Below are 132,354 nucleotides of genomic sequence, written 5' to 3' on the forward strand. Positions count from 1 at the left end.
ACCCCTATGAATATTCAATTGCTGCTTTCACGGTAAAGGTTTTTAGAAATATTCTAAAAATTCATTGTATCTGCATATAAACTGGTCGATATTCATCTTTGAGATTAACTTCAAATCCATATTATTCATCTAGATAATCAAAATAATAGTGATATCATGATGAATACAAAAATGTTCAAATGTAATGTAATCTTACGCTTCAAACATTCGATTTCATCTTGAAATTATCAATTTGTATGATATATCTACTTCCTCAAAAAACAATGCCAATAAATTATTATTCTCTCATCAAATAGAATATGGTTGCTTCTGAATTAATATATGATGTTATATGAAATTGTTTCAATTAATTTTCTTTTCGAAATTAGAAATTTGAAATTCCTTTCAACTAAGACTGTTGTCTAATATTGTGCTTCCATTCTATTTAATGGAATAAAACAGTCTACGTATGACAGGCAATAGCATGACTAGCCTCATTAGGAACATGCAGTATCAAATTTCTATCAATATTCATAACCTAAAAATGGAGGAGTGGAATAGAAATCAAAGGATAATGTTGGGCCTCACCTTGTATGGGTATAAGTCATATAAGTGTAGAATTATTCAAAAATTATGTTGCAATTATAATTCTAAAGACATCATTTCTGTTGATGCCGGAATATTTATGTCCTGGAAAATACAAAACGAAAAACATGAGTTCCTCATTGCAAACAGAACATGAAATCCTCCATAAAGATGAATATTTCATCCAATTACATGCCTTAAACATCATTCTTAGTTGAAATACATCGTACTCGGAATGATTAGTTGTGAAATATTTCTCAAAACAAGTAGTTCACAAACCTTACTTCGCACTGTTTTTCTCATATTTGTGAAAATGGCTCTCACAAACATAATTTCAAATTAGAATGACAATTCCAAACAAGTGTGGGCTTGTAATAACCATTTTCGGTCCTTCCGAATAACTAAAAGTACACCAAATTCTTTCATGCGACATTCATCATTCATAATTTTGAAAATTCTCAAAAGATGTCAATGTATTCCCTCATAACTTACACTCATTCTATCCAAAGGTTTATTTTTGTATTGCATTGATATTCACAATTCCTTCGAAATATGTGATATTGTTTGCATAGTTTGTTGTTGAGTATTCAGTTTTTCGTATTTGATATTGGAAAAATTTACCTGCTCTTACAAAATTTGACACGAAAAATATATCTCCTGCGGAAAATTCATAAAAGTAGAAACTGTTATCATTCCCAATATATTATCATCGATCACAAGATTCAAGATATTCACTCAAATACATTTTATTGAATCGGTAAATAATACAATATCGTATAACACAAAAGTAATGACCATTTAAAGATTCATTGAATAAAACATGACAGGAGTGAGAGAAAACGATACAATTGATGTAGACTAGATGGGTCTAATCAGCTACATTACTATAGTGAAGTCCACGTTATAATGACAGTATTTGATCAACTTTGGTTTTGCTATCCTTGTCTATCATTCCACAAAGCCGGTGGTACTATCCCTTTCCAGGTCCACAACGATGCCAATTATGTTTTTGACAGTGTAGAAATATAATTAATTAATGCAGAGAATCGGCATCGCTATTCTTCTATCTTTATCTACTGTCATTATAACGTGGAACTCACTATAGCGTTTGTTTTATTTACTACATTATTAACTACAAGATTACGTATTTCTTCATATTTGTTTTTGCTAATATAGTGAGTATTTTAGAAAATAAAATATTTGGTTGGACGAATTCAGATTCTCATAAAAGAATATCTCATAATACCTGTTATTAGAATGTCACCAACTGCAGAACCGTTCTCATAATGTCAATAAACCCACAGCTTTCACTCTCCATAAAACTTGGTCAAGTTCACATGCTAAGTTATGTCAACTGCAACCAAAAGAGAGTGGTCAGTGGACTATTTTCATATTTTCACTTTATTACTTGATTTACTCGATCAACTTTTAATCACTTTTATTCAAAAAAGCAAACTCTTCTGTCACTGGAAACAAGCTCTGATTTAATCCCGACCGGTTTCAAAGCATAAGAAACAGCACAAACAGAAAACAAGTCAAAGGAATGGATGACAAAAAACGAAAAAGTTACACACTTGATACAGTATTACTTTCACTGACTGTCCAATAGCTCTGAATATTGAATTATGGCGCTATTTTCCTCCCCATTATCAGCCTCTAGAAAGATGTTTATAAGTTGATCGAAGTGCACATTCCAATTCTAAGCATTCACTTCAACACTTTTAATTAATTGGTCAGGTTTTCAAAATTACTTACGTCCTTAATATACACCATGCTCGGTTGAAGAGTAGTGGCTTGAGATGAGAGCTCAGTTAGTTAGGTACTTTACATGGAGAAATGTGCAAGCGAGTGTTGGAAGACAAAAAAAGTTGTTTCTGATCTCTTCTTGAATAATGTCGGTCATTATACCGACAGAGAATTTGCATACTGCAATTGAAGCACCTTAACTGATAAGAACTGCAGTAAATAGCCGTTATTCCACTGTGATATTATATTCAGACGACATTTTACAAATGCAAGACTATTTATTCCTGTAAATAAACTGATAAGCAGCTTTTGACAATTTGATTCAATAAATAAAACAATACTATTGTTGACTAGGAGCTTAAGAATAACTAGTAACTTTCTTTGTATTATTTCCAAAGAAATAACCATAATATATTGAATATATATAATATAATCAGTGGAAACATTCCGCTCACTTGAGTCTTTAGAGAAATGAGGAAATAACTTGGAACAGTTGGAACATTGTCAAGTTTATTATAATTGGGCCATTCATATGTATTAATGGGTCGATGACAGATCTGTATGTAGAGATCTACATTGTAATACATACCTTGTAAAGATGAATAATAAATATTGTAATGGTCGATAAAATTATAAATATAGAAAAATATATCACTATGGTCAAAGCTGAACAATTTGAATCTCTATTTTGCCAATTCTTAAATTTCACAAAAATCAATAAAATTATAATAATAAAATAATGGAGAGAAAATTATTTTCCCGTACAATGCTTCAATAGATTTGTAGATAAATGATAACCTCACTTGCGAAATCCTCTATCAACCATTCTTATATTTTCAAGAGTTTTTTCAACTATCAATGTAATAAATATCCAAAGATCTCATCTGCTTGAATCGATTGGTTTCGAGGCTCATTCATCATAATCTGTGAATGACGATTTCGTGTTCCTCTTGAAGCAGAAGTCACGAAGTTCATTGAAGTATGCATGAGAAACGAAGGAATCATCTCTATTTGTTTCCCGAAACGATGAAGAACTTTGGCTGGAGTTCAACTCAGAGTTCGCTATGCACAGCTGACAGATGTGATTGGCAAGAAAATAAGGTTGTCTTGATGCTCTGTCAGCTCTGCATCTGATTTTCTTACATCATCTATCTCTCTCACTCTATTTCTATTCATCAATTTCAGCTCTCATCAATTTCTCAAGAATATGAAAGCGTGGATTATTCTGGAGGCGAATCATATTGATTTTTTCAATGAATTTCAAATTGTTAACTATCTATACACTAATTGAACCCTCTAGTACCCGAAAGAAATAAGTGAATACTAATTTGGAATATTATGGTTGAACACGAATGGTATAAACAAGCCTCTCTGAGCTTATATGGTTTGAAATCTATAGAGACTGTGTTATGAGATTATACACTCTCTATAGTGTGAATCTGTTTATTGCAAGGGAAATACTCGTTATTCTGTGGTTATGTTCAGCGTATTATGCTCCCCCACTTTGAGCGGAATAAAGATTTCATTCAGATAGTGATTAGAAGATCAATTGAGAAATAATCAAGCAGAGTGTTCGGGCAGAGTATTGAGCTCATACGTATAATTCAATTATAATTTCCATTATTGACGGTATAACACATGATAATTCAAATCAACAAATAACAATGAATTAATTAGCTTGTATTGTGATTTCTGCAGTACTGCCTGGCCGTCTTCGTGGCGCTTCTGGCCCTCTCAGAAGCTGCTGAACAGAAAACTGAGAACGCCGATCAACCAGACAAGAAGCAGGAGAAGAGAGGACTGCATGGAAGCTTCGGTGGAGACTTTGGAGGTGGCGACATCGGAGGCCATTCTGGTGGCTACGACTTCGGTGGAAGCGACTTCTCTTCCTCATCCTTCGATGGAGGCCATTATGGAGGAGGCTTCGACCAACACCATGACGAACACCACGTCAAAACTGTGACTGTCACCAAACAGGTTCCTGTGCCTTACCCAGTCCATGTCGAGAAGAAAGTACCCTACCCAGTCAAGGTCCCCGTCGACAGGCCATACCCAGTCCATGTGCCCAAGCCCTACCCAGTCACTGTCGAGAAGCCAGTCCCTGTCCCCGTCAAGGTCCATGTCCCTCAACCATACCCAGTCACAGTTGAGAAGAAGATCCCATACCCAGTGAAGGTGCCCGTCGACAGGCCATACCCAGTCCATGTGCCAAAGCCTTACCCAGTCATTGTCGAGAAGAAGGTACCTTACACTGTCGAGAAACACATCCCCTACCCAGTCAAGGTTCCAGTCGACAAGCCCTACCCAGTCCCCTACACCGTAGAAAAGCCATACCCAGTCACTGTTGAGAAGAAGGTCCCTTACCCAGTGAAGGTGCCCGTTGACAGGCCTTACCCAGTCCCCGTTCCCAAGCCATACCCAGTGACTGTTGAGAAGCACGTCCCTTACACCGTTGAGAAGCCAGTGCCCTACCCAGTCAAGGTCCCAATCAAGGTCCCAGTTAAGGTGCCCTACCCAGTCGAAGTGAAGGTGCCAGTCCATGTGCCCATTCATGTCCCTGTTCACCATCACGACCATCATGACCATCATGAAAGCCATCATGGTTCATCCTACTCTTATCATCATTGATAAGCTGCCAAATGGAATGACGAACACAACAAATCAAAGCGTTACCAAAAAATAGTCTGAAGTCATGAGATCAAAACGTATTATTTTAATCACATTAATTTAGGATTGCATCAAGTATGTTAGGATTCCACATCAAAATACTCCTTCACAATTTGCTCAAAAATTTGAAAGAGAAGCATGATGTATCCTATGTTTGTTCAGTCTTGAGAAAATTCTCATGTTCAACTTTTATCAACATATTCACTAAAATTGCTTAAAATGTTTGGGCATTCCTCATTATCTTAACGCTCTATTAGAGCCCCAACTCCCCATGTGTGACTCATAGAACATCATTGATGACTTCCATTGTTTCACCCTGCTACCTCATTTATTTCATATTTCATTTTTCAATATCTCATATGATTTTTCATGATTTATAAACACGATATGTTCTCTGAGATGAATGTGTGATTTCGAAATGAATAGTGTGTAAAAATCGTATTTAATTAATAAATATTTTGTAATAAAAACTGAAGTTTTCCTTAAATTACCTCGATCTAATCTATCAATATCCTAGCATCTCACAAGATCTTAAAATGTCTATTGCATTTCCAAATTATGCAAAAAAAATTTTTTTGTTCAAAACCTGCATACATCGAACTGAAAATGAAGGAAGGAACACCAGTTCAACGGGATGAAAACCTTGAGATGAATAGCATCCTGAAGTAGTCTATACCATAATAATGAAATAAAAATCATAGGAGATGCATTCTTGAGATTTAATTAGTTTGATGATCTGAATAAATCATAAGAAAAATGTAAAAATTTTTTTTGGATTTAAAAAATTATTCCCATCTTTATCAAACAGCTAATAAATTAACTTATTCTATCTTACACAATTTTCTAATAGAATGAGGAACTTCAGAGAGCAATCTCTAGCAATTGTTGTAAAAAACCGTTGATGAGAGTCAAAATAATTAAATGAAGTAAATATTTCTCTATAAATCTCTCCATTAGAGCAAGCGGTTCGTCACATCTACTGTTCTATAGTCTACTTTTAGACGTTAATCTCTTCAGAGGCAGGAATCGACAATCTTCCAATTATGATCACCGCCTGATACAATATAGCAGTAACTACCGTACCACTTAACTATACCATATTAGCATGAGATACCTAATTCAATAAAGTAAATACTTCCCTATAATCTCTCCATCAGAACTTGCGCTTCGTCACATCTGCTGTAGGCTATATTATATACACCTATATTTCACATTCACAGCATAATCACTATTCCAGCTAAGTATTAGAACGAACACATTCTTTGGTATCCCATTTGTTTCATAATCGAGTCACTTCGCAAAAAGCGTATAACAACATACGCAAAATTTTTGTTAATTTCCAAAAGTAGCTCATATTCATATAATTTTCCATCTGTATCACGCTACTGGAACTATGGTCTTCTCATTGAACTAGTTTGGAAGAAGACTATTGAAATCGTTTGCAGGAGAGCGCTCCAAATTATCCAACTGCCCTCATTCCATTCCACTGTTTTTACTCTTATTTTCCTCCACATTACGACGACGTGCAATTATTATCTATTACACCGTCCGAATAATACCCACTTGAATGTAGTCCACTTGCAGTCTGTATTTGGTACACATGCATTGCAAAGAAATCGCCACATAACAACATATTATCCAGACGCCCCGATTCCATAATAACCGTTCTTATGTTATGCAATTATTGAGAGTAAGTACGAGATCAGTGGCGCATATTATTCAACTTAGAATAAGGAAGGAAGTAGGCTTTAGAATCGGATTGTATAAGTTGTAATGTAACAGGTAACAGACTACTGGAACATTCGGTGCTTATCGGAGAGTGACAGTCTACTTTTAGACTTTAATTACTTGAGGCAGGAATTGGAAGCGATCTTCCGATTATGATTACCGTACTGCCTGATACTATAAAGCAGTTACTACCGTATCACTTTACTATACCATATTAGCATGAGATACCTAATTCAATAAAGTAAATACTTCCCTATAATCTCTCCATCAGAACTTGCGCTTCGTCACATCTGCTGTAGGCTATATTATATACACCTATATTTCACATTCACAGCATAATCACTATTCCAGCTAAGTATTAGAACGAACACATTCTTTGGTATCCCATTTGTTTCATAATCGAGTCACTTCGCAAAAAGCGTATAACAACATACGCAAAATTTTTGTTAATTTCCAAAAGTAGCTCATATTCATATAATTTTCCATCTGTATCACGCTACTGGAACTATGGTCTTCTCATTGAACTAGTTTGGAAGAAGACTATTGAAATCGTTTGCAGGAGAGCGCTCCAAATTATCCAACTGCCCTCATTCCATTCCACTGTTTTTACTCTTATTTTCCTCCACATTACGACGACGTGCAATTATTATCTATTACACCGTCCGAATAATACCCACTTGAATGTAGTCCACTTGCAGTCTGTATTTGGTACACATGCATTGCAAAGAAATCGCCACATAACAACATATTATCCAGACGCCCCGATTCCATAATAACCGTTCTTATGTTATGCAATTATTGAGAGTAAGTACGAGATCAGTGGCGCATATTATTCAACTTAGAATAAGGAAGGAAGTAGGCTTTAGAATCGGATTGTATAAGTTGTAATGTAACAGGTAACAGACTACTGGAACATTCGGTGCTTATCGGAGAGTGACAGTCTACTTTTAGACTTTAATTACTTGAGGCAGGAATTGGAAGCGATCTTCCGATTATGATTACTGCCTGATACTATAAAGCAGTTACTACCGTATCACTTTACTATACCATATTAGCATGAGATACCTAATTCAATGAAACATCTTAATTATATAGGCCTACTTTGAAGCATAGCTGGTACTCAACTAGCCGTAACAACGAGGATTATTCCACTACACAGTAAACAATGATAACAAGTCAATGGAAAGTGTCACATCACATACGGCTACAGATGAGGAAATGTTGTGATTGTTTTTGTAGTATGTGTGGATTGACCTACAAAGACAGCACTTGGTTACAGGTGGAGGAGATCGGAATAATTGGAATTCTATCACATAACTAACAGACAGGACTGTGTAATTCAGTTTAATACCTCAGATATTTCAACTCTCAACCATCCCAATTAGTTCCTCTTTATACCTTATCGGATACACTGGCCCCTAATTAATCAGTGGCCACAGAGTATTACAATTGGATATTTTCTGTACTATGTGCCCATCATGTTATTCCCACTTGTTAGCCGTTTAGATTTAATATTTCGGAGCTTGTTGCTTCGAATTCAATTTAAACAGATATTTGAAAAAAAAATGGAAATTTTCATCTGTTTAGACCTAATGTTACTGTAATCTTTTGCATTTGAAATAGAGTGAGTTTTATTCCATTTTTGATTTCATTTATCGATATGATGATAATTTATGTTCACAGAGTGATTCTACATGAGATGCTGTGATACATGTTATTTTATTCATTTGTCAATTTTTACTTTTTATTCATTGTAGTATATTGTTGTAGTTCGAATCAAACCCTAGTATGAGATTGTTCAGCTCACAGAAGTCTTTTAATACAGAAAAGACTATGGATAATGGTAGCAATAATATCATATTGCATATTAATCAATTCCTTTAGATAAAAATCAACCTGCTATACTTCTCAATGATGGAAAGATGAATTATTACAATAATGGGGGTCAATAAGTAGATGATTGTATGGAAAAAGCACAATAATAGGATTTTATTGATTAAAACTCTTACGAACATCCTTAATTACCTATCTCTGGCGGTTTTTAAATTCATAGAAGACCAATAATTACAGATGTTTAAAATACATTCAGTGATACTATACGAAAAAACCTCAAATTAATTTACTGAGACCATCTATTTGGCATTAAATGAATGAAGAATAAAAACCAAGAATGATGAAGATGATGAAGCAATATCAAAATATAATCTCACATCGTGAGAACACTACCAGGTCAAGCAAAATCTCTATGCAATACGCGTGAAGTCTGCAAATCTTTGTAATATCATAAGATTAGCATTCTACATACCTTAAAAATTCAATCATAAATAAGATGATGTAGGATTACTTTTGACTAATCTCACAAGATACCTGCACTTAGGTACAGCTCGCTACTTCTTTTTAAATTGGAATTGATCCTTCCATGTTTTACGTAAGCCATCTTCTGAAAGAAAGTACAGTTGAATATCAATAAAGTTGAAGTACTGGAAATCCACCTTAGATGAGATTTCAGAAAAAGAATTATTGAAAAATTCTTCTAGCAGACTTCTTATGCAGCTCCAAAGCAATATTGAATATTCTGGTGTGGTCTAAATGCTTTAAAGACTTTTTGAGTGGATGTTGCGGGCAACTCAGACAATGGAACAAGCTCAATTTGGTCTCCAAACTCCCTGCTAGTTTCCACTCTTATTACGGACAGAAGTTTTTTAAGTAATGATACTTTCAATAGTGCCATCTTCTTTGAAACAAGTTCCATCACAGTTTCCTTCGACTGAGAGGATTTTTTCCTTTCATTATTTCTATCATTGGATATCTTCTTCTTTCGGGAGTTTAACTGCTTGTCTAAGATAAGTTTAACTTCTTGTCTTATAACACTTCTTATATTCCTATGTTTTTCAAGCACACAATCTCCTTCAGTAATTATTTTATACTGAATACGGCACTTTACCAGCGCTCCTACATAGATTATTAAATTTCAACCTGAAATCTCAGTAGACTGATTGATGTAAATTGATACGAAATCATTGAATGAATGGGAGTTACATAAAAATATTAATTTGGTGTAATAAAGCATATTGTAAGAAATTGAGAACTATATCAATAGATCAACAAATAAACAATTGATATTGATAATGAGAGTTATTGCCTGTGAAATATTGCAGAATTTTTAATAATCCAAATTTATCAAATATCTGAATCATTATAACTTCATTGAATATACGGAAAACATTAGCCGAAATAATGAGAAGAAGCTTTGATACAACTGGAGGTGATATTGAACAGTTATGTTCTGTAGCTCTCTAGTTTTAGAAGCAAGCTGAGGATTAAAGATTAGGATGAGAATCATTTTAGATTCCGTATATATATTTGAAAGGATATACTATTCTTAAATAGGGAGTCCATTCCAAAGTTAAAATACTGTCAAGTTAAATACCACTGTAGTGGTATGCAGCGAATGAAGGCCAAGTAAAAAATCTGTGGTTCTTTGACAATTTCTCAGTCTTTTTCATTCAATATGATTAATTATCACAATATCAACTTCTCAACTACACAAAAAGTGCAAGTAAAAATATTACTGTATCGAAAAGCTTTATCAATTAAAAGTTCAACTAGAAGAATTATTTGTATGAAAATGGATGGTAGAAAACACAAATACCATTCAATCATGTATTCCTTAGAATTAGTTATTCTGTAGCAATCATTACAATCTTCATTTGGACATTCCTGTAGATTTGGGTACAACAAATTTTAAAAATACCCATATTCCAATAGAATCCTCTTTATAAAAACACATGAATAAATTTTATAATCCACTTTGTTCACTTCTATGTAGAAGAGTAGAAGTACTACTGTAAAAGTGCAAAATTGAATCATATAGATTAGTTATTTACCTATTATAGTTAAAGTTCAGTCGAGAACCGTTAAAAAACCTTCTGATACCTTAGGAATTTCCATGAAATTGAATAGAATAATTGCCTTCATTAAGGACGGAGTTAGGACTCTAGGTCCTTTCTGCCCTACGACCCTTTACATTGGAGAATGTATTACAAAGACCTGAACCCTGAAACCTATTGGCTATGAAAGGATCCCTAAGAAAGTCAAATTCTGGGATCATCCATTCAGGGATAATCCTGAGCCGAACATTGTTGACTGCACGCAGTGTTGACACAACACAAGTGCAACTTTGCTGCCAGTGTGTGCGCGTATGAATGAGTGGTGGTCGAATGTGGTGGTGTTGGTGGTCTAATTCACACGAGTGCAGTCCATTCCGTCTCAATAAGCCGTTCTAATTCGAATCACTTCAGTTCTCAACAAATTGACATGTCTAATGGACCCGAAATGCGATAACAGCATCAATAACGCTCGCTTATAATGGCTATTTTCACACACACACGCATGCATTCGTCTGTAATTTGAGACCCATGATGGAGGGATGAAATAATGGAATGGAGTGAATCAATCTTTAATAATAAATACCCGTCAAACATCATTTCCAATCAATCTTATTCTAGTTCCAGGAAGTTGCTTGAGTGTTTTGTTGTGTATGTTCAAAATATTATTGTGAATCCATGAAATGCATTCCATTTATTCACTTCAATAATTATTATGGAGAAGTTATGTCAAAGCAGAGATGAAGTGAATCATCGTTTCGTTTCTCTATGGTCAAAGTCACAATATTCTCGTTCCAAGTGTGAAATAATTTCAAAATAATCGCAGATTATCTCTGACATCTGCAAAAAAAATGCAGAATATTGTTATAACGTTCTTTTCTCCTACTGCTTGAACTTTCTCTGAAAATACAAAGATATTATACACAAGTCACTACACACAACAACCCTTATATATAAGAGATTCAGACCAACTGGCAAGCCTAGTAGGATGCATTCACATAAATTCTTTATTCGGAAGAATATACAAAGTGCGTCAGAGAAACTTACTTATTTGAAAAAAATCCCATGCTTTGAATTAGTCGTGCAGAGGGGCAGGAGTGGGCGCATCTGGAGGACGAATTTATCAAATTTATCCTCCCTCAAGTGAATAGCCATCATGCTCCGGTCTAGAGAGCAGCGGGCCTTCGCAGATAAGAGCTTCTTTTCTAATGGTCGATCACCTTCCGCGCTCGATTTGAAATTCCTCTACAGAACGAACGCCGGGCAGAACACACAACTGACTGCCTCACTCTTTCAATATTTTCTGCAGTTCTGATGGTTCGTTGAAGTCCTGGGTTCAGCGACACTTCCACACTCCTGAAATCAGTTAACCCCTGACAGAATCGATTTATGGCCAGGAACGAGTCCATAAATCGTTCCTGGCCATAAATCGATTCTGTCGGGGGTTAACTGATTTCAGGAGTGTGGAAGTGTCGCTAAACCCAGGACTTCAACGAACCATCAGAACTGCAGAAAATATTGAAAGAGTGAGGCAGTCAGTTGTGTGTTCTGCCCGGCGTTCGGCTCACAAACACGCAGCTGCTATGGCAATTTCTGACTCCACTGTTCGACGAATTTTCCATGAAGTCCTTCAACTTCATCCCTATAAATTGGCTGTTGTTCAAAAATTGACTGAACGCGATTTTGTTGGCCGTCAAAATGCATTTGATTGACAACCTTCCTGAAGACGCGATCATTTTACAAGGCTCATTTCCACATGCGGTTCCTCAATGCGTTTTTGTTATGGGTTTATTTGAAATCCCTGGTTCATGTCGATGGACTACGGATCATAGCACACCTCAAGAACATCATTCGCGACGCCGTTGGCCAACATACCGATTGATATACTGCAACGAAATTTCAAAAATCGACTTTACCAGTGTACCTATGCGCAATGGGTGCATGAAAAAAATTGAGAAATTTTATTCTCATTTGAAAAATAGATTGAAAGAATATCTAAAGTACTTTTGTTTTTATTGACCTTTCGAATGAGTGAGTTTCTCTGGCTTGCTTTGTTTAAAACGAAAATGAAAGGAACATCCTATTTCAAGCTTTCTTATAAGTACTGCTTGTAAGATTATTGTTGAGCGTCATTGTTTGGTATGCATATTTCACTTGAATTAGTATAAGGCTATAATATGAGGAATCATATTATATCATCCACCATATCATCGAGTTCAATTTAATATGCAATGATTTACAATTATTGAAACATTTTTCAAATTGCATTCTGTAGATATGACTTATACACTGACTACAGTTGTATCTTTGTTCATAGGCAAAACTCGTAAAACTACACACGATAGATCGCAACTTATCCATCTATGCACTCACGTCAACAGAGTTGGCAAATGATTACGACATAAATGATTAATCAGGATCACCAGTTACAAAGGAGTGTTTGCCAGTTTGAACTCAACAGATAAAAATCATATAAATTTTGAAAAGTGACTCTAACTCAATCTAATTAATCTATTATCAACTCAAACTATGTGACCTTGTTCAAAGACACACTGCATTACTGATCACCTCTCTCACTTTTATCAGTATTTTTCATGGACTTGAGATGTGACCAATAAATAAAGAATATCTCAATATTGGCCTTTCAACTTTCAACATTCAAACAACTCCCATTTACTCTGAATGACCTGCTACAGGAGTATTATCAAGTATGCATGGATGAGTTACTGAAATATTGAAACCAATTACAAAACAGTAGGTTTGGGAAAATTGAGGCTCAGGTAAGCGAGGGCGGAGGGTGGACCGCATGAAATCTAGTGTGTGTGTACATCCAGCTTAGCAGGACACAGTTTCCTATGATAATCGTAGGCGGAGATGATGTCAAGCTGCTTCTTGTTCAACAGACTGGCATCTCTCTTCAAATGCGTTGGTGAAGCTTTGGGGGTTGAAGATGGTGAATGAGGGGTTGGTGGTGAGATCAACAGGTGGAGGAGTGAGTTGAAGGGGGTTGGAGTTTGCGCGGACGCCTAGCGCCGTCAGATAAAAGCGTCGCGCTCTGGCCGATCGTTCTTAGAGCACGCAAAGAGTCACACGCGTCCACACGGTTGCTCGATATAACAGCACGCACGCACGAACGCACACAAGCGCAAACTTGCAATCCCATTTCGACGGCTGAACTGATCGTCAACAGGTAGGCAATTGTCTACTTTGATGACTGTCAACAAAGTTACGATGCACTTTGAATGACAATAATTATTCGTCTCAAATTTAATTCAAACGTCAACTATTTTTTCTAATCACTGTGTGGTAGTAGAGAAATTTAATTGTCGTAGATATCATGATCTCTAATAAGAGGACGTGAAATCATCACAACCACTCATTCAATTTATTAAAAAATAATATGGAAACTTATCTTGTTAGAATATTCTGAAGTGGCTGTAATGATTTCAATAAGTTTTTCAAAATATTCATATAAAGGATCTTCAAGTGGGGTTAGCCTACTTTAAATATGAATCATAAATACAGAATTAAGTTATCACTACAACATCCATACTTACAAAAGATTTCCTGATAAGAAGTTGAGCTTCCATAACAATTACTGTAGTAGTAATTACTGTAGTACTAATGTATTTAGGCGGATTTACTGTAGGCGGAAAACCACAACAATCAACAACTTCGATCAAATCATGAGAAGATTAATTCGATGAGTTAGTTTGCAATTCAACTCGTATCTAAATCAACCATATTTTCGGTACCGGAACAGTAATTTTTGTTAGCAAAAATTACTCAATTACTTGACTCATTCAATATAACAATAGCCTTTACCAAGTCTGGCCTTCTGCATAGAAACGCTCACTCAGGAGGAAATTATAATTTTTTTCTATTTGAAGTTCCGAACTTCGATTGGAGTTCTGAGCTTGCTTCTGTTATTAATATTTGAAAATACAGCTTCCTTGATAGAATGTAAATTCTTTTCTAAGAGACTTGAGATGGGAACTTCCCATGAATAATTATGAAACCAATATCACTCTTACTATTATTTTACAATATTCAAGAAATATCGGAAGATGATTAACATAAACCAATAAAATCGTCGACATTATCCATCAAGATGCATTGTCATCGAACTGTGGAAAATTTGTGTTTCGAAAACACAAATAGTGTATACCAAGTCGCTGAACAAAAGAATTATGGAAAAATCATATCATGAGAACATCAATAAGTTATTAATTTATAAAATGCTGATTTAAGTAGCTTATATAGTCTATTTGGAACTGAATCTATTTCCGATTTTTGATTCCAGTATATGGATAAAATATTTTAAATTGAGATTCCATCTATTGAAAAATTGAAGTTTCAACTGTCATCATATTCACCAATGCCTAAATTAATAGAGTTTTATAACACTACTATCGACAATTGGTGATAATTAAAGATGATATTCTCTAGTAGCTAGGTCAGAAACTTGAGATTCGAAGCTTGGAGAAACATTTCCATTCCCAAAAGTAATTAATTTTATACTTAAACAGATACACAAAAATTCACAATCGGCAAAGCTCAAAGAAATGAATTTTGAATTAAGATTTTAATAGAGAATTGGCAACGCATTATTCTCACGTAGCCATAAATCTTGTTTCTTATACGATTTTATAGATTTAAGTTAAGATCCATTTTCAATGAGTTAAACTGATCATCCTATCAGAACTTGACTCATTTTCTATACTTATTCTCATTTTTGTGATTGAATTTTAAATAAAATGCCACATAGCTCACTTTATTCTCCTAAGCAATGAACTCACAATTATTCTATTATCAATCAATCAAACAATCCTCACACTCAGATCCATGAATGAATAATGAGCCATCCATATTCCACCCTGGCGTATTCGAAAGACTACCCCATAGTAGGTTTCATTACAATACTCTATTGGAAATTTGATGAAAACATTAAGAGTATAGTTTTGAAAATTGATTGTTGTTTCGCTTGACAATATGGCAATTTTTCAACATACTTGGTATAACAATATAGCAGATCCCTAGTGATTGCTGGTGATTGATGTATAGAATAACTGGCTGACCGTCTAGCCCTTCCCTACTATTACACCTAGTACTTTCAATTGATATTGCCAATAATAATAATATCGAGTGACCTGGCTGGCTCAGATCTGGTGTCAGAGTTTTCAGGTCGCAACTGATCAATTTCAGGGCCTCTGACATGACCTAACGACTGCTTTTTAGCCAGCCGTGACCGACGGATAATCGGTGTCCATCCGAAACACGTTGAAATTATTGTTTTATGACTATTATATTAATTGACAATTATTATCATCAAGCATAGCATTCAACAATAGGATTGGGATAGAAACTCTTGAAAATGGACTGCTCGATTCTCGAGATAGATGATTGAATAAACGTACTGATTTGACAATAATTACAAACAACATGATTTCAAAATCACATCATGCTGGTTTAGAAACTACCATAATCTTGTGGCTCTTTTCTTCTCATCATTCTCTCAGCTACTAATCTTGGACTCATATGAGAATGAGATCATACTCTGATTCTGTATATTGCATTCATTTCTCATTGGAATAAAGACCCTGAGTTGAAAATATTTTGTAGTTTTATCATTGATAAAATGATAATAACTATCTTAGCAAGACACAACTGCAATAGCAAGCGTGGTTCGTTGATCGAAGATTCGTAGAACATGACGTTAAATCTATGTGAACTTATTTGATAATGTGTTCATCATTTTTATTAACTCAGGATTCAATAGAAAAATTAATGTAGGCTACAATACTCAAAATTATAATAGGAAACCTAGAACTTAAAAAACCAAATATGTAACATATAAACTTGAGTGTAAATAAATCGGAAATGACATTGGGCGAGGCAGAACATCTAAAAATAACTCTATAATAAATAATAATAGTCATATGAATGAATAAATAAGGGAACAAGGAATTTGCGTATTTTATTGTTCAAACGAATTATTCTATCAAATGAATTAAATATTCCAAATTTTGGAATATGAAATTCGAATCTATTTCATATTCCGCATTGAATACTATCCAATTGGGAGCAACCACAATGGAAGATGAGCACATCTTCAGGGACGCGCAACTGATATGTGAATTTGCAATATAGAATAGAATTATATACTTTATAAAATCAACAAATCAGACAAAATTAATAATCGATTGATGCTAGATCCTGTTTAATGCATCTCTTCTGATTTATTTGACTTTTTTACTTTTTTGACTTTTATTGGAGTATGCAGTGATCGATTCCTAGACAGCAGTACTTGATCATAATCATACTCTTGGACATCTTATTTATGACTTATTAGCCATGTATGACAATGTAGGGCTCTTACACGCAATTACTTCTCGATTTCCCTCATATTCGAACATTTTCCACTAGCCATGTATGACTACGTTGAGCTATTATAATTATGTCATTACTTCTCGATTTCCCTCATATTTATATATTTTTCACAAATAACAACCCATATCTCCGTTCATCTTGAATCAGCAAGCTATAGCCATAACTGATGTAACTGAAACTAAGTATAGAGCGGAGTATATTCTGTGCGACTATGTTCCAAATTTTCACCGTATTTGTATATTTTTCACATGTAAAGGTGCGTACAGATTTACGCGCCGCGAACATGAGCAATTCACTTTCAATCAGCTGATGCCAAGCTTTTTATATCTGTATCTTACCGTTTCTGTAAAAATACAGATTTAGTCTGTATTTAGTCGTATATCTGTACGCACCTTTTAAGATGCCCAGATCAGCCTCGAATAGGAAATGCTATTCACTACAAACTTCATGAACTGTTACTAAAACTAAGTAGTCTACAGAGCTAGAACTAAGGGACTATAAGTAGCAGGGAACAATACAGTATTCAGCCTAGTGAAGTTTGAGGCGATAACCACTAGAGCACGTTGGGTCGATGTGGTCCAGTTAATTACAAGCGGAGAGGTTCCCCGTTCAGAGGTCTTTGAAAATCACGTCGGCCTACCAGCTATACAAGACCCGATATTGACTTGTTTTTCATCAATCGATTTTGCAGCATATTTTGAAAAATTACGCGAATCTACACCAGACAAGATTAATTATTCGTCATTTATCAAGCCAGAATGAGGGCGGAAAATTGTGCTGCCGGTGAAGATTTATCGATGATGTATTTCGGGGTTCACATGGCAAGGTCAAGGGAAATGGGAAAGAGTGAGTTGAAATTTGAGAGGACCAATACAGGTGTATGGTTCCAGTGTGTTAGATTAATTTTTATCAACCCTGTTGATTCCTATTTTTATTGGCCCATCATAGTTCAATGCCTGTTATCACAAACGAGAGACTAACCTCTGTCGTTGATCCTATCTTCATCTTTAGAAATATATAAGGCAGACTACTGCAAACGATTTCTCCCCAGCAAAAAAAGTTCTATTCGTTGAATTTCAATTTGAATTCCAGTCATATCGATTTCCTATTCATATTTCTCCCCATTAGTTGGAATCTTCAGGGGAATAAGAATGATGTTTCCTTGAATATCACGTATAAATAATAAACATGTAATCTTAGTTGACTTTGTAACAGTCTCAGAATTATTCTAAATAAGGTCTTTCGAATCCACATCAGAACTGCGATTTCATTGTGTAAGGTTCAAGGAAAACTTATGCATTTTCTGCATTTGGCAGTTGAGGAAAAACAGATGACGACAATTTTTCTAGTGCTCTGAAGTTGTTTACAGAAATCCCTCTTTTGTTATAATGATTGAATGCGATGCAATCCTCTTGTTTGGAAAGTTCATATGGTATTACATAACACCTCTTTTGAATCACTCTACATTTTGGAAAAATAATTTCGCCCAAGTGTTTAGGTAATTATTATACAACCCATTTCGTAAGTGTTTCATAACCAAGCTTTCTATATACTGGCTACCATTCAATTCATCGTGAGGAAGACTGACACGAAATATGTGGATTCTCCACCTTTAGCCAATGCGTTGCAAAGAAACTCATTGTACTTTTCATACTTACTGCACTAAAAACTTGAAAATACCCTTCAGTTTCATCAGTTAAAATAGTTTCTAATCAATCTACATTTTCAACACCAAGGACTAATAAATTCTCCAAGAATATTTTGAACTCACTTATGGCTTAGTAGAAAAAATGTATTTGTGTAAATCTCATACGGTATGAAATTTCAGTTCTCGGAATTATTCAATAGGCCTACCCTAGGTGAAAATCAAATTTACTCCTTGATTTATCTTTTCTGGTAACTCTTCCATCACTTGATTTTTCTCCCCAGTAGTTATTAGCAGAGTTCATCAAGTTTCAAAAATAGCGTTCTACTTGAAACAAGCTGAATCATATCTGACTGCTAGTCGTTTTTTCTAATAGTAAAAATCTGGTGTGGCGCACTCACACAACTTTCCTTGCCGTTATGAAAATTTATCACCTGGCGCTAGTGTTACCGCGCATCTCAAGTCTACTATTCAAAGATTTGAGTCAGCTGGTGACAGGGCAATAGCGCTGGAGACACACATGAGGTCTGCTATCTCTTCATAGTGAATGATTTAATAGAATCAACAATAATTTGCAATTGAATAATAAAATTTTCTCGAATTTAAAGCTTATTTTCAATTTTAGGTGAAAATGTTACTGAACATTAATTGTAGAGATTTTCATGCTCAATCTACTCAACTTGATTTTTTTTGTTTCAATTGAATCTAAAGCCTGATAATTGGGAATCTATCTGCATTGATGAGGCGGAGCTCCTGAAATTTCTACAGATATGGGACTTGTGGCAGTTGATAGAGCTTATCGATGACTATTCTAGGTATGAATTTGATCAAAATCGTTGGAGCCGTTTCCGAGAAAATCACGAAAAACCCTGTTTCTGACAACATTTTCGCCATTTCAGCCGCCATCTTGAATTGAATTTGATCGACATTTTTCGTGTCGGATCCTTATAGTGAAAGGACCTTAAGTTCCAAATTTCAAGTCATTCCGTTAATTGGGAGATTAGATATCATGTACACAGACGCACATACACTCATACACACAACACACACACACACACACACACACACACACACACACACACACACACACACACACACACACACACACACACACACACACACACACACACATACAGACCAATACCCAAAAACCAGTTTTTTGGACTCAGGGGACCTTGAAACGTATAGAAATTTAGAAATTGGGGTACCTTAATTTTTTTCGGAAAGCAATACTTTCCTTACCTATGGTAATAGGGCAAGGAAAGTAAAAAGTGATTGAAACAAGCCTCTGTTTGCTCTCCACTCTGCAGTGGAAGTATTGCGATCACGCTAAGGAATGCAACAAACAGAATAAAAAGCTGGATACAATCAATTCTAATGTCCACCCAATCCTTTGTAAGTTACAGTACAGTTGGGAAGTAGAAAGATTACAACCTGATCAAGTAGCTCTTGCTTTTGTTTTTGTTAGGTTGGAATCTTTCTACTTCCCAACTGTACTGTAACTTACAGCTGATGATGGGTGAGCACACACGAAAGCATGCTCCTGTAAAATATTAATTTTTATTCAATCAAAGCGGATTTTTGACAACATTTTAAGTCTATTTAATTACTCAAATAGGATATTCTCAGTTGTGATTTTTAATGATGATTACTTTATACTTCCACTTAACGGTCCCTCACACTCTTTTTTAAATAACATCATTATTTGCAATATACAAATAATCTCATAGAAGTCACACTCCCCTCTAAATAGAATGAAATCTCATTTTCTCTGATAATTTCTCTCAGTTATCAACTTCATAATGATCCATAATGCTTCTTTACTTTTCCGAACATTCTCAAATTAATAACATTTCATCTTCGAATAACTGCAATTGTGATATCATAAAATAATACATACATGTTACTCTCTTCTAAATAGATATGTATCGACTCAAGAATAACCTCACAACCAAAAACCAGAAAAGTTCAATCTTCGCCAAAATTCAATTTCAATCTATATTGGCCAATGTAGAACCATTACCATTAGGATTCTGGTAGTGAACCTATAGCAATCAGCAAGAACGTGTAGGGATGTCCACCGGCTCCACCCTGAGTGATTTACCGTTCAGCAAGACTATTGCTTTTCCCTCTACAGCTCTTAATGTTCTTTTACCTGTCCCCGTCCCGTATTTCAGAGAGTGACACTAGTAAGTCATTGTAATTAAGGTAAGTGGAGAAATCGTGGTTCTGTAGCGAAAATGTTGACTCTGCAAATCAGTTTTTCATAGTGATAGTGATACGGTACTGATTCTGTGTTTCTGAAATTTGTAATTCTAAATGTGCGTACAGATTTACGCGCGGCGAACACGAGCAATTCACTTTTAATCAGCTGATGCCAAGCTTTTTATATCTCTATTTTACCGTTTCTGTACAAATTCAGATATAATCAGAATCATGAAAAGTGAATTGCTCGTGTTCGCCGCGCGTAAATCTGTACGCACATTTAGATAATCATAACCTTGAAGCATCCCATATTCAAAGACAGGGGGATACGCTCAACATTATACAAATGATTTTGGATGGATTAAAATACCTTCAATATGCATCTAGTGTCAAATCAACACAATAATGTTTTGATTGAGTTGAGCGTCTTGATTATGACTGAGTTATCCTCATTGAAATAATATTTCAAGTGAATTATTATTTTACTTGAATCCAAGACATCAACCATAATATTATTTCACTCGAATCTTCATCATAAGGGAAACATAATAAATTATCCTTATTCAAAGCTCTTTTGGTTCAATATTTAATATTACTGTACCGAAATTAAACTTACACTTGTATTGTTGGCATTTATGAAAGTATTTATCTAGTCTCTTAGAACTAGAAAATAATATTGTTCTTGAAAATTCCAATCAGATCCACCATTTGAACGGGATAATATCAATTCATATTTGAACTTTGAAAAAAACAAACTCATTACTAACTTTTGCATTCCCAATCGCCTGATTTTCCATACACCTCTCACGAATACTCTTATACAGATGACATAAACAATCAATGTTTTAAAATTGTGTCTATGGAGGATGAATTCACTATCAGCATTATGAATAACATTATTCTGTCACTAATGACATTATTATGTTACTTGAATTCCTGTTTGTAGAGCACGGTGGAGCTTTTTAAAATTATTATTAAATCGAGATCAGAATATTTTTGAACTATCAATATGCATCCATTGTTCTTTCATTGTACATCATATTTCCTGCCAGCATGTCACTCGCTATTTGGTATCCACAATGGTCCAAAAGAGATCTCTCCGACGAGTTCCCAAATGTATCGAGCGTAACAAAACGAAACAGTAGCCTAGGTATGGTAATACTGTAACATGCATAAAACGCCTACACGAACCAACGTCTAAAATATTCCGTTTTGATTTCAGCCTCTTTGACAAGTTCAACATCATAGTGACAAACTCATACCCTCCATAACCCACATCCAAAAGTCAAGCATCAAACATTGATCAAAGTCAAACATGTGAACCATAATGTCAATATTTGTGACGAAATAAATGAGTGACAAAGAGGCTAGAATAATTCGTTGAAAATTATTTATTCCATCGATAATTTCGTGGTAAAATACATTAAACCACCATTATGTCCCTATGTGCTCTATTCGTGTGAATTTGTTTGAATAGCTACGGAGCGTTAGGTTAATGGATTGCTGCAATCTGATCGAAATAGTGTTGTCACTGTCAATTTAAGTTGCCACTAGACTCGGACCCACTTGGCAAGACATGAGTGCAACATTGTTAGCCACTGCACATTTGCACTTTACAACATCAAATTGAACTCAATTTCAATAATGCAAATCTGTGCTCTATTTCAAATTAGTTTGCTCAAGCTAACCTATTTATCATAATATAACTCTACATTTACTAAGTAGAGACAGACTTTTACCATCAAGTAGTGAAGTGTCTAGTGCATGGAATCAACAGATACTCTCATTTCTGTTCAAAAAAGTTTGGAATATTCGAATCTATATTATCCAATATTCCCTTGAACTCATATTTATATCAGATAACCTAGTTTTCTAGGAGCAAAGAGAAAAAAAGGGAGGAACTTACTGTGCATAGCATAATAGCATTTTTCATACTCTTCTGTTGCAACACATGAGTTTGTAAAATCATTGAAAAATCACCCAAATGAGCATGAATGTGTATGAGCCCTAAAAGTCTTACCAAAAGCTCATATCCAGGAAAGAAAATCCTTATCTAGTCTCTGGAGGCTCCTCAACGAGTCTTGTCTCTCCTGACCTAAAAAGAGCTGACTACTTGCAAACAACTGGAAATGCTCAAGATTTTTGCAGCAGTAATAAGGTTACTTACTTATCAGAAAAGCTTGTTATGATAGAATATGAACTAGAAAGAATTATCTAAAAATACTATGAGATCTAATGTACGATGAAAATTACATGTGAAATTACTAAAAAGTGAATGTGATTGGAAATAATATACGATCCCGTCAATGAATTTGAAAGATAATATGATTTCTCAAATCATATATCCTGTAAACTAAGAGGGTGTTTCTTCTCTTCTATAATATTTACTAAAATTATCCTGCTATCAAATCTCTATTTGAATCCTTGATTGGTTGGGAGCTTATAGTGGACTCGTTCATTCAAATGCACAGATTATCATCATTATTCGAATTTCACCTATTCTAGCAACTATAGTAACTAAGAGCCAGGAACTTCAAAGAAAAATACTTTTAAAATTCAACCTCAGGTTTATTGAACCCATTAACAAATCAAACGAATCAATAGAAACATGTCAAATTTTCAAACAGAGTTACTCAGTAACTGATTCAGAAAAAGAAGGTATATTCAATTTCAATCTATACATTTTGGGAACCTGCTAACTGGCTGCAACTAAATTCGGGCCTCGGTCATTCTGTGTACTAAATTTTGAGCTATATAAAAACAACAGTTTGACACTCACCATTTCAACAATTTCAAATTTCACTTTTGAGAACACTAAATCCAAAACTCAATAAACTCAGACGTAATGAAACTCACTACACTCTACTTAAATTTCACGCACACAATCAACCTATTAATTTTACATCTACTGATTGTGATTCTATCAATTTTAGATTACTCTGCAAACTACAACAAAGTACTGATAATAAAAAACTTTTCAATTTGTCCCTCTGGACGGGCATCAGACCCATTCAGAGGACCGTGGCTCGCGCTAACGGTGCTGATCTTCCGTTCACGTCTCAATTAGAACTGTGGCCTTTTCACTGAAAATTATTTTCCCTCTACGAGCGTTGAGCCTAACTTCCAGTGGAAAAGCTAAAGCTGCAAAAAGGTCGTACAATTCCCAAATGCAGTAGCTTTTTCGACAAGAAATTGAAACTGCATTTGAACTGAGCAACAAGTTAGCAAATTCAAACAAGACAGAGTCAATTCTCATACTAGAAACGCAGTGTTCAACATACAGAAAAAATCAAAGTTCAAAAACCTGAAAAATAATATAAGATACACAAAAACAACTACAATATACCCACTCAATATTCACACTATTACAATCCTATTTGTTTTCATATTTCTTGTATTGTATTATTGAATATGATTTACTATATCAAGGAGTTCATCATTCATGGGCTTGGATGTGGCACTACAACCCGATAGTTGAGTTTTGGCCTGCTCTACAATCATTCTCCACCTCTCTCTATCCAGTGCAGTCGTCAATCCTATGCAAACTTAACACATCCCACGTTCCAATCCGTAATTCATTCAATTTATTTGTCTTTCTCCTGGTATTTTTCCTAAAATCCGGTCCACATTCCGAGGCTTCTTGTTGAGCTTTCATAACTAGTTTCGTTTTGCATGGAAGGGTTGTCGGCCCCTCGCATAACCCCCAACCTGGAGGACCAGGTCATTTTTTCGGGTTTCGCTCCCTAGCCTTTGGTAAACCAATACCAGACTACAAGACAGCAGCATAAGGAAAAATAGAATGAAAAAGAATAATTTTCCCAAGGTAGGGAGGACAGGATAGGGAAAGAAAGCAGTGCGCGACCGATAGGATGACAGATTGACACCTTACCGAAGCAAGGTACCCCCATCATCCCTGTAGCCGCGCACTGCAAGAGAATGGCACAAAGCTGAGTCAATGGAAAGGTGCCATTCTAGAAATAATAGATCCAAGCATGTCGAAGAAGAAGGGCTTGGAAGGGGGAGTCCCTTTTAGTCGCCTCTTACGAACAAGCAGGGATTACTGTGGGTACAATTCTACTACCCCTACCACATTGGGGGATTAATGAGTTCGAATAAGTTAACTCTCAGAAAGTGTCGCATCACCCTAGAAATACGAAATCAATACGAAATTTGAAATCAAAGCAATGAGCCACCTCATAAAACTCTCCTTCTCAGGCTATAAAATGCGGGCTCCGTCATGCACAATGAGTCGGGCATCTTGTTTTATATAATGTTTTTCAATCAATACTTTGGATTTTCCTCTTCAATCAATACTTTAGATTTTCCGCTTGGAGCTAAGAAGTGATTGGAACTTATTTAAACTTATTCAAGTATTATAGCCTAGGTATTCTATATGGTTTTTCATTTAGCGCTTCCTATCTTGACAATTGAATAAAACAAGCTATGCATGAGATATTGATAATTATTTTTTGTTTGGAAGGCCTATTAATGCGATTATTCATATGGTACAGTTCAAATGGCCGCATCGGCTTCGTGTGATGGCGGAAACCCGATAAGTCAATTTTTCCATTAATCTGGCACATATAGCGGGCTAAATACTGAATCATTAATAGCTTCGGTAATGTTGAGTTTGACTGTTAGTTAAAAGCTTTGACTTTTAATTAGCATAGACCTGTGGTAGCCCAACAAGAAAAGTCTGAGCGGGTCAAATCTCACGATTTTAGTGGTCAGTTTGACTTCGCCAGCAATGTGTGAAAAAAGACAATCCAGAATGTCAATTGTTTTGTGCGCTATCTGGCATATTCACCCTCTTGTTAAAATCAAATATTGTTCACATACATGTTGTCCAGTTTTAGCCACTAGGAGTCGATAATCTTCGCCTATATTTCCTAAGTTTAAGTTAAGGAGCTCGAAATCTTGTGCGGGGTGACTGCCGCTAATATTATCCTGCACATTCTCATGTATGCGAACAATATTAATTTCACTATAATTATTATTGTCTCTCTAGTGAAAATATTTTTGACAGACTTTACGGTCCGTCGTCGTATGAGTGTTTTCGATCCGGTTACCACAAATTTGTTCACCACATTCACAAGTAGTCTCGGAAGTACGGTTATTGCGACCGTAAAAAGAACGAAGCTCTTCAGACATTGCTTGCGCAGAACAATTATTAGTCTATTTTGATGAAACAATTCCGTCAACTGCAGATGCTGTTGAATGCTATAACTCTTAATGGTAATTTGACAAGATATACTCAATAGATGAGAGCCAATTAGAAATCTGTAGCTTCAACTAGACGACCACATCAGCTGTCAAACTCAGGAAGTCCTCAATGAAAGACCTTATATAATAGTTTACTAGTAAATCTTAAGATATTGACTAGAATAATTCTATCATGAAAAGTGCTATCAAAAGGAGCTTCACATTCAGAATTATATTTCTATTCAACCCTTCAGATAATTGGAACCTTCGAAACATATAGAGAAGTTTCACTCCAAAAAAGAAGATTGTTGATGAAGCCTACCCAGGATATGGAGAGGAGGATATCCAATATTACCCTCCAAAGATTCAAATTTGAAACATATTTACATAGAATATGAAAAATCATGAATCTGTTTAATATTCTCATAATATAAGTGATAGTATGATGTTTTTGTTTTACGTGAGAGAACTTGAATCATTTGCGGTAATTTGAATAGCAAATAAGGTTTTGATTCCAGAGTACTTTTAGACATGATGACTATGAACAATGTTAATTATTGTTTCATGAACAATATAAACTCTGGAACAGCCAACCAGAGAACACGAACTGAGTTTTCCTGCTGAAATGCATAACACACTCAATCCTACACAGAATAAATTTCAGCTGCTTTATTCTGCATATCATCATTAACTGAATAATTATTGTTGCATCTTTTTGACGTCATGAATTAATTTCCCAACCTGTAAATTCAAAGGAGCTGGAAAATCAAAATCACTGCTGCTGAAGAATGCTAATACTTTGTGAAATAAATTATCTTTATTATAGTGATAAGATTATGTCTTCCTTATATATTTCCCATAAGAACACTTTTCTCTTAATTGCACCGATCATCAATGGAAATGGTGTTTTTGCAAGCAATTACAAGTTCAGTTTGGGCAAACAAATCATCAATTATTTTATAATAAAATTGATTGTTTTTGAAGATATAATTTTGAAAGATCTTCATAATTGATAATGAGCTCATTGATTATGTCAGACTATGAATAATTTTAATTTATTTCAATTTAAATAATTTATTTATAACTGTAAATAATATTGTAAGGCAATCTCTATCACAGAACCGAAGGTATCAATAATTTTGCTCATTTCATTATAAGCATTCCAATTACCGTATCTCGATAAAAAGTGATCCAACTATATTATGATATCGATCGATACGTTAATTCTTTAATAAACTGTGCCAATCTACTTCTCATTGCAAAAAAGAGGTGATTCCTCTAGAGATATAATCCTGAACGATAGATGTAAGAAGCTATTCTCTATCCTGATATAATGTGACAGCTCAGTATTCTTCACATTATTCTTGTACCAATCATTTGTTTATTCAACGATTTTTCATAATTATTTTTTAATCCCCCATTGCGTATGTTTGGAAGTAACACACTCCCCTACAAATGAACCTTGCTCCTTTTCTCCTTCACAAACTTAGAATCACATTCACATAATCTTATCAAACTCGTAGAAGCTATTCATGCTTACGTCTTACCAGAATACACTCTTGACACACATCATAGGCTTATTGAGTGAGCCAGTTGAAATCGCTAATGTCCTCATGATGCTTCCAAGTCCAGTTAACAGAGATAATCTTACATGTGAGAACTTTCTGAATGCATGAAATTGAAATAGCAGAAGAGCCGCGAAGATAAACCACTCTTTGATTTAGCCATTTCACCGGTTGGCGAATGAATATAAGGTGATAAAACCTGAGATGTTCATGAAGGAGAGACGAAAGTGCACAATTTGCACCTGAATAGACCATTGGGTAATGGTTGGGTTGAGGTCTGAAATGACCGAAATGCTGATACAGTCGAGACCGTTGACTGAGGTTGGAAGGATCTCAAGTCAACCCTTCTATTGTGTGCAGCCTATTTCCACTGAAACTGGCGCCAGATTAGAGCTGAGAGCAACAGATAAGAACAAGAGAGAGATTAGCGTTACTTAGGTCGGTATTAAGTGCTACGAGCTCCTTTGCAGGCAGTGAGAAATCTACTCGAGGAAATTTTCCAGTTTCCACAGGGAGAAAAACTCATTTGATTGCTCCACGAGGCTCGTCCTTATCAAGTTGATTGCATTACTATATCAACCCAATCGATATACTGCTAATCCTTATTCCGCAGAGATTTTTCTGAATCGAGCGCTTCCATACTTCATTAGGATCCTTGCTTTGTAAGACCAATCCTATAATTAAATTTAGGTACTCTCACAACCAATTAAAAACGTTTGCAATCATGGAAATGTTTTTAAAACCTGCACTATTACGTCCATTTCATGCATCATGTAAAGTTTGCATGTATAAGATGCAATCAGTTGACCAAATTAATCAAGTTTAATCGGAGTACACAGGATTTAATCAAATTTACTATTATTTTGAGCATTGGAAATTTATGTAGAGGGTGCACCTATATCGATATTACATCCTTTATGAAACCCAGATAAGAGAGTCTCGTTTTTATTTTCTTACTATTTCATTACTTTAATCTTCAACCTATCTTTTTTATTGGATGATCCAACAAATAATGATTTATTCTTGTTGGGTGAATCCCATATTTATCCAATTTTATCCGTGATGGTATCAGAGTCTCTCCACTGCCGGATGCCCTTCCTGAAGCTAATACGAGCATTATTTGTTGGGGCTCGAAACCCAAAAGCACCCACGATAGAAAACTATAATTTCAATAGAAATAATTTCTCATATCAGAAGTATTGTTGAAGCTGCTTTTCAAATAGTGTGATAACCATAAACTTCATGCTTTACATGTGAAGTTATTTCAATTCGAACCACAAACAGTGACAGTAGTAAGTCTTTTTAATAGAGAATATTCATATAACTAATGTAGAAAGATCCATATTCAAACAACTTTGATCCTACACATAAAAACATTTTCCAAGAGAGAGTTAGGAGGGCCTACCGGATTCCATTGAACTCTGGTCCTTTCACCTTATAGCAAGCCACAGCCACAATACCACAATAAAACAGAGGGATAACGAGAGTGTCAAATTGGTAATAAAAAGTAACAGTTAGCCTTCCAGAGTACGTTGTCACAGACACCCCATCACAGAGTCAGTCACATGTTGACATTATATGACACATTCTAGGGTCCGTCTGTACATCGTTAGTTCCTGTTTTTTCTGTAACGACGGGTCGTCAGCCGGTGCTTTCCCGCTTGCTGGGAAATTCTCCGAGCGAGCAAGAACCTATTAAATTAGTTCACTCGGCCTACAGAGCTGATGAATTTTTTTCACAACGATTTCGGTTTCATTTGATTTAGTTTCCAATCCAACTTAATTCATAGTTTCTAATTTATATTTTTTTGGACTGGAGATTGGACTCGAAGTCAGAATGTAACCATATTTGGAAAATTATAGAACCAAAGGTTTTTTTGGACTAGAGCTTGGATTCAAAGTGAGAATATAACCTTATTTTGGAACATTGTCGGACCATGAATTCATCAAGGTTTTTCAAAGGACCGATGTTGGTTTGAGCCTATTCTCATGTATATGTTATGAGATTTTCCCGATCATTGTATGACTTGTATCTGTTTAAATGGTTGGATGATTTTTTAATTGAATTGTCACTTTTCTATGTTAATCATAATATATATTGAAATGCTGAATTACAACATTACTTGGATATACTTAAATTGAATGATTATTTTACAATTTTGAGCATAATATCTCGAATAATATAGAATAAACTTTCTTTATTATTTGAGAATGGAAAAAACTGATAATGGAACCATAGAAGCTAGACTCCTCAGCTTGTAATATTATTCTTGTAATACTTTATTTATAAATATCTTACGATAGAGAGCACGATAAAGCATTTATTAATGTAATCCCTACTGTTCTTTCTACAATAATGAAACATGTTTAGGTACTATAGAGAACGAAATGATCTTATCTATTATTTCTACACTTTTTCAATCCGATCTGAAGGACGGCAGAGAAATGGAGCGGCTGTAGAGACAAATTTTTATTATAAATTGTTTGGAATAAACTGTTTTAAATTAAAATATTTTCTCCAGAATCGTCTTACTCAAACCAGCAAAAGAAAGAGACATTTTCTCCAAAGAACCGAATAAAATATTCAAAGTCTTTACAAATTCAAATTCAGTCACTTCCGATTGGCTTAGCATTTCGTTATCTTTCTGTATCCTCCCTTGCATCTAGAATTGATTCCTTGAGAAAACTCTGCATTGAAAAGTTTTCATCTTGCTGCCTCTTCGTTCATGTGGGTTCGCGTTCGCTAGAACGATCTTTTTCAAATCTAGGCATAGGCCCGAGTTGAAAAATTTGAATGTTTGAGATTATTCATGATTAGAAATAATGGATTAGGATAAGATTGAATAATTCATAAAGCCATAGATTCCCAAGACATGCTTTCAAATAAGTAAAATGTAGGAGATTTGACGAGTAGGCCTACTTTGAGATTGAATTGATTTAATTTATTTGGGAAAGTTATTTAATGGCAATAATATTAAAAAAATGTTGACATTACTTTTCTGCTTTTCGATGGTTTTCCTCAGTGATTCATATTTGGAGTTGTTCGCTCATTAAACTGTACTAAAAACAGGTTCAACCATTCACAATGACATCACTTAAAATATTAAGGTGAAATGAAATAGATATCATTAAATGTAATTGAAGCTAAACTATAGCTTTAATGCACTAGTGGCATCATGGTCAATGGTATTTCTGGTTAGACTGTTCAACCAAAAACATGAACTCTTTCCACTGTCGGTCTTTGTTTAGAGTGGGTTTCGAACTCCCTCACTCTATACGGTATTTTGCCCGGCGCCAATCAATTACTATGAATTGATAAAATTAAACTAATAAAATTGAATTGATTTGAATTGATAAAATTAATTACTTTACTGTAACTTCACTCACTGTGTGGATACTTATATTTCACTCACTGAACTAATAATAGTATTGAAGAAAAAGATAAAGATAGATAGATCAGGGTCGTGTGTAAGGGAATGTATAAAGTGAAAGGCAAAACAAAGGTTAATTATGAATTTATTATTGAACTTTAAATTTATATGAATTTATAAAAAATTGATCAAAAATATAGTAATGATTAGATATAAATACAAGATGATTAAGTTTTTGAAAGTACAACAGTTCAAGTTTAATTTTAAACAACAAAATTTAACAAACAGTTATTATTACTTTTATCAGGTTACTTGAAAAATAAGTAATAAAATCAAAATATTGAACACCTCTAGTTAAAAATACGATTATAGTCAAAAATAAGAGAATTGATAAATTTTAAAGAATGAATATGATTAGGGGAGCCTTGCTTTAAAAAACTATTATTTGTGCTTAGAAGAAAATTTCAACTGTAAGCTTCAAGAAGTTAATTAAAACTGTATCTACAGATTTGTATTTAGAAGAGCTAAATAATTAAATTTGCTGTTTACTTTGATGCTATGTAATTTGATATAGTTATTTGGGCTTTTTAGGGTGGGGTGGTGTGGATTTGAAATGAGAAAAATTGAAAATTCTAAATACAATCTTTACCTGGCTCAGTCAATTCCCTATAGGATAATTGAAGTCTGAAACCAAAAACTCACTCCTACACTGAACACTGTCCAAAATCCAAGAGACTCACAGCAACTAACAGCAACTCAACTGCCACTAACTGCCACTAACTTGCAAGGCATGGTCTGCCTGTTTATATACTAGAACCACGATTTTCCACCCCTCATCACCCTTCGCCCTCTAGCTCCGCCTACACTCAAACTCTTCAGCTAATATTCTGCTTACAAATTGAATTCAAATATCAATTTAAATTTACTATAATGTTTATTATGTTATATCATTTTAAACTATGGCTCCCCTTCATTATTAAAACAAATGATATCATACATTTTACCAATATTTAAACTCTAAAGTTTGGATACTGACAATTGAATGCATTGATTTGATTAATACAGTAATCAATCTTATAAATCTAATATGGCGAATACTTCAATAATAAATACATGAACTGAATAAAATACAATGTCATACAGTACATCATTACAATCGAGTTGAATAAATCAAATTAATAAGATACCAACTAATTACTACTTAATTAATTAAGCAGGTTTCTTATACTCATTGTCAACATGTTTCAATCAAATATACCTAATTTATTCTATTTACAAATTGTCCTTAGCCTATGAATTCGGATTCAACTAACTTAATTAGCTTATAATAATTATTAAATTATAATTTATTGTACAACCTTATATTTGTTGAATACTTTATACATATAGCCTAATCTACTTCACGCCCTAATTTATAAATACATTTACTCATATATCATGTTTATTGTTTTATGTGATCACCATTCAAATAACTGATCATCAAATAATTGCTTCAATAATATTCATATGCTGACCACGTGGTAAAATTGTAGCATATGCTGACCACGTGGTAAAATTGTAGCATATGCTGACCACGTGGTTACATTGAAAACTACATATCTATATTCTACTACTCTCCCAACTATATATCTATATTGCTATTCACAATCTTCATTACCTGCCATCAACTTATGCTATAGATATATACAAGGGTTGACACAAAGCACAGTGGACCATGTGGTTTCTATTGTAGACGTGTCAGTGACTGACGTTACTGTTATCATATATTGTTAGCAATTCTCTATGACAGAATGATTTTGTCTCAAACTACTTTGAAAAGAATAATAACCCCAGTCATCTGGCTAGGTAGGCTATTCAAATGCATTCTCAATAGTTTCGAGAAACGGTTCTTTTTATTATTCTAGCTCTTCGAGCGTTCATATTCTTAAATACAATATGTTCAGAGCACGTGTTGCAACAAATAACAGAAATCTACAATTTTTAAATTTTAGGAGAGCACGTGGTCGCCATTTGTGGCTCAAACAGTTTACACAAAAAGAAAATGCCTTGGTCATTGATCATGATGTCTTAAGTGCATTGATATTATAGTTTGGCTTAAATGAATTATGTGGAACTGAGACATCTTTTTCATAAAATGAAGAAAATCCACATCTATGTTTCCAGTGTAATCTTTCAAAATAGTTCAATACTCACATCTTCAATACTGGCAGTCATTCAATTTTCAAGAAATATCAGGCACAATGCCAAGATTCAATCAATCTCTCATACATCAGTTCTTTTTCTATCAACTTTAGAATTTCCCATCATAGAGTGATTTGTCAATCAGTGAATGTGAAACATAACCCACATTTTGAATGGACGTTTGTATTCAAAATTAGAAAAGTTTCAGATTTGGGACAAAGCTTGTTTTTTTTGAAGTGTCATTGTAGATACCGGTAATCAAATTGAATAAATAGAATATTATAGAATTATTTTGCGCTACCACAGATAAAAAAATGAAATCCACGAAACCCCCTCTGTTCCGTTACTTAAAGTTGAGCAGGGGTCAAATTTTCTAGATTACAATACATATTGAACCAATATTGCTGCTGCTGCTGCTGCTGCTGCTGCTGCTTCTTCTTCTTCTTCTTCTTCTTCTTCTTCTTCTCTTCTCTTCTTCTTCTTCTTCTTCTTCTTCTTCTTCTTCTTCTTCTTCTTCTTCTTCATCTTCTTCACCTCTCTCTCTCTTGGTTATGTCGAGTGAGTAAACGTGTGTCAGTTCGGCTCCGTCTTCTAACAGATATTTCGTAGGGTTATACAGTTCAATTCACTTCAAATTATACATCTAGTTATTCAGTTTCTCGAGCTTAATTCAATAGTGAAATTATATTTTTGATTAACTCACACTCTTTTTATTTATCTTGAAAAAACATTCCTAATTCTTCAGTCTACCTTCTCGCCTGTAAAAGTGTAAATCCACCTAACGGTACACGATGGGTCGACCGAACAGAGGCACGCCGAGGAATGAGGTCAATGCTCCGAAGCCAGGGCCAGCTATTTCTGGATCACTGTCTGAAGAGACCCTCCAAATTATTCGACAGCAAATCGAGGAAACTGTGCATCATGCTGTTTCTATGGCAGTGAAGTCTATCTTTGAGGAACTTCAGGCATTGAAGGAGGAGAACAAACAGCTGCACGATAGAATTCGTGAGCTAGAGGTGTCTTGTCACCTGAAGGTCGACGACCTCGAGCAATATGGGCGCCGACATTCAATACGTATTTTTGGGATCCCGGAGAGTGACAAAGAAGACACGGACCTGCTGGCGCTTGATGTCTTCAACAAGAAGCTGAACGTGCCCGTGACTCTGGCGGATGTCAACCGCTCGCATCGCGTTGGAAGGCGTCAACCACCTCAACAAGGGCAAGCTAAACCCAAGGACCGACCCATCATAGTACGACTCTGCAGCTACCGGACCAGGAAGATGATCTTCGACGCTAAGAGGAAGCTGAAGGGTTCCGGCGTCACCATTCGCGAGGATCTGACTGCGGAGCGTCTCAAGATCCTCAACGCTGCGGCCGACCGTCATGGGCATAGGAATGTCTGGTCATCGGACGGGAGGATCAAGATCTCTATCGGCGAGGGAGGATCCAAGAGGGTCCACACAGTCGAGAGGATGACCGACCTTCAAAAATAAAGGTAAATTAAATCATTTCAGGATTCGATGACTAAGGTGCCCTTCACTACAATAATAGGAAATTCGTATTAATACATTTCACAGTAGATATACCTTGGCATTTTTCATGAGCTGGCTTTCTGTTCTATAAATGAATCTTTCCACTGCTATTTATGATTATATATGAGGCAATTATTTCAAACTAAGGAGATCCACATTTGTTAATACTGATTAATAATTTATCTTGATATTAATTCCCAAAACTACGTTCAATGCATCAACTACTATACTCCAGAGGGTACTTAGAGAATCATTATCTCTATTCTTACTAATAATTATTACATCTCTTACCAAAATTATTTCCATAATTAATAATTTTCGAAATGCTGAATTTCAAATAAATTGGATGATTAACATACGTTATAGATATGGATGTAATCTATAGGTAAAGATAGTAATCTCCTATATAATGATATCTTCTACTGTTGCCACAGCTTGAACAATAGAAGCTAATGTGTGAAGAATTATTGATAGAACAGAGGGGTGGGTAGTCTGTTCATATGCTTATATAGGGGCTGTGTTTCATTTAACGTTATCTTAGACATTCATCACTAAACTATTACAGTTCTCAATTTACTACTTTTATCGTTATTGCAACTCCCAATAGTTAATTATACTTCTAATACTATATAATATTTTTCACACTTCACCGTTCAATACTATTTAAAACTCATCTAAAATAATCTAGCACTTTCTCCATCGTCTCCTCTTATTTTTTCTTTCTCGTTTCTCTTCTTGATCTTATATTTATAATGATTACTTGAATATTGTTGTTTGCGATGATGATTATTATTCTTTTCTATTCTTCTTCTCCTTCTTCTTCGTCTTCTTCTTCTTCTTCTTCTTCTCTTCTTCTTCTTTCTTCTCTTCTTCTTCTTCTCCTTCTTCTTCTTCTCTTCTTCTTCTTCTCTTCTTCTTCTTCTCTTCTTCTTCTTCTTCTTCTTCTTCTTCTTCTCTTTCTTTTTCTTTTCTTCTTTTTCTTCTCTCCTTGATTAATTCAAGATCACAATGCGATGTTCTATTTCTTATTCTATAGTTCAGTTTCATAAGTTCTTCGCAATTTGTGCACATTCCTTCTTTCTCTTCTTTTCTTCCCTATTATTATCATTATTTTCCCTGTGATTTTTCCACTAGCTATCCAGCATGTTCAAATGTTTATTTCTCTTTCTATATCTATTTATCTTTCTACCTTTTCTCTTTCTATCTGATTACCTTCTACTAATATCCATATATTATATTATAATATCCATATAATATTCGATTCTTTCCCACATTAAATCATACTATTCCTCTTCAATTTTATGCGAATATTATTCATTATCAGTTGTATTATGTATCTTTCCTCTATTGATAACTTTCTTCAAAGATTTTTCGTTTTTCTGCTGGCTTCTTCTTCTCTTTTTCAGTTTTTACTGGATCCCATTTCGCTCTATCTCCACCATGAACACGATCTTCCACTACTGGATTTCATCTCTCTCTGTCTCCACTTGGACTCGATCTTCCACTACTGGATTCCTTCTCGCTCTACCTCCACTTGGACCCGATTCTTCCACTACTGGATACCTACTCGCTCTATCTCCACTTGGACCAGATCTCCCACTACCAGTTCTTCCTCAATCTTCATCTTATTCACCATTAGGATTATTCATCACCGAAACTCCACACATCTACATCTTATTGTGTTTAGTGAATTTTTGAACTAGTGCTTTAAATAGTGAAGGGAGCCGAACTGTCAAGGCATACTGAATGCACTCGAATCAAGAGACTTTTTCATTTAGGTTAAGTTTTATCAGTTTCATCCCCATTTCCCCCGTCATGTGTCGTTCTGAGGTCGGTTCACGATTGGTCTGCTGCTTCCATGATGCCTCTCACTGACACGTCAGCTCGCTCGCCCTCAAGTAGGTATGATTATTTCAATAATAGTAATAATGACGCAGGTATGTTTCTAGCAAATAAGCTCCACTCTTTCAAAAAACTTTTCAAGGCTGCTCACCTTAACGTACAATCCCTCAGTTGCCACATTGATGAACTCAGAGCAATCTTCCGTTTTCAGGACTTCAATATAATCGGAATTTCCGAATCATTTTTGAAGCCTAGTATTTCATCAAATTTTGTTGCATTGCCTGGATATAATCTTTTCCGGAATGATAGATTAAATAAAGCTTGTGGGGGTGTAGCAATTTATGTGAAAGATGGTATCAAAACAAAAGTTTTAATCACATCTAAACAAGAGTATTGTTCCAGACCAGAGTTTATGCTACTTGAATTATCCTTATCTAGTACTGATAAATTACTCGTTGGTATCTGTTATCGCCCACCAAAAATAGGTCATTTCACAGATTTCGAAAATGCCTTGCTTTCTCTTATGCCTTGTTATAACCGTATACTAGTTATGGGGGATATGAACACCGACTTGAACATGACAAATCGTAACTTTGACTACTTTCAACTGACTACAATTTTCCAATGCCTAAACATGACTATTTTACCCCTCGATCCAACTCATCATACTAATGAATCAGACACACTCATTGACCTTCTCATTGTTAGTGATCCCAATGAGGTTGTTCAAGCAGGCCAAATCTCAGTCCCAGCTATTTCTAGACATGATTTGATCTACTGTGTACTTTCCCATAAGATACCCAAGCCAGAACAGAAAATTATCACTTATAGAGACTTCAAAAACTTTGATGAAGCCGCCTTCCTGACTGATGTGGCTCAGACTCCATGGCATCAAATTGAAGCATTACCCTCAGTTGATGACATGGTCAAGACTTTCGAGAATTGGACTTTGACTTTGTATGACAAACATGCACCTTATGTGACAAGGAGGATTAATAGAAAACGACGAGTACCGTGGATGACTGAAGACATACTTAAGATGATGGGACGTAGAGACAAAGCACATAGAAAATTTAAAAAGACATTTGACTTGGACAGTTTGATAGAGTATAGGAGCCTTAGAAATAGGGTTAAACAGGAATTACGGAACTCAAAGATTAGGTACTTGAATTCGTTTATGACAAACAATAGACAAGACTCTAAATCACTTTGGCAGGGAATAAAAGAATTCGGGCTTGGCAAACAGAAATCGAATCCACAAATTGACTTACCATTGAATAATATAAATGACCATTTCGTTTCACACTCTAACCAACGCGACGAAGTTGTCATTGCTAATCATATAGATGATCTTGAAGAGCAGGTTACAAACTTAGATTTACCAATCACTGATCAATTTCATTTCCATCCAATCTCAGAAGAAGACACTTTCAGAGCAATTCAACGTATTCATAGTAATGCTACGGGTGTAGACAAAATTCCTATTAAATTTATCAAGAAGATGTTATTTGCTGTTTTACCAACCATTACATACATTTTCAACAAGTCACTTGAAGAAGGCATTTTCCCTGAAAACTGGAAGTTTGCTCTGGTTCGCCCTCTAAATAAAGTTCCATCACCCAATAAAGTTGAGGATTTTAGACCAATCAGTATTTTACCTGCATTGTCCAAAGTGCTAGAAAGACTCATTCATGCTCAAGTTGTAAAATTTCTAGACAACAATAGTAAGCTTCATAACTTTCAATCAGGCTTTAGAAAATTCCATTCAACTGAGACAGCTCTGCTTCGTGTCACTGATGATATAAGGTTAGCTATGGACCAAAGAAAATGCACCATCCTCACCCTATTTGATTTTTCTAAAGCATTCGATACTGTTGATCATACAGTCCTTCTGAATAAGTTGGCTATTCTTGGTTTCAGTCACAACTCGTTAGTTTGGTTTAAATCCTATCTATTAGGTAGGAAACAATGTGTATCTGTCGGTGACAAAAAGTCAACTTGGAAAAACGTTATGCATGGAGTACCACAAGGTTCAATTTTAGGCCCTCTCCTCTTCACTTTGTATGCTAATGACCTTTCTTCCATTATCAAATTCTCCAGTTTCCATACTTATGCAGACGACCTTCAAATCTATTTAAGCTGTCCCATAACAAAAATTAATGAAACAGTTGGAATAATGAATCAGGATATCAATTCGATAGTGGAATGGACAAAGAAAAATGGCCTTAAGCTTAATCCCATCAAAACACAACCCATTATAATTGGATATTCTCGTCTTATAAACAATATTGACCTTGAATCGATTCACAAAATTAGTGTAGACGGTAATGACATTCCTTACTGTAGCTCAGTTAAAAATTTAGGCATTATTATGAATAATACTCTTGACTGGTCAGAACAAGTGAACAAAACTTGTAAAAAGGTATTCTCAGCCATGCATGCATTGAAGAAAATGCACGATATCCTCCCTAGAAACATTAAATTATTATTGGTTCAATCTCTCATCTTCCCACATTTAATGTATTGTAATTCTGTTCTTAACGATATGCAAGTCACTCTGAATGATAAACTACAGCGTTGCCAAAATTATTGTCTACGTTTCGTCTACTCTCTCCAACGCCATGATCATATCACCCCAGCCCACATTGCTAGTTCAACATTGAAGCTTCCCGATCAGAGGCTTTTTCGAATAGTCAAGCTTGTTAGAGATATCTTGAAATACGGTAATCCGAACTATTTTAAAGATGATTTCAAATTTGTCTCTGAAGGTAGGAGGATAGATGCTTCACATACTAGAACCGGAGAAAGTACTTTAAGGATACCCAATCATCGAACTACTATTTTCACAAAATCCTTCTTAGTCAGTGCCTGTCGTGCATGGAATACACTTCCTGTTTCTATCAGGTCTATCGAGAGCCGAGCGAGCTTCAACCTGACTTTAAAAAAACATCTTTTGGAACAAATGACTGAAACTGTCCGGCCCTAGAACGATCACATGACAACCATCCCTCACCCATTCCACCAATATAAACCTTTAAACCATGTTATAGAACGAATTGTATATATATATATATATATATTATATAAACTCATGTTATTTCAATTATCCACTGCATACTGCTGTATATTACTGAAATTTGATAACCCTGATCTACTTTCAGCCTACTTCATTTTATTAATCAATTATTTGATCTTATCTACCTATATAATTATTTTACTTTATCAATTTTCTGTTTTTTTTCTCTTCAATATTCATATTGATTAAAACTTTTACAATATTTCCATTAATAAATAAATCCTTAGTTTAAATAACGAAATTAACGTTTTGGTAGAGAGTTAGTGGGGAGGATATTTTTAATATTCTTCCCAAAGAATGGACATTGATATGTCCAAAGCTCCGCCAATTTATGTAGATGCATAACAATATGATTATTATCTATAGTTATTATATTACAAATTGCTTTTTCATATCATATACAGTTCAATAGTTATTTTCTTTCAAATAAGTATTGATAATTATTAGAAAACATTTCAGAGTTCTCTGATTGAAAAAGTTCTGAAGAAGTTATAACTTTTGAATTGTTTAGACAAACCGCTGTGATACCGTTAAGAGCTATCAATTCCTTATCAATCCATTGGTTTGAACAAGTCAGCAATTTGATGACAAACAAGTAGGTAAAAAACACAGATCTTACGGATCAAAACCGATAGATGTGAAGATGATTATACGAATGAATGTGAAAAGATGAATCAATCACCAAAGAACAAAGATTACATGTGGCTTTCCATACTAGTTAGACAATGTCTTTATTATTATATTATTCATATCTTAATTACATCACTGTATCTCAAGAGTACTAATATTTCGGTAGGCCTACTTTGTCATTGGACAATATCAAAACATATTCAAAACCAATTAGTTCTAGTTTCTAAAAAACATAGGTGAACCACGCAGCATTTCCTCTCTGGAAATGTTCACCTCATTACAAAGTTTCAGACGATTATTTGAAGAGTGCACTTTGAGGAGACTTATTCACTGTCGTAAGACGTCGTCGTCCACTCAAAACTTTGCCGGCTCCACACATTCACGCAGCACACGTGTGTCGGGTGGAAGCGCCCACTCAACACTCACCAGCTACACGAGCTTCAACATTAAACGATGGGAATCGCTCAACCAGCGTTCGAATTCTTGGTAAGGGTGACACGACTTGGTATTCCGTACTATCCGACTATTATTTGCGAGGATGCGATGGACCGGAAATGGAGAAACACTCTATTCCTCTCACTCAAACATACTCAACGTCAACTCACTCTCTCTCACTCCAACTCAACTCAACCCCAGCTTGAACTTGACTCTTCCCGCTCCATCAAACTTGCCAACTTCGTCAATCTGCTGTCCACCTGAACTTTTCCGTGCTCTGAATTTGTGCTGAGCTTCAATATAATGCCCCTCTAGCTCGAACCTATCTGTCTTCTTGTACGAAACTGCGAAACACGAGTGGGGAGAGGAGACTGATGTCATGTAATCTTCTGAAAACTTGAAGTACATCCAAGATCAAACATAATAGACTATTAAGGAGTGGCCGTAGTCGAGTGGACCAGATGCTGGCTTTATGATTCAGAGGCCCGGATTCAAATCCCGGCCCGGGCAAGATATTTATCTCGGGTCACTCCCGTGTTTCGGATGGACACGTTAAGTCGTCGGTCCCGGCTGCCTAAAAAGCAGTCGTTAGGTCATGTCAGAGGCCCTGGAATTGATCAGTTGCGACCTGAAAACTGTGACACCAGACCTGAGCCAGCCAGGTCACTCGATATTATTATTATTATAGACTATTGAAGTTAACCGCTTCAATTTAGATCATTTGTTCTTGTACTCTGTGCAGACAAATCTTGAAATGTTGAATAGCATGCCTGATGAGTTGAGGTAGTTATTTTATTTGGTACTGATATGTGTGCAGGAAAACGCACAAATCTGCAATAAAAGTAGCGCATAAAAAAGCATGAATTCAGAATAATTTATGATTGTTTCGATTTGAGGAGAATTGTAAACAGCGAAATTATCAGAAAATTACCACTAATTGAATTGAAAGCTGCTTAGAATCAATAGTTTCACCCTTCAAATATCAGGAGATGGCTTCCTACTACGATAATGCTGAATGGAAATAATATTTTACACGTTTTCAATAGCCTTTGCCAGAGTGACTTTTGAAGGTTTTCCCACAATACTATGAATCCGCATACAAATTCTTGAAAGATAATGGACCAATTTCCTGAAGTTGAATTCAATCTTATGAAGTAATCAGTAACACTAATCATGTGAAGTAATCAGTGAACTTATGATGATGAGTCTGAGCTTTGAATGATAATTTCTATAGTGGACTATCCTGAAGGAGAATTATATTCTCGATGCTACTCAAAGAATCATAAATATTTCTTCAAATTGAGTGCTACTCAATTCTTGATGTCGAATTAATTTATTCTCAAATATGTTCATCACTAATTGTTGCATGTTCAACACATATTCTAACAGATACTTTCAATATAAGAAGATAGGTGACTCGATAATACAAGCGTATAAAATTTATTGAAAAAATTCTATTTATCCACAAAATTGATGAATATAATAACTGATATTCAATTTCCCACCTTCAAAATAGATTTTAGAAATAAATCTATGTCAGAAATCAATTTTCTATCTTCTATATTTTAATTTTTATAGCACTATAATACAAATCCTTCTCAAGGATTCCTCACACCATCTTACTCGTGCAGTATTACAAGCTGGTGCTGAAAGTTCACATAACAGTTCTAGTCGATTCGTGGAGAGATTCCTTCAAGTTGCGACAAAAGATGTTGAACTATTCAGTGGTTTCTGATGTGCTCTCAGAATAAGATGTGCTGCCTTGATTTGGAGTCAAAGAGGCGCCAATAAGAAACTTTAAACCAATAATTCAATCCTGTGATCTTCGTTTTACGGATCCTTGCAATGTGAAACACAGAAACCACATCAAACATTGCAATTTTTGATTCTCTCCAGTTCTATTGGTTCTATTGGATGGAGGATTATATAATTCTCACATTCAACGATAAAATAAAAATCTGGTGTGGCGCACTCACACAACTTTCCTTACCGTTATGAAAATTGATCACCTGACGCTAGTTTCATGCACATCTCAAGTCTACTTATAAACAAAGATCTGAGCCAGCTGATGACAGGACAATAACTCTGTAGACACACGAGGTCTGCTATCTCTTCATAGTGAATGATTCAATAGAATCAACAGTTGCCAACAGTTTGCAATTGAATAATCACATTTTCTCGAATTCTCTGAGCTTATTTTCTATTCTAGGTGAAAATGCTACTAAACATTAATAATTGTAGAGATTTTCTTGCTCAATCTTTTCCACTTGAATTTTTTTGTTTAAATTGTATCTGAAGCCTGATAATTGGGAATCTAAAATCAAAGTTTGCATGGATGAGGCGGAGCTCCTGAAATTTTTACAGATATGGGACTTGTGGCAGTTGATAGAGCTCATCAATGACTTTCTTAGGTATGAATTTGATCAAAATCGTTGGAGCCGTTTTCGAGAAAATCGCGAAAAACCCTGTTTTTGACAACATTTTCGTAATTTCAGCCGCCATATTGAATTGAATTTGATCGAAGTTCGTGTCGAATCCTCATAGTGTAAGGACCTTAAGTTCCAAATTTCAAGTCATTCCGTTAATTGTGAGATGAGATATCGTGTACACAGACGCACATACACTCATACACACACACACACACACACACACACACACACACACTCACACACACACACACACACACACACCACACACACACACACACACACACCACACACACACACACACACCACACACACACACACACACACACACACACACACACACACACACACACACACACCACACACACACACACATATATATATATAGACTTTCCTTAACTATGGTAATAGGTTAAGGAATGTAAAAATGTATTGAACTAAATTTCCCAGACTTTCCAAGACTATAGTGCCCGTGATCATGTGAGACAATCAATCTAGTGAATGATTAATGTAATGATACTCCGTCCTATCGACACGAAGGATCTGATTTGTTTTGATTATTTGTTATAAATATGTATAACTTACTGCATTAAATTATCTTTATCATGTTTCCTGTTCTCAATTTTTTTGGAATAATTGAGATGACTATATTATCGTAATGAATAATTTTGTACGTGAATACAGCCCACCCTAACATTTTTTCCAAGTACCGTACTCGAAATCAGAGAACTCGAAAAAGAGTTTCAGCAGTAAATCAAATTCCATGTAACGAAAATTTCATCACTTGTTTCTCATCTACTAGGAATGCAAAATTCATTCTAATTCCAACAGAATCGCATTCTCGAATTTAATTCAACGACTGCGAATTGATAAGCTGATTGGAGCTGTGGGGCATGCGCGAAGTAAACTAATCCATTAGTAAGTTTGAGTGTTGTGTTGATGGTCTGCTATGCATGGTCCGTGTAGCATGTTGCACGGAAGCGCAATTATTATCCTCGCGTCTGAAAGCACTTCCTCACTGCTGTTACAGGGAGATTCACTATAGGCTGTCAGTATTTCTCATAAATAGTTCCAATTCTCTACATTGAACCAGTACTGACAGTATAATGAATCTCTATGTACAGAATTCTACTTGTTGAATCCAAAATTGTCGTGATTGTTTATTTGGTTCACTTCATTTTATTGGATGGTTAACTTGGAGAAATCCTCTAATTCTTCTCTGAGAGATTAAATGACAACAGAAAGCAGTCACTGAATGCCATATTTTTATTCATACCAATATGTAAGCTTGATAAATATCACATATATCGTGAATAAGAGTACAGAAAATAGAAACAAATTGTTTACAAAAACAAGAAACAAATTGTTTCTTTACTCAGTGGTAAGAGAGACTAGCCTTTTCCCATCTTTAAATAACAATACTGCAACAGATATTATTATCACATTGTTTTGAAGTGAGTTCTCTTGAACTGAATTGTATAAATGGTAGAAGAAAAACAACACATTTTCTACCTTTTACAATGTATTGGATGCAAGATGGGACTATTGAGTTCCAAAGTTTAACAATATGAGGTATTTTTTATATGACACAATTGAACCTATTGAGGATCGTAAGAATGTTTCTTTTAATGTGACATACGTCTACCTTCATGCGAAATTGTTCTCCAAAACAGCTTCATATTGGTCCAATATTGTTTCAAATTGAGTTGAAAACGGAGGATTCTCTTCCCACGTCAATTAAAAATGTGAATAAAAGAGAATTCAAGGAACTCATGTGATAACATGCATTGCCAAAACAATGCTCTGCCCACATACTCACATTGCTTCGTAAACAAAAGTCTATATCAACTTGTTTCTGACATCAAAAGGTTGAGTAGTATTGTGACATTAGAATTCCCATCTTCGAAATATTCCAGCGTGTGTGATGATAACAGAATATTTCATATGAGAATCAAATTAGAAATATGCTCATAAGAAATAACTCATGAATAACTTATGAATTATTGTTTTTCCTAACTGTAATGCACCTTCTTGTCAAATTAACTTTCCATCCGTAGAGAATGAAATATCATGAGAGGAAAACAAAAATTTGAGAAAAATCCAATTGAAAGAATGCCATGCATATCAAATTGAGCATTTTTTAATAATAACCTTTCATGTCATATTTTCTGGTAAAGACTACTCTCAAATGAGAGAAAGGATAAAATGTGAAAACACTTTCCATTTTTTCAATGGGAATAGATTATTCAAACGTTCAAGCATTCTATTACATTATGTGATATAGTAAATGCCGAGCGAATTAATCAAATATGCTGAAATTTATTAAATTATATTAGCGTTGCACCCTACTTGAATCAACCACAATATGATCAATAGTTATTTTTGCTTGATCATAAGTGGGATCATAGTGGGAATCTAATGTTATTACAATTTTATTGGAATTAATTTTAGTGCCACCACTCAAGCGGAGTTTGAATCATCATATTTAACATCATACCACTACCCAATATTTTATGCGAGTTTCGATATTATCAGATAATTATTTACCAATTAATAATAACAATTGTAGCGTTTCCAACAATGATGATGTGAGAGAGAGACTAGGCGAGCCATATCGATCCACAGTTTTATCGCTGGCGGATCTGATATGAGTATTAGTAACCCAATTTAACATGCTAATGTCGTGTCTTGTTATTACCCTGGTGTACACAACATCATCGGTTTGGGGAATGAGTGAGTGTTCATATGGATGAGTGCACGATAGCAAGAGAACAATGAATACATTCCGCTCATTAAGCTAATACCAGTTATTAACAGAATTACTCTGATTATATATCTGCACCGCCGAGTAGAGGTGCTTTCTTACTTGATATAGATGAATTTGTGAATTAGAGGAGTGACGTGAATTAGAGGAGTGACGAGTGACTCTCAATTTTTAATGGCATGTTTTTTGGAGTCTTTTTGGAGTTTTTTAATGACACGTCTTTTTGGAGTCTTTTTGCAATTGATGAAGTGTAAGTGATATTTGGATTACAAAGATCAAGTTGATGAAATGTGAAATGTGAATGTGAAATGGTTTGTAGATGATAGAAAGAGAGGCTGACCGAACGTTGATACAAATATTTATCTACAACATAATATAAAGTTTATTAGAAGATTTGACCATAGAAAAAACGTAGGTACTTTCTATAACCTTCTTCTATGATCTGACTTTACAAGATGGTTGATGCGGTTTCAGCCATAATGTCAACATGGGTGAAAATCATTAGTTCTTGAGGTCTAAGAAACTTGAAAAGTATGCATGCGAAGTGAATTTACTTGCATTCATGAAACGTAGTATTGAGCATCAGTGAATAACCTTTCTTAAAAAGTTTTAGAACTCATATAACGTTCGTAAAATATGCTTTTAAAAAAGAAAAGCAAGCAGCTAAGAAATTACACAATAACACAACATTTTTTTTTATCAAAATATTACATTATTATGCTTCACCAATCTTTCTCAGGTGTGAATGCTTAGTTGGATACTTAAAATAGAGTTTGAAATTGTAAGGATAATCGTATTGGACTTATATTAAATTATACAATTTTTGAATTTACTTGGAAAGGTGAAATTTTTCATTACTTGTTATTTCTTCCCAGAAGAGCCTAGATATCTAAGATCTGCATTGAAACTACAAAATTTTACTAAAAGAGCATGCATTCGGAAAACATTGGGTAATTGGATAAGAGTGTAATGACGTAGCCTATAAAGTTGTAAACTACTAAATTCATTCTTAGATAGTCTTGGAAGTCTTGCTCTATCAAATATGTTAAGGACAATCGATTATAACATAATTATTATTTGATTGGATTTTACGCTACTAATGAAAAGAATTTATTTGAAGTCTGAGTTGTTATTACTACTATATACATTTAGTTGGTCTCTAGTGTGGGTAAGACAACTTTTTTGACAGAAAGTAGTAAGGTCTATGTTTTATTGATCGAACGTAGTGAGCTCTATGTTTCAACTCAGATTTTCTTTTGTCTGTATGTATGTAACTCGATTACGGCCGAACGCGTTGATAGACTTCGATGAGATTTGGCAGGAATATTCCTTTTTCAACTGCGCGTCGATGTATACACAAGGTTTTTTGAAATTTTGCATTCTAAGGATTATTTAGGATTATAGGATTAGGGATGATAAGAAAAGGGATTCCTCCATACTCTGATATCACTATAAGTATCATCTACTTTGAAGATGGGATTAATCAGACTATAGAAAATTATTCATAATCAATCAGCTGACCGCAAGTGGATTATTCATTGCATGCATTACACAGATGTCTGGCCGTGTCTATTTCTTTAGGGTAGTCTAAGGTTTCAATATTTTTTATGATGCGTGCCCAAAGCCCTTGAAGATGCATAGACTCACATGCAGCGCTAGTGTCGTACTTGGAATTGAAATCGTCCATTGAGGGGGCGACCTATAAGATTATTGCATACCAATGCCTTTGTAATCTATAATATAACACATATATAGATATAATATCTCGTGCTAAAATACCCCAATGGCGGCCTTCAATTTCAAGTAAGAGCTATCATTGGGAAGGCATAGGCATTGTGGGTTTATATCTCTTTAAGGTCTTTGTGCGTGCCCATCAGTAGCAATATTCTCACATTTGAAAAACAAATTTAATAGGTGATGAAAAATGAAATAGAAAATGATTAAATAAACTAAATAATGCTGAAGAAATTATAATATTTTTGATTTCAAAAAAATAATTTTAAAATAGTTCAGAAATATTTTATCAGATGGAAAGATTATCACGGAACTGGATAAATTATCATATGGGATACAAATTCAAAAGTGAACTGAGTTTTTTTACTAGAATCAACTAGAACAGGTGACATCAGATACTTGTGGATGAGAAAACTGCATGAGGTCTATTGTTCACAGAACTACTAGTAAGTGGAATTTCGATGAGACCTCTCTTATGATTTATCTTTAATACAAGAAGATCTGAATTATATAAACCAGTATAATATTAAAACGTGTTTGATGCGTCCGTCAATAATGTCAGATATCTTCTACCAGTAAAGGTAGAAAAGTAGAGTTTCTTTAAACGTGAACCTCACGAAACAAATAGTAGCTTATGAAAAGCTGTAGACAGTCTCTAGTTGTAAGAAGTGTAGACTGTCCATAAATTATAATGTATGCTAAAAGCTTGGTATAGAGAATGGAGGCCCACAAAACACTAGAGTCGAGGTTTTAGCTTGAAAGCACTACGATTTAACGCAAGTAGAAAAGAAGATTGAGGAAAACTCGTGCGAAAATCTGACTACAGATGAATCTTTTCTGGAAAACAATGCATACGGAACAATACAGATCGGATGAGGATAAAAATGAAGCAAGAGATCAGAAATCCGTCAACGGAGGAAGCTGAGCATAAAATGGTACTTGAGAGTGCATTTACGGACCATGTGTGGACTCATCCCTCCTTATGAATATTTTCCTCTCCTAGCTTTGGAAATAGCTTTCATAAGCTGAGATCTTCAGAGAAGAGCTCTTGAAAAACCCAAGTGGAATGCTTCTCTAGTCTCGACTAAAGTACTCATTGGAAAACTCCATAAATAATTGCTTGAAATGTGTGCCTGCATCTTATCAAATAGTATACTTTTTTCATCCGTAACTAACACTTCCATCGAATACTTTAATGAGAGTTTTGAGTTCTAATAATAAATGCACCTCTAGTATTAGGTCGGTTGTGAACCAGAATTAGTTACTATGGTTGATAACCATATATGAATGGATTACAGAACACATATGACTTATTAATGCATGAGTTAAAAATATATATGGAACAATTATGGATAAATATGTAACAAGTTTCTTTTGTTAAATAATCAATTTTATTATATAGTTGTGTGCTTGCTGATCTACTGAATAATCTGAATTTTGTCCCGTATGAAGATACTCGGTTTAAACGGAGAAATGTCAGCTGTTCGTTTAAATCCCGTATAAAACACATTATGATAAATGCAACCATATCTACAAGTGAACGTGTTTTAGCGTTGAACGTAGTTTTATTCATATGATGTTGGCTTTCTGAGATTTTTATGATTGTAGGGACTTCAGGAACTTCATGAGGATGATATAGGTGTGTCAGTTAAGCGATACAGATTAGATGCCAACATCAACAATAAACCATACTAAATAAGATGGAAAATATTATTTCATGAATTTAATCTCACTGACTCAGTGATATCCAAAATGCATTTCGATAGGCTACGATTCAATCAAAACCAATTACAATCAACCTTGAAAAATTGAAAGCAATCATCCGTTTCCAAATCGATTTTCCTCAATGAAAAGCATTTTTTTAAACCTGCCGAAAATTGCAAATATTCATATGCTTATAAGTGTGAAAAGCTTTCTCAAAAAAGTTAACGCCAACTTATACGGCTTTCCAAAATAATTCAATACAACGCTCGCGGATTTTATTCCCTGCTGGCGCGCTTTATCCACCCACAATGCATCAGTGTGACGATTTTCTCCGTTTCTGACGCCCTCGTATACAATTTCCAATGTACGTGACAACACCAGTCCAATGAGCTTCTCTTGGCTCAAATTATTCTACTCTCTACAAATTTTTCTCCCTTTTCAACCGTTTATGCTTACAATTCACCTCACTTTTCATATCACGTGGTCATGAAATTTATATCTCATTCTACAAGCTAGTCATGCTCTAGAGCCGTTGGCTCTTTCTTTTCTCCGGTAACAAATAGAATATCACATGAAGAGAATAATTTTGCTTCTTTATTTTTAGATGAAAATGTGGGTTGGCTATCAGATTACATTAGCATAACTTATTTATTGCTTGACGATAAGCATCTTAATTTATTCTATAATGTTCAATGATCCTCGAACATGATGTATTCATTGACAGTCCTGGAAACCTTACTAGGGGCGAGTCTGTAATTGATAAATCAAACGATTTTACATTGTTTGAAATAGGCTCAAACGCCACAAACCTGAACGGAATTATGTGCTTCAATAATAATTATGCGACCCCAAAAATGAGATGATGTGTTAATTCTCTATCACTCGATGATTTAGATGATCAAACGAATTTGCATTGTTACAAATTAATTAAAGCTCCACTGCATTTGAATAGACTTTGTTTCAATGCAATGTATATTGCATTCATGAATAGCTTCAATATGATCTCAGTTTCTGAGATATTATCAAGGCTGATTACAATACACAAATTTACTACACACGATGTATTTTAATGTTTTACTGTCCCAATTCCTAATCTGACCAATAGCTCTTTGGAATAAATAAATGCAGATCTGAAAAATTTATCAATGAAAATCATGGAATGATGTCGTTCAATGTACATCTAATAAATAATACTGAACCGCCAAAATATCAAATATTAGAGCTCTCTCACGTTACAATAATTCACGTGTGCTCTATTATTCTCGCCATTGTTATTATTTGCACCTGCTCAAGTGGATCATTCAACAATTTTGCACTCATGTGTTGTTTTGCTAGACATCAGTGCTAATGCAATCATACCTGCTTGCCATACGAATGCAGCTTTAAACAAGAGCGACTCTAGAGACGGTAAAGTCTGTGCATACTAATTACAAAATTAACCCCGCGGCAAGGAGTGCTCGCTCTTGCTGGGCTCCCTGCTCCCTCTGCCACCACCAGCAACAATATGCTGAAAGCGAAACTGCTTCAAAAACATTGTGTTACAGTCTTCTTAAAAGCAAACTGAGTCGTCGCTTGTTTATAGAAGAAGAAGTGAATTTGATAGCGATTTCGTCCGGAACGATGAATATCATGTTTGTGTATCGATTGCTCCCCTCAAACAAAAATATAACTGATTCGTGTGCTGTAGACAAATAAATTCCAATATTTACATTATAAGATTCTGAGAAAGGTGGAAAAATTGAATACAAGACAGGATATGATTAATGTTGTTTTAGGATACAGCACTGCAGACTCTTTAGAGTACAATGGCTTAGAGGAACAGTGATGAATATAAAAGACCTGTAATATATTTATGAGCTCTGTATGATGCAAGAAAAACAGTGGAGGTCTACTATAACGTATCACAAAAGACAAAAAAAATCGATTGGCGGTAATAACGGGACTATTTATAGAAAGAGTATTTTTCAAGTACGTTCAAATTCGTGTAGTACGGATTCGATGTATCGGGGCACGTTACGAGGTTCGAATATCATCTAAACATATCTAAAAAAACACGGATTCTTATAACAATCTGGAAGATTTATACTGCTATAATACATGCGTTGACTATCAAGATCATTCTATGCTGTGAGGATCTATGCTGTGAGAAGTATTTTAGATTATCTATATTTCCACCAGCCTAACATAAACAAAAAATACTCAAAAAAGAGCAAACTAGATTTTCGAAGAAAAACCAGTAAACTCGATGCTTATGTTGGATTTGGAGAATAATACTGTAATGTGCCCAGTTGTCTTCGTATTCAGAAAGGGTTTCAAGCTTTCCCTCGAATAGCACTGTAATTTGTAGGGACTTCTAATGATTCCATCGAGTCTATGAACTGGATTCTGAAGAAACTCAATATCACATCAAGATGAAAAATTGGAAATTTGCTAATTGCGAAGAACTGATGTAGAAACGAGTGAGTAACAGTTCCGACTGAGCTCCATTTAGGTGGGCAGAGTATCTTGAGGCATTCATTAAAATTCTGGAGAAGTCGCTCTTGGAATCCCATTTTCTGTATTGGATGAATAATGATGTGTCTTTACTCTGGATTCTGTCGCTGCCCTTAGAAACCGAGTTAGTATATTAATCTGTGAGCTTTGAGTTTGATTTTGAAGAAAAATACCTTTAGTCCAGGCAATGAATGCTCAAAAAAGGGTATAGAGGGAAATGTTTGGAAGACAATTTTTGACCCCGCAGTTCTGTTTAGGGTAGTAAGGAGGTAAACATATCAAAAGTCCCCACCCCTACCCACTTTGCTGAGGGGGTGAGGGTGGTTCAAAAGTACCATTTTTTGGTTTCTCGCATAAAACTCAAAAACTATGAATCCTAAGGACTTGACTGTCATATAGCAAATTGAAGCTTACATAATTTCCTACAATATTTATTCTACACCTTCTTTAATATCTCGTTTTAGAGATTTTAGAGTTTTCGAGATATCTGCTCTTGAAAGTGTGACATATTTGAAAAAAAACACGTTTGCCACCCATTTTTTTCTATATAACTTTTCAAAAATCAATGGAAAAAAGCCATGTTGATTATGAGATTATAGAGCATCAGATTCTCTTCAATGTCATGTATAATTTCACAATTTTACGAATTTCCCCACACCTTTTGCAGCAGCTTTAGTTTTGAGTGTGAAATCTCCATTTTTTCAACAATAGACCAATTGACAAAGGAATTTGGAGGGAATGTTTTGAACAAAATTTTTGACTTTGCAGCTTTGTTGAGACTAGTTAGGAGGAGAACATATCAAAAGTCCCTATTCCTTACTCATGTGCTAAGGGGATGAGGGTGGTTAAAAAGTTGCATTTTTCAGCGTTTTGCTTCCACACTCATATCTCGAGAACAATGCATTCAACCGACATAACAAACTATTCGAAAATGAAGCTTCTTTCAAATGAGATTTGGCAGAAATAGCTGAAAACTGGAAAATGAGCCGAAAGTACGAGGTTTTTTGGGCCACTCTGTATCTAGCACAGAAATTGGTTCTGTACTTCTCTTATGTACCCAAATAATATATTAAGTATGCTGGTTGCATACACACATTGATTTTTCCCATACAATGTATATTAAACGTTTTGTCTAAAAAAGCTATCATTGTCTCTTTCATTGTGACAAACATCAATTCGAGGCAGCTTCGATCTAATCAATAGAATAGCAAATAGCATTGGATCAGGCAAAGACAATTATTCGGGAAAATAATTAATATCAAAAGCTGAATATGTACAATATTAAATCATCGCTTTTAATGAGTTTCATTGAAGGATAGCCTTAATTAACCTTGTTTTCCATGTCCTCTAATGAACTTGAAACACCTCCTTCGACAATGCTCGGGAAACTGAATGTATTATTGATTAATATTTTAAAAAAAGATATTATGATAATAGAATGAGGAAAACTTCTCTTTATATTACAAAACACATCTTCCCTCCAAATTTCCAAAAACCGGAAGGAGATAGGATGTTGTAGAAAGAAGGATTTGGAATATTTGAATTTAATCTGACAGTAAGACTTTCAATGATTCCATTTTTCTTTCTTTTCAACATCGTGAATCTGGTAGATTTTAATGGGATTTTCATAAGAGAGTTCTAAGAAAGGTATTGAAGGTATTGGTCTGTAAAAGATACATGGAAGTTATCAATGCTGTTCGTCAAATATCCGGAGATGAATTATTATTTCAACGATGAAAGTAACTTAGGATATATACCGAAGTTTTCTTATCCATCAATGTCAACATAACAATTAACTACTAACTAACAGCAATGTTAATAGAAAGTTCTGACAAATTGTGGACAACCATGAAATTAACTATCGTGACTTGTATTGATCAGAAACTTTGAAAGTAACTTTGGCAGAGAGCCATTCACGGCAACTCTCAAACCATATTGGTCCAAATTTAAGTTGTAACTACAAAGGAGTGATTGTGATTGTGCGTCAAGCTTAGTATGATTAACTATTAGGTCACATGTCAGGAAATCATGTCCGTTCAACTGGCATCTGAGGGATTCAGATCATATCATTAATTTAGAAAAATTTCAACCCTGAACACTCTCTTTTCCAGTTTCCTGCCTTCTTAGTAGCTTCTGCACTCCCTCCATGTCTTCTCCTCTTCTCCCTTGTTCTTTCTTCTTCTCTTCCTTTTTCTTTTTCTCTTTCTTCACTAATCTCTTCTTCTACCTGTTCTTCCTCTTCCCTATCTTCAACATCTTTTTCTCCTCCTCCTCCAATTTTTCCTCCTCTTTTTATCCTCTTCGTTTTTCATCTTTCTCTGTGTTTCATTTTTCTATTCCATCATCTCATTTTTCGCTAAAAATCTCTTTTTCATTTCCATTTATTTTGCCACCTCATTTCTTTTCCCTCATTGGAATTCCTCTCCCTCTTCTTCCTTTTCGTTCTATCCTCTTTTCACCTCACCTATCTTCCTACTTTTCGACATCCTATTATTCCATCTTCTTTGCTTGGAATTCCTCTCTCTCTCTTCTTCCTTATCTTTATCTCCCTTCAACTTCTACTCCCCTCCCCCAAATTTCAACTTTACTCTCCATTTCCCATCCTGAGACATGAGCATTCAACAGATGTTTTTGAATATTTCCACTTGATAAATGATCTGCTAAAATGTTGTCTTCAGCTACATAGATTAGGAGCGGCTCTCTTCTCTGCCTTTTGCTTCACTCACCGTCCATTCTGGGCTTTTGTTGCTCTATTTCAAAGAAGTTTGCAAGTAATTCGAGGCAAATGCGTTGAAGCTTCCCGATGATACGCTAATTTAGATAAATGATAGCAGTAGGTCTCTAAGAAAACATTTTAGTAGATTTCTTCCAGCTTGATAGAGTTTAGAAAGCAGAGATTCATTGAAAAGTTTCAAACAAGATTCAAATGGAACTTATTCCTTGTAAATGGGGAACTTCTTAAAAGAAGAGTGAATTCTCTGTTCCAATGAAGATCCTAGATTCAATCAAACAAATCAAATAAAATTTTCTGTCACAATGAAGGTCCTAGATTTGATTGAACCAACATTGTTTTATCAAGAAGGAAAGTAATACCGATATTAAATTTCGAATTGAGACCCCCATCTATCGAAATTCCTGATCTATTAAAACACCGAATAAATCTTGGTCAATAGCTTATCAAGGTGATTCGAGATAGAGAAGAGTTAACAAGAGAAGAGCTATGTTATAGTAGTATACTTAAACTGTTAAAGCCTCAGTTACTGTGATGAATTTGCCAATTCCGATATTATGAAGTGTAGGCTGCAAATTATATGGGCACGATCATCGAACATGTACCTTTTGACAAGCCTTGGTTCATATTCTATATTGTCTCAAACAATCATTAATTGAAATCAAGATTTTATACTTGGAAATCCAAATCATGTAAGATACAGTCAAGTAGGGATCACTTTTGTGAATTAAAATCTGTTTCAAAATTCATTTCACTAAGAGCCATTATTATACACTATCATTCACGTTTAACGCTAAACTACGACACATGAAGTATGGTCGCGTATATTACAATGTGCTTCATTCCTGGTTAAGATGGTGCCTTGGTCTATCATTATCGCTGTTCAAGAGCCATCTATTCTTCCCTTCAACTTGAGAGTACTCCGGAAAATATCGCAGTAGCTGACAAAGGTGGAGGTTAAACGATAGTCAACAGCTCATTGTCAAAAGGAAATTGCTGTTTGAGAGATAAGGAGGGCCAGGACAAGGGCAAGGGGCAAGGGCCAGGGCAAGGGCAAGGGCCAGCCACATTTGATCAACAGCAGCCAACAACAATAATGTGCGTCGCTTATTATACGTTGCCGTCACCCGAATCTCGGCAATCCATGTTGTTTTTGATGAAGATGCGATGTTTGTGTCCTTTGTTCCGCTGCTCAGTCATGTGACAAGTGAAGCAGGACTGCTGGTAATGGATATTGAAATTTTAATTGGCCCTCGAATGAAGCAGACGCTTGCTACCTGAGAAGCTTACAAAGTTTGGGCGCTCTCATCCACCTTAACCTCACTCCTCTCGACCCTGCCTAACCTCACTCAACCCTGCCTAACCTCACTCAACCCTGCCTGACCTCACCTTTGAGCGGCATCATCGGAAAGTCATCTCTGACGAAAAGTAACCACATCGAATATTCATTTCAGCATTGTGTCCCTTGCTCTCTTCACTTGTTGGCATTGAGTGAACTGTGATTCGAAAACTTCTGATTAATTATTGGGTGAGCTAGGGACTACCCTGCTCCTAAACTTTTAAACAAAGTACAAAGCTAATTCGCAACTCGATATTGTTTGATGTTCCTTCAGTTATGAGAAAAGAAAATTTCGTAATAGGAGAATGGTTGGAGATTAGAGATAGCTTACTATACTAGTTGACCTTATAATTGGACATCATATTATAAAAATTTGAATTCTTCTAGAATAGAGGAAATTTTGTGAACTACTTTTGGTCTTGCTATTTTGCAATCTCTCTCAAGTCTTTGGAATTTTTGCAAGCGAAATTTACAAAAATAGCCTTACAAAAAAAAAATTCTACTGCAATAAACTAAAGTATACACATCAAAATACGGAAACTGCTTATTTATTCAATTAGAAATAATGACATAAAACATTATATCGTTAGCATAATCCTTATTTATAAAATATTTCATAACTGTACAGTAAATGATCAGTACACTATTTTTTTTTTTTTTTTTTGAAATGAGGAAAGTGATAAGAAGGGGTTATGATCTATTGCAGAACAATCAATCAACCAATTGATTGATTCACGACAATGTTGCCAAATAAAGGTAATACTGATTACCTTATAGAGATTTGAATCAGTCTAGTCGGAATATCATCACTTGTATGCTGAAAACGTGACAAGCAATCCTCACATGCGTCGACTGATTGGTTACCAGTATTAGTTGCACACAAACATTCTCATATTTATTTCTTTCTGGTGACGAAAAGTTCGCCAAAATGTTGTGGTACTTTAAGCTTTACCGTATCTCAACAAACATGTATGATCCCAAGCACATTTGGGCATTATTCTCAATACAAGAAAATATAGTCAATTTGAATGTATTCAGTTCATTAGAAGAACAAATATCACGTTTCAACTACTCTTCAGAAATCAGATACCGTATTCCAGATAATCTCTAATATGATATTTGATAAAGAATCAAAATGCAGATTGCAAGAAGGTCCTTATCACGTTTTGCACTACATGCAGAATTACTGTGTTCTGTGTAAAAAATTTCCAGTCAATACTCTTTCAGATCACCCTACAGGCACCAAAAGCATGATGAGCACGTAGAACCAATTTTGCAAATTAGTAAACTGAGCTCTCCTGACCATTCAGCTTCCAGCTGGAGCATGGAAATGAGTGGAACTGTACAACAGTACTGGCTATTATGCTCTCACGTTCAGAAAATTCGCCCCCAATAAACACATATGCCTTTCATGATTGCCAATTCTGATCAGGTGTGCCTCTAGTTCAATGTGTTGAACTTTTCGAAAAAAATATAATTCATTTTAGTCTGAACTACACTCGTTTCTGAAAAAAACACATTCAAATAACACAAAGTGGAGGCTAGATAGTCTGTATATGATGTATTTGTATAAGCATCAAATCAATTATTTGCATTAAATTGACTTCCCTCTATCCATCAACAACCTTTTTTACTGAGGAAAATGTCCACATGACCCCCAGGCTTGTACGTGGGTAATGGAAGGGATGATGATGATGATGATGATCATGATAATGATTATTGTGAATGATTAAGTACTAGATATACAAATTATTATGAACTTATCCTGAATCAATAATCATCGAATCATCCATCTGCATCAAGGATGATGGATTGATATCTTCAAAAGAGCACCAGTTTGAATCATTAGGAGTCAATCACCAATCTTATATAAAAATTAAGAAATTAAAAAGTTTTTGATGCTCTTATTCATTTATTTCTCTCGATTCCTCTAACTGGAATACTTTCTTAGGACTTTGAATTTTAATGATTGAATCGTTGACAGGATTGGAAGGTTAGAAAATTCAAATAATTATAGCTGAGATAGGGTATGGTATGAGCTGAGCCTAGTATACCTAGTGTACAAAGTATTCTAGTAACATTTGTATGAGCTGTGAGCGAAGAGCGATCACATATTTACAGTTCTTACAGTAGGTTATGTTGAAATCTTAAACCATTCTGATTTCTTTGTTGATATTTGGGTGTGGTAGCGTGAAGAAGCATAAGAATTCAACGGAATCGAATTACTGCAGGCGTGAAGTTGAAGAAAGAATTTCTTCCTTCAGAAATCTCCGAAGAGAAGTTCACTAGTGAACCATGTTCCTTCATAACATCACACGATGGAGGAAGGTCTCTTGAATTCAAAATGTAATCAAGTAAATGTGAATCCTCACTAAATCTTGAATGATGATGGAGTACATCAACAAGAAGGGGTTGGTTCGTCTGTAAGCAGTACGTCAAGTAATACAGTTGATATAGTCAAGACTTTCTGAATAGGAATAACTACAATTGGAAACGTAATGTGACTTGATTAATATCCGTAGGAGATTGGTTGAGTTATTGGCTTTAGGCTTTTAAGCTTAAGTAATCACATAATTGGGAATATGTTAAAAAATGAATAAATATCATATTAGTTTACAAATTGATTCCAAAGCGTGTATACACACTTTTCTCTTCCATAAAAAATCCATTTTCCACTCTACAAAGTTTAATTTCGGAATTACTAATGGAGCTTCAATTAAAAGGAGAAGTACTTCATCTTTTTAGATCTTCCGGTAGGCTTTATTTGAGTATAATAATAAGTACAGAATATTCTATGTCTAGTCTATTCTAGCTAGGCTAGTACAGTCTATTTCTAGTCTTATTTTCCGTCACATGGATCTCATGTGAGTCCCACATACATATGTCCTATTCTATTATATTAAGCGAGCAATTTCTGTATATTTATATTCCGTTATTTCTAAATCTGGTTATTTATGTTCAACGGTTCTCGAAAACGGCTCTAACGATTTTCACGAAATTTGGAACATAGTAGATTTATGATATAAAAATTCGATTGCACTAGGTCTCATCCTTGGGAAAACTCGCTGAACGACATTAAAAGGATAATTCATCCTTGGCTGAAACAGCTGAGACTTTCATCGTCTGTGTATAGTAAAAAGTGAGCGAGTCATTCTGTGGAAAATCAAAATATCGAATCCCCGAAACTCATAAGCTGACGAGCTGTAAAATATAAACACGATCATTTGAAAGAATTGTGTTCTGTTTATCAATAAATAAGAATAACGAGCGAAGCTCGGTGCCCCGATATTAAGATAATATATATAATGAAAATAATATTTAGAATAAGATAACAATGACAAAAATAATTCAAACATCTTGAAAAAATTGTATCCCAAACTCATTCATGTTCATGTATGTAACTCCCACCAATGCATATGAAGGACCTCTCATTCCAAATCGATTTTCAATTTTGACTTGAAGGAGAAATTTTTCAGTATTTTCCTTGCCCAAGATTTTGAGAGAGACATGTTCTGCTATTCATTCATCCTGAAATTCAAATATATAAATAGGCTATAATATTCTCAAAGAGTCAAAAAGACAATGCTAACAAGCTCAGTTTGAGAATTTATCTCATTCACACTTAATTAAAAATGAAATCGTGTGAATGCCAGCTAATGAGAGTTGATATTCTTCAGTCTTTTTAACGCTGGTGGTCTCTTAATTTTGTTTGAGGAGCATTCTAGAGAAAAATTCGAGTTCTTCATGACTCTGTTTGCCTATTCATGCCTCTTACTCTCTTCATTCCATACTGTCCAAAGAATTCAGTAAATACTGAAAAACTCAGTCTTCCGCCAGAGCGAGTATTCTCTTTTATCTCTAATTAACGATGATTATTTGACCTTGGCTCAAATCCACTCTATTATAAGCTCGAATTCGTCAAACATAATTAACAGATTCTGTATTTCAAACAATAGGACTTGCAAGAGAGCTCAAATTGCCGAATGCACCTGCAAATTAGTTTGACTGATTACAAGTCCAGCACTTTCAAGTTGCTACAATGTGTCTGAACTATCCATTTGTTCAAAGCTCTTGTGAAGAGATTATACATGAGCATTTCATGCCGTGCGACTGAATAGGAATCGTATAACATGCATACTGTGGAAGATATTCAGCAAACTAAACTCAGTAGGGATGTATTCTGGGTAAGTTTATCAAATTAGCAGCTTAGCGACAGTTTCATCTTGTGCATCTATTTTTAGAAGAGATAGAGGAACTGATGTCCACAACATCGTGAATCCAAAAGTTGGTATATTCACTTTGACTCTTAGCCTGATTCTATATTCACTATTGATTCTTTCACTGTGTCAATTTACCGCATCATTCTACTTCAGTCCTGATTGACATTGCAAAGAAGAAACGGAGTATAAATTTTCAATATCAATTTCAATAATCAATACAAACACACAATATAAACAAAAAATACAAAATCAATACAACAAAATACAAAAAAATGTCTTTCAAAAATACAAATAAGGTAATTCCAGGAGAGATGCCCCACCTAAGGAAATGACGTCATAAAAACCACTGGGACATCCAGAGGGAAATAGTATTTGGTGATTGAACATGGTTATCATTATTTTGTCATCAACATCTGCTTGAAACATTCCAGGTTGGAAATCATACTGTTTTTAACTAATTACATTTATAACACTAATACATTTGGCCATCTCTCCCATGTGCCCGGGTGAGATGCCCTTTCTTTTTGGGAGAGATGCCCCATACATGAATATTGACGTAATCTGAAAGAATGTAATTTTAAATTCTTATGTTTTATTGTTTTGTCAGAAATGAAATGAGAAAATGTATTATTGAGTGAAAAATTACGTGATTGATATAAGTGAATCAGTGAATAAGTAAATCATTGAGTAAGATGCATTATAAAATTTCAATTAGTTTTTCTTTTTTAATCTGACGGATTTTCTTTTTGCCACAAATATTACAAAGTTCACCATACATGGTGCATGATTCATGCGAACAATGAGAGCATTCAAGACACTTAATCCAATCAACACTATCTCTGGTTGTATAATAGTTCTCATCACATTCGGTGCAGTTGTTTTCTCTATCACTTTCATTTTCACTGTTTAAGTCGTCAACTATGCTCCGTTTTTTTCATGTTTTACATTTTCCTACTTCTTCTTTCTTTTTATTTTTTGTAATTTTTTGAGAAGATTTATTTTTTTCATTTCTCTCCTCCTGCTTTCTCCTTCTTCCTTCTTCCTCAAACATCAGACTTGCCCACATTCATTTTTTTAGCTATTTTTCCAACTTTTTCCTCGTGTTTTTGTTTTTTCTCTTCAATATGTTCAGAAGAAGTGAGGACTTTTTCCATCTGCTTCCTCCTTTTCCTGGATTTTTCGCACAACTTAGGAACAGGAGAGATCTCGTGTAAGATTTTTGATGGGGCCATTTGGCTCGGGTAGCTGCATTAGGCTTCTTTTTGTATTCCGTAGGCATTCTTCCTGTAGGATTCTTCCTAAAACCAGTTGTTATATTCATATTAACTCTTAGACTGAATTTAATCCATATTTAATTGCAGTTTGAAATTTTGGGGCAACTCTCCCATAATTGCATGAGGCATCTATCCTTTCGACAGGGGAGAGATGCCCCAGCACCTTGTTGATCTACAAAGGAAATAAGATGGCCGCCTACTACAGACAGATCAACTATAAACTACTCACAGCAAGTTCTCACCAACTACATTTGAATATCCTCTTGGAAACGTTATTACCAGCCTCAAATATAACACCTTATCTTATAACGAAGAAAGAAAACACAATACGTCATGGATTTTGATTTTTACAGCCAAAAATAACAAAACAAAACGGTCGTAGCTTATCTCTGTTGTTGACTGGAGTTCATGACAGAATTAATGTAAGTTACTAGGAGATCTCTTTCATCATGTTTGAAAACTACAGCAAGTGGGGCAACTCTCCTAGTAGGGCATCTCTCCTGGAATTACCTTACTATAGTAAATCATGTAATTGGCTGGAAGAAGGTATAAAAGTAAGGAATGAAGGGTGAAAAGGAGTGAAATTTGAACTCATAATACAAATTAGATCTCTTTGGTAGAAGTGTTCTTCTTCGGGTAGAGCTCAATGGGTATATCAATACACTTATGTGTGGAAGCATTCATCTAAAAGTGATGATAGATCATTTTAAAATATGGATGAGGAAGAATTTTCTAACATGGTAACGCTGTCACGGTCAGTATTTTTTCAAATCCCAAGTATTATTCGAAATAGAATTATTATCTGGTTTATTGTGTAAACTATCTTGGGCAAATTATGCTTGAATTTCAATAAAAATGTTTATTAAGCTTTTCTACTGCTTGAGTGTTTCAGCTTCTCACCCTCACTTCAAAATGTATGTGTTTTATGATAATTATTGTCTGAGAGTTGATATACTCAAAAACGCGTTCTTCTCTTGCTAATTCAACTGGTGAGATATCGAGGAAATTACAAGCGTGTAATAAACAATAAATTCTTATTATGATTTGATAACAGGAGCTGATGTTCACTCAAGATAATCCATTTTTATAGCTCGCCGGAGCACACACTCCGTTTCAGGATGTACCTGTATGCCTTGGAAGCTACATTGTTTATGTTTCATTTTCTCAGAAGCGTAATATTTACCTTCACAATTCAGCGTAAAATAAGTATTATGACACGAATGATAAACTAGTGGGCTTCTGCCATATATTTAAAGGGAGGATGCAAAGTTGGAGAATTGGCTGGTTGACTGCTATATATTTCTCCAGTTTTACAAGTGGTGTTTTATCACTCTGCATGAATAATATTTTTGCAGCCTTCTTATTCACTATATTACTGGCTCGATTTGTAAATGATATTTTCTTTTGCCTCAGCATTGAATGAAACTTGAATATCTTCGAGCTAATGCTCAGAACAATCTCTGGAAATCCCGGGTTTTGTAAATACAACCAATCAATCAAGTGGTTAGTAATATTTACAATGGTTGGAACGCTTCATTCATAACTTCGGTTGATATTATTTATTCATCCTTCAACCACCATTTGAACAATAACTCATCTTGGAATAGAATATAATATCATAATATGCAAAATATTAATAAATAATATACAAAAAAATGCAAAATAAAACATCAAATATCATCAACTTACTGTAAATAATCAACCTATTTATTTCAGAAGTATGATTACCACATATTGTGGTTTTATTTTGCATTTTTTTTTGTACTCAGTAGCCTCTCTCAGATCAATGTTCCTTAACGTATTGGATTTCTATGATATATAGAAAGTAATATATACTCTCTATAATACTTCCAAAGCATTTATTTCAGAAAAATCAAATTCAATTCATCAATTAAACATTTTTTTCGTTTTATTTGATGATGTTTTATCATTCTTTTAGATGTTCACAATCTCAAAGAGATGCTCGAATAGAAATGAAGAATGTTGAATGCAACTACTACAAGTTTTAAGCTATTAAAATAAATAAAAATCACTTTTTGTTATTAAATAGAACGACTAGCAGTTTAATTTCTACAATAAATGAATTTATTCACATATACTGTGACAACGAGATCTTTCGGCAGGTCCGCCATTTTGACTGCTGACCAATAAATTTATTTTTTCATTGAAGAAATTTGACTGCTAGTTATTTTTTTTATTATTGTTATTTTAACAACAAAACAGTGATTCAATAGTAAGCACTTCGTAATGGAAAACAACATTGTAAAAAAGAAAATAAATTCTCTATTAGGGGGAGTAAGTACTTTTAGTCGTCTCTACCTCACGAATCAAATCATTGATGATAATCCATCGGTAAAGCTACTTTACGCATCAATAAACACAATTTAATAATACAATCAATATTATAGATAAAATCAAGAGAATTTATTTGATCAAGCGAACCAGAGTTGTCAACTGAGTTTTCAACAAATTGCAGCAATGCAAATCACTTGAAAAGCACAGCAGGAACTTGTGGAATTCCTTGTTTTCAACAAAATTTCTGTTTCCCACTCAGTGTGGGAAATATTAAGAAAGTTTCCAATAAAATGTTCCCCTATATTCACATCGTCTGGGCAAATAATTGACAACTTTTGTTGCTCTACATTTTTTAGAACAGCAACTTTCTTTCTGCAAAAAAATTGACAACTTTTGTGTAGAACACTATTTTAGAGCAAAACTTTGGTAAAAACGCAGCTTCAAATTTTGCTTAGAAGACACGTGTTGATGGAAAAAATATGATGATTAAAGAAATATCTATCAAATTAAACAAGATCACTATTATGATAAGGTTACGTATCAAATTTATCGATTATATTGAAAATATCATTTCCATCTTGTAATCATGACTTTTCATCCAAGACTGTATATTTAGGAATACAGAAAATGTTTAAAATTTATTGTATTTATCATTTATTATAATCAGTTTGTAAATTAACAGACATCAAAATATAATTAATAAAAATGGAAATATTTCTCCCCCTCCAATCTCTCTGAACTGAGTATTGAGAGGATTTATTTCTTGCATCCAATAGAGAATATTCGAATATTGTAGGTGGTTGGATTCAATAGGAAGAATTTCTCTTCTTGGGAAGCATAAAATGGTTTCACATGTGAGGAGCTGGCGGAGTATACCGCATCAATACGATTGGTGTGGTTTTCTTCTCAACAACAATATTTCCTCATCCACTCAAAAAACTCAGGTACACTCGAAGAAGGCCGACAGAGTCTCATCCAATCACATTGATTGTTTTTTCCTTTCCACAGCGGAAAGATCTACACAGGCTGCTGCACATTTTTTCCATCATCCAACGATAGAACTTTGATCAGCTCACCAACCAAAAATATAAAAAAGTTGGCACTTGAAACTGTGAGATGGTTCATTTCAATTTAAAAAAAAATATGTTTACGCATGGTTGTTTCATATAATGAATCAATAAGATAGAGAAATAGAATCCCTTCATCGATTATTAATTGTGTTGTATAGACAATTTCACGATCTCAAGTTTTCACGTATTGACATTCATGCAGTCATTATTCTCAGATTTGATAACGACATATTTACTGTCCAGACGACTTGGCTAACATTCTACTAACAACTAAAGACAATAACTAAATTTAATGACTTGGAAACAGCTTTCGAGTTATTGATTGGATTCTACTGTTTGCATAAAATATTTTCATGAAAGTGCGTTCATAGTATTGCTGTTATCAGTCATCATGAAGTTGAAGCCATTGCAGTTACTCACCGAAATCTTTTACAAGATCGTCTATACAACACATTCCCACACAGCATACAAGCGAAATTCACTTCACTTTCATTGTTCCTTACTTATATGAATCACAAAATAATACTGAAACGACAGATGAGCTCTATTCATCAAAATTATCATTAAAAGCATATCTCAAATTCCAACAACTCTCGGTTCCAACCCTTCCATATTCCATCCTTTAATATTCTTACTCTCCTCTCACTCTCTCTCTCTCCTACTTATTTTCTATTCACTATTTACTTTCTTCTTTCCTCTTTGCTTGTTGATGAATTGAGAAGCACAAATTCAGCAGGCCATCATGATCCATCAGAGGCACGCAATATACAAGCCTGAAGAATCATTATGGGCCTTTGTTTTGCCTGCTTGCTTGCGGACGGGGAAGCTTCCAAATACAAATCTTTTGTGCTGTGCTGCAATCTTCAAATAATGAACTGAGTGAATCGTGAAGAAGGCTTTTTCAAATTTATGTGGGCCTCAATTTCAATATAGCTACCAACAACTGAGCAAAATGTTTTTATGAATTCTTTAGATATTAATTTTCCCGCTGTATTACGATGTTTCAAAAAAATACTGAGGAATGTGGTATTCTTCTCCATGAAGCTTGAATTGTAATACTGTATTGTATTGCTTTATAATAATAATATTTTTCATGGAACACTATATACTCCGTACAAAATAAATAAATTCTGACTTGAGAGGGACTTGCGCAGCAGAGAAGGCATATAGAGTTCAGAACCGACCAGCATTCTCTAATTTCTAGTGAGTATTCATGGAAGTCTTCAGTCGACTGATCTTCTAATCGACAAATTGGCAACTGCGCTTCTAACTATGACTCTATCTATCGCAGTAATTGGCTGATCTTCCTCCATTTCTCTGCGCCGCATTTTCCTCAAAGTCAAAAGTTATTTTGTACGGAGTATAGTGTTTTCCCCAGTATCAGAGTTAGACTTCAAAATACGGTAGCTTTGCGATATAAGTCCCCGAAATACGTTTTATTTATTCAGTAATTTGCAACCTTCTACATTATTCGATAGCCCGAACCATACTCATCACCAACTGGATTGGAGTGGGTAGCCCACAATTTACCAACAAATTGAACATTTTAAGGAAGCATCTCAATATAAGTCGTAACTTCGTCTTCGGATGTTTGGAATAACTCAAGGAGAGAGACTTTCAAATAACTTGACGATGTTGTCAATTTCACACATGTCATTCAATTTATGAGAAGGTCCTACAATATCAACATAAACAGACTGTTCTAAAAACTTTTCAATGTCTCAAAATAGATAGTCATTCATCTGTAAATAATGTGCCACGTTTTAGGTGGGTGTCAATGCACTGTTTTGCCGTGACTTGAAAATAGATTATTTTAATTTTAAGAGGCTAATGACAGGGGAGAATGTGTTAAGTAGATATTGAGAAGGACAAAGGTTGGAGAGAAGGATCAAGTGAAAGATGTGAGGGGAGAGAACTGTGATTTTATTAAGGATAACGAGTTGATCCGGGGGTTGTTCAGGGGGTTTTCGAAGATTTGGAGATTGCATAACTTGTAGGAGTGTGACTGGCAGGTCTGTACTTGCGATTCGCGTGTTTCTTGTTGTTATTATTACTGTTGATCCTTTTGAGAGCAAGTTGCCGTTGTGGAATGAGGACAAAAGGGAGGCGTGAAGCAAAGCAAAGAAAATGTGAAAGCTAAGGAAAACACGTTGGGTTCCGAGCGTGAAAGGCTTCCTTTATTAATGTTGTCGACCTATTTTGTTGTGATACTTTGACGGGATTTACTTTCAGCCCTCACAAGCACAGGCAGGCACACCAGAAAGCTTTCAATTAGACTACTGCAATGCAAATTGAACGTTTATTCGGAGAAGACTTTCTGTCAGTTGGGCTCCACTTTCAAAGAAAGTGTTGACAGCAATTTGGGACAACCTGCAAGTATTCGGAAGAATGCCAAATCGATAATAAAGGGATGAGAAAGTGTCCATGACAATTCTCGAAACAGAGTCAAATTCAGCACTCCATCTCAATGCATAAGTTACTTGCTGGAGAAAGTTTTTCCTTTTCATTAATCATACGAAAATATCTACTCATGAATTATTTTACCTCATCAGGCACAGTAGGCCTGCTATCATTTACCGACTTCTATTGTAAGGAGAAAGGAGAAGGGACCACACTCGAGATCATTTTCATGGATGATCTCTTCTTTGGGCAATATTCGTGTAGTGTACTATGAACATCGATTTCTTTAAGCCTTTGATATTTTGAATGTACGAACTCGTATTTTGTATTAATTTATAATCTTTGTTATTTGATCTAAGAAATGATTCTCTATTATTATTTCACAGAATACTTCTCTCGTATTACTGCCAGTATAAGTTATTCTCCTCAAACCGGAAACTTCTACTAGATAGAGGGTAGTCATTACCCTCAAAGGTTTCACCTGTAGTAGCTTTTACCAAGTGAACAAGAAAAGGTGGTTTCTTTTTACTGGTTGGTCGACTTTTTTATTGTTTTAAAATACTAGAGATTTGAAACAACTAATCAACAAAACCCTCTTAAAATAATTACATCAACCGATCACGAATGAAAATAAAAACCTAAATAAACCGAATTATGTGCTACGGATAATCCTTGATGTTATATCGATGTGACTCGTCCATCAATTCCGAACATCAAGCAAATTATGAGCTACAAATTATTACCCTCGATGTTAACATAATATATTGATCAATATCTCTCGTCGGATTCCATAGTATAGAGGCATTTCACGCATATTCGATGAATCCAAGTTGAGGTGGTGGAGCACAAAACTCAAAGCATTCACGTGGGATAGTCGAAAACTGGAGGCTTGAGTGCTTAAACATGTTAATTTCTTCATTAAAATTCAAGTGTAGCGGCGCTAATTCTGAACAGAGGTTTTCAATTAATGTAGACTACCAGCAAAGCTACAAGCAAAGGAGGCTTGCTGTCGTATCCGTGATACTGATAATACGCCTGAGATAAGGATAGAGTGGCAGATGAGACATTTTAGAAGACATTTGCTCTCGCTTGTATTTTTGCTTACAGATTCAATGAGTTCCAAGTGCAGCTGCGCAATTGGGTCGAGTCTATCACCAGAAATACCTTCATGGATCATTCCATTAAATGAAAAGTAAAATGAAATAAAATAATACATTTTAGAATAGATGTCAAACATATTTTCAATTTTCGTAAGCAGCAAACCCTAGATTCATAGAGTATTGTTTCAAAGGCAGGCTAACTAGCTTCTCTCCTCGCGTTTTCCACGTATCTTGTAATTCCATCTTCTATCGCTGCACCTGATCATGGGTTCGAATCCCGCCACGAAGCCGGTTGCTTATCTTCGAATCCCGCCAAGAAGCCGGTTGCTTATCTCATCTCTCACACACGAACAAGAGATATCATGTTAATCAAATATAAAAGATAAGTTAGTAAAGTATATGTATTTGTGATAATCGTTCATTATGAAACAATTTGTAATTTACTTTACGATAACTCACTCATACTTCAATCAATTAATGTAGTCCTACGTGGTTCTGTGGAGAGTCGATATTTTAAATGGACTTTATCATTCATGAGCAAAAGATACTGCTTGAAATTTGAAATGTTCGATGTCTTGCCTACTCATCATCTGTTGGTGTATCACAACATCATGTTCTCTGGCTCATCACAATGTAGTGGCATCAACAATGTGATCATGTGTAGAACATGTCTGACAGCATGTAATATAATGCAGTCTACAGGATGTCAATAGGCTGTCAATGCCCATACTGTATTATTCAGGAGCTAGCGACAACTTCTAGTAAAAGTATAGAGTATAACGACACATTATATCCACTTTTCGATCAAGTATTATTTTTTGCATCTTCTTTCGATCAAGTCTAGTTCCAAAAAAGTCGCAGCTCTTTAAACTGGGGTTTTGAAAAGTATTTGATAGGTTGGGATTTTAATAGGGTTTTAATTTATTTTTATAGTTGAAAATGATATCATTACACTCAATTGAATGTAATGAGTCAAAATAATTTATTCCAATCGAAGAATGCTGACAGTTTAAAGAGTTCTCTCTAGGCAAAATCCAACCATGGTCTAATTCTCCATACCATGCATGGAACATCCCATGCTGATAAAACATAAAACCAGCATGAACAACCATGCTGATCATTTTTCCGTTTGGTTGGTTCGTGTATTGATTATTTATTGATATATTTTCTTTTGAACGAATATTTTATTATTAGCTTCAGTGTTAGTGTCAAATCACTCCCATTATGAATTATTAAGTTTGATTTCATCGATTAATCCAATTATTCTACGTTGAATATCTGAATAATATCTCTGAAATGTTCTTTGAACTCCTCTTTTAGATTTCAAGGGTTAAAATTAAGAAACAGGTTAGGGTAAGATAATTGCCTTCAGCAATAGGTGCGCTACTAACAAATTAATGGCTTATTGATGATCAGACATGATGAGATGAGCTTCTCCGCCTTCATTTGATTAAATTTCTATAAAATGATGCATTACTAAGTTTTGGAAATGTTTGCGGGAGCTTGAACTACTTATCAACTACTACTATCTCCTACTTGGCGTGAACTCAAGAAGATTAACAATCAAATTTATTGAACATACCTAAATGAAATTTATTGATCCGAAATTGATCTGAATACTTGAACTACCAATGAGAGCTCTCATGTTGATGCTAAGTCAATAACTTGGGAACAAGTATATGGGGTTCATGTTATTAGCTAAACTTCACCACAAATTTATGCACACAGTAAATATCAATCAACACTTTATAACCTGTACGATAGATTGAATACCTGTCACATCATTTGAACTCGAAAGGGTCTTCACAGCTCTAGATGAGCACTACTTATTCTCAACAAGGAAAGCTCAAACTTCTCAAATCAAGAGTAGAGTTTTGGTTAATTTCCAGCTAGTGTTCAAAACTCATAAGAGAATTTCAAGTAGTAACCAACTTGAAAAGCGTAACTGAAATCAGTAGAGTGGGGTGACTAAATGACTTAGACACGATTCTCAACAAAAATAAGTCTATAGTACATATTATTAGTAGGATATTTGTATGTATTATAATATACGGTACTATAGTATTATAGTAGGATATTATTATGTGACATTGGAAAAATGATTGATTATATGGAAAGGAACGCATCAAGCTTCAAATTTAGTAAGGACATTTTCTAAACTGTAACATTGAAATTGTATGTTTCATAAAAATCGTGTTGTTTAGCTGATCTGATTTATGGACTCTATTAAGTCAACTTTTTCACTACAAAACCTGTCTAATCTCAGTCAAAATGAGTCAATCTTTTTTCGAATCAACAACTTTAAACTGATCTGGTAAATTCCAAGGTCTATAGAAACCTTTAGATTTATATTATGGACATTGGTAAAATCTAGCATAGCTTCCGCTAAGAAGTAGGGTTTGACTGTGGAGTCCTCTCTCCTCATCAGGGCTGTCGAGAAGCAGGAATCCTCTTTGGAAGCTCAAGAGGATCTTCTCGATTATTTGAATACAGGATTCTCGATTTTTACCTAAATTAAGTGTGAACTCGATCTCTTTGGTATCAAACTCACAAATAATGAATCAGATAATAAGAATATAGTTTTCAAATCCAGATCACTCAAATGTTTATGAATCCTTATAGTAATTACAAAGTATTTTTCTTTTTCTGCTAAGGATAATGGCCACATGAGCTCTAGGCTTAGAAGTCGATAATGAGACGGATGAAGATAAGGGATGAGTGGACCTGCAGCTTTAGGTAGGTTCCGAACCACCGGGAAGCGATTTTCAAACTCATTATTGGTACTTGGAGGAGTTAGGCTCTTGAAGCTATTTGTAGATCAAATTCCCTCTCCGATTACTGAGCTACAAGACCCTATGAATAAATTTAAAGATAGGATTCACGAATACTAAATTATATAATGTTATTGCATATTAAATTGTCAAGTCTAAAAATCAATTCCAATTCCTATTAAGTGCCAATAAGCTTTGAATAAGAAGTGATAAGTAAAAAAATATGAAATGTTTCGAAATAACAAAATAATAGAATTAGAATAAAATAATATCTTCTTGATAGTTTAAATGATTTGGGAGCTGCATGTTGCAAGCGAAACAAAATTGGGAATCAAACTTTGATACTTCATCAGCGTCAAGCACTGATCATTGTTATTTATCACAGAAGTGGTCAATGGTCTGGTCTGGTTGCCTCAATTGCAAGTTTCGAGTCACACTTCCAGTCGGGAACTAGCTTTGCAGAACCAACTCCAGTTGGCACCGTGTTCATCATTAATCATCCTGCAGCCTGCACATCTAGCAGTTGAAAGCAGAACCAACTGCTTTGGATTCTTGAATTTAACTCTGAATTCTATAGTATTTATGCATCTCAATTTCAGTAATAGGAACTGAAACAGCCTTTCATTAAAATTTTAGAGTGCAGTAACATTGAAAGTTGATTATCGCTATGCACAGGTCTGGGCCCATTGAGTTATCCACTTCCAGTGTGTCGAAGCCTTATTGCTCAACTTTATTCATCCATTCATTGATTCAGTTATACACAATTTCATATTTCATAAATTTTGCCATTGAATAATAAATTCTCAAGATATGAAAAAGGTCTTTGGATACAAAATTCAAAAATGATGATAGATTGATTGATTGAAGCTATATACGAGCTCTAATGATAAATCCCAACAACAACCATGAAGCTAATAATGAATCTATGAAAAGTCATGGATCCAAATCAAGAGCTACTCATACCAAAGGCATACCATTTATATATATATATATATATATATATATATATATATATTATATATATATATATATATAGGCTTATAATAGAATATAATTCTCTTACTTCTTTTATTATGGTAGGTATTCATCGAATTATGATACTTGTAAAAATGAATTATTATAAATGGATATGCCTTTGGTATGAGTAACTCTTGATTTGGATCCATGACTTTCCATAGATTCATTATTAGCTTCATGGTTGTTGTTGGGATTTATCATTAGAGCTCGTATATAGCTTCAATCAATCAATCTATCATCATTTTTGAATTTTGTATCCAAAGACCTTTTTCATATCTTGTGAATTTATTATTCAATGGCAAAATTTATGAAATATGAAATATATATATATATATTATTATATTCTATGACAATTCTATAGGTCTACTATGATTTATAATAATTATTCTATGAAAATTCTATACTTCGATAAGTCTATGATTATTCTATTCTATTACTAGTTTTCATGGAAAGTAATATTCTTTTCATGACACGAAATAATTTTGCAATGTGCCTTGGAATAAGCATCAATTATTCCCAAAATCATATTTCCTAGTTGGAAGTATCAGAATTAATGTATTATTGTGGCAAGATTTTGCTTACCATACTAATACATTCCAACTCATATCACGATATATTTTTCGATAATATAATAATTTGTTACTTAATGGCTGTGATAATATCAATACAAAATAAAATTAAGACAATGTAAATGTAATAATAAGACAGGTGCATGAATTTGATTAATCAAGAATGATACAATGTGGGTCCACCCACATCTTGTGGGAGAAATCATTAATCAAGAATACGAGACGTCTACAACAATCAAGATTGAGTGACAAGGTGTTGGGTTGACTATTATGGCTCATTTTGCCAGTGCTTGACCAGGAGAGTGTGTGGTCAAAGGAGCAATCACATTATAACCATCGTGCAGCAATCGTAATAGGCTACCTGATACCGGCTGATAATCTCTGCTAATACATTGCGTGCGCCGAGAAGCCAATAGGGCAATGAGAGATAGCAACCAATATGATGACACACGGACTGGCATAAATTATCCTACGGTTTATTATCTTGAATTCATATTCCATCTAGATATAATCCAGTCTAAACTGGTCGATACAAAAAACCAGATGTGATATATTTATTGATATTTGAGAAATATATACAAACTAGCCGTCAGGCTCGCTTCGCTCGCCATATCCGTCTAGCCAGGGGGCTCCGCCCCCTGGACCCCCGACTGGATCGTCCAAATATGAGTTCAGCCGGCTCGCTTCGCTCGCCTGCATTTTTCATTTGAGCATTTTTATAATAATTATGTTAGGACAATATCAGTCGGGGGTCCAGAAACGTCTGGCTAAACGGATATGGCGAGCGAAGCGAGCCTGACGGCTAGTAATATAATATTCCCAGGATTGAAGTAGCAGTGCCCAATCAATTTTTCCGCGATAAATGCATTTAAATCTTCATCTTGGTGCCAACCTAACAAAGTCAACTCAACTTAATGCCAACCTGACAAAATTATTAATTTAGTTGCCAGTTAACAACTGTTTCGAAGAGGTATTCTATCTAGATTATAGTTCTATAGTAACATATGATATGGAAATTTCAATTATAATTAAGAGATTGGGAGAAGAAGAATATACATGCTAAAAGACGAACTTTAAACCCTTAAAAACCACCCTTAGAGTTAAAATATCGCCAAAAGATTTCTTAGTGCGCCTCTAAAGGGCCAACTGAACATACCTACCAAATTTGAACGTTTTTGGTCCGGTAGATTTTTAGTTATGCGAGTGAGTGAGTGAGTGAGTGAGTGAGTGAGTGAGTGAGTGAGTGAGTGCCATTTCGCTTTTATATATATAGATTACTAGATACTATTTGGTTTTTGGAAACAAAATACCCGTAATGGCCATTACACATCAACGATGCGTAGCTAGAAATACGTCTTCAAAAGAGGTAGCCATCGTATCGCTTAATGTTAAATCGAAATCTACGCTACTTTGGTTTAAAATGGGAATATTGATTGGCATTGGACATACGTCTTTCAAAAGACATATTTCTTGCTACGCGTGACTACCTACGACGACAGTTGGTGCGTGATGCCAATTACTTTACAAATAAAACAATAAGAATCTAAAAATCAAATAGTAAAGAGATTTCTAGTCTAAAAATTCTAATTCATATTCCTATGAAATAAAAACAAACGCTGGATTGAAAGAATGATTTCTTTCCAATTGATTGCAATCATTTCACGGTTGAAAATGCACTAAATTTGAGTAAGTTAGTTACCCTCATACATTCAGGTTGAAAGTTGATTGAGTTGAAGTTTGTGAACGATTTCATTTTCTGAAAGGACAGTTCTCTCAAATACTTTCACAATTCCGTCTTTCAATAGAGACATTGTTTGAGCTTCGAAAAGAGGAAACTCTTTATAAAATCAGTTAAAAAATCAACATGTACAGACTCAAGAGGATTATATATATATATAATATATATATATATATATATATATATATATATATATATATATATATAATATATATATATATATATATATCTATATATATATATATATATAATTATATATATATATATATATATATATATATATATATATATATATTATATAATTATAATATAATAATTTAATATAAAATTTAAAAATAAATATTTAAAAATACTTTACATAGTGCGAATAGAAGTGATACTGTAGTAAACTTTCACATCATCTGAAAGATCAGTTTTCTCAAATACTTTTGCAATCCATAAGTTTACTTCCAATGAAGACATTGTTTTAGCTTCGAAAAGAGGAAACTTTTATAAATTCAATTTCGAAATCAAGATTTATAGACTCAAGAATATTTTAATGGAAATATAATATGATAATGGAATGAAAATATGATAATGGAATGAAAATATGATTTTCCATACGGTAAGTATGATGCGAATGAAAGTGAAACAGGTTTCAAAATCCTAAATAAATACAATCTTCTATAATATTTAAAAAAATATTTAAAATTACATAGTGCGAATAGAAGTGATACTGTAGTAAACTTTCACATCATCTGAAAGATCAGTTTTCTCAAATACTTTTGCAATCCATAAGTTTACTTCCAATGAAGACATTGTTTTAGATTCGAAAAGAGGAAACTTTTATAAATTCAATTTCGAAATCAAGATTTATAGACTCAAGAATATTTTAATGGAAATATAATATGATAATGGAATGAAAATATGATGCGAATGAAAGTGAAACAGGTTTCAAAATCCTAAATAAATACAATCTTCTATAATCAAAATAGAGCGCTTTTAGATAGAACAATTCTATTAATCTCTTGATATGGGGGAAATGCTAGTGAATTCATCAGAACTCTGGATACCCATTACACATTTCTACACTTGAATTCCGAATGGTTTCAGTTCAGGGAAATTCAGGAATTCAAACACATTGGTTCCAGGAATCAAATCTGAAATTTTTCATAAGTCAATATGGAAGTTGATAACTCCCAACCGTTTGATGGATTGAAGTGGAAGTGTTGGCATAAGCAATGTGGAAATGAAGACTGATTCTAGAGATCACTTTGTCACATCACTAACACACATAATGTACGACTAAGTTTCAGTTGCAGTCAATGTTAAGTAAGGTTCCTGCCATGACCGGTACATTACTGTCACATGTTCACTGGCATTTTGGCATTCAATTTCCCACTGAATTCAACCTCCTGATTGAAATACTCTGTACGCCATTTATAATTGAATGGAAAATCGATAATGTACATGCTTCGATCGAATGGATTCAGTATAATTTATTGCCATATATCCTATTTCCTTTGTGATGTTTGACTAACTTGTGATAGACTAACTTGACTAACTAGCAGAGTTGAAACTTTGAAGCATAGTTTGAGAAAAGTAACATGAAGTTCATTTCCAGAGTAATTTTTCCAAAATTCCCAAGATATCAGGTTCTAGATTCAGGTCCAAATTGATGTGACAATCAAAATTATTATTGAAATAAACGTGTTTAGATATGAATCTCCAAATAGGATGAAAATCTTATTTTCTTTCGAGCTATGCTGTTTCATGACATTTCCAACAGAATATCCACTACATGTGAATAATATTCATGAAAAAATTAAACATAAATTTCCGGATCAAGAAATTTCGGAATTCAAAGAATTGAGTATTTTGTTGAATAACAATGCAAGTGTCATATGCCAATTAAGTTTATTTATTAGATTTTATTGAATCCATTCAAATATTAATTTTGTGAACCAAGATATTCATTATATCCCCAATAATCGTACAATAGTAAGCTACTTATAATCTGGTAAGATATCCAAAAATCTGAAGCCAAGCTTACAGATTATTCTATCATGAAAACAAGAGGAAATATTACTGAAATTCAGAAGCGAACCCCCGAAACCTTATTCAATATTTTCCATTGCTATCGAATTTATCATGAGAATAAACTATATGCTGTTCTCTGCCATCAATAATTAAGAGAAAAACATAGACATGAAGCTTATCGACCCTAGGGAACAACAATCACCATTTGACAATAACTTGCCATAATACACGGATTTTTCATTACCGCTTCCTAATAAAAACTCGCATCCTATAACTGTAAAATGGAAAGTTCCCAGTAGTACTGCATGCTGAAAAAGCTTCAATATGTCATCGAATGCTGTAGACTATTAATTGAGGCGAATGAAAAACACCACACTGTCATTTCGGTAATGAATACATAAGCCTAACGAGCCTGACAAAGTTTTCTACTCATCGTTAGTTCGATACTCACGATGAATTTTTTGTCTCCTACTAAACAGAGCTAATAAGCAATGCTGATTGAAATTTCAGATTTCAATTGAAATATTGGTACATTATACACTACATTATATACATTATAGTGTACATTGGTACTCTGTCAACGGAGAATATTTTTACCTTGCAGGATTTCTTCAATTTCAGCATTCTTTCTGATTCTCCACGCACCATTCTCCTGCACTGGACCATATATTCTCCTAACCAGCTTCCTCTCAAAGACCATCAGTACTTTAGCATCTTCTTGTAGTACTGTCCATGCTTCGCTACCATATGTGACAACCGGTCTTATGAGAGTCCTGTATATTTTCATTTTAGTGTTCCTGGTTAGTAATTTATTATTGGCGAAATATGCTCGATTGCCCAGCATTATCCTGCGCTTGATTTCCGAGGATATTCTGTTAATGCTATTGATCTCAGTGCCCAGGTACGTGAAGGTTTTAACTTTTTCGAATACTCTTTCTCCAATTTTGACAGTTTCTTGCTCTCTCACTCCTCTAGGTCTCTCCTTCATTTATTTCCAGACCTGCTACCTTAGCATCATCTCTAATCTGCAAGAATGCTTCTTCCAGCGAATGCATGCTTCTCGAGATTATGACAACATCATCTGCATATGCTAAAACTTGTGTCATTCTGTTCGTGATGTTGCCTCTCTTGTCAATGCAATTCCATTGCTTTCTGGAGGACTATGTTGGAGAGCAAGGCTGATCTCGTACAAGTACAAGCAAGTACATCTCCTTGTCTTACGCCGTCATGGATACTGAGTTCCCTACTCACTCTTCCTTCACTCAGCACCATACCTTTTGTGTCATTCATGGTCAATTTCACCAGGCTTATTAGTTGTCTTGGAAACCCGTACATCTCTAGAGCATCCAGCACCTCACTTCTCCTCACCCTATCAAAGGCCTGCTTGAAATCGATGAATAGCATTTAAGCAAGTTGGTATTGCGCTCATAGAACTTTTCCATTATTTGTCTGAGGGTAAATATTTGGTCTGTTGTGCCCCTGCCAGGTCGAAATCCACACTGATACTCATCTACTATGCCTTCTGCTAGACTGCTCATTCTTACTGTCAGGATGCGTGAAAATATTTTATAAGCTATGTCTAACAAAGTTATTCCTCGATAATTATCGCAAAGCAACTTGTCACCTTTTTTAAAAATTGTGCATATCAGACCCTTCTTCCAATCCTTTGGTATTTGTTCTGTTCTCCATATCAGCGTTATTATCCTGTGCAGACACTTTATCAATGCTTCTCCATCATATTTCCACATTTCTGCAGTGACATTATCCTCTCCAGCCGCCTTCCCATTTTTCAACTTACTCACGGCTTCTTTTATGTCATCAAGACTTGGTTCTGCTACCTCCAGGTCAACCGTATAATACTTTGACGACCATTGTTCTATGCTTCGTGGATCTTCAGTACTTGGGCATATGTTTTCAAAGTGTTCAGCCCATCTTTCCATTATTCGATTTTCTTCCACTATCACATTACCAGCTTTATCTCTGCATGCTCGTACTTTGGGCTGAAATCCTAAGCTCACAACTTTTTGTGCTTTGTAGAACTTTCTAGTCTCATTCAAAGAATTTAGTTCTTCCAAATTTTTGAGCTTACTTTTCATGTGTTCTCGTTTTGCCTTTCTTATAATTCGATTAGCTATTCTCCTTTTTTCTCTATATTTTTCCACATTTTGACGGGTTTCCCTCTGCAACATTGATGCTCTGGTTTCGTTTTCCTTTTGCACCGCTTCTCTGCATTCCTCATTGTACCATTCGACACTTCTTCCACTCCTTTTTTCTCCTATGGACTGTTGTGCTGCTTGTATCACTGCTTGCCTGGTTCCATTCCACAACTTCTCAATATCATTGTCATTCCCCTCTCTATCACCCTCATGGCTTTGTCCAGCTCCCTATTCATGTTAATCTGAAATTGTTGCCTAGTCTCTGTGTTTGCCAGTTTCTTTTGTACCTGGCATTTTCCATGTACCTAAATGGATCTTTCTATGCTCAAATTTTGTGCTGGCAATAACAAGATCCTGCTCCTCAGCCAGTTCAGCAAACATTCTCCCCTTCTCATTACATTCATCATGCAAGGTATTTTTTCCTGCAACCCTAGCTAAGAAGACCTCTTTTCCTATTTTCGCATTGAAGTCTCCTAGCAGTATTTTCATGTCATCCTTTTTTTCATCTTACTGCATACACTCGTTAACTGGTCATAGAAGGATTCTTTGTTTTCCTCTGTTGCCTCCTCGGTTGGAGTATAGGCTGATACCAGTGTTTTGTTCCAGAAGCGCCGTTTAATCCTTATTCTGCACACTCTGTCCGATACCGGTTCAAAACCTAGCAAACTTCTTCTTATCTTAGCGCTTATCATGAATGCTGTGCCATACATACCAGACCTATCTGTATTTCCACTATAGTACAAGCTAAAATCTCTCTTGTCAACTCTTCCTGTCCCTTTCCATCTAACTTCTTGTAGGGCTAGTATATCTACATTATATTTTCTCATCTCATTATAAACTTCCATCATCTTTCCTGCCTTCATCAATGTTTGCACGTTCCAGGATGCTATCTTAACAACAAATTTCCGTTTCCATTTTCTTCTATTTGATTCAGAGCCATTTCCATTTTCCAATATTCCTGTCCCAATCCGAGGCTGATTGCTTGTGTTCGAAGCGTGAATTAATTTTTATAGGGTGAGGCTGCTGACCTCACGCCCAACCCCCAACCTGGAGGACCAGTCCAGTTTTTGTTTCACGGTGGCTATTTTATTTCACCACTACCCCCCGACGCTGCTGGCTGCAGGGCCAGCTTCCCCCGATTCCACACGAGGACGCGCCCGATGGAGGTAACTGGCAAATCCCCACACGGGAGAGAGAAAAATAGGAGGGAGAAATTAAAGAGCAATGAAGAAAGAAAAGTGAAGATAATGAATTCATTTTCATCCAAATTCATTTCAGTTGAATAATTTCATTTCAGTATAATAATTAGTTAATAGTGAGACTCTGTTGCTTGTAAGTTTAATGTTTTTTTGTTGATTGTATCTTTGACTTGTGTAATGCCCTTGATGTCCTCAAGGGTTTCTGCAAATAAAAAAATTTTGAATTTTACAAGTTGTGACTTGTATCACAAGGCAAGAAAAAATTATGAGGATATTTTATGGTTAAAAATAGAAGAGACGAATAGCACGACAAATAGGACGAGAGATAAATGATAGAAGGTTTTATAAGTCAGAAAAGATCAAATAGATGAGGGAGGGAGAAAGAAAGGGATAAATGATTAATCAATTGAGAACGTAGTAACTAAGGGCCAGAAGGATATAGGGGAGGACTGAAGAAAAAATGAATTGTAGTGTAGGAGAAAAATGGAATGACATGAAGAATTTATCTGTCAGAAACTAAAATATGGTCGATGAAAGTTTTCAACGAGAAACTGATCGGAGGTAACATCGAAGTTTCAGTAACAAATGATACTGATACTTATTATCTCGAATCAGTCACCATCTCTAATACCACATCAATCGATATCAGTTTCCAGCAGTTTATCACACAATTTTTGAATAGAATTCAAACCAATGATCAACCAATCTGATCATCAAAGAAAGATCAAATTTTATTTCTCAACCTCCAATTTATGGTTGATACCAGTGATTATTCCTTTGAGCCGATTGACGGTAGCCTAGCATTTTTACGATCATCAGTATCAAATTTCCGCCACATTGACACGAATAATGACACCGTAAAGGTGGCAGAATTGTCCGTCTTTTTCACGTGAATCCCAGATGTACGGTCTAATATAGCGCGACTAAATTGGAGGGCTGTTTCGTAAATTGCAGGGACAGTTACATGGCTGGGGAAGACACGATATTAATATTGAGTACCTCAGCGCGGAAAAGCGTTGAAAAGCCACCCAGGAGTCCCGCCGCACACATATATATTGTCAGGAACAATTCTCTGGAAAAAGACGACATGATATCAGAGCTGTTCTTCGAGCTCGCTAATAAAACTGGGAATGCAGAACGGCATTATTGAGAAAAATAGACAACCAAGCTGGGATCAAGAGCACAGCAAGGTACTTTATTACTCTCAATTTTCCTTCTACGTTACTGGAAAATCTTCCGACATTTGAAACCTTCAATACTGCCAACTTAAAACTCATAACTAGCAGTTTGCCATCTACAAACAGAACGTTTTTAATTACGTCTAGTGTAATTAAGAACATATTGAGGGGACCATAATGGAGGGTAGAGTAAATACATGTTCCTAGAAGGAAATAAAATCAAATATCTCTTTCCAACAGACTGAATCCATACATTTCCTTTTCAATTACACGACAGTGGAGAATAATTTGGGTATTACCTTCTCCTTCACTAATGTGAACTGCAGTACCAATTTAGTACTAGGAGACAAAAAGCGAGAATGTACAGTAGCCTGGAACTACATTTTAAAAAGAAATGAATGTAATTTTCCCTACAAATGAAGTATTTTTTCATTGCTTTGCTTGAAACTGAACTATCGCCAACTTTGTATTATTATAATATGATAATATTCATATTCATCTCCATTCTATTATGAAGATGATCAATCAGTACCTATTTACTTTCTGCCCAGCTCTTTCAATCATTGAGCTTTCAGGAATAAAACAAAGATAAGGAGATCTACAATTTGCTATTCAAATATTTACTCAATCTCAACAGTAGCTTTTTGGTGGAAATTACTAAAGGATAGTAATTCTAAATACGAGTAGTAGAGTGGATTAATTGTTTGCGTAATAATTATTTTTTCCGAGATTTGTGTATGTTGTATGTTTTTTCTGAGGATTGACAAATAATTTTATGATATGGATACTATCTATAAAATTCCATATTTGAAAAAGATGTTGAAATTTTCAGCTACTAATTGACCAGAAATCAGTATCAGTGAATCTGAAATAGATGGTCACTTATGATAATATATTTGATTTGATTATTTATAATGTAACTGATTTACTTATTCATATTGATTTTAAAAACATTCCAGAAAATTTTTGTATTCAAGTCTCCTTCACTGACTGGTCATGTACTGGTATGGTTAGAAGCTTCATTTGTACGAGTCTCTAAAAATCCATATCAGAAGAAAGAATAAGCTTTAACCTGAGCTGGTGTGAGCGTATTATAAATCGGAAGGGCGAACCAATTTTATGAGTAGCGTCAACAGGACTGCACCATATCGGTGGTCAGCACTCCCTCATTCTCTCTCTCATTCTCTCTCTCTTTCTCTCATTCTCTCTCTTTTTTCTCTGGGGCTGTCACCCACAGATCTGAATGCGACCAGAACAAACAACTCCCACTAATCGCTTTCTTTTCATTTTTCCCATTTTCATCCTCTTGTTCAGTTTTCTACAGTGACTGGAAAAGAAGAGCAAACATTTGGAAGCAGATGGACTTTGGAAGAAAATTCCTTTGCATTTTTGATTAATCGGATACAAAAAACCTGGAATTAATTGAACTTGTCTCATTCAGGAGTGAGAATAAGCATTTGATATGTGAGAAATATTGGATATAATTTCGGAGGTAGGCCTACGAGAGATAAAGAGATTGGAGTTTTTTTGTTTCTCACAAACGTTCCATGTGTGTGAAGGCGTTTCTAACTGCAAATGTCAAATTTAAACTTTATAAACTATATAAATAAATGTTTATTTCCCCAAAAAACTGAAACTACCACATCAATCACAGAAAATATTAGATAAATTACAATTACTCATACAATAGTTAGTTACAATAAAAATTTTGTTTAATGTGTCCTCTACATGTTTAGTGTTTTCTGTGTGGAAATTGACCTACTATGCATCCACTATGGCGTACCATGTTCTAGAAAAAAATTTCAAGTTTGACGTATCAGATAATTACTTATTTCGAGTTAGATGCAAAATTTTACTTGATATTTATGTAGGTCTATCACATAAGCCGATGGCTCAAAAATCGTCAAGTTATCAGTACATTACCCAAGTTTTAACTGTGGATGATCACGTCAGATAACTCATACTTGAGATCCCAACATCCTTCATCGGTCACTGATTACTCTAGAAAATATTTCTCAACAAACTTGCCGGGTCATTTGATTGCTGTGGGCGTCTGCAGTGGTCTGATCACTTTGAGAAGCAATTAGGTACCACATGCCTCATTCGGGTCCCACTCAGATCAGGCAATCAGTCGATGTTTAGGCCGAAATATCCATGTGCAAGTTACCCTCATCTCACTTTCATGCAAAAAAGTATATATCAACCATCAACCACAGGTTGAGGCCGTGGTTTGTCAGCCTCCATTGAAGTTTGTCATATAGAAGGCACGGATGGGGGGAATATTTCTTGTGAAATAGGGAACGGCGAGCTAGTTTTCCGGTCATGAATCGCTGGACATTTTCTTAAATTGTTAACTTGGTAAAATATTTCCACGAAACTGCAGGATCACCATAATTAATTGCTTGTGAAATTTGGTGACACAGCGGCGCATGTGAGAGCGAGTTGGAGTGTGTAGTGAGAGCTATGGTTGAATGGAGTCTCCGCCTGAAAGTCCCTATCTAATCATATTCGCTGCGATCTCCCGAGACTACTCTCACTCTCCCGTTTACTCCCTAGGGACTCTCTTCCGCTTTTCCATCCCCTTTTCGCTTGCTAACCTCTGCTCCTAATCATATGTGTCATCCCATCTCCACATCAGATACGGTGCGGCACAACAGAGCAAAATAGTGGTGCACCACCTTTTACGTAGATAACTCGTGAACTGATTCCGTGCTAATCAAAATATATCACTACCGATTTCCATGGATTACCAGGACTTCATAACATTCATGACCACATACGTTATTGCTAGGTACATAGTTCTGATATATTTCATCAATTGAATAAAACTAAATTTATTGAATTTTTCAATAGACTTATTTTTTAGCCCTAAGGGCCGTTTGCATAGTGACAGTTTAAACTACATTTCATTTTAAACTGGATTAAATTCGTATCAAGTATCGTTTGTTATAATGTGTTTCTTTTTGAGTTCAAGCCAACAGCTGATTAAATTCAGTTTAAGCTTTGACTGTGCAAACGGTGTACATTTAGAGAGCTGTCAGGCGTTCTGAGTTGCAGCAGTCTTTGATGGACTATAACATAGCAGGATACATAAGGCTATCTATATATATATATCCTTCAAATACTGGAACCTCTGACCGCACTCAGTGTGCACCCACCCCAAGGACTGATAAAACAAGATCAATCAATTTTTTTCCAAATTTAACATCTTTTCAACTCAAATATTTTAAAAACTGCATAATCTTGCCATTTCAGTATGCTCATCAAATATTTAAATTGAATCATCCTGTAATTCAATATTGTTGAGTAGAGTGATTTGTAAACTATCGAGCTGCAAAGGGTTGTTTGAATGAAATTAATCTTGTTTACTACTATTTATTATGCGAAAAACGCCAAGGTAACGAAAGAAACTGGATGGACCAACTCATTGAGAGAACTTTAATAGTGTGAATTAAATCGTCAGCATTGAATGAATGAGAAGCGATGATGGTACTATTATCAGGTATACTGACAGTATAAAATGAATCTCACTATAGCAGTCAGTTCATGACTCCAACTTGGGGTGCTTTTCCCAGAAATCCCCTCTCAGAAGTTTTCCTTTTGAAGATCTTTCAAAGTCTATTAAATTTTTATCCAAAAAGAGGATCACACTGCAGCGGTGAAAACTTTTGGTAACTGAATTGGATGAGGTGAAGAGAAAATTCAATACCAGCTTTCACCTTGAGTTAAAGAGAATACTCATTTGCGACGTGAAACTTCGAAGGTACTTCCCATTTTAAATTAGCAGGTGAAAATCAAAAAGTTTTCTTTACAAGACCGTTGTGTTCCCCGATTTTTTAGTAAAATTGTTTTGATCAATCATTTTTTCAGATGATTCAATAAACTATATTTTCAAATCCTTTAGGAACAATATTCAATCAGACTGAGTATACTGCAGTATGCAGTAAAATTACCGTACTTATTATTGTATTAGATTATTTGCTTGATATGCTTCCATGTTCAAAACTTCTACTCAGTCTAAGTGGACTGGATCGATGGCAATTCATGATCAATGGCTCTCCAATTGTAAAATGAGGAATCATCAAGTACTGCTTGTAAAAAGAGATCTCAAGGAATAATTGAGAAGTTGAGAAGAAATTCTACTAACAAAAATCTTGATAATCTCTATCGATACAAACAAGCTTTAGTGTAGTTTTGATTTACTGTTTTTTGTATTTTTGCAAGGATAAAGCTGCCTATAAGAAAGTGATGCCCAACTGTGATGAAAAACCTGATGGAATAAAGAAAAGTTTCCTTTGAATTTGTTTACCTTGAAATAAATTAGGCCTACAAGAGAATGAAAGTTAAAATAGACAAATTTCTTTATTGATAAATGTGTGTACGTTAATTCCAGTGGGAAAAATGTAACCCAATTATTGAGGAGAACTTGATTTAGTTGACATTTCACATGCTTTCCTACACAAGAGCCTTCATCATAATCTCTATTCAGAAATTATAAGCTACTCAATTAGACTATTCAGTGGGCATAAATCGTTCAAGCCAATTAGTTATTGCCGGAGCTTATGTGTTCCCTTCCCTCTGTGAAAGGCCTTAGCAAACACCGGAACATGATGGTGCAGAGGAACAGAGTATTCCAAAGCTGGTGGTAGGACATGGGAATGGAGAAACAAGTGATGATAATAAAGAAGGAATGAGTATGAGAGAGTCGAGAGACATGATAATTATACAAGCGTTCTGGACAAATAACAACTCACACGACATTGGTACTGGTACTAATATTTATGTCCAGAATACACAGCATTCGTGGTCCAAATGTTGGGCTTTGTCGTATGTTTGTCCACTGCTCACTATCTTGGTTGTTCAGTTATGTATGGGTGACAAATTCCGTGTATGCATGTTGCACAATACTACTATATAAGCGATGATGAGGGGTGTTGGCAGATTGCATTGTAGCAGGACGAAAAATGAAGATTGATGAAACATTCTGTGAGTATATTATGTTTGGAAATACAGAAAACTACTGTATGAACGAAGATCAGAAATGATGTCGGTGTACATTGTAACAGAACAAAAATATGATACGAAAGACATCAAGAAATTATTCCAATTACTGTAGATGAACATGATAAAGCAACATAGAAGACAATTGTCTTGTAGTGTACAATAAATTGAACATGTTTGTGCTGAAAATATTTTATATTTCTCCACACCATTTCGGAATAAATATTAAGGTCAACATTATATAGTATTATAATATACAGAATGAGTCTGGGGGTGACCTAGGGATTGTAACTCAAAGTTTTTAACGTAAACACCCATTGTGTGGTACATCATTTTAAAGGCCTTTTTGGAACAAAGAAGATGGCATTAATAAAAATGTTCTATGATACTTGTATCCCAAAATGGCGGCTAACTCGAATATTTTGACCGTTAACACCCATTGTGTAATAAATCATTTCAAAGGCCTTTTCAAAACGAGGAAAATTACATCAATAAAAATGTTCTATGATACTTTTATCCAAAATGGCGACTGATTGAAGTTTTAGTTTTTAAGGAAATAATTGATAAAGTCCAATCAGCCGCCATTTTGGATACAAGTATCATAGAACATTTTTATTGAAGCCATCTTTCTTGTTTTAAAAAGACCTTTAAAATTATGTACCACAGAATGGGTGTTTACATTTAAAATATTCGAGTTACAATCCCTAAGTCACCCCCTTATGAGGGGTTGAAATTCAGTTGTACGTCAAAAGGTAGAGTATTTGACCAGTAACTTATCCTGAAAGTTACAGTATTATATCTACAACAGTCTCCAATTTATTGAAGGGTTCGCATACATATGACTCACTTTGTATATTATTATACTAATATTCTAAAAATTATAGGCCTATTAAATATAGCCTACTATCATGCTAGATAATTTAGGTCAACAATATAAGGGGGTTTATCCTCTTCTCAACAGAGAAACGCGGAGCTCTGTTGAACTTTAAATTTAAGCGATAACTTTGAATTTGGTCAATCGTATTGAACCGCTTAACTTTCGAATTCAGTCGATCGTCTCAGAGTATTGTGATCACTATCATATTTAAATAAAGTTACAAAAAAATGTTAGAGCTCAATTAAACACTCTCACTTTTCAGAATATCTAATGATTTTCGTTTTAAGAGAAGTTTTTGATGAATCGGACAGAAATTATCAGTATTTTAGAAATAAATTGGGAATTAATTTCTTCCTCTACAACGAAACAGACAGATAAAATACATTAGACTGAATAGAACAGTATTCTATTATATTCTCTCTGGTTACAGTAGCTCGTATATTGAGGAAGCATTGAACAGTTCATGGGTTCATGGAAAATACTTGTCGTATTTTCAATATTGAGATTCTCTGGAGCACAAAATGGAGTTCCAGACGCATAGCGATCCTTTCAAGAAAATAGCGGACCAGTCGGACAGAGATCCTTCTAGGAAGGCTCAAAGATTTTGCACGATCCACTCTCGTGTTTCGGATGGACACGTTAAGCCCGTCAGACCCGGCTGCCTAAAAACAGTCACGTCAGCGGCCCTGAAATTATTCAGGTGCGACCCAAAGGACTCTACCACAATAAACTTTACTTTGTACCATAGAGAAAAGATAACAAATCCTTATGATTTAGCACTTAGCTAGCAAAAAGACATGATAAAATCATTAAAGTATTTCATCAGACAAAAATTATAAATAAATAAGAAGTGTGTGACCATATTGAATAAATTTCATATATTGGATTCGTAACGTTTATTTTTCCACACACAAATTTATTTGTATTAATGTATGATCATTAGCTATTATCAATAGTCGAGTGATTTGTGCTGTTATGTAATTTGCTATAATTGTTTTGCTGATTAGGAATTTATAGCTTATTGTTATTCTCTCATATATCAACGCTTGCATGATTTTGAATAGTTAAAATTGCAACTCTGTTTGTTAAGGAGATGATGCTGATAATAAATAAATGATTTTTGGATTGAATTGATCTAAAACCTATAACCAAGGTAAAACCTTGGTCAAGGTACAAAACTTTAAAACCTTCATTTTAACTACCTTGCCTACTCCTATCTCCAATTTTGTTAAATGAGCGTTCAATCTATTAATTTGTTACAAAAAAAAATCAATTTATTCTCTTTTCTTGTTCACAGAATCGATATGAGATCACATGTCATAGTAAGCTGCAGCCTGGTTATCTGCCTGATGCTGGTCACAATGGAAGTGGTTTCAACAGCACCTGCCGGCTATGATTATGACAGTGAGTAAAAATTCAAAAATAGTATTCAGATTTCACTTAGTATCAATTGATTAGTTTTATAAGATAAGATTTATTCTAGTAGTAGCTCCGGTCGTAAAACCTCGATTAGAAAAATCGCAAATGAGCTCCCGTGTCCTAAGAAGAAACTCCAAGGAAACGTAGTACTGCAGAGAGTGTGATGAAAAATTCATCATTGGTTTCCCTGTATCCTGTAGATGAGACAATTAATAAAACCAAGTTGTTACTCTCTTTCGAATGATAACACATGAATCATCCCAGAAAATTGTTTTCCTTCCAATTCCACTTCCCAAGATTCAAGTGAGTATCTCCAGGCTCCTCCATTTAGTTACTTCTAAATATAACTTTTCTGGTTCTTTCCAACTCAATTGAATGAGGAATTGAGCATTCGACACTATTTTCCAGCTGAAGATAACTACTTGTCATTAGGAATAATTGAAAGCACCCGTTATAAGTCGATACTGCACTGACAAAGAAGTGAGTGATATTTCCAGTTGAAAGCCATTTTCTCGACCTGGACATCTGTGCCAGTTCGAAATAAGTTGATCCTCTTATATGAGTGAGTTGCTCAAACCATCGACGTGAGATTATAAGGCTTTATACGTTGAGGAGCAGGAAAAATATCTCAAGCTATATTTCTATTGCGAGATACTGTAGAGCCTGGAGAATCAGTAGGGTTCCTTGGTAGCCTACCTAAGAAACATTGCTCACTAATATTGATATGAATAGTTTATTATTTTGACTGAATGTGGACTATAAACTAATATCATATTATTGAATCATTTTATACAAAAAATGGAACAATGTCAAGCGATTGAAACCGTATGAGATGATGATTATTGAGAAAATGGATGGCATATTTTTCAAAAGTATAGGCAACCAACAATATTTATTTCTCTCAACTACTTGGAGAACTATGAGACGTTTTTTAAGTAAATTAATCCAACTCAATGTAGATATAGATTGTAATTATGATTGGGGTTGAAATATACATATCTGCAGGAGGTGGCATATGAATAGCAGTGAAATTCCCCATGACTGTGATTGAAATATACATAATGATTATTTTGTACTTTCCTTGCCCTATTACCATTGGTAAGGAAAGTATTGCTTTCCAAAAAAAAATTAAGGTACCCCAATTTCTAAATTTCTATACGTTTCAAGGTCCCCGGAGTCCAAAAAAGTGGTTTTTGGGTATTGGTGTGTGTGTGTGTGTGTGTGTGTGTATGTGTGTGCGTGGTGCGTGTGTGTGAGTGTGTGTGTGTGTGTGTGTGTGTGCGTGGTGCGTGTGTGTGAGTGTATGTGCGTCTGTGTACACGCTATCTCATCTCCCAATTAACGGAATGACTTGAAATTTGGAACTTAAGGTCCTTACGCTATAAGTATCCGACACGAACAATTTCGATCAAATGCGATTCAAGATGGCGACTAAAATGCAGAAAATGTTGTCAAAAACAGGGTTTTTTGCGATTTCCTCGAAAATGGCTCCAATGATTTTGATTTAATTTATACCTAAAATAGTCATTGATAAGCTCTATCAACTCCCACAAGTCCCATATCTGTGAAAACTTCAGGAGCTCCATCCCATCTATGCAAAGTTTGATTTTAGACTCCCAATTATCAGGCTTCAGATGCAATTTAAACAAAAAATTTCGAGTGGAAAAGATTGAGCATGAATATCTCTACAATTAATATCCACTAACATTTCCACCTAAAATTGAAAATAAGCTCGAAATTCGAGAAAATGTGATTATCCAATTGCAAACTGTTTGCAACTGTTGATTCTATTAAATGATTCACTATGAAGAGATAGCAGACCTCGCATGTCTCCAGCGTTATTGTCCTGTCACCAGCTGGCTCAGACCTTTGTTCATTAGTAGATCTTAGTTGCGCGTGAACACTAGCGTGAGGTGATCAATTTTCATAACGGCAAGGAAAGTTGTGTGAGTGCGCCACACCAGATTTTTTGACATTAATTCTTACCAAAAGTCAAGTCAAAAACTACCAAGTATTTTATAAAATATCATTATTGGTTTCCTCCTAAGGTCTTCGATCGCATTTATTTTTCATTCGATTCTAATACATGTATTATACATGACTCTTTAGTATGAAACCTTTCGTATAACATCGATAGTATTCAATAAGAGACATATAATAAAACTCAATCTATTAGATTCAACTTAACTGTTTTAACAATGAAAGGTTCAATTCTTTGGAATGTAATAACTATAACTACACTAAATTCTTCTCATTCTAATGAGATGTTATATTATTTACAAGGTAATAATTGAATTTTATATGAAACTAGCTGTTAGGCTCGCTTCGCTCGCCATATCCGTCTAGCCAGGGGGCTCCGCCCCCTGGATCCCCGACTGGGTCGTCCAAGAGTGAGATCAGCAGGCTTGCTTCGCTCGCCTGCATTTTTCATTTGAGCATTTTTATGATATGTTAGGACGATCCAGTCGGGGGTCCAGACTAAACGTCTGGCTAAACGGATATGGCGAGCGAAGCGAGCCTGACGGCTAGTAATATAATATTCCCAGGAATAGCTCTGATTGAAGTAGCAGTGCCCAATCAATTTTTCCGCGATAAATGCATTTCAATCTTCAAACTCGGTGCCAACCTAACAAAGTCAACTCAACTTAATGCCAACCTGACAAAATTATTGAATTGGTTGCCAGTTAACAACTGTTTCGAAGAGGTACTCTATCTAGATTATAGTTCTATAGTAACATATGATATGGAATTTTCAATAATTATAATTATTAAGAGATTGGGAGAAGAAGAATATACATGCTAAAAGATGAACTTTAAACCCTTAAAAACCACCCTTAGAGTTAAAATATTGCCAAAAGATTTCTTAGTGCGCCTCTAAAGGGCCAACTGAACATACCTACCAAATTTGAACGTTTTTGGTCCGGTAGATTTTTAGTTCTGCGAGTGAGTGATTGAGTCAGTCAGTCAGTCAGTCAGTGAGTGAATGCCATTTCGCTTTTATATATATATATATATATATATATATATATATATAATATATATATATATATATAGACTAAATTAACTTCAACTAGTTATCCATATTCATTTGATTTGCTCTCCACAAAATAAAACTGTAAGCGGAAAAAATCAGTTGATATTACCATTTTCATCAAGAATGAACCAAATTGCTGTAGCTCATCACTGAATCTCAATGGTCAGTGCCATAAAATAACCTATTAAAATTTCATTGTCACAGAAAACCAATTGATGCAGCCGTGTGAACAGTTGAACTTTTAATTGAATAAATAAATAATAGCAGCACCAAAATGGTGACCGAAAATTAATGTTTGTTAGATCGCATCTTCCCCAGGGCTTTTCTTCGTCAGCCCTCTACTTTCCTCTGTGCCTTCTCGCCGTTTCAGCGATAAATTACTGCACTTCTCCACGATTTTCGTCGCTTTACTCTGCAAATAAAGGAGCAAGTAAGATTGTTATATCAATCAGATCTTCAGCTAATGATTGTATCAGAGTTGAGTTCAATTCATGCCTAATGGAAATGACGGTAATAAATCTGCAAAGCTCACAGCGTGAGTTCTCTTAATGGCTCTTTGCTAGTGACTGGACTTTTTCAGAGATTTACGAAGTCGGTTCGGATCTCCATGAGCGGAAGAGCACCGCTGGTCTTGAATTTGAATATTTATGCTTTCACTTCTGGTGATCGGAGATTGTTACGTTTCTGTTGGCGGAAATGAAAGAGAACAGAACGTTGTTATTGGAATGAGTACTGCGAGGAAACGATGCATTTATTTCACTTCCAATTCGTATTTTAACAACTATGCTATTTGAGATCTTTCTGAAACTTCAACAAGTTTGTCATCATCATCATCTGACTTGCACGGTATAAGTGATTTGTAAAGTCTTCCAAGAATCACTTGATCTGAAATCATCATTTCAAGGATTCACAATAAAAATAAGGAGCAGGAATTCAGTGATAAATGAGTGAAGAATTAAATAGAGAGCTCTACATAATCAATCAAATAAAAATCATTTGCTGTTCTTTTGAATTTTAAGGGAAAATATCATAGACTTATCGTATACTCATTCCTAGTGTAATTTTCATGCAAATGTGAGTTTACTTTTTCATTTATAATCCCTCTATTCACTCAGATTATCAGTTAAACTTTTCGTTCGTGAAGTCAAGAGATTGAGTAGGGAATAATAAGGAGTGATTATTGTTTAAAAAATTAATCTTATATTGATATGGAGGGTGATATTTTGTGTAGAGCATAAGAAATTTATCGGAAAACTGCTGAGAATTCAAGTTATACCAGGTAGATCAAAAAAATTATGAATTCCAGTAGGAACTCGTCAAAAAAACGTTAATAACCGCAGAGATATAAATTTTTTAAACCGACATAAAGCAACATTCATTCGTCAGACTCAATCAATAATGCATTACACGACCTCCCATCATTTATGGAGATGTACCAACATTATATGAAGCCATTAGTCAGTATTGGAATTAGTTAATGACTTGAATATGTTTGATAGTACTCAGAGGCTCAGGTCAAATTGCCTGGAATCGGAATCATAACAGCTATCGCGATAATGGTTCAAATATCCTGTCTCATGTACTAACCATATCTTAATTCCCATTGATTACCATAATAATTATAATCGATTGATTATTTGATTATACTGTCACATTGCAATTATTCATAACGCATACACAATATGGATCAATATTATTTCCAATGTAAATTAAGTTCAAAGCTCTGTTGAATCAAACAGTTGCATGTAAATACTACAGAGAATTAATAATATATATATATATATATATATATATATATATATATATATATATTCAAGCATATAACCTCTGTTATAAGAATCTTTTAACCATCTACAGAAGACTGCATCTATTTATTCTACTTGAATCTTTCTTTTCAAATTTGGACAAGGCGAAACCCCTTCTTCTATTGACTAATTTTCCTAGTTTTTCCTTTCAATAAGCTATCAAAACTTCTTGAAATTTCAAAACCTAGAACACGTTCAATAGGTTTATTAAACGTGGCGATTATCCAACTCGTAATATATGTCCACCAGCTACATTAATTAATTAATCAATCATCAGTCATGTGCATTCATGTATTGGTTGAATGATCTCAATGTGGTTTTCCCTTCAAATTTCAAAAATTTCTAACAATATCCTAGCTTCCTATTTTGTTCAATTTTTCTTCAATAAACTAAGCTCGATTTTTTTATTAAATTCACCAGCTTCTATGGAAGCTAAATAAGAACTGTATTCTGTTCAACTCCATCTATTTTCTCTTCCTTGTTCACAAGGAACAAGCAACACAATCTCATCTGCAGGAGTATGAGGCCACAATATTCATGGCTGCAATTTTCATATCAAAAGGCAGTAACTAAAACTTTTTAGCTCACACTGGTAGTCTTCATTTGCATTTCAAACGGCGATCAGAACTAGGGCAAAGAGAATTGAAATTCTATTTACTTTGGATGTTTGTTCCAATATATGAATTTTCTCACCTATAGTATGATGGAGGAAATTGGCATGTATGGAGGAATGTTGTAGTTTACGAATTATTTGGTTCGATAAATAGTATAAGATACAAGTATAAAGCTTCTCTTTTGGTATTGATATTTATTGGTAATCGATGCCCATCGTTCACTAAGCGTATTTCCCATATAAAATCAATAAATAGGAGTACCGCAGGAATACAGGAATTTTCAGGAGTATCGCATGAAAATTAATAATATATTGTATGATTTCAAATTCAATGTATTGTTTACATTGCTTAATTGGACGACCAATATTTAACTCGCATTTCATACTCGACTTTCAAAAACCACAGGATAACACGATTGCAATGTTTGCTGAACACACTGTTTTTCCAATAATGTTGAAGTAATGATCAGGAAAATCCAATCAACCATCAATCGAGAGTAGTAGTTGGTTAGGAAGTGGAGAATAAAATCGAATGAGAATAGATGTAACCACATGGTCTTCACAAATGGACCATGAATCATCATAAACAATAATGATTGGAAACAGATAACTTCCACATAACAATGGAGCCAGTTACCTCGTTATGGCTCTGGAGTGAAATAATATTATCACTGAAATCTATTTTTTTTATTTGTTGTTAGGGAGAGATTCTTCACTGTTCATCTATGAAAAACTTATTCTTTACTAATTCATTTTGAAACTATCATCAATGTAAGAAGCCGAACTCGGGAGTTTGAAAAGCTAGAGCAACAACACCATTCATTCATTTCTGTGTCTGTACAAACAGATTTCAAAAAGCATCTTTCCAAAGATAAATAAATCCATTTTTATCCGATTGGAGAATAATGCAGTGAGTGAGTCAGAGAAAGCCAGAAACTCGTGAAACTCCCCCAAAGATCTTCATACTCCATCAGAGATCAATAGAGGATGGCTACTGGACATAAGGATAGACACATCACATACATGACAACGTGAAAGTGATACTGGGCAACTTATGCATGTTGTTCTTTCCAGATAATATTCATATGATTTTGTAATTGTACTAACAAATAAATAATAAATTGCCAGAGAAAGAATAGTCGAAACAAGAGAGCCATTGGTTTAGTTCCGAGAGTTTCAAAAAATCGTTCATCTCAATGAAACCAGAAAATAAATTATTATACATTTTTAAAGGACCGCAGTTCGCTCTAATAAGGATAGTAGAAATATTGCTGATTACCCAATTTGCAGCAATATTTGGTAATTGGAATTAGACTTACATTGTTTTCACTTAGTGGCTCACATAACATGTTGTTGTGGACAATATTCCAAGAAATGTTGGGCCAAACTAGGCTGCTCAGTAGATTTATACCGTCGTAACTTCCGTCGACCCCTCATTTCTCAAGCCGCTGGTAGTTACAAAATTTTTCTTACAACTTAATCTGAACATGGAGGACCTTTGTGAGGCGAAAATTCGGAGCCGGACGTTTAATTTCGTGAACGGGTCGAGAGTGGAGAGTTGCGAGTCAGTGAGCCGCGTAAGCTTCTGCTGTAGATATGAAACTCAACCGAGTTTCGGTTGAAGGGAAAGGGACGGAATATTGTGCAAGGAGAAGAGAGAAATATAATAAAGAGCGACTTTGTCGATCCTTCGTTGCCATAATCGCCGAGGCAATCACGTGCTACTCGATAATACAAAGTATTAATAACGTGACATCTTTGGTTGGAGTTCCGACCAGGGAGAGGGGAAACTCAAGACGCTGTAGAAGCAAAAGACGGCCAAACGTTATTGCTGCCCTCAGGAAGTGAACTTTTCTTCTGGGCCACAAACCGTTGGGAAATGTATGGAATAGCGGGAGGAACAGACTGGCAGTGAAATGGAAATATGAAATAGAGGGTGAGAGGGAGAGAGAGAGACTGTTTGAATAAGTAAGATAGTGGAGAAAGGGTGGAGCAAGGGTCCTGTACAGGCACCCATGATATTTGCAAGAGGGAACCACATTTTTGGATTGTGGACCCAGAAGTTTGTGGACTCTTAGAAACTTTTGGGATTTCATAGGCCCAAAATCATTTCTATGTCCAGTTCTTATCAAAAGGGACCATTTACTAATATTTCAATGGTAATATGACACTGTTAATAAACGTAGTTGTTTGTCGTGAGACCTGTTATTAGCAATTTGCGAATCGTTCTCATTAATAATATTGATATTGTATTCGACGCTAATACAAACTCTCAAGGGAGTTCCTTTCCCTGAATTGCGAATATTAGATTCATAGCCTTACTGGCTTATGAAAATGTTTGTATTAGAAATCAAACAGAAGACATTATAATATTAATATAAAGAAATATTTTTTTTCAAGTAGCTTAGTATCAATAGCAACTCGTTTTTAACAGAGGATTTTCAATGACAAGTTCTATCAGTGACCTGTAACTCCACAGGCTATACTATGTAGGCCTACTTCATTTATACTTTATAGCCATTTTTACTCAATAATGTTTGTAAATGTGAAGTTTTCCCATTGAAAACTAACATTATGATAGTACTGATTCATCACTGGATTTATTCCAAGGGAATTGGGATATTTATACTGTATTAACATAAATAGTCTATCAAAAAGATCGAACCTATCAAGCTGATCCCAATAAAACAGCTATTCTGTTTGTAAAATGTACTCTGTAGAATTGTCTTAATTTTTTAATTCATAATAAATATTAGTCAATATTTGGAAAACAAGATTTCATCATTCAGTGCAAATTCAACTGGTGGAATTTTTCTTAGTTTTATTACATCCTGAGTTTCCTTCTATCCTCCAACTTATTCCCCTTCTTCACCTTTCCTTCTCCTGCTTCTGTCCTTCAAACCCTACTCTTCCTCATTCTGAATTCCCTTCAACTTCTTCAACTCAGCTCAACTCTTTAAAATGTTTCTCTTCCTAAATTTGGCCAGGATGATATCTCAGTATCATAAAATACATCTTTCGAAGCTCTACAAACTTGAAAAAATCAAATCAATGTGTGTCAATTTTTCCATTCAATTACATAACTGTTCTACCATTCTTGATAATTTGCGCTTTTTCTCAATATTAGATCAGATTGAATTCACCTGTTAGTGCCAGACCATATTAAGCGTTTTTCAGGCGTTTTTAGAGACGACAGGGAAGAAAGCTCTCCGATTGGCGACTGACAAAAAGCCTGAAAAATCTGGTGTGGCGCACTCACACAACTTTCCTTGCTCATATTTGAAACTACGATCAGACTTCTGTATATGTGTATATAATTGTTCTTAGAGTACTTTTTCTTTGTGTGAATTGTGAAATTCGATGATATTTTAGTCATAATTTTTTTAAAGTCGTCAAAACAGCTGTTCTACAGATGAAATATCTCGATTATGTGTTCTTTTTATGAACTGCGCTACCTACCTACCTCATGCACGAGAAGGAGGTTACTAAGTCCATTTCCCAAGGATGGGGTGGACCCCCCATTGGTTTCCCAGAAAGGAGACTCATGCCAGTTGATAGAGCTGATGAATAACTAACTATGCAGGGTATGAATTTGAAAAAAATCGGTCAAGTTATTTTTGAGAAAATCGTGAAAAACATGGTTTTTTAGTAATTATCCGCCATTTTTCTCAAGAATATCACGGAGCTCCTGCAATTTTCCCAGAAAAAACTTATGTCATTTGATAGGGCTTATGAATATCTATCCATGTTATGAATTTGAAGAAAATCGTCAGAGCCGTTTTCGAAAAAAATGTGAAAAACATGGATTTTTAGTCATTATCCGCCATTTTTCTCAAGAATATTACGGAGCTCCTGCAATTTTCCCAGAAATGAGACTCATGTCAGTTGATAGGGCTTATAAATAGCTATCCATGGTATGAATTTGAAGAAAATCGTTAGAGCCGTTTTTGAGAAAAACGTGAAAAACATGGTTTTTTAGTAATTATCCGCCTTTTTTTCCGCCATCTTGAATTGAATTTTATTGAATTTCTTATTGTAGGATCCTCATGGTATAAGGACCTTAAGTTTAAAATTTCAAGTCAATCGGTTAATTAGGAATGGAGTTCGTGGAATCGTGTTCACAGACATACACACATACACACATACACACACACACACACATACACACACACACACACACACACACAACACACACACACACACACACACACACACACACCACACACACACACACACACCACACACACACACACACACACACACACACACACACACACACATACACACACACAGACCAACACCCAAAAATCATGTTTTCGGACTCAGGGGACCTTGAAACGTATAGAAAACATGAAATTGGGGTACCTTAATTTTTTTTGGAAAGCAATACTTTCCTTACCTATGGTAATAGGGCAAGGAAAGTAAAAAACGCTTGAAAAGATGCTTAATATTGTCTGGCCCTTAACATCTTATGCAATCAGATTTTCTCGACATTTTATATGTGACTTATATGAAATTGAGTTGCATTGACGTTGCAGTGATGTTGCATTGGTGTTTTGCAGACGTTCGCGATCTGTACGAGATGTTGCTGCAACGCGAGGCGCTGGCAGACTCCCTGCTGGACGGAAGCAGTCACCGCGTCGTGCGCAAGAACAACCGCAGTCCCTCCCTGCGGCTGCGTTTTGGACGCAGGAGTGATCCTTCCCTTCTCTATCAGGTAGAATATCACTCCATTTATCACATCATACTGAGATAATATCATTAAAATGGTCATTTTGTAATGTGTGTGATTACCAAATTAATTATAATTATAGTAGAGTTCTTAAATTAGGAGTAGGGGACTGAAAATATATAATATTTTGTGGTGTGAATATTTAAACTCCACAATAGCTTGAGATTTCTTCTTGCACTAGAACCTAGAGTATATGACATTTCATCTCCACATATAGGCTACTCCAAGAGCCACTTTACGGTTATTCGGAAATCTCTTCAAATTTTGTAGGTAAACTCATCCTTTGATACTATTCGAGATCATTGATAAAATGGGAACATGAATTATATTCTGTAGAATTAACATTTTTGGAATTACTTCAAAAATAGATAATAATTATGTTCGGAGTTTACAGTGAATATTCAAAAAGTGAGGTCCACGTTTTAATGGCATTGAAGAAAGATAGAAGAAAAACGTTACCAATTCTCTCCATTTCGCTACTGAGTGTACACAGCTGTTACTCAATCAATCCCATTAAATTTGATCTAGTAATAATATTATCATTCCCTTTATAAAATAATCAATTTAATGTCAAATTGATCAAGAAAATATACTTTTCATAATTTGATTCAAAAATTTGCATTCATAAATGAGATTAGATTTTTATTAATAATCTCATTTATGAATGCAAATTATGAAAAATATATTTCCTTGATCAAATGGCGGCTAATTTAAAAAGCTGTGATGCAACAATCTGAATTTCAAAACAACAGAAATTAACTTATTTGGTAGGTATTCTATTCCAAATTTTTTAAAAAATAATAGAAAAATATAAATCCTATTTAAAATAAGTAATTTCAATGGAAATAATTCTGAAATAACCTTTCAATATCATTTTATACCGGTACGAGTAGGTCTAACCTATACGTGTAGGCTAACTGAAGCGTGGATGAAATCTAGGAAGGTTAGTTATCAACTTTCAAAATGTCATTTCAGGTATTTTAATTTGTGTTTCTCATACGGTAATGTCTAATAGTTATTTGTATATCTAGAGTGAAAAGTACGACTTTTTCTCCCTGTGGGAAAAAGTTTGAAGCCCGAGGCGAAGCCGAGGGCAGCAATTTTCCTGAGGGAGAAAAAATTATTTCATTGTTTCAAAAATACATTTTAAATCAATTATAAGACAAGTGTATACTCAAGTATTTTGATAGAATGAAGAAACAAAAATGGCGGCTGAGAATTGTTTGTACTTTTGTACAGTCACTGTCAAAAGTAAAAATACTAGTAGTTCTGTGAACAGTAGACCTCACGCAGTATTCTCATCCTCAAGTACCTGATTGAAACTATAGACCTTATGGAAATACAGCAATAGACTGGCTTCTCCACACATCTGTGTAATCACTTGTCAGCTGATTTATGATGAATAATTCTATAGTCTGATTTTTACTCTAATATTGGTTTATAAAGGAGGCTCCTTTTTCCTTTTATATTATCCTTGAAATGCAAAATTTCCAAAAACCCTGTATATACGTCGACGCGCAATTAAAAAATGAACATACCTGTCAAATTTCATGAAAATCTATTACCGCGTTTCGCCGTAAATGCGCAACATATAAACATTTAAACATTCAAACATTTAAACATTTAAACATTCAAACATTCAAACATTCAAACATTCAAACATTTAAACATTTAAACATTTAAACATTCAAACATTCAAACATTTAAACATTCAAACATTCAACATTCAAACATTCAAATATTCAAACATTCAAACATTCAAATATTCAAACATTCAAACATTTAAACATTCAAACATTCAAACATTCAAACATTTAAACATTCAAACATTCAAACATTCAAACATTCAAACATTCAAACATTCAAACATTCAAACATTCAAACATTCAAACATTCAAACATTCAAACATTCAAACATTCAAACATTCAAACATTCAAACATTCAAACATTCAAACATTCAAACATTCAAACATTCAAACATTCAAACATTTAAACATTAAGAGAAATGCCAAACCGTCGTCTTGAATCTTAGACCTCATTTCGCTCGGTCAAAAATATTCTGGCAAACAGACAACATTGCAAAGCTAGAGAGAGATAGCGCTATCTGTTTTGTTGTATGATAGAAAAGGACAGCAACAGTATTGTCAATCATACACTGCCATTATAACGTGAACCTCACTATAGTATAAAAATTACAAGAAGTTGTAAATAATGTTCTGATCTCTTGTGAAGTGAATGCTTTGTACTATCATAAGTCATTAGAATTTTAATGAGCTTAATAAAACTTCAATACAGCTTCCCTGCAAGTATTGTCATAATTCATTTCATTAGGCAAATAATGTTACAATATTTGTATGAATCATTAAATTTAGTCGCAATAATTGATCTTCTCAATAAAAACTGGGATCGGGAGTACTAAAAGCTAAAAGCCTACAACTAAACTATTCAGTATAGGCAGGTCAATTTTGAACCATGGATCAATAGAATTAATGATTGCCAATATTTGTCCCTACATTCAGTTCAACTGCAACTGATGCATTGCACTCACGATCACTTCGCTACAATATTGTGCAAACGTGTTAATTGTTCCTTTCAATTCGCATGCATTATTATGAATTGCAACGAAGTTTATGAGTTCATAAGCATCACGAATCGCTCATTTCTATTGGTCCAATAATAATTGATATGGAAAGTAATAATTTTCATGTTGCTAATACGTTATTCATTCTAGGCTATTTATGCCTCTTTATCATTTTTTAAGAGATTATTGTTGTGCTTGCTACTGGTATAATGTAGGATAATTATTATTGTTGTTATGTTGTGAATGAATCCAGAATAGTATAGAAACAAAAATTGAATGTGGTTAGATTGTGAAGTGAATTGTAGCGCTTGTGGATGATTCGATTATTCCGGCCATTATTTTCAGCGTGACGAAAGCGATATGACATAATCCGAAATGAAATTCATGAATCAATCACTATTCGAAATTAAATTGGGGAAAACTGGCGAGCGAGCCTCCAATTTGTCTCATTAAGGACTGGATTGATTGACGACGACTGGTTTAATTTTCCAATAAATGGGAACCACCCTTCGTTTTGTCGCTGTTTGACCTCTGTCTTGCTTCCCACCAACACGGACAACGCTTTACGCTCATTTGGGGAGTTTTTTTCGTTTTAGATACTGTCTTTGAGACACGTGTAGGCCCTCCACAGGCGACAAATCATTGACGCTCAGTTGGACAGCAGTCGGAAGATCGGAATTCGGGTCAACACCGAGGAAAATCGGTGAAAAGCTTTCCTATCCAGCAGATTCTCTCTTTTTTCTACGCCTACCCCGAAAACCAATAGCGTAACTGTCGCTGGCCAGTCATCAAGTGGTGTTGGTAATTTACCGAAAAGTCGAGAGTGCACCGGAAAACGTTGAAGCACCCCTGTCACCAAGTAATGAATGTTCTCAGGTTGAACGCGTGCTTGGAATCGCTACCTCCAACGTTCCTCATCACCTTTGACAACTTCACAATTCTTGCAACAGTTTCTGATGCAGTACTGTTATCTTGAAATGCTCATATTACTTTTGTTTCCAAGAGCCTTTAAAGTGAGAAGAGCCAACAGAGATACATGGAATAGGTACTTCACTTCATGCTCCGGAGAAAACTGATTTGAATGAACTCTAATTCTCGTCATTTCTAGCAGTGTGCATTTTTGTCAATTAAGGTTGATTTGCTATCACTGGCTTCGCTATAGCTTTCTAGTGTGGAAGAGCTTTGTTTCTAATCCCTACAAAATTATTGCACCACTCACAAGGTTGTCGAAACAATTTATGAAAAAATAAGAACTGTGTAATTTACTCATTCTTCTTCTTTGGCTACGCCTTATCCTAATCATATGGGGTTGACATTTCCCTCCTTCAACTGTCTACTCCACAAAATCCTGTCCATCTCCTCCCCCTGTCTCCAACCCCTCTCCCGCAGATCAGCCTCCACTCTGTCTCTCCACCTCATTTTGGCCTTCCTCGCCCTCTCCTACCACCCAGATCCAAATCCTGTACCCTCCGTCCCACATAATCCGCCTCACGTTTCAGCACATGTCCAAATTACCTCATCCTGGCCTCCTGCATCTTCCTGTAATTTATTCATTGATTTCAATAAATTTCTGTCAGTACTTGAATAAGTCATTTTCAAAATCAAATCTATTTGAAAAGTATTTGTATAATATTGGTGCTCAATTATTCGTTCATCAAATTTTCAGAGCAATTCTTCATTTACTGGAAAAATCCTGAACTCTGAATAAATTACCAAATAATATAATCCTGCATTTGAATTTTTCATGATCATTATGTTAACAGATTATTCATCCAATGATATTTTACAGACAATATTATAAATCTCTTCTCTACAATTATCAAAATTATTTCACTCACTTAAAGTTATCCTTTTCAGCCTCATTCTCCCAGTCACATTATGAATGTAATCAGCCCGCTGTAAGCAACAACGCGTTCACATAGTTTGTGTGCGTGAATTCCCTTTTATGTCATGTGAGAATTTCGAATTGTGGCCAACTTGCAGCAACAAAACCACTAGCAGCCTGCTGTTAACAATATAGAGTTGGCAAATATTAATGAGTAATCAAACGGAGCGTACAGTGCTTTGCGAAAAATTGATGTGGTGCATCATCAGGTGACCTTATACTGCATTCATGATCAGCAGCCGATAGGCGACTATCCCATTTCCTCTGATGTGAAATTCATAGAAATATCCTGTCCAAATTTCCGCCACCAAGTTCTTGTTCACATTTAGAGAAGCTCCCACATGTATTTATAATCTACCAGGTTTAGCATGTAAGGGATTTGACAATCTACCAGTTTCTCTCAACTGTGTAGCTCAAGAACTAGTAACCTATGAGGAGAAGCACATCTGTAGAAATCAAAGAGATTCACGTCTTTCTTGAAGTGCTAAGTGATCAGAATAATATTTTTATCTCCCTATCTCGTGCTAATTTTTGTGATAACTTTTATCGAATGCCAATTGCTCAGTATAACATTTTCTCTCTATTATGTCTCTGATTTTAGTGTAACCCTCTACATAGCTGAGCTATGATTTTTGTTGGAAAAGTAGCTTTGAGGAGAATGTTTTTAGCTGATGGTCCAAATATATTATCACGGTGATCATCTATCTCTCATCATCAGAAATAATCCGAGAATCATCAACCGTCATTCACAATCCTATTATCGCTTAATATAACTTCTATGCAAGACTTTTCCCATAGCAAAGATTTGTAGTTGAGTTGCCCAGATTTGCAGTTGAATGCCCAGTAAAATACCTTTCCCTTACGCTCATGATACCTCTCGGGAAGTACTGATTACATGTGTCTGCTGTGACAGTATTTTGAAGAAATTTTATGATTGAGGTTTTAAATTTAGAGAGCTTTTCAGAGAATTGATACTAGAAAAATCTATATGTATATCAATCAACTAAATCCTGTATGGTTGGAAAGAATCCATCTTTTTCATACAAGCGGCTGATGACCATAAAACTGATCAATTTGGATTATTCTTCAATTGAGTTACACAAAGGCGGAAGCTCACTTTGATTAAGAAACAAAATTCAATTGAAGAACGAAAGCGTTTCCTAGTCCATCATCGGTTTTCCGCGTTTGTCTAATGAATGCATCCAATTTTTTCCGCCTACCTTTTTCTGATTTCTTTTGCTCATTGTGAAAAACTCGTTCAGTTTGCTATCAAATAGCCAGTAATCCAGGGGTGTTTGGCTGCCTGTTTTCCATTCAAACGGCGTCCTCTTGCAATCACATTTGCTCAAGCTCCACCGGAACCAATACTCATATCCGGACTGTGTAAATTTCAACTGTTCCATTCAGTACTTCCTACTCGAATACAGTGACACAGATTGTGGTGATAGTCTTGTACAGAACCAAACTGAATATCCGTATTCAGTATTGCAGGTTGTATTTCAGGTGAAAACCAAGTCATATCAACTGAACTCCAGTTGTTAGAACATTAATTCTTACTTTTTATTGTTTTTACCGAGCTGGTTTTATAGGCAGGTGAGTAATTGGGACCGTTTAATCTAGGAGGTAGCAAAATTTAAAAAACCACCGAAAAATAACAAAATTTAGAAATGAAAATTCAAATTAACAAAAAACAAAACCAATGCATGAAGTTTCATTTCGTGAAAGAAGTGTGATTCTGTACAATGAGCCATGAAAGATTAAAAATATTGGATATCTGACACCTTTTTATGTATTCTCTGCATAACGGTCTTGTCAATTAATAGAACAACAATATTATTGCACAAAATTATATATGTTGAATACAACGGAATCAAATTCAGATTTATAACTGAATAATTAGGAACCTAGATATCAACGATCTATGAAATCCTTGTAAAGTGAAACTTAGGGGGGTATTCTGGGAAAAGCAAAAGGGGTATGGACAGAAGACCCTGCGAGAACAAATTCGTGGATATCATGCTAAAGATTTACATAGCATTGAGAATTTTTCTCACCACACCTGTCAGTAATCAGTGTACGACATTTTTCGCAATTAAAATTGATAAAGACACATCTGTGCTCCACAATGTCGGAAGAGAGATTAGTAGTTAATCTATGTATCTGTTTTATTAATTGAGAACTGCATCATCCGTAGTCTGGGCTTTTCGCAACTTGATTATTTCAATTGAGAACATCATCATCCGTACTCTGGACTTTTCGGAACAAATAGATGAATATAGTAGAATTTTAAGAGTTACATTTAACTACATACATATAATAACAGTACATCATTATCACTACAGTATCATTACCATTACATCATTATCACTACATTACATCAGAAGATCTTTCCTTAAGTAATGCAAGTCTTTTTTGCCTTGAAATTGAATAAATTTTTATGCGATTGGTGCAAACACAAAGGCTCCTATATGTTCATGTTTTATTTTAGTTTTGGATAGAATATTTAATTAGGTTGTGACGTGATATTTTAGCACCATGGAATACTTTGGAAATAAATAATTGAGCGTTAATAGAATTATAAAATAGAAAAAATAGACAGCCTAGTCAAGGTACCGTTCAAGTAAAATCGAATGTTATTTACGATAAAGAGCAATCATATTATCTAAAGCGATAAGAGAACCAAGCAAAATTGTAATTCAACAAAAATGAGAATTCTTTGGCAGAAATAAAAATTATAAAGCGGCTTATTTATTATTGGCAGATTATAAAAAATAAAAGTTTGCATGTACATTTTGAGGTTAGAATGCTTTATTTGATTTAATACATCAATCGATCTAGGATCAATCGACAGTTTTTTGAATCGATACCTAACAAACCAGCTGATTGCTTAATCAATTATTACGAATTGAATTATAGTTTTTTACTCATAAAATATATATTATATACTAGGGAAGGTTTATGCAAATAGATAAGGACAACTATTATTGTTACTCGAGTATTTATTGAGATTTAAAAAAAATATGAAAACCAAGAGTACACAAAGCTCACATAAAAAATTAAATGTATATTGTATTATAGCATCATATATCGAGATTTATTTATTAGAATACTCTCAGACTATTACTCAACTTATGTATTTAGAAATTTTTATTTATCTTTGTATAACTAAGTTAGGAAACCCCTGAATCTTAAAGAACCAATTACATCACGTCTTACTAAGATTAGAAAGCCAATCAGAAGGAAGCTTATAAATCGTTTAAGGAAGAGATGAAATTTTTCTGGAAATCACTCTCTCTGGCTTGTGATCTCGATCTGTGAGGAGCACATGGAGATTAGGGTTCTTTCTTCCTATTGGTTTTTAAAATCATCAAGCCAATCCCTTTTTAAATGTCAAGTATGTGTGATTAATGTTTGATTATTTGTGAACTCAGTGTTGCTAAAGAGTTCTTAATTGTAATTTATTCCCGTAAATATATTTTTAATACTGATAGAAATTTATAAGAAATCTGGACCATGCACAAGCCCAGCAGAGACGAAAAGGACCTGCCTAATTAATTATTTGAGATAATTAATTGTTCTACAAGAACTACAAGAACATCATTACTGTGAGTGTATTAGTTCTAATGAGCTCATTAGCCGGCCTTTATCAGTGAACTGGGGAATTAATTAAAGCGCTATATAAATTTATTCAAGTTTAAGAAATTCGCAACATGTTGAATACTATCATATAGTTTATAAGAACTCTTTATGAATTTATTTGATTTGTGTAGGAAGCTTATTTCCATGCATGGCACGAACTCATAAACCCTGAGATTATAAATTATTAATTTTATTAATTATTATCATTATTCATTGATCAAAGTATGTTCTGTTAAATCTATAGAATGAACAGGTTTCAATTTGTCTAATTCTGAACCGACTTGAAATCTACATATCAGTATTAAATATACCTATATATTTTTTAAAGCACACAATATTGTGAATGTTCATAAACTCTGTGATAATTATTCAAATATTAGAAAAGAATTTATTTAAAGAAAATTATAGATATAAGAATATTTTATATATATTATTTTATGGGAATTTATTTTATGTTTTATGTCAGCATACAAAATCTTACAGTTTGAGCTGTCTTGGTACCAAGCAATATTCGTCTGCAGCAAATAAAATCAGTGAATCAATTAATATTGATCTTATTCAGAGCATCTATTACTTATCATCCTTTGATGATAGACACACCATTCAGCCAGAAAGATCTTACTGATAATTATATTAATAAGTCTACAGTATATCATATCCAGAGAACTTCAAGAGCAGGCGTTGTAAGTTTCCAGGAATTCCAAAAGGGTAAATTGGTGCATACCTGTATTCATGACGAGCGTTTTAAAAATCAACTAGAAAAGTCATAGTTGGTCTTCATTATTCTTGATTGAATATATGGTTACTGATAATCAGTCACCAACTATCTTTTTGATTTCCTTATTGGTATTCTTCCAGAACTTCACGGAAGCAGCGGTAAGAATTATTGATCAACAGTCATTGAACCCTGTGGTGATTAAATATATTTGGAATATTCATGCATCTACTACTGAGCTAGAGCTGCGATTTTAATCCAACATATTTGCCAGCCGGACGGCCTTAACTTTTTGCAAATTTATTTGCAAAATAGGGATTTTAGCAACCGCTCCAGTACATATCAAATATACCGCACCACATATGAATGGTTTGCAATTTACCACTTTACAAGGTCAAGAAGGAAAAATAAGGAGAACAGTATTGTCCTTCCATCTACTATCATTTTCAGTACGGTACTGATAATGACTGAAAGTTTGCAATGATTCGAAAAAGTATTGTTCAACTTCAATTTTTAAGGAGAGGCAATTCACAGCTAAAATTCTACAACCATATTTTCTGCCTTTTCTGGATGCGAAAATTTGATATATTTACACACTGAAGGATGTTTCCCTTATTACTAATTTTGACAATAGATCATTCTATTGCTTGAAGAGACATTCAAGTATCAAGCCTCAAACTTGCAACATTACCCATATTTTTTCATTCAAAGTAACAGTCTGAATAATTCCCATGAATAACCAGAAGAAAAATTATAAAATATTCTGGTTCTTCCGTTCCTTAACGTTATTTCTTATGTAATGATATCCCAGAATTATTGATATCCCTACTAAAGGTATCTTTGAGCAACATTGTAGGATTAATTTGATAGTTTTCACGCTAGCGAATACTCATCGAACTTTGTAATAATTATGATTATATCGAACAATGGTTCTTTCTTATATTGTTACTTCTCTTCTAATATACGTAACTCTTTAACAGAAGTTCATTCATATTTGACTTTGAAGTGTGAACCTCTCAAAGAATTCATATCATTCTCACCCGCAATGGAATGTAATGGGGTTCAAAGTTCTTCAATTCATTCCAACTAATAAATCTACTAGATAAGAGGTGAATCCTTGTTTCACCTCAGTTGTAATTTGAACTCTCCCCCTTGGAGTATGAAACTTTGAAAAAGTTCTTGTAGAGCTCAAAGACTTGGCCGGAACTTGAAAGTTAATGTTGAATAACGAGCGGTTTAATGAATGACGCCACGCATTTCAGATGAACCTTGTGCCGTGATAAAGTTGTCCAGATGAAGTGCACGCTTGCTCAAAATACGAAACTTCAAGTGTCCTTCCAGCCTTATTATTCAACTTCAAGTTTCTTTTTATTTCACTCTGTTCCTCTCAGGTCTCTCCGACTGGTCATTGCAACAGTGCGTCCATTCAAACTGTCCGTCCCGCAACTAATGTTGAAGTTTAAAAGTCAAGTTTCCAAGTTACTCGACTTTTTCAAATCAAATTAAATTCTTTTGATGCAAATTCTTATGTTTTATTCATCTTCACCAAGAGCCTATCCATGAAATGTAAACTGCACCATCAATGGAGATGAATATACCACTTGCAGAGTTGAGTTTGTGATTTTTGTATGTATTATTCTCGAAGAAAATAATTTATCATTTGTGAGTTTATTTATTGGAAAACTTGAAAATTAACAAAGTGAGCAAATTCAGCAGTATTATTGATAGAACAATTCTCGATATGTTGTTTCTCTGTAGCTATTGCGTCATAGAACTAGCACCTTCTTAGAATGAAATGAATCTCATAAAAAAATAAATTCAAGTAATTTAAGAAAAAAAATATGTTGAGAGTTTTAGTGGAATAACCAACTATAATTTATAATACACTTCTTTACGTGTATAACATAATTATTTCCACCATATTTCATTTGATTATCAGGTAGCAGGACGCGTGTGTTGTTTATTTATTCTATAAAAAACCGTGTTGAAATTATTGTTTTCAATTACGATATTTTCAGAACCAATATTTTTCAGGCTTGTATTATTAGATTATTGGCACTTCTGAGAATAGAGGTTTCATTGCAGTAAAAACTCACCCTCCCAGTTCCTGTTATTACTCCAATTGATCGTTGGGAAGTTTTATAGTGCGCCATATAACCATATAACCAGATAATTTTATTAGTTTTCGAGCATTATTCCACTCGGCCAAGTTGTTTGCCACTGTTTTCCTTGCCATGCATTACCGGCATTACTCCTATATCAGTTTTCCCCTGCAAGCAATCTGAACATACGCGAACAAGGATAGCTTGCACCCTTAATGAGCTCCCCAGGGTTTTCGGTATCTTAGCTGCAATCTAAAATCAAATTAATGATTAACAGAGGGCTTTGGTCGGTCGCCTTACCTACTGTGAAATCCACTTTAAACTGTCAGCATTGGTTGCAATGGAAGCGTTCGTGTTATTCATATGGAATGCTGACAGAATAGAGTGAATTTCACCACACCATGAAGTTTATTACACCGAGATGCAATCTTCCTTGTAGTGTTTCGTAGTGATAGCACCGTCTCCAAATTTATCACTCACCAAAAAATATTAATAAGTGAGGATTCATTGATGAAGTGTAAAGTGTAAGTGTAAGTGAAAGTAAGTGTAAGTTTTATTCATGACTGATTTGTCAAGTTGTTTTTTGACTGTGCTAAACCATTGGATTATCCATTTGTCAATTGATAAAATTCACAATGATCTTCACGAGAATTTCATCTCACAGTAAGTACATGTATAATAAACTGCAACCAAGGAACTCTGAAGCTTGAGCCAACGTTGAAAGCTGCTTGACCCAAGTGGTTTAATGGTCAAATAATAACAATGAAGGAATCAATTGAATCGGATGTAAGATCCTCCCAGTATAGACGCTTGAAAATAGTAAGGTGTTCAAATAGAATAGACAGGTATTCGAACCCAACGACAAGTAGTATTCGAATTTGGAATCCAGATATTCACTCACGATTTATCCAGGCTAACAGGTGCTCATTTATTATTATTGAGGTTATCTATGCCTTGGAATTTCATTCAACGAATTCAAGGGTTCATTTCAAGGCTCATCAAATTCAATTTCGATTGAGAGCAAGTGCCCGGGAATACGATAACTTCTATTGTCCACTAGTGATCTTGGATTGAGCGCACACTGTTCACCTTCCATTGTTGTTATTGCCGTCTCATTCATTGTCGTCTGTATTGTTCCAAGCCGTGGTCTTCTATCCACAATATTGTGTATCGTGTGATTGAGTTCGAATGCCAAGTCGAGTATGAAACTTCGTGTCATGAAGACCAACCAGGCAGCTCGAGACCAATATCAAATCTATAGGTACAGTGACTGTGATATGACTGCATTCTAGTGTGTCTGTCCATATCTTATCATTCCATTCCTGACCACCTAGTCCAAGTGCACTCTCTAAGTCATGAAGAATAGTTACTTTGATAGATTTGATAGATCTCCTACACAAAAGAGATTCATAGATTGATTTCTAAAATAGATATGAAATTCGCATAGTTCACGATTTCAGTGAGGAGAGTTAGAAACTGGTTTTTGCCAGAGAAGCCAGTAAATAAATAGTATTCCGCTATTATTCATTATTAATGTGATACAAACTCTGCCGAAAGTGGAAAACGTGTTTTCTTTTCAATCAAAATCCGAATATAAAACCAGCTCATCACGATTTGAAAAGCGTACCCGATAAAAAGTGATTGCATATTGATGAGAATGAACAGCTGTGCGATTAGAATCGATCAGTAGTTTTGCGATTAGAATCGATCAGTAGTTTTGAGCAAATGATGGAAAGTATGAATCAATTTATTATTCACGTACTATGATTGAAAAATCACATTCTAATCAAGTATCTGACAATGTTCAATCATTCTAAAACTTCAAGATACTACCACTGTAAACTATGACATTGATGAAGTCCGTCCATAATCTATTATCAACGATATTCTATGCTATGACAAAGCATGAGAACAAAACATGTTTGAATTGAATCATATTTCTCTGTCGGAAAAAATCTGATCTGATTGCCAGAAAACTATTACCTACAATAATAAGTTGCTTCTAATAGGAATTAAGACACACCGCTATGAATTCTCATTTCTCAAAAACAGCTTCTTCTTGAGTGCAATAAGTCAAATCAAACGTTGATTATTCAGACTGATTATTCTGTCCACATTCAGCTAGAATGAAAACTTGCATCTCTAGCATTGAAAATCAATGGTTTCCTGGATTTTTTCCTAGATCAATTTCCTGGATTAATCCTGGCTGAGACATCAGCTTTGTGAATATCTTCACTGTCTACATCAAGTGTCTTCGCAAACAAACAGAACACAGAATGTTTTCACAAATGAACAGACCAATGCAATAATCTGTTTTATTAGACCATTAAACAATATCTTTTAGATAACGTCAATATTTTCTTCGACCATCTTCTGCCAATAAGGCAGCAGCCCTGCAGTACAACCATAAGGCTCGGTTAGTTGATACTTGGATGGTGCAATTGAAGTGTTTAAAGAAAGAAAGTGGCAATAAACGGACAGCACATAGGTCATAGAGCCAACCAAGGGCTGCAATTGATGGCCGAGAAGCAAAGGCCAGCAGAGCAATTGATGTTATTGCTTGACCACATCTGACCAAGGAGCGCAAGTGTGTGGATTGCACCCCCTCCCCTCACTTTCACAAACCCTAGCGTAAATCTCAGCTCCACTGCAACTAATTGAATTGTTGCAACTTGTGAAGCTGCTCAAATTGCTTTCTCACACTTCCTTTGAACTTTTTATCTAGATTATTTTTCTCTATTTTGGGTCCATCCTTAAATTACGTAATACCGGGATTTTTTCCATTGCATGAAGTGCTACAATAAAAACAACAGATTTTGTGTTACGTAATTTAGGAGAGCTCCGTTGTCATTCTTCCTGTTGTTTATACATTCATTTCTCGTATTCAAGTTTGATCAATAATGTACAATATTTACTTTTTTGATGAGGGTGATGCCCACATGAGCACCACCAGGCTTGTGAATGTGTAGATAGATAGATAGGCTGCTTTTATTTTAACTCGAAGGGTGATGTTCGGGCGCAGAATAATAGGGGAGTGAGACGGATGAAGATAGAGATGAGTGGACCTGAGGATTACTAAATAATTGATTTATTTCTTATTTCAAGATACTTTCTTATTTTTTAAGAATAAGTTTTGAGATAATAAGAAAAAATGTCTTTTAATGAGCATTGAAAAGAGTTTATTTCACATTGCGCACTTGTAATTAGAATCCAATCATTTACACACGTGATGTTTTAGATAGTGAACAAATTTTACACTTATTTCTATTACTTGTTTTCAATGTTATAAGTTTAGTTTACTCAAACAAGCTCTTTTTAAGTTTTTCGAATTCACATTTATCAAACTTCTTCCCTATCATATCATCTATTGATTCACATACAAACTATTGTACAGATGTACACTGAACAATTTATTGCCTGTGTTCTCTCATTTGATTTATTGTACCTTTTTTTGCTGAGGGTAGTCTAATTCCCACATAAGTTCTAGGCTTGTGCATGGGTAATTGTGCATAGATGATGATTAGACCTACAGCTTCAGGTGGGTTCCGAACCACCGGGAAGCAATTTTTTAACTCAAAAATGATAATATTATTTAGAGGAGTTAGCCCTTATAAATTTACACTTGAAAATTATTATTCGATGCGTGTGGGATGTAGATGATCTATCGCTCCAATATTCCAAATTAATCCTTGAGGCCTAAGGCGTGTATTACTTTCACGCGTTATTGAAGTGCTTCTAAATCCAAGTAAGTCAGTTTGTGTAGCGCAGATTACTTAGTTACACAGTGGGTGATTTCAGCGTTATAAGTAAGTGGAAGATACAAACCGGGGGGAACAATATGAAAACTCGACACAATCTCCGGTGAAAATAATCTTTGAGATTTGTAATCTTCTAGACAGCTCAGCTTGGAGCACGAAATGTATCTTCGGGATGTAGCCATTGTTTAAACAGGCGTCGGGCGAACGACTGTCAACTCGCTTGATCTCGTGGAAAACTGGAAAACTGCCGAGGGAAAAGGAAAAATACTTGCTAGAAAATCCATTGTAGGCCGGGTGAAGCGAAACAATACGGCGAGCGAGACGCGGAAAACACACGAGGAAACGGAAAAGAAAAGCTTGTGGCGGCAACATGGATTTCCACCTGCTTTTCACACTTTATTGATTCACATTACTCGCGCCTTGTGATGAGACTAATGTGATTGAGTCTTGAGGTGGGACTTGCAAGAATACTCTAGAACTGGCGCGGCTGTCTGTAACTGCGGATAACTGTACCTCCCTTTTGCTTACATTTCTCACCTACGTGGTTGCTTGGAATAAAAACTCATTCAATATTATTTATTTGATCAGTAGAGTCTTGAAGTTGAAACCGAAATGATAGAAAACTATTCAGAAAAATAGAAAATATTTCAATGAGTTGATTTAATCCATATCCTAATTCAGAAGTTGATTACAAATTGAGAAGTCGATTAAAATAATCGTGAGAAAGGAAATTTTGCATTTACACTCTCACAATTGATAGTGAATTCATTCATCTAAGGCTAGTAGGCATATTGGAATAAAATGTTATCATAATTCTATGAGAATTTACCTTCGTTATCAACTTAATAAACACTAGGATCCATTCAGATAGAATATAATCAAAGTATTTATATAACAAGATTAATATAAAAAATAGAATACGAAAGCAAGATTGTTTCTACAATAATCAAATAATAATGGAGAAGAGAGAAATTTTATGAAATATTGCTCCATTGAATTATTAATAAGGTCTGCGAAATGTTCGTCAACAACCACGTGCTTACTTAAGAATTGCCGAGGGACAGGTAGAAGGCATCAGGTGAATTTGGCTAGCTCTAAATCATCTTCCGTTGCTGGAGCAGGTTGTTATTGTAAAGCAGCGATTCGCTGTGGGAATTCGTTGTCAACATTTAACATTTTCCATTTGTGGTTGAAGCTTAAATTAGTATTTCATTGAGCAAGTCTTCATAATAATACACTAATATAATATGAAACTCAAATATATAAAATGGCTAAATATGAATAAATGTGGCAGAAATAAATGAATGTGTGTGAGAGAGTAGAAATGATCATTTCCTTGAGCTGTTAGTAACTCTTTATCAATTTTATGATATAATGTTATGTATCAGTGTAAAAGAATCACTTAATGATAAGGATCCATCCTTACCACCACTCCAGTACTTACGCTTAACCTGTGTACCAGTTGTAAACATTTTTCCCAATAGTTTTCGAAAAAGCCGAGGAAACGCAAGAAACGGTACCGGATTCTGGATGTATATTTCAATATTTCACGCAATTTTGATTGAAGACATCCCATGATCCCAACACAACATATTTTCTAGACCTGTCCTGCTAGACCGGTCCATTTCTAGACCTGCTCAACATTTCCTTACCTGTGAACCTGTGAGCCTGTGAGCCAAGTTTGACTGTCCATTAGTTCTCAAAAAAAGCTGAGGAAACGCAGGATAAAAGTCAATCTTGAGCGTATCTTTGACGAAATTTTGAAGCCATCTTGACAACAAATTTCTAAACCTGGCTGAACCTGTGTATCAAATTTGAACTTTTGTGCTTCAGCTCTCGAAAAATCTGAGAAGACGCCGATTTTGGGCGTATCTTTGGAAATGTTTCAAAATCCGTTTTTATTGCGTAACTATAGGCCTACTCCGTACAGCATTACTTTTAACTTGGAGGAATATGCGGCGCAGAGAAATAGAAGATCAGCCAATTACTGTAATGAATAGAGTCATAGGTAGAAGCGCAGTTGCTAATCTGTCGATTAGAATCAGTCGACTGAAGGCTTTCAGAGAGGAAGCTCCGTAAGTTAGAAATTAGAGAATGCTGGCCAGTTCAAAACGGTAACATCACCGCTGTTGTATCCCTACATCTGTATGCCTTCTCTGCTGGGCATGTCCCTCCCAAGTCAGAAGTAATTTTGTAAGGAGTAGAGGGCTAATAACTGAACGTAGCCTACATCCAGAATTTGATAGTATTTTATTCGTTAGATTTTTAGTTCTGTTGACAAGTTAGTGAGTGAATGAGTGAGTGCAATTTTGCTTTCATACGTATTTAGACCAAAATCTCTTGCAAACGATAATATATATCAAAATAATACTTGTACACGGTGCATGTGAAACACATTGATTTTGGTAACGTACAATATTACAGAAGTAATTTCATTAATGAAGCAGGAAGTCGAGGCATTTCTGTTCTATCTACGCTACCATACCGGTAGTGTTCGCGTTTGACTACAGTAGGACATTGTACAATTAAATAGCAGTAGGGCCGACAATAAGATAAAAATTCAGAGGCTTTCACTTTGATTCTAGCTGATCCTTCAACAACCAATGATGCAGTCAGATTTCAATTCAATTATCGTGATTGAAACTAAATTCTAGACTCCAGATCACTCTCTCTCTCTGTATTCACGGGAAAATTCCATCATTATTACAATTCATTCATGAAGGTATTATATTCCCATTAAATGACCTAATGTGGTTTTCGGGTTACCTAGTATGGTATGAGAAGTAATTCATTAAACCTATTATCAGATTCAGTTCAGTTTCCTGTTGCCAGCAATCTCTAACCACATCAAACTTTTGAACTGCTTGCCAACTTGTGGCCAGCACTCTATTAACGGGCAAATTGAAATTTGATCCCCTGAGTTTCAACTTGATAATCAGAGCCGCGTGTACGGAATTAATTTCGATTGGCGCTCAAACGAATTCAGTAATGGATTCGATTAATAATAATTTAATCTAGTTTTTGGTTCACAGGAAATGGGGAGACAGAGCCTGAATGAGTTTATGCTGAGCGTCTTTGTGCGATGGCCACTAACAAGCTTATTGGTTTTGGAATCTAACCCTGGATAATAATAATGCATTATCATGCAAATAATGATGCCAACGTTGTACCACTTCAGCTCCAATTCTGTCCCTTTTCCCAGTAATCAAAAATAGAGAGGATAGAATATTAGGTTCTATATGTGATTCTCCATGACAATAGAATGACTCACCTTTTATTTCGTACCGTATCTCTTCTCAATATTATATTTCTTTTTAGGTTTCATCGATGTATTCAACATAGTGTTTGATTTTATCACAGGGATTCAAATAATTGGAGGAAAATAAATAAGATATTCAATATATATAGAATAATACTTTTTCGAATAATTAAGTCCATGCCCATGTCATTAGAATGCCTCAACATCGTTTCCCATTGAATGCCCTCTACTCCACAAGTCATTAGGCAGAAGTAGTATTGGTAGACCGAGGAAGACATGGACGCCGGAACAGGCTTGAAAAGCCTAATCCATGACGATGATGATGTTGAATAATAAAAAAAATGTTTATTGGAGAGAAAAGGTTACCACTTCTTATGTGTCTCTTTACAAATACTGTATCGCAATGCAAAGATATGATACACAATAGAAACAGAATGAGCAATGAATAATTATTACATTTATTGCAATTTTAAAAATTAGAAGAAAGTAATGTAAACAGAGAAAGACTTGAAAGAAAATTGTTATAATTACGGTTACGGTATAATAGTTTTTATGATAAAATTATAATAATAATTATATAATTATAATTCGTTTATTTCACTGCATTTTTACAATAATTGGTAATACAAATACATACATTAAACATAATGGTTGAACATTACAATTGGTAATACAAATACATAACTTAAGCATTATAATTGAACATAGATAATAATATTAAGCATGTAACAGAAAAAACCACAGTGCATCCCTCTTTAGCTAAACCTGTGTTGAGGGATGTCTCGCTCTCTAGTTGAGTCAACTTAATTATAATACAATAACAATTTTGAGGTATCAAACAATAAAGTAAATTTTATACAATACTCAGTGTGCTTTTCACAAGATGGGATTATGAATCTTTAACAATAAATTACATTTGAATGAATACAGCAAAAAAATTAAATAATATTAAACCTCTATTAAACGTTTTTCTTCATAGAAGCGATTAAGTCTATTCTTAAACAAATTGTAACTGGGTGCATCTGATATATCTGATTGCAGTTTATTGAAAAGTCGTGGTCCCTTAGCAAAAGCATGTAAGGAGGCCACTCTACTTCTTGTGAAGAGTTCTTTTAATTTATTAGCAAGATTTCAACGAGTGGAATATACATGTTCATCCATAACTGGAAACTCTGAACGTCTTAAATACACAAACTTCAAAAGATTTATTTCAAATAGGGTATCAACACTAAAAACGCCAAATTCTCTATACAATACTTCGGTTGGATATCTTATGGGTCTCTTCAAACATATTTTTATTATTCTTTTATGAAGAATTATGAGAGGTTGCAAAATTGAACTCCCACAACTTCCCCAGGATACAATACCATAGCAGATAATTGACTGTATCAGTGCCAAGAATACCATTCTTAATTGATAGATAGGAAGGACATCCCTTAATTGAACGAATTTATAAATTAATTTTCTAAGTTTTGAACAGATGTATGAAATGTGCGAGCTCCACCGTAAATGTTTATCCAATACTACACCTAAATATTTTATTTCATTTTCTTTCTCTAATGTAGGACTGGCACAATTTATATTATGTGATACTAGTTTACAGTCAGTATTATCATAGCAACACATTTACAATTATCAAAATAGACTCGTATGAATATTATTGCTGGCCAGGATAGCCGAGACGACTTAGTCGTTGCACCCTTCAATCTGCTCACTCAAACCTGGTCGTGGCTTCGAATCCTGCCGGTAGGCATAGACGTGTTTGATCATCCCATCAAATCACCCTTGAACTTTCCATTACACCCACAAGCAAAAGTAGGCACCATCCACAATTATTAGGAAAAAACATAATAATTAAATAGTTATTAGTATAAGAATCGTTATCATCAAACTTTATGATGAATCTTTATAATATTTTTTATGGTGTATGTAATTCGAAAATATTTTGAATATTTTCATTTATAAAATGTTGAACATTTTTTCCGGCTCAGGCTTATGCCTTTGCAGGTTTTTCCTAATTTCTGTAAAATGTTCTGTTTCTTTTTTGTTTTGGGTTTGTTAAATATTACAATAGCCTTACTTCATGTAGTGGTAGGTTAATTTCCAAAGAGTGTTTGTGAAATTTCTTTGTTTGTTATGGTGGAAATGAAATTCATTTTAGAAAATTGAACTTGAATGTTTTACAGTAGAAACATAATCATTTGAACATGTTATTAATTTATCAAAATTTGAGAATGGAATAGTTTTGGGTCAAGTCTGTCGTTCCTTCCTGATTATTTTTACTTTCCTTGCCCTACTACCATAGGTAAGGAAAGTATTGCTTTCCAAAAAAATTAAGGTACCCTAATTTCAAGTTTTCTATACGTTTTGAGGTCCCCTGAGTCCAAAAACATTATTTTTGGGTGTTGGTCTGTGTGTGTGTATGTCTGTGTGTGGTATGTCTGTGAACACGATAACTCCATTCCTAATTAACCGATTGACTTGAAATTGTAAACTTAAGGTCCATATACCATGAGGATACGACAGTAGGAAATTCAATAAAATTCAATTCAAGATGGCGGAAAAAATGGCGGATACTTACTAAAAAACCATGTTTTTCACGTTTTTCTCGAAAACGGCTCTAACAATTTTATTCAAGTTTATACCATGGATAGCTATTTATAAGCCCTATCAACTGACATGAGAATAATTTCTGGGAAAATTTCAGGAGTTCCGTAATATTCTTGAGAAAAATGGCGGATAAAAAACCATGTTTTTCAGGATTTTCTCAAAAACGGCTCTAACGATTTTCTTCAAATTTATACCATGGATAGCTATTTATAAGCCCTATCAACTGACATGAGTCTCATTTCACAATTCACACAAAGGAAAAGTACTGTACTCTGAAAACAATTACATATACACATATCCAGTAGTCTGATCGTAGTTTCAAATATGTTGCCGCTATTCGTCATTATGTTATTCCCCTAAATTATTTTCGTTTAAGAATGAGGCTTACAGTTCAATGGGCAAGGAAAGGTGTGAACCACACCAGATTTTTTTATTTGTAATACTGTAATTGTATATCCATGAATAAATGAATGAATTTTCATTTTCATTCAAAAACACAAATTAGAATGAATAAATTAGGGAATTTCGATTATATATCTAGAAAACAGGTTTTAATTTGGAAGAGGTAAGCAGAAAAACAATTAACTACTTCTTTCAAATAGTGATTTTTAGCTGTCAATTTGTAGAGTGAAGCTGAAGAAAAATGAAAATGCGGAAAATAAATGGAAATGTTCACATCAAATTATGTGAAGCATTTCTGTTAAATCCGAAGTTACATTGGTGTAAGACTTTCTATTGAGCTGGTAGGAAGCTACTGTTAAGCTATTCTTCGGGAATAATTGGAAAGAAATAATAATCTGTTACAAAATATGACAGGTAGGCTTTCTACTGATACTAGGCCTGACAACACTAGGTTGATGTGCTTGTTCTTGAAGTTTGTTCAGACTAATCTTCACACCCTAATTCCTATACAAAGTTTAGGCTAAATGATGACTCGTCAAACAATGAATTCGGTTAGTTCATTTTCTAAAATCTTTCCTCACTGTGCGTTCATAATAATTATGAAAATATAACGTTGCAAGTTTTGCTTTTCCTGGTTACAAGATTTTAGTTACGGTAGTTTTTATTATTGCACTCGTAAGTCATTTAAATTTCTATCCAATGCGATTATAATGACTAACTTATTCTATTCAAATTCATCATGATAATGATTTAATAAAACACTTTATTATTCAGAATGAAATGCATTTTTAAATTATTTATTCATGAATCGTTAAAAAACGTCGTGAGAAATGAAAATGTCAACTAGTCTCTTATAAGTTTATAGAAATTCTTCCAATTCACAATGCTGCAGTTCAATTTTGTCAGTTGACAGTCTAGTAGTGTCGGGTGATTTGAACTTTTTTTATGGTGTTGATAAGCTGCAATTGTGTTGGAAAATGAAATACAGCACTCAAGAGAGAAAGAAGGTAGAGAGCAAATGAAATTTCGCCGCACTACACTTCATTTCATTTGAGTTGATGAGCCAGCTCAGGTGAGCCTGTTGAAAAATTATATTTCTGATCACCGTTGTAAGACGCACTCTGAAACGAGCGTGACGATTTTTCATTTTGCTCCCAGAGGAAAAGTGCACCGAAGAGCACAATTGTAGGCGTGTGAAAAATCTTTTAGTCTCCAATCTCATTATTTTTTTTTTTAACTCGCTGTGAGGGAAAGGCAAGGTGCCTGACAAACAAGAAGGATTACTAACAAGTTGCTTTGAAATTTTATAATCTTATCTGATATTTCTATCATGAATCAAAATCGTTTTTGTTGACAGTGAGCTCTGAAAGAAAATGGAAAATTCTCAAGTTGGATCACGAATGATTGAGTGTTTGATGTAGCCTACTAAGGTACCAGTAATTGAGAATAGAGCTACATTTAAAATATAAGATTAATACAACTCAATATTTTATCAGATAAAAAACCGGAGTCCTACATATACGTAGCTAATAAGTTCACAATAATTATTCTTTTTGAGCCAAATACATTCATTCAGGATTTATTCATCAAAAACGTTGAATGAGTGTTGAGTGAATACTAATGTGGAATTTGGTTTGTTTTTTCAGGGGGAACACAACTACGAACGTCCAATGGTGGATAACATCGCAGATAACTGAGCTTAAACCGTCTGGTTATAATTACTTTTTCTAACTGCAAACTTAATTGTGATCTCCTATAATAAACTAAATACAATAGTATCTGTTTGACAGAATTATCAACTTTTTATCACTTAATAAATGATTGATGTTATTCCAAATAATATTAGTTTTAGATTTAATTATTATTTTCGACTTTATTTAATTCTTATCATTGAAGCTAAGTGTAGAAGTACCTATATAGTAATTATTAGTAAGATTAGCCTCTATGTTGTTATGTTTTCAATGTGAATTATGCTTCTCCATCAATTTCATTAGTCTTATTCTCCTCTTTATCATGAATTGATGATGAATAGTACGTCATGGATCATAAAAGCTTCCAAAGTAAACTTCTTATCTCACAAACAAAGAACTTACCAAACCGTATTAGTTTTTCACTTTGTCTGGCCTACAAATTTCAAGCTTATTCAAGTTTCTTCTGATAAAACATTCCGATTAGGCCTTTAAATTTTATGTGCATATAGGCCTACTATTAAAATTTCTTGTAACAGATTCAAAACTATATGTTTAATAAATCTCATATATATGTTTCATATGATTTGAGTCATTTATTTTCATAAGTTCCCAAGTTAATTCTCAGAATAATTATTATAGATATCTGATGAGAGCTACATAAATAGACGACATAAGGACTTCTGCTACTGCAAATATTGACCGATGAACTAAATAGCAGATGAAAATAATTATTATACAGTAGGCTAATAATATTCCAGCAGTTCGTTAATTGCTATATCTAATGAATCTTCCATCAATTCTTGTCGACTTGTCAACAATATTATTGTATGCTCAAAGATTATTGAAAATAAATTCGAGTTTGAAGAATAATGTTGGGGAAATTTACTGCAGAGTTGGTACAAAAATGTTTCAATAAAATATATTTTCATAACTTCGGCAAGTGTTTTATGTTTTGAGATACGGTATCTTTCGACTGATTAACATTGGACAATTGGCTGAATTGCTACGACATAGTAAGATTTCAGCGGAGAGTAGTACCGGTAACGCACGCTGAACACTGAGACATGAGTAGCGTCCACACTACAAGAAATAGTAATTGAAAATGTCTTGAACATTTGAATTCCGGTCATTTCCAATTCCGCGTTCACATAGTAGCTATACTGTTAGTGGCTTCTTCTAATGTCCCTGTGTGCAGCGTTCTTGAGGAAAAATAATTTTAATCTTTTGAACACTATTTTAAAAACAATGTGAAAAGGGTAGTGGCCACGAGATGTAACATGACCCTCAACCACTCAAACAGTGGGAGTGACTGCTGGCGTGGTAGGGATGGGAAAGTCTCTCTCATACATCTTCCCCTCTCACTCTGCATGCATACGGCCAGTGTAGAAATTGTTGGAAGTGAGGGTCATGCTACACCGGCTGCCCAGAACCAACTGACCAAATTCTCACCTCCATCCTAAAAAATTCTGAGTTGAGTCTCATGTGGAAGTAGAAGGGTAATTTTATATTTTGTTGCCTCTACCCTATTATATTGGTTGTAACTTGTAAAATATATAGGGTCCGAAAAATAAAAATTATTTTTCCTCAAGAACGCTGCACACAGGGACGGACATTAATTAGTAGCGGTCACTAGCTACTAAGGGAAAGCGGAATTGAAAATGACTACCGGTAATTGGAAATCTAATATAATTTCCAGATTTGAATAATCCTACAAATCTTCATTTTCATCTCAATATTTTGTAACAATTTTGGACATGATTATTTTTATCTTGTTTTTCTGTTATTTCGGTTCTAAATTCGATTGTATTATCAGCTTGTTTTTCTCAGTGAGACAAAGATGCACTTATGGGATCGAGCTGTACCCTTCGAATAATCTACTTTCTTGTTCTCTCCAGTTCTTTTTTGCTATTTTCTTTCTCCCTTTTTCTGTCCTTGTTGGTAGCTTTGAGTTTGCATTGCTCTTTCTCTCTAGTTTCTTTGTCTAATTTTGATAATTCCGTTTTGCTTACGTCACTGTCTTGTTTGCTACCCCGTCTTCAACGCTCGATGATCCATTCTGCCTCTGAATTTCGTGAGTGGAGGTTGTAAATTTAACCTTTTCCTTTGATTCCATTTTTATTTAGCTTATGCTAAATTTTTCTATTTATTACAATATGTAGTTGATCAGAGACAGATTTCATACATCACAAGTTGTGATATTATTATTATTTTCTTTATTTTTTTTTATTTCCTTTTTAAATATGTAAATTTTCTTGTTTGTTATTAAAAAAAAAAAGAAAAGTAATCATGTCCGAAAATTTAATTGAGTATTCATTCTAGCTGGCCTAAGTTATGGCAATTTATTTATATTTGTTGAAAACCTCATTCATCACATATGTATCCATAGTAATTTCTACAATTTCCGCTGTACAGGTAAAGCATTATTTATTTATCAGGAATTCCATGTAATGGATATCAGACAGATTTATATTAAAGTTTTAGTAATTTTCATCTGGCATAATAAAGATACAATTTTCATTTTATCAAACCACATTTACAATACCAGACACCAAAATAACATTGGCATTGTGCAGCCACGCCTGCTAAATAATTGTACCAGGACTAACAGCCACTATCTATGTCACATTTTGTACAGGAATGTCCCAAACCATCTGAAGCAAATGGAAAATGTTGTCAGCATTAGCACCTTTAAAGGCTACCTTAAAAGGTGGCTGTTTGAAATTGGTAGGGACGCCGCATCGCGGCTCATCCAATCCGCCTATATCCATTGAACATCACCCCTGGTTGTGGGTGTTCGTCTGGATATGCAGGACTCTGTATGTCTCTTAAAATTATTCAGTTCGTACTACATTTTTTTTTCTTTTTTCAGTACCATATATATATATATATATATATATATATATATATATATATATATATATATATATATATATATATATATATATATATATCAATAGGTATACGCACTTTTGAAGCAATTTCTCTGTACAGACGGACCTTTGGAGCCACCCTTGGCTTCATAAACTGGCTTCAAACTGCGGTAGTTTTAGATAAATCTACAGCTTTTTGAGCCAAACAGCAGTTTGAAGCCAGATGGCTTTGAAATGCGGCACTAGCCGTTTGAAGCCACTTTATATGACTTGATGGCTTCAAAGTGCTGTGTATATATCAATCAAAGTATCCACTACAATTTATTCACCATAATGCACCTCTACCGGTTTTATAGAAATTCTGTCAGTAAGTTTCAGAATGAAATAACAATATTACATGGTTTTTCATGTATTTGAAATCATCCAATGAGTATTTGTGCTCAATCAATAAAGTTTCGCATAATATGAGTTGAATCAAATGAAAGTTTAAACCAACTTGAGATATTATTCAATATATCTGCAGTCGTTGAGTTTTTCACTCTCATATACCAAATAAGAAATCTTTATTGATTTTTACTGGATGATATCAATTCATGAGTTGAATTGTTTTTTTGTTTTTTTGCAGTTAGGCTATATAGCCTCTATAAATTGTAACTGGATTAGTAGAAACAGACAAAGTGAGTTTATAATTGTTCACTTTATTGCTCAAAACAGTGATATAGGCTAAGGCTTCATGAATCAATATTTGATCATTATAACACATTTACAATTCATAAAATTGGTATTATAGTACTGTACATGATTTAAATGTGTGAAGAATACAAACAATTATGTTATTCTGGAGTAGCAGTTGCAATAATATAATGTATATATAATATATATTATTGAATTAATCTTATTAAATGATCATTCAATTAATCTTATTTAAAGTTTCATCATTAAATTCATTTTAGAAGTAGCAGTTCAATACAGGCCTACCTGACTTAGTCAGGTCATGACATAATGGAAGGAAATAATATTTTACTTGAAGGTGGCGTTCGGATCTTGGTAGAAACCAGCCACCGCCGACAACCTGTTGCGCATGCGTAATGAAGCTATTAACTGCGTTTTACACAATATATTATAATAGTCAAAAATTCAAGTTTAAAACATTTTTCAAACAGCTGAGACAGTTTACTGCCCGTGTATGGATGATTGCTGTCGTACTGCTTGTAGAGATCCTTATTAAGCTGGATTCCCACACTACAGTGAAAATATTATTCCCACGAGTTCTAATTGAACTATTCACACTCAGGCCATATGAATAATTCTATTTGAACTAATGGGAATTATATTTTCACTGTTCACTATTACTGTTGTCTGGGAATCCAGCTTTATTGTGCAACAAACATTCATACACAGACAGCTGTTTTAAAAGAGATTTTTGTAATCAAATGCCCAGCAATTAGATGGATCGCTAGATGGACTTCGAGTTGACCTCTGGATTGCATGCTTTTCAATGAAGGTGCGAACATGAGCAATTCACTTTTAATCAGCTGACTATATCTGTATTTTTACAGAAACGGTAAGATACAGATATAAAAAGCTTGGCATCAGCAGATTAAAAGTGAATCGCTCATGTTCGCGGCGCGTATATCTGTACGCACTTTTATGATTACTTTGTACTGTTAAAATAAAACTACTAGCCTTATTATTGCACATGCGCGGAGGGTGGTCGATCTGAACGTCACTTCAATTGCTAGATCAAACACTACTACATGGCTACATATTTATTGCTACATTCATGACTCATGTCCAGCATAAAAATTCAATAAATTATTGAGACAAGAATGATAATACTGGATTTGATTTGATAAAATATAATGCTACGAAAAAGATTTTGTTATCCATAAAAGTCTTGAAAAATTACATAAATTACTTATGAAATGTTATTTTAAAGAAGCAGTTGCACAGAATGCCATACAAAGAAGTGAGAAGTTAATTAATAATCTATTGTAATGTACATAATCATTATCTAGTATGCAGGTTGCTGTTTCATATACAGCCTACCTCACACAATAGAAAAACTTTTCCCTCTCGTAATTTATAATAAATTACATGCTCATCATAAAAGTTCAGTAACATATTGTAAAGAAAATAAAATCTAACAGATAATATTAAAATTATTACTTAATTCGAAAAAATGATTTTTTGCTAAAAAACACGAATAAAATAAACAAAAATTTCAATCTATGATAATTCTTATCTTAGGGATGTTAAAAAATCAGTTGAAGAGTGCTTCAATTTCAATTTGATTCCTATTAGAAAATTCAATCCTAATTTTGTTACTAAAGAGAATTTACTTTTCGAACTTGAAACATTGGGAGTACCTACAGATACAGTTATTGACAATGATGTAGACACTTTAAGGGGAAAGTATCGAGCATTAGTTAGCAATCCAGACCCAACAATTGCACGAATTATTTACGATGATGAGTCTAGTAAAATTGCTATAAAAAAAATCCTTGATTTATTGACAGGGGAAGATGAATACTTGGAGAGAATTCTTTCTATGAGTATTCCTGATAAAAAGGTAAACATTCATAAAGCGTTATCCATTTTTCTACATATTCTCAATCGAATTGTTCAATTATTAACTTATGCTAAAGAAGCAAATGACCAAAATCTAATTAAGGGTATTGATGAGTCTATTGTATTAGCTCAGGCTACTTTTACTAAATTGATCGACTTGTGTGAATGCTTTAGTAGATCTAGTTCGCCTCATTTTGAAAAACAAAGCAGTCTTAGTACACCTGATTCAAAAATGAATAATCCCACACACGATTCGAATACTAAACTTCATACTAATACAGTAAATCGCTTTATTGCGCCAATTCCTAGTACAAGTAATATGGAACAAAATGTTACTCAGTATTCACAAACAAATGTTACCAATCCTGATATTCAAGTTACTGATTTTGAAAATATAAATAATAGTAATACTGTCTCTATGGTAGAACAGGTACATGCTACAATAAATGAAAACTTGGGTAGGACTGTATTCGGTAGTGATTTCAATACTAATAGGGTAAACCTTGCAGCCAACTTGTCTTCACCTTTATTTGGTAATTTGTATAATAAATTATCAAATCCTATCGAAGGTCTGATGAAGGAACTTCCGAATACTGACGGATTGAATGTTGATAGTTTGTTGAAATTCATTGAAATATGTTTGAAAATAAAAGAACGATCGAACTTATTAGATCAGCAACTTTTCCATATCATTCACTCTTCTGTTGTAGGGCCTCTCGCCGATCGATTGAATTTAGCTATGAGTACAAATAAGAGTTTTGATGAATTTCATAAGGATATTCTGCAACATTTTATTCCGTCTAGATTGATTTCAATCATTGAAAGAGACCACTATTATCGTTTACAAAGGGCTGGTGAACCCTTGTCTGCTTACATTGTGTCAATCAAAGACGCTAATAAACTACTAAGATTAGAAAAATCTGAGGTAGACGTAGTCAATAATATTTGCTCAGGGTTGAATCCAGAGGAAAGAAATAGACTAGTTTTCCAATCCAAACCAACTAGTTTTAATGACTTAACTTCCATCTCAGTAGTATCTCAAAATATTCAATATGGGGATTTAGAAAGAAATAAATACAATTTTAATACTAATAAAAATAATCAAAAATCTCCAATTAATGTTGAATTAGCTCAAAGACGTTGTTACAAATGCAACAAAGTAGGTCATCTAGCTCAGTCATGTAGATCCAACATGAATAATTCAAATTTCAGAGGTACAAGCAGTAATTCGAGAAATCATAATCAGAATCACCAAAGATCTAATAATAATTTCACTAGAGATCTATCTAAAATACGTTGCTTTAAATGTAATGAAAGTGGACATTATGCAAACTCTTGTGAAAATAAAAAAGCATGACTAGCTGGGAAACAGTATAAAAAGAAAATATACAGTAAAAGAAAATTTCAAAACACCAAATACAATCAAAAATTCAATAAAGAAAACGGAATTAATACCTTGAAATGTAGTGATACTTTTTCTAATGGTAAGGAGAAATCAATTCAATCAAAATATACTGACAAAAATCAGAAAATGAAAAATAAAATAAAAAGAAAAAAGCAAAAGAAATTTAATCAGTTAAAGACTAGAGCTTTGATTAATAAAATCACTCCTTTAATAGTATGTGATTTAGGAAATAACTGTGTCAGTTCTATTGCATTGATTGATTCTGGTTCTGATTATAGTATCATTTCAAGGAAAGTTTTTACTGAAATATTACGGGATAATGGTAATCTGCTTATTCAAGAGGATATCAGCATTGTGTTACTGCGAATAAAAGTAGATTACTGTTGAAAGAGTCAGTTCTATTAAAAATAAAAATTGAAAACTTCAGTTGGAAATTTCGTTTCTTTGTTCATGATGATTTGTCAATTCCTATTGTTTTAGGTTGTGATTTTATTCATTATTCCAAATTAGTTCCTGATTTATTCAATAATAGGTATTTCTTTGGATTTAAACCGCAATTCAAATTTTCTTTTGAAAAAAATCACAGGTTGGAATTACTAAAGAAAATGAATAGAATTGGTACTGATGTGGAATTGGACGATTTAAGCTCTTCGCAGAAAGTAGAATTAAACAAAGTATTAAATCAATTTGATGATGTTCTTACCCATAAACTAGGTAAATCGAACGTAATAGAATATGTTGGAGCCAGCTCTAGTTTTCATTTTTCGTTTTTGAATTGGACGCGCGCTCCTCGTTCAGTTCGTATTTCTTTCACTTGAGTGCGTCGCGCTCACTGCCGGTAGGCTATTTTCTTTCAGTTCAGTCTCGCTTTGAAATAGCTTGCCTCGAGTCGGGAATTGGTAATTTTCGTCGATCATTCCCAGAAGAAAATCGTTCTTCAAATTATTATTTTTTCGTTAGTGTTAAATCGTACACCATAAACCTACGTTTGGAAGAGTGTTTGCCAAACTCCCTTTAGTTGAAAGTTTTAAACTATTATTTTTCGATTGGAAAGTTCACCGATCTATAGTCTTTAAAGACATTGTAAATATCTCGTCAGAAATATATGTGCAACGTTATATGATGGAAGCCGAATGTACCAACAGTAGATGACAATTAAGCTTGCCTTTTCACCATCCTTGATTCATCTCCTACCTCGGGGACACCTGAATACCTTACCTGGGAGTTGTAAGCTCAATAATATAAATATTACATTAGGTACTCTGCAGATTTTCGGTGAGTTGTTCTTTTATATATTCATTGCATGTACTTGTTTCTGTAGAGATATCACTTGTTTCTTTTCTATTCAATACAGTCCACTTTACATCAAAATTATTGATTACCAATTTAAAATCAATATAAATTTCGCAAAGTTGAACCTTAGAGTTTACACTGGTCCACCAGGCCAGATTTTATTGGCTATTTTTATTCAAATATTTGGCAAGCACTTATCCAATTTTATTGTAAATCGTTTGTGCATACTAGGGTTCAAACCTGTTTGTACATTATGAATTGAGCCGATCAAGTTGGTTCACTCTTATCTCTATTGTCTGATCGGAACCGTTACTTTGCAATGCTGATAACGTTATCGCTTAGCTTGCTTCGTCTATTGAGCTTTCTCTGTTCAATTTGTACTAACATTATCATTTTGCTTGCTTGAATCATCAATGAAAATCGTTCATTGTTGCATTCGTAATTTTATTCGAAAATTAGTAAATGAAAATCATTAAGACCTTTCCAATATCCAATCATGAGTGAAAAGAAGTTAAAGCTCAAACGAGCTAAACTTGAGCAATATTTCTATCGTATTCAACGTACTTTCGATTGTCGAAAAAGGCTTTAAAAGAAGAAGCTAGTGCTAAACAATTTCTAATTCTCTATAGTTCCACTCTTAAAACTGTTCAGGATTATGAAGCTGTTGAAATGGAAATACAGGAGCTTGAAATGGAAAAAGACCCGGAATTTGTACCCAAATTTAGTAGTTCACATATGGAAATGTTCGAACATATGGAAGCAATTGCTAGTGAATTGAAAAAACGCAGTCAGGTTGTACCTAGTGTTTCTACCCCGGCTCAACCTGTATCTTCCAATAAGGATTCGTCTAATATTTTACCGAAAATTGAAATTCCTGTGTTCGACGGAGATCAATCAAAATGGGCGGTATTCTACGAAATGTTTAAATGCATGATTCATGACAACAAATCGATTCCAAATCAACAAAAGGTCCAATATCTGGTGTCCAAACTATCTGGAGAAGCGGCTAATATTTCACGTCATCTACCACCTATTGCTAATAATTATGAAATTATTTGGGATGCATTAATTAAGCGGTTCAATGACCCCCGCTCACTCTCAAATGTGTACTTGAAACAAATTTTCGAATTCAATTGTCTAAAATCTGAGTCTCGTGCAGGTTTAGTTTCTATAGTCGATCAGTTCTGTGGTTCAATTACTGCTTTAAAACGCCTACGAGGTGAAGATGTATCTGATGCAATATTTCTGTTCCAAGCGTTGAAAATTTTAGATCCTGTTTCTCGAAAGGCATTTGAAGCTTCAGTTCATACTAAGGATGATCCCACATATACTGATTTTGTTTCATTCATCGAAAGGCAGATTAAATCGTTACCGCATGACGAATCGTCTAAACAATGCAAGCCAGTAGTGAAACCAATACCAAAATCCAAAGTGTTGGTTGTTCAATCGAATTCGCAAGTGACCAAATCACCGGTAAAAATATCAGAATGTCTGAAATGTTCGATGACAAATCATAAATTGATCAATTGTCGTCTTTTTCGTCAGTTATCACCTTGGGACCGTTTTCGTTTTGTTAAGGAGAAGGGTTGCTGTTTGAAATGTTTCTCGCCAGCCCATCGTAGTAAAGATTGTACTTCTTCCAACTGCGAGGAATGTAGTCAGAAGCATAATTCGCTTTTACATTTCGGAAATGCTTCAAATTCGTCATCAAATTCGGATGCGAAAAAGGTAGAAAATAATACTATTACCTGTTGTTCTATCGATTCGAAGTCGGCACCGTATAGTGTTCTACTATCAACTGCTCAAGTCGAGGTACCTGATAAGAGAGGTAGATTGCACAAAATAAGAGTTTTAGTTGATTCAGCTAGTCAAAGTCATTTCATTACTCGTAAACTTTGTCGTAAATTGCAACTATCGATTTCTCCTTTCCAATTAATTGTGAATGGTTTTGGCGGAAATTCGCAATCAGTTTTTGGTCGTACTTTTGTCACGCTTCAATCTCGACTCGATTCTAGTGTTAAATTTTCCATTGAACCATTAGTTGTCGAAAAAATCATGGAACAGCTTCCCACTAGTAAAATTGATAATTCTAAATTATCAAATTTGTTTGGTCTTCGACTTGCTGATGAAAGTTATCACATTCCCAGCGAAATTGACGCTATTATAGGAGCTGAATTAGTGCCCCATATTTTCCGAAATGGTCGTGTGGAAATTGATTCGAATTATTTGATGGCCTTGGAAAGTGTTTTCGGTTATATTTTGATGGGTAGAGCCCCTATTTTAACTCAATCTTCAGAAAATTCAACGTGTTTGATGACTTGTCTAACATCACCGTTGGATAAGTTAGTTCGAAAATTTTGGGAAGTGGAAAGCGTTCCAGATGTAGGAAAACAACTCACTGCTGATGAGTTGGAATGCGAGAAGGATTTTGCATCGTCCGTTCGTCGTGAAAATTCGGGTAGATTCGTTGTCTCATTATCGTTTTCAAAATCCCCTGATTGTCTTGGTGATTCTTATGCTATGTCAGAACGTCGACTCATCAGTTTGGAGAAACGACTGGCACGTGATCCAAACATGCGTTTAGTGTATCACGATGTCCTCTTGGATTATCTCAAACAAGGACACATGGAATTGATAAAAAATCAGAGTGATAAAAGTGGTTATTTTATACCTCATCATGCTGTAATCAAAACTCAGAGTCAATCAACGCCTTTGCGTATTGTCTTTGACGCAGGCGCGAAAACTACTACTGGAGTATCATTGAATGATATACTTCATATCGGCCCCAAGTTGCAAACGGATATTTTCGTTCTGTTAGTCAATTTTCGGTTATTTTCTATCGCTGTAACTGCTGATATAAAGCAGATGTATAGACAGATTCTTGTCGATGAATCGTGTCGCAAATTTCAGCGTTTGTTATGGAGATTTTCGTCCAATGATCCCATACAAATTTTTGAATTAAAAACTGTCGTATTTGGTCTGAGTGAGTCACCGTTTCTAGCTCTCAGAACTGTCCATCAACTTGTTCAAGAAGAAGGTGAAAATTTCCCTGAAGCTAAAGCTCGTATTCCGAGTGACATGTTTATGGATGATTTGGTGACAAGTGTGTCTTCTTTAGGTGAAGCAAATCGTCTTTGTAGTCAGGCTAAAGAATTGTTCGAGAGAGGCGGATTCGAACTTACTAAATGGAGTTCCAATTCACCTGAATTGATGAATGATTTCTCGGAAG

General features: G+C 34.6%; 2 protein-coding genes across 2 annotated transcripts in view; both read left to right on the top strand.

Moving 5' to 3' along the window:
* Positions 1-5,467, top strand: part of LOC111043798 (proline-rich protein 4) — a 5,808-nt gene extending 341 nt beyond the window's left edge. The window contains exon 2 of the mRNA XM_022328848.2: positions 4,009-5,467. Coding sequence (XP_022184540.1) covers positions 4,009-4,938 — 930 coding nt within the window. The 3' untranslated portion in view covers positions 4,939-5,467. The remainder of the gene's footprint in view (positions 1-4,008) is intronic.
* Positions 5,468-13,632: 8,165 nt separating this feature from the next.
* On the top strand, positions 13,633-121,566 carry LOC111043799 (short neuropeptide F). Its single transcript, XM_022328849.2, has 4 exons — positions 13,633-13,782; positions 88,038-88,144; positions 98,174-98,328; positions 120,942-121,566. Exons 2-4 carry the CDS (start codon positions 88,045-88,047, stop codon positions 120,990-120,992), a joined length of 306 nt encoding a protein of 101 aa, XP_022184541.1. The 5' UTR covers positions 13,633-13,782; positions 88,038-88,044; the 3' UTR covers positions 120,993-121,566.
* Positions 121,567-132,354: the final 10,788 nt, after the last annotated feature.

This window comes from Nilaparvata lugens, chromosome 8 (genome assembly GCF_014356525.2).
Source record: "Nilaparvata lugens isolate BPH chromosome 8, ASM1435652v1, whole genome shotgun sequence".
Lineage (NCBI taxonomy): Eukaryota > Metazoa > Arthropoda > Insecta > Hemiptera > Delphacidae > Nilaparvata > Nilaparvata lugens.

Bases quoted from the DNA above. Each gene is read 5' to 3' on its own strand.
- LOC111043799 (XM_022328849.2), top strand. From the start codon at position 88,045: ATGAGATCACATGTCATAGTAAGCTGCAGCCTGGTTATCTGCCTGATG. The intron at 88,145-98,173 runs GTGAGTAAAAAT...GGTGTTTTGCAG, and splicing joins TGCCGGCTATGATTATGACA to ACGTTCGCGATCTGTACGAG. The intron at 98,329-120,941 runs GTAGAATATCAC...TTGTTTTTTCAG, and splicing joins ATCCTTCCCTTCTCTATCAG to GGGGAACACAACTACGAACG.